The following is a 144,179-nucleotide window of genomic DNA, read 5'->3' on the forward strand; positions in this document are numbered from 1 at the left end:
CTTTATTTGGTTGATTATGCTTTTGCTGTCACATGTAAGAAATGATTGTCTAGGAGTGCCTCGGTGGCTCAGTCAGTGAAGCATTGGACACTTGGTTTTGGCTCAGGTCACGATCTCACAGTTTCGTGAATTTGAACCTCACATCAGGCTCTGTGCTAGCAGCACAGAGCCTGCTGGGGATGCTCTCTTTTTCTCTCTCCCCTCCTCTCTTTCTCTGCCCCTCCCCCCCTCACACTGTCTCTGTCTCTCTCAAAATAAATAAATAAAACTTAAAAATAAAGGAAAAGAAATGATTGTCTATACGAGGTCATGACGACTTACACCCATTTCCTTCGAAGAGTCTTATAATTATAACTCTTCCATTTAGGTCTTTGGTTTATTAGGGGTTAATTTTTGTGTATGACATGAGATAGGGGTCACCTTCATTCTCTTGCACGTTGTTTCAAGAACATTTGAGAAAAGGAGTACATAATCTTTCCTTCAACAAGTAGCTTTGGTATTCTCATCAAAGCCCAGTTGACCATAAATGTGAGGGTCTGCCTGAATAAAATACCCGGTGGCCGGCCTCTTGCTTCCCGCATCCGCCATACTGGACCCGTGACAGTGTCCGGACACTCTCTGTAGCGTCACTGCGCATGCCTGTAGGAGGGCGCTTCCTCCCTCTGGCCCATCTCATGTAAGACACAGTCATTGGCACCCATGTCTTCCCTCCGCATTGAAAAAAATTCAAATGCTGTCAACTGAGAGAATGTGTATGTCAACACACACACACCTCTCACAAATACACATGCCGTCCCTCTTGCCATTTAATGCGGTGCATGTCAAAAGTTAATAACATTAGAGAAGGTAGCAAAATCATTTTTCAAATGTTTCTCATGAGCGCCTTGAACAGTTGGCCACGGAGCGCTAAAGAGGACAGACATTTACATTCCGGCTCAGGAATGACTGAGAAGGTTCAGTGATATTGGAAGTGCTTTCAGATTAAGTACTCTGGTCAATAAAGTGGTGGAGAATCTTCAGGCCAAACAGACAAAGAGTGGGCAGAAGTCTACCCGAAAGCTGGGGGCGCAGAAACACTCCTGCTCACGCCTAATGATTTCTGGCTTTACCAGCCTCCCTCCCACCACTTTTGTCTCTCCGTTGTTTCCTTACAATTAAAATAGATGCTGTCCTACCATCCTCCATATGCCTTTTGCATTTTCTGCTCTCTTCTCACTTCCTTGGGAACTTAGTTCCCCCATATGCTTCTCCTCCATCTCTTTCCTTTCCAAAAACCTGCTTTGGAAAATGAGGTAATAAAATAACTCCAGTGGCATAATGACTTCCCCGAGCCAATAGCTTCCCCGAGGATTTGTATTTTCACAGAGGACAAGGTACCTTATATTTAAAAAAAAAAAAAAAAATCTCCAACTGTGCCTTTCCAAACATTATCAAGCAGAAAGAGGATATGATTTTCAAAAATAGCAAGCATTCCCGGTGACCTTCCATCCACCTGGTATTCAGCTGTTCTCTCTTCACCGAAGGCTGGTGCCATCCATGTTTCCGAGTGTCATTACATGCAGTGAAGACACCTTCCTAAAATAAATCCAGGAACCGGCTACATCTCTGACATCTAAAGATTGGCGCAGTCTGAAAGGAGTTTATGCCCTCTAGCTCCAAACGCCAAACCCCTAAAGGCAAATTCTAGCAGCCCCTGGAAACCCATATATACATTATAAAAGTAGGTATTTAAAATACTGCAGAACCAGAAGAAATGAAAATCTTTTTCCTCGGTGGTACCTGTTGGGTTAATCAAATCTCATCTAAACTAATGTATTCACAACCCCAGGCACAGGGAAGGAATTTAAATTCAGTAGTGATTCAGAATCAAAGAAAAAACACAGGCATGTGTCTCTGGCATAAAGAGAAAGCCTGAGGACAGGATGTGGCTGTAAAAGGACTATATCCCCTTCAAACCCCTGGTTCCATGAAGCCTTCGGTAAGAAAAGATGAAGAGGTCATTTTCATCTGAGGGCCCGCATGAAAGAATTTTCGAACTTAAATAGCTAGCAAAGGTACTGAGGATTTGCGGATGCTTTGATCTGTTATTTATTACTAGGGTGCTAAGATCAGCCTTATAAACAATCCGCAATGTAGGAAAGTAAGTTAATAATCTAATGCTCTATTACTTTGCAGTGCATGTGACAATTCTTTGTCATTATCATAGCAAATAATAATGCAAAAAAACACATTATCCCTAGAGGATGTTTTATTCAGTTTCAGGACAGTAAATAAAGGAGATTATAGACTGAAAGTAACCCTAAGCAATAAATACCTAGGTTCACGGTTTGAGCACATGTTAACTTACTGGAATCTAAACTAGGGAAGACAGGGAAGGAGCAGATTAGGGAACAGGGTGGGGAGGCAAAAAGGAAAGATCTGTCTGGGACATGTTTGCTTTCAACTGCCTGTAGGAAATTCAAAAAGAGTGGTCAAATACACAGCTGCCTATACAAATTTAGAACCTGTAAAACTTTGGTGAAGAGATATACATGTAGGAGTTAGCAGCATATAAATAGTACCAAAGTCACGAGAGGAAATGTAGACAAAGATGGGGACCCAAGGCAAAGGTCTGGGGTTTTCTCTGCAGTGTAGCTCGCAATGCACACAATGAAAGAACAATAAAGCCGATTTTGCTTATAAGGGGTTTCCTAGAAACCGGCCCCCTGCAGCACAGGCCAGGGCGGGTAGCCGGGACAGTAGATGTAGAAGGGGAAACTGAGACTACTATCCAGCACATCTGATCAACAACTGACCGTGCACATGGTTGCTGTCCACTTGCAGACGTCACTAACCCAGCGTGTATATGCCATTCAGACCTTGTCCTTCAAATTGCAAACTTTTCTGGCTGGAGTAGAAATGTCTAATCCAGTTTTGCCTGTCACTATCTTGATCTAGACGGCAGGATTTGTATCATACCTTTAATATTTCATTGAATATTCCATTCTTTGTTTTGTAAAATGATTGGAAAAAAGAAACATACAGACTGATGCTATTCATGGGAAACGTAAGCCTTACGGTTGTATGCTGTTGAAACAAAAATGGAGGTTCCATTGTGTAATGGTTAGCACTCTGGACTCTGAAACAAAAATGGAAATCATGACATGTCCTAATCAGAAGCCAATCTTAGCTTTCAAACAGAAGGGCAGTATGAAGGAAAGCGTGAAATTAAAAAAAAATTTTGCATAAGATGCATAAAAACAGTGCCAATAATATGTGTCTAAATAGAAAGATTTATTTAGGGATTTTAGATGATCTTTGGGCTTTTAGCAAACAGATTTCCCTCCCTATATTATTTGAACTTTTTAAGATTTTTCAAGAAAACATTCCCTATGAAATTCAGTAGGAGTGTATCGTCTTATTTTGAGGAGTTTAGACAATGATTGACTTTTCAAAGTTCTTCTGAGGTGGTCCCAACTCTTGCAGTCACATATACCCGGACCCACATTGGCCAATAAAAACCTTGCTGGAAGTGTTCTATATCTGTGCTCCCAATAGTAGCCACAAGCTGTGTGTGAATAGTGACTAGTGCAAATGAAGTACCAAATTTTTAGTGTTATTTCATTTATATTAATTTACATTTTAAAGGACACCTATGCCTGGTGGCTGCCATACTGGACAGTGGAAGAATCTAAACATTTTAAGAGTTTATCTTACGTATGCTTCCATTACATATGCCAGTGTATACACATGAACACACACATCTAGATCGTCAGATGAGACACAAAACTGACATCCTAATTACTGATACTTGTAGATATCACCCACCATAGAAAGTTATCATCATTCAACAAATAATTATTGAATTCCAACTACATGCTCAGAAGTAGGATGAATGGATGGGGTGCCTGGGTGGCTCAGTCGGTTGAGCGTCCCACTTTGGCTCAGGTCATGATCTCACGGTCTCATGAGTTCGAGCCCCGCATGGGGCTCTGTGCTGCCAGCTTTGAGCTTGGAACCTGCTTGGGATTCTGTGTCTCCCTCTCTCTCTGCCACTCCCCGCTCGCATTCTGTCTGTCTGTATCTCTCTCTCTCAAAAATAAATCAACATTAAAAAAAATTCCTTTTAAAGGAGTGGGATGAATGGGTGCCTGGATGAACACAGTTCCTGACCCCGACATTGCCTCTCATCTAACAACTGGAGTAGGTGCCTATTTGGGATTAGATATGACAGAGAATTAATAAGCAGCAGCATGTGACATGGTGAGGAAGGTGGGAAAACAGAATGCCAAAGAAGCCAGGGCAGGAGGTCCGGCCTTATCGAGGGAGAACAGGGACTTTGGATGTGACTCAGGGTGACCACACGTCCCGATTGCCCAGGCACTCCTGACTGATGCCTGCCACAGGGCATAATTAGCTCTCTTGTGCTTTTTGGCTCTCAGATGTACCCCACTTTGGTCTATAAATTACATGGTCAGCCCAGATAGGGCGATTGGCTATCTTTCTTCCCCTGGAAAAAGGCAAACTTCTTAAGGGCCTAGATAATTTTTTATACTTATGTATATTACATGACAACCTCTAGTGCAGTTTGGGGGACTTTAAGGAGCCATAAATAATCAGGCAATAATGCAATAATGCACGTAGTCCCTGCTGGGTGCCAGTGATTAGATTACATCACTGTCACATACATGTCGTGTCACATCAACCCTTTTAGAGTTGAGGGATGGTATGCAGAGAGTTCAGAAAGGTTCATTCATGTTCAGAAAGCTTCGCTCATGCTCAGCCAGGTGGTACCTGGCACAGATGGACCTTGTCCCCAGTGGGTCACGCTGCCTGTCACAGCCACTTCTGCCACAACAGCCCTGGGTTTACTGTACAGCTGTCGCCTCACATGGAGCTTTGGGCAGAGGGGGGCCTAGAGGTTCTGAGGGGTCACTTGTCCCTTCTGCCCTCATCACCGGCCTCTCCCACAGGCTTTGCTCCTTGGGATGACGTGTCTTCATCCTACCTTGTGATCAGGGACTGTGGACTCTTGCGGACTTGGTCAAGTTCGATGCCAAGTGCCTGGGAAAAGCCAGGAAACCATGGGTCAAAGACTAAACAGAGAAGCTCACACAGACCCCTCTGCCTTCTGCATTCCACGCCGATCCTCCTTGCTCTCTCAGCACCCCCGAAGAGTCCCTTCCACCCCGTCCTTATCCTTCACAAAGTTGCTGTAACTTTTATACTTGCATTTTTTGACAGCTCCTTCCGTCATATGTAGTGTTAGTTTTGTTTTTTTTTTCAAAATAATGTTTTTTAAGTTTAAATTTAAATTGCCATATGTCCCCAAAGGCTGCCATATTGGGCAGTGACACTTTCGAAGTCTCACTAGTTGTGATGTTCGTACCTGTCCTAAGAAATTCTCATATGTTTTTAGGGAAAGAAGTCAACAATTCAGTTGATCTTGCTCCGGTACAGGGCTGAGTGCTGTCCTATAGCTCATCTCAAAGAACTTACCCCAACTTTGTCAATAAAGAAAGTTCGCTCACACCGCTTAGCTAGTTAGTGATGAAAGACGGATTTGCACCAGATATATGTATTTTTAAAAGCTTGGTTCTACTGTTCTCTTTTCCTGGAGGTTCCATGTAGTGCAGTGGTTGAGAGCTACCCTAAAAGTGTTGCTTTGATGGGGCGCCTGGGTGGCTCAGGCGGTTAAGCGGCCGACTTCGGCTGGGGTCATGATCTCGCAGTCCGTGAGTTCGAGCCCCGCGTCGGGCTCTGTGCTGACAGCTCAGAGCCTGGAGCATGTTTCAGATTCTGTGTCTCCCTCTCTCTGACCCTCCCCTGTTCATGCTCTGTCTCTCCCTGTATCAAAAATAAATAAAACGGTAAAAAAAAAAAATTTTTAAAAAAAGTGTTGCTTTGGGGTCAGGCATATCTTGGCTCAAGTTCCAGTTCTACAGATAACTTGCTTGTGGCTTTGGGTAGCTATCTAACCTTGCAGAGCATGCTTTCTTCATTTGCAAAGTGGGGATAATAAGAGCAGCTGCATTGCATATTATATATATTGCATAATACTGCATATTATTCCAGGTGTATTTCATGGTATTACATGTGCAGAACTCACTAACAGTATTATTATTACTTACATGCAAAAATTCACTTCAAATCATTCTTTAATCACTAAAGCAGAATTCCACAGTCTTCTATCCACACTTTCTTGGATTTCTTTGAGATAATGTTTAAGATGAAAGTGTAACACTATATCTCTATTTTTTTTTTAAATCTCAGACAAGGGGGAAAATAAAAGCCTCTTACTCACTCTAGCATTTTTTCCCAGTTATTTTAAATAGTTTAGAGATTGTTTGGTTTTGCCTTCGATAGTAATGATTGAAGAGAGTGAGATTTCAACAACTATTTGATATGGTGGCGAACATTTTCCTGCATGCCAGCCCTGGCCAGTCCCGAGAAGGTGACCTTTCAGTGTCTGAAAGGGAGAGGTCACTGAAGTCCTGGAAGTCACCAGAATCCACTTGAAACTATGTGGCCTCAGAGTCCTAGAGTTGCTCCCAGTTTCCAGATCTTTCCCAGTGGAGCAATCCTGAAGGGAGGAAAAGAAATCATACTTTAAAGATTAGTCTTTCAATCCCTCTGCCCTGAGAGCCAATGATGCAGGCACATAACTTTTTAAAAAATATTTGGCCCCGTGCTGCTGCTCTGTCAGCTATCAGATGTTACCAATATTTTATATTGATTCTATTATTTTTTTTCCAGAGGATTGTATCATAGTTAGCCAGGTACATATTCATAATAATATAAATTAATCTTGTTGACTATTATATTAAATTCTGGGGAATTGCTGACTGTCCTCCACAAAGCCAAGAATTTTTCTCAGATGAAGTTTTTCTAAACTCAAGCCAGATTTTTCACGGTTCATATGTCAGGCAGTTATGTTCCCGGGGCAAGGATCAAATAGTCTACAGTGCCTTCAGGCTGGTGGACGACATTTATATCAACTGTGGGGACAATGGGACATTGACGAGGGTGGGTGACGAGGGAAAGGCACGGTGCTGTGCAGTCTAAAAACTCAAATTTCTCTTAGGAGTTTCAAAAGGATTGGCTGGCTCACGTGAGAAGTCGAGTGGGCTATAACAACCGCAAAGATTTCAGAGCTCATCCTGATTCCGAGCAAAACAATGCTCTGCAACCTTCCTGGGAATATGGCTTACCTTTGTGGAACACATATGTTAAGGTGGACAATAAAACCGGCCCACATTTAACACTGAAAGTAGAATTACAGGTGACTGTGTGAGGAGAGGTCAGGCAGGAAAAAAGCCACGGGCTGGAGCCTGAGATGCTTGAGGTTGAAGCAAAGGACCCTTTAGTTGCCCACCTCTAGCATCCATTTGGGGTTGGTGACAGTGGAGGGAAAGTCTTGGGTTTCACCTGAGTGCCTTAGAGCCAATCGCTGCTTCAGCTACCGAACGCTTTTTCTTAGTGGAAACGTTATTCTTTTCTACACAGTGAAGTCAACTCCTAAGTTTAAAACCAATGTCTGTGGGGCACCTGGGTGTCTCAGCTGGTTAAGTGGCAGACTCTCGATCTCAGCTCAGGTCATGATTTCACAGTTTGTGAATTTGAGCCCTGTGTGGGGCTCTGCACTGACGGCATGGAGATTGCTCGGGATTCTCTCCTCTCTGCTCCTCTCCCGCTCTCTCTGTCTCTATCAAAATAAATAAATAAACTTTAAAAAAAAAATCTTTAAAACCAATGTTTGTGTGGTTCTGATTCAACTATTATGGCTCCTCATGAAGCTTGAGGCCTAAGGAGTAAATGGTGTGTTGCAATGAAAAATGACTAATGGCAAAGAAAGATCTTATTACTGACAAAACAAGTAGTGACCCAAATCATGGATGAAGTCTTGCACATTGGGCTTAAATTTAATACATTTCTTTTTTTTTTAATATGAAATTTATTGTCAAATTGGTTTCCATACAACGCCCGGGGCTCATCCCAACAGGTGCCCTCCTCGATGCCCATCACCCCCTTTCCCCTCCCTCCCACCTCCCCCCCAATTACATTTCTTTTTTTTTAACGTTTATTTATTTGGGGAGAATGAGATAGCATGCGTGAGTGGGGGTGGGGCAGAGAGAGAGGGAGAGAGCGAGAATCTCAGGCAGGCTCTGCGACAGCACAGAGCATTACATGGGGCTCTATCTCACAAACCATGAGATCACAACCTGACCCCAAATCAAGAGTCGGTTGCTTAACCGAATGAGCCACCCAAGCAGCCCAAATTTAACACATCTCAATCTAATAAATTTTGCTAATTAAAAAAAATTTTTAATGTTTATTTACTTTTGAGAGACAGAGAGAGAAAGAGAGAAACAGAGTGTGAGTGTGGGAAGGGCAGAGAGAGAGAGAGGGAGACACAGAATCTGAAACAGGCTCCAGGCTCCCAGCTGTCAGCACAGAGCCCAACCCCGGGATGGAAGTCACAAACTGTGAGATCATGACCTGAGCCAAAGTGGGACCCTTAACTGACTGAGCCACCCAGGCGCCCCTCAATCTTACAAGTTTTTAAACTTACTGCTGAGAAAGGTTCCAGTTGTTTACCAGAAAAGTCAGAAAGGCAGGAATTTTTTTTTTTTAATGGCATTTGTCAAATGAATTATCAACCGGAGCACAGACCGTTAGTAAGAGATCGGAACGGCATGTGGGGTATCGGTTTCTGAGAACGGTCTTCTCGTGGCAAAATAGGTCAAGTACTTTCGAGCTGCAGCCAAATGCAGGATGACCATACCAACTATAATTACTGTCGGGATCATATTGTTGGAAGGGGGGCTTCTGAAACTACTGCCACCTTAAAAATGAAGGTATTCTCAGTGAAGGTGAGGAAGATACCACTGTGGGAAAAAAAACTAAAAGATTATAAAAGGGATCGGGGCACTATTATATTGCAAATCCTCGTCCTATATTTTGCTAACTGGTTTTGGGATTTACATTATTTTACATTTAAATTTGCATGTGGGTCAGCGGTAAGTTTACAACTGTCTCTGCTCTGCTTGGTTGACGAGACAGATCCAAGGCTACTTTAGACTTGGAGTAACATTTATTACTCACAGAGATAATAGGTGTTATTCTAAAATTTGACAAAGCCAGGACCAGAAGGGGCTCTGCAGTGGCTCCCACGTCTCCCATTCCTGACCAACCTTCAGAGAGAGAGGGAGGGGTTCTAATGGATGGAGCAAGGGTCCCAGGGCAACACAGTCCCAGACCCCTAAGACTCCAGGTCATGTCCAAGTTGGTGTGTCTGGTTGATTTGGGATCTACTACAGGACTGATAAGTTGCAGTGATTTGAGATTTGAGGAGATATTCGGAGGGGTGAATACATTGTGCACGTGGGATGGTCATGGATCTTTGGGTGCCGGAGCGGGGGTCACAGTAGACAGGATAATGGCCCCACAAAAGTGTCCACATTCTAATAACCAGAACCTATAAACATGTTACCTCACATGGCAAAAGGGACTGTGCAGATATGACTAACTGAAGGATTTTAACTAGGAAGATGATCGTGGATGATCTGGGTGGGCCCAGTGGGGAAGCACAGGGGGTCCTTGGAAGAGAGAGGCAGAAGGTGTCAGTGGGAGACGCGATGTGGTGACGGAAGCAAGGTCAGAGACAAAAGCTGAGACACAGACAGAGACAGAAGGGAGACACAGAATGAGCCAAGGTATGCAGAAGCTGAAAGAAGGCAAAGAAACAGATTTTCCCCTAGAATCTCCAGGAGGAACGCAGCCCTGCTGACAGCTTGATTTTAGGACATCTGATCTCTAGAACAGTAAGATTATAAATATGTGCTTCTTCAAGCTACTAAATTTGTGATCATTTGTTACAGCGATCATAATAGGAAACTAATACAGAAGTGGGTTTTGTTTTTGTTTTTTTTTTGTTCTTTTTTTTTAAGTAACACAAGGTTTTCTTTTAGTCCTGTACTCCTTGCTCTCAAAGGGAGCTTGGAAATGACACTGGCATCCAGATTTTCCACTGCAGCAAGTGTTGGCAGGATTCAGCCATTGAAGAGTAGGACCTAATCACTGGCAATTTAAAAATGGGTTCAGGCGACAGTAGTTGGTTTTCTTGCAGTTGCCGTTACATTGGGCTGGAGTCCAGAGAGAAAGGACTTTGGTCATTCCAAACTTTTGGGCCTTGGTGGCACCTCTTATTCAGGGAATAATAATGGTTGGGGTTAGCACTAGTTCCAAGAAGGATGGTGTAATTCCTTATAATGTCACTCCGCTCACGGCTGCTAGTTTGGGCAACCAGGTAACTCCTTCGAGATCACCTTGGATGAGTCAGGGTCTGTGCTCCTGTCTCAAGACCTATTACTACATATGAGCTGGTGCCTTTTCCTTGGTTCAAACTCCCATCTGAATTGTAGTAGCTGCCAAACTTGCAGTTCTGTGCTCAGCCTGGGAGCCTGCCCTCGCGGCTGTGGCTGAAAGTAACTCAGCCTTCTTATAGAAACAACTGCATCTAACCCAACTTGACCGCGATTGATGCTTCTGCATTGCTGTTACACAGTTTGCTAATGATACAGGTAGTAATTTGGCAGCCATTCGTGCTGGTGGGATTTCTGTCAACTCTGTTTACATAGCATGCCAGAAGCGTGGCTGATGAACCCAAAGGCTGTTACTGCTCATTTAGAACATTTTTGGTCCAGGACTTAATAGGAAGCCTGCTTCCTACGAAGCAGTTCCAAAAGAAGTTCCACGGCTTTTGGAGATTCCTCAACATTTTATTCCTTTACGAATTCACTTGATGAAAGGTGGCTACACCTCTTTCACTGTGATCTTCGTGGTCATTTACTTATTTGCTGCTTTGTTACAAGTATTAACTCTAAAACACTTACGGATTTCTGACTGGATGGCCATGTCATCAGCAAAAAAAGAAAATTTTTTTTCTTTCCACCTCATTTGTGTGCCTTTTATATCTTTTATTTGCCTTATGAACTAGCTGTACAATAAGAATAGAAATTCTGAGAGAGAACATCTTTGCCTTTTCTTCCATTTAGTAGAGTAACTAAAAGCTGTAGAAAAAAATCTATAGCTACTATCATGCTCCAGGTAACAGCATACATCATTTTTAAGTTGCAAAAATTATATTTTTTACATTGCCTTTAGATGGAAATATGAAAACCTGTAATATAATGTTAGCTGTAGATTTCCAATACATATATTTTATCACGTTTCAGAAGTTACCTTTTATACCTTATTTTCAAGAGTTTTTTTAAAAAAAATCATGAATGGGTGTTGAATCTTCCCAAATAACTTTTCCACATCTAGTAAGTGATGATATGGTTTTCCTCCTTTATTCTATTTACATGGTGAATGACTATGATCAGTTACCAGGTGTTAAGTCAACCTTCCAGGCTTATGATCATTTTTATATGCTACTGGATTTCATTTGCTGAAATTTTGTTAATGAGAGATATTAGTCTGGAGTGACCATTTCTTGCAATATATTTTTGGAGGCTGGGTACCAAAATAGTATTATTCTCAAAACAATATTTTGAATTTGTTCACTCCTTCTCTTGTTATGCCCAGAATTCGTGATCCCCAAAGACCACTAGGGAGCCAAGTCCGATGCAAAAGCAAAAGAACCTTTATTCGAGCTAGCTCGAGCTCAATCCCCTACCTGCACCGACGCAGCGGTGAGATACCAGGGAGAGAGAGCGAGTTTCAAAAGCACAAAGGTTTTATAGGGGTCTAGGGGCAGTTGGTGAGGTAATGGCTGTGGCCTCAGCCGATTGGCTGGGGAAGGGTCGTGGCCTCAGCCGATTGGTTGGGGAAGGGTCGGAGTCCTGTTACGCAGGTCGCTGGGCGTGTTTTGATCAGAAAGTTTGAACGGGTGAGCAGGAGGTTACTCAAGGGGAGGAGGCGCAGTCTGAGGTTTCTGTGAATTTCCCGGAAAAGGGGTCATGTCGGGGACATAGTCACTCAAGGTGGAGAACACAGAACAAGATGGAGTCGGCTGGCGTAGGCCCGCCCTTTCACTCTCTTTTCTTTCAAAGAGTTTTGTAGAATATATATTACTTATCCCTTCCTTTCTGACCTGCCTGGCATCTGAATGCATTGAGAAATAAGGTGAAAATCAGTATCTGGAAAACCATAATATCTCCTAAGTTGAAGGACACATGGGCCCAAAACCTATGAAGCATGCAGACTGTCCCCATTCTGGTGTCACTGCACCAGCTCAGGAGGCTCTGGATTGGTAGGATGGGGGAACAGGAAAATTCCTTCTTCCTCTAGAAAGCTTATACCCAAAAAGAAAAAAAAAAATGAGGAGCTGGGCTGGGCTAGATGAGCTCTAATTAATTTTCTTTTCTTTTTAAGTTTACTTGTTTCTTTTGAGAGAGAGACTGTGTGAGCAGGGGGCACAGAGAGAGAGAGAGAGGAAAGAGACAGAGAATCCCAAGTAGGCTCCACACTGTCAGCGCAAAGCCCCATGCAGGGCTAGAACTCATGAACCATGAGAGATGACCTGAGTTGAAATCAAGCGTCGGATGCTTAACCAACTGAGTCACCCAGACACCCCTTAATTTTCTTAAATCTACTGTGGTTTTAAATCATTCCACCTCCCCTGAGCTGGTGTGGGTAAAGGGGTAAGAGGAGGCTAGAAGTGTTACACTAATAGCGCTCCCTCAAGGTAAGAAACATCAGGGGTGGAGAAAAAGCATTCCACCTTGACAATCAGGACTAGGTAGAACTAGCACAACTGTAGCAGAGATCGCTGAGTACAAAAGATGGCAAGAATATCAGATGCCTTACCTTTTTGCCACGATACTATAAGCCCCAGCCGCACTTCCCAGGACCAGGAGAAAGTGTCATGAAGGGAGAGGGACAGCAGCCTGAATTGGGCCAAAATTGGTGCAAGAGTCAGGTTGAAAAGCAGATGATATTGTGAAAGGGCAAGGAATTGTTTTGCTATCAACATAAGTAAGGGTAGAGTTAATTTCAGTGATACCGGAAGGAAGAAAAGCACATTCTTGCATTGCCATGGTGCCTTTAACTTGTAACCTTTGCCTTTGTAAGTATCAACACAAGCAGTCTTTAATTTCAGAGAAAGTCACTATGAAACAGGAAAGCCAAGCAACCCCCTCCCCCCTCCCCCATTGGTATCCTGCTATATTTAATGGACCTAGTTTTATGAACTAAACTCTTCCAATCCAGATAATGAACTATTCCACAGCAAATATACCAGTCAAAAGGAAGACAGACTAGCTTCATTAAGTGTCAGACTCCTGTAGAAATCTGATGAGTTAAGGACTTTAAAAGTGTAGGTTTCTGCAAGTGACATATTTTATTTGAAGCTCTATTATAGCATATACTGCAGCCAGATCCCCTCTTTTTAAACATTTTTAAGATTATTTATTTATTTTGAAAGAGAGAGAGAGAGAGAGAGAGAGCATGGGAAGGGTAGAGAGAGGGGGAGGGAGAGGATCCCAAGCAGGCTCCACACTGTCAGCCACAGAGCCCGAGGTGGGGCTCAATCCCACAAACTGGGAGATCATGACCTGAGCTAAAATCAAGAGTTGGACACTCAAGTGACTGAGCCACCCAGGCACTCCAACAGATCCCCTTTTTAAGAGTGAGGCATCCATCCCCCCTGCTGAGAACATTGCCCGTGGCTGACCACTCATAATTGCATTCCTTCCTGGGAATTCTCCTGGACCTCAGGAAGTACCCCACCAAAGTCATGCCCCCTCCAGGGAAGCTTGCATCAATGACTGGCTGATGCAAGCCTACACAGCCCTGACACTCTTTCTAATCTGGGGCTACCCCGAAGACCTATTCATCTCCAGAGCTCCCTGGTGGATTGGCTGCCACACCAGCCGCACCTGCATCATGTGTCAGCTTCCCCTCTGTCCTCTGTCTTCGTCACAGGGATAACTCCTGAGAGCACTCCTCAGAAGAACTTCCATAAACCTGTTTCGGAGTCTGTGTTCAGGAAACCCAGTCTAAGAGCATTGATACCAGGTGTGGACCTGGAAAGCATCCTCTGAGAGGGGATCTGAGGGTGGATCATCACCAGCACTGACGACACCATCTCTGGTCGTTGGTGGAATCTACACAGCCCCTAGCACGCGCTAGAGGTACAACCGTCCATTTCTTGCACTGCATTGAAATGGGATGGCGCCCCATTGAAAGGGGGCGTACTGGCCGATGAGCTATCTTTTGCACTTGTGAGGCATGAGGGAAATGGTAATTATAAGGGCTATGGAACCGTATGGATGTGAGAGTGCCACTGGTTTATTGAAGAGAGATAATAACAGGGCAGTGTGATTAATGAACAATGGAAGGTATCATGTGAAAGCCAGAGGGCCCCTTGGTCATACTCCGTGAAACCCTCATCTCCTGAGGCCGAAGACTAGCAGAGTGAAACGCCAAGCCCAAGACCTTATTGTAAGAATAGTAGAATTTCAGAGGGTAAATTCTCAGCCCGGCAGGTCTCCTACACAGTGGCCAGAGCCCCAGCAGTGAAGGACGGGGACAGTGAAAAGTGGGAAGGGAATATCCGGTGGATGCAGTTAGGAGTTGTGAATTCCCAGCTTGCTTTGGACACCTCAGGCTTGCAGAAATGACCCACTCCTCCTTGATTGACTCCCCCTTGTTTGGGGTTCACGCAGAGGTCCCAAGTGAGGCAGCCTCCTTATATGACAATGCTCATCCCCTTGGGATCAGCCCCTACCTTCCCTCTTGGCAAGCAGGCCAATAACGAGATCCAAATCCCAGAAGACCAGCTGGGAATGTAATGGGTCTACTAAGGAAATAGTGGGATGAAATGCCAAAGAATCTAAAGCACCAAGATGCTTTTAATGATTACATAATAAAACAAAAAAAGATTCTTATGTATTTTCCACGTGATGCAGGGGAAACTGCCTGCTATTTTCATGCTAAAAGTGGCCAGTACATTGTATCTTACAGCTAACCCGCCTCTCCCCACAAAAAGAACAAACAGTAATAATCCTTGCAAGAAATTATGACAGATTTGAACATATGACAAATTTCTTTGGTATTGCTCATTTAGTAGCCAGTGAATAAAATTTATTGAAGGGAGTTCTGGAAATCTTTGAAATGAATTTCCACAAAATAAAAGTAAAAAAAATGTTCCTTTATTTTAAAATACGACCTTGATTTGTTTAAGAGGTACATTCTTTAGGTCTATGCAATAAATTAAACAATCACCTGGTTTATTCTCAACGAGAAACTAAACAGAAGCCAATCACTAAATTTTAATGTACTTGTGCCATACCAAAACATTTCAAACTGTACAACATATCGATAACAAACACCATTGAAACAGGTCCTACATTGCCTGATAATGGGTCTGTCATCACAAATTGTTTATTTGAAATAGAAGATCTCTGTGTAGAAAACAAGAAGAAACATAAGCATATTAATTGCACAACACTAATTCTATTTAATCAAAATGTATTATTTGGCTAAAAGTGATATTAAATGTTTGGGAACTTGGAGAAAGTCAAGATTCAAAAGTATTCTCCTACTCTGCAAGATAGAAAATTGAAGCAATTTACTATTCTTCCTGACAGATTATATCTATTTGGAAAAAAATTACTTCTAATTTATTTCCTCTATTTTTAGAAAAAAAAAGAATTTATTTCTTATAAATTTGTTCCTCTACTTTAAAAAAAATTTTTTTTAACGTTTATTTATTTTTGAGACAGAGACAGAGCATGAGTGGGGGAGGGTCAGAGAGAGAGAGGGAGACACAGAATGTGAAACAGGCTCCAGGCTCTGCACTGTCAGCACAGGGCCCGACGCGGGGCTCGAACTCACAGACCGTGAGATCATGACCTGAGCCAAAGTCGGACGCTTAACCGACTGAGCCACCCAGGCGCCCCTCTACTTTTTTATTTTTAATAATTGTGTTCCCCATTTTGCCAGCTCGACAAAACCCTTTTTTTAAGAGTCATTCCAAGAATATATATAAATTTTCCTTAAGTGATCTCTAAACAACATCAAGGAAAATTAACTTATTCCATTAATATTATTCTTCACAGACATTTAAAAAAATCCCAACTAAGGAAATTCTGAGTATTCTAAAATTAAAACCAAGAAATTGGCCACATTTAACCTAGGTATTTTTTGTTTTTATAGATTCTTTTCCTAATGTTAACAAAAAACTATGTTAACTTTAAAATGCCATTATTTAGACTTAAGAGGAGCTTCATTTTTCTTTACTAAAATGCTGGCATTCATGTTCAATAAAATATTTAAAATATAAGCTTATCACATGAAACATCAGATACCATCCACCGTGATTATGGGATATAAGGAAGGTAGGTGTTCATGCAAGAAATTTGGAACTTTCTCCAAAATCAACCCACACAATTTTCCTTAACATCTTCTTTCTTCAGAGAACCCCTGAATTTCTTCTCCCACATGAAATGACTCAAAGCCAGGATAAAATATATGAAATAATTTTCTATACCGGATACCAGGCAGCGCAGGACTGATCCTTGAGAGATGGGGAAAAAATGGAGTCCACCATTGTGCCATTTCACCACCTAGAGTGTTCAGGCAGCAACACCCCAAAATCCCCCAGCAATCTCCTTGATTTGAGGAGATAGAGCTGGGAATCCAGGGAGGCCTCAGCTGAAGTTCACATGGCAGAGAACAGGAGAGGGGGGAGGCGCATGCAGAGAGCATTCTGGACGGTCTTCAGTTGAGTTCAGATGGGTCATTGCACACGTGTGAAGAAACCACACACCAGGAAAAGAAGCACCCAAAGGAGTAGAGGGGGCAATCCTTGCACATCACACACACACAGGCTTAGGAGAAGTTTGTGTCCCCGCCAGTCAGGGTATAACACTCGATCATTCATGGGGAGGCAGGTAGAATACTCAGAAAGGTATTGCATCTACAAAACTTGAAACTGAGCCTTGAAAAGATCAAATTGTTTGTAGAACAAAGCTCAGAATATTAAACTACCCAGCACCCTACAAGGTAAATTTCACAGTGTCTGGCCCAGGCAAATATTATCCAGCATGCAAAGAAGCATGAAAACGCAGTCCATAATGAGAACATCAGTCCATGAACACAAACAGGCCAAGAAATGATATAAATGGTAGAATAGTAGAAAAAAACAGTAAAATGTTATTATCTATATCCATACATTAAAGAAGGTAAAAACCAGTAAAATGTTATATCTATATTCATATGTTAAAGGTACAGGAAATTTTGAGCATGTTAAGATACAGAATATTCCCAAATGAAATTCTAGGTAAAAAAAAAAAAAAAAAAAAATGCAATGCCTAGGATGAAAAGTACACTGAATGGGTGAAACTGTAGATTAGACACTGCAGAAGAGAAGATGAGCAAATTTAAAAACACAGCAATAGAAACTGTTCAAAATGATGAAACACAGAAAGAAAAATACCGAAAAATAAATAGAGCATCAGTGAGCTGTGGAACAACTTTACTAAGTTCCTAATACATGTGTATGTCACTTGAGTTCCTGTAGAAGTGGCACAGAAAAAAAAAATCTGAGAAAATACTGACTTCTAATTTTCCAGATTTCATGAAAACTATAGATCCGCAGATCCAAGAAGGTCAATGAAACTCAAGTATTAAACCATGCCTAAAATTAGACCAACACACGTAATCGAATGGTTCAAAACCAGTAATTAAAACACTTCTTTAAGTTTTTAAAACTTCTATTTATATTACAACCACACTGCACTGGAGCTAATATTTTGCCTGAAGACCTCATACAGTTTGTACGCATGAAATAAAGTCTGTAAATATCCCTTTATAGAGCAAGTAAATTTGCAAGATGCAGCAGCTAAAATAAAAACCTGGACTAAATCATGGTCAATTTATCACCAATTTATTAATTTTGACCATTTATATGAAAGAAACCATTATGGAAACCTTGTAACTACAAAAATCTCTCTCGCAGTTTGAGGTTAGAGAGCCTTTGGCAGAAATCCAACATAAATCTGCATCTGAATCCCATTGGCTCTTGGGTAGTGATTTTTTTGTGGGTCAGGATTTTGTTTTTGCTTTTTGGTTTGTTGATTTTAAGGTGTGTGTGTGGGGGGGCGGGAAATCCAGAGAAGCAATGTAGATGTTTATTTGCAAAAGTAGAATTAAAGTGAACAAAAAACTGAGGGTGACTGGCAATTTAGAGAAGAGAATCCAAATAGTAAAAAGACAGGAATTCACAAAATGACTTAGAAGCTGAGGTCTGCCCAGATATTAGGGAATGGTTTCAGATGATACCAATTTACTCCTAAGTCTGGTTAAATATTTCTGACATTATGTAATTGAATGGGAAAAGGAACAGAATGCAGCTGATAGGAAAACTATAATAATTACAGCTATCGTTTAATGCATCCTGTGCGGCAAGTCCTTTTATACATTTTAATATTTAATCCTTAATACAACTGTGTCATGTATGAGGTATTAGTTATTAATCCTATTATTACAGAAGCAATAGCTGAACAAAACCTGAGGTTTTGAGATACTACCATGTATAGACGGTCCCCAACTTACAATGGTTCTACTTAGGATTTTTAGACTTTACAATGGTGTGAAAGCCATACGCATTCAGTAGAAATCATACTTTGAATTTGGAATTTTGATCTTTTCTTTTGCCTTAAGTTTTTATTTGAATTCCTTTTAGTTAATATACAATGTAATATCAGTTTCAGGTATACAATATAGTGATTCAACACTTCTGTACAATACCCGCGGTGCTCATCGCGACCAGTGCACTGCTTAATCCCCATCACCTGTTTAATTCTCCCCACCCCACCCCCACCTCCCCTCTGGTAACCAACCACCAATTGTTCTCTATAGTTGTTTCTTGATTTGCCTCTCTCTCTCTCTTCTTCCCCTTTACTCATTTGTTTTGTTTCTTAAATTCCCCCAGACTAGCAACATGCGGTAGATACTCTCCTGTCATGCGTCTACCACAACCACCCCATCAGGAATGTAAACAACGGACACATAGCCGTTCTGTGTCTCACTTTCAGTACAGCATTCAATCAATTGCATGAGATATTCGACACTGTATTATAAGATAGGCCTGGCGTTAGATGATTCTGCCCAGCTGCAGGCTCATGTAAGTACTGTGAGCATGCTTAAGGCAGGCTGGGCTGAGCTCGTGTTCAGTAGGTTAGGTGCGTTCAGTGTATTTTCAACTTACGATATTTTCAGCACACAAAGTCGAGGAAGCTCTGCATTCCATGCTTAGGTCGCACGGAGTATGAAGTAACACGAAATACAAGGCACACAACGAGGAAAGCCATGATCATCTTTTTCAAAACATATTTACACTGATAAAGAGAGCAAGACCTGTTAGATTAAAACTATTTGAATTCTCATTCAAGCCTGCTATTTAGGAGGCGTTGCATTAGAAATGGACTGTTTCAATAGAAAGAGCCCTTTGCATTAGAAGTAGCTATTGTTTTTACTTTTACAATCTTATTGGCTAAGCAATGTTGCATAAGAGAAAAGTAACTAAATAAACCGCCACTTCATGTTTTCTAAGTCTGTGCAGTGTTTTGAAAGTAATTAAAATTTTTGTGGCTTTTGGGTATTTGAAGTCATCAAGCCAACAATCTCTTCACCCTTATTTTCCTGATTCTCCCATTTCAATATTCATTCTGGTCACCAACTGGCTTATGGACTCATTTAATGAAGTGCAGAGCTAAATCAGTATTTAACATAAAACACATGGTAACGTACACACCCAGAAGCCATTAAATAATGTGAAATTCAGAATGCACTCCATTCCCTACACCTTGGAGTTCCAAATGTGAACCAGTCACATCCATCGAGGACAATTGTGGACTAGATGTTGGAGTGAGACATTTTTAGAAAAACAATCACAGAAGAGGTTTCTTCAAGTAACAGATCTGTGCAAAGAAAATGACAACAGTATAAACAGCTTTTGTCTTTCTAATGCCCAATGAATTAGGAGAATTAACCTTAATTTTTAAACAAGAAATAGAATACACACAATAAATTCCTCTGCAATTCTACCAAAAGCCATTACTGTCTCTGTTTTAACTGATAGCCTCTTAGCCCAAGTAAATTTTGTGCCTTAACATCTAACTTAATTTAGATGAAATAAAACGGTGGGGAAAACATGATTTTTATTCCCCAACTCAGGTTTTGAACCTTTGCTCTCTTGCAAACTTAACATAATTTTTATTTATGAGATTTTTATAAAAGGTGATTAAATCAAACAAAGGACCTTATAGAGATAATTTAAAAAAAAAAAAACAAAAAAACAAGTGTACAAGGATCCATTATGGCTACCTCACTGCCTGGATCACTTCATACGTTTCTGGTCAGTTTTCTCTTCTGTTGGTTGCCCCATCTCAAATCAGTCCATCTGAGATGTTAGCCTTCACTGGCTGCTTGCCAAGGCCCCTTGGTTGTCTTTATTTATTTTTTTAAATCTGTCAGTGGCAGATTGTTTTTCCAAAAATTTTTTTAACGTTTATTTATTTTTGAGACAGAGAGAGACAGAGCATGAACGGGGGAGGGTCAGAGAGGGAGGGAGACACAGAATCTGAAGCAGGCTCCAGGTTCCGAGCTGTCAGCACAGAGCCTGGCGCGGGGCTCCAACTCACGGACCGTGAGATCATGACCTGAGCCGAAGTCGGACGCTTAACCGACTGAGCCACCCAGGGGCCCCATGGCCCCTTTGTTTTAAACAATGCACCTACGTGTGGGGCTGTGCCTTGCTCTCCACCAAATCAAGTAAACCACCCTGGCAGAGAAGCTACCAGTTCTTGCTGCCTGCCCTGCCCTGTCCTAGAAGACTCCCCATGAGTAATGGACCTGATAGGAGTTGGGAAGGGAATGGCAGCAGCTCCTGGCTAAAATACCACAAACTCCCATGGTGTTTACCAAAGATTCAGTAATTTTTCCTTGAATGAACCTTTCTCCACTGTTGTATGTCTATGGTCATTTTCTAGAATCCTGCAATGATGGTTTTTGGCAATTTTGCATATTTTGGTCATTACTTTTGGGGGAGAAAATTTGCCAAGATCTTTACTTCCTCACACTGGAAGTCCATTGTCAACCTTTGTAGTTTTAAGGGATTTAAGGATTATTTGTTACCTAGCCTGTCCTGACTCATATAGCACATCTCTCTCTCTCTCTCTCTAGCTCTCTCTCCTTCTCTTTCTCTTTCCCAAATCAGTCACAAATATTCAAAACATTCAAAATTTAGGGGTGCTTGGGTGGCTCAGTCGGTTAAGCCTCTGACTCTCAATTTCAGCTCAGGTCATGATCTCACGGTTGTGAGATCAAGCCCTGCATTGGGTCAGCATGAAGCCTGCTTGGGATTCTCTCTCTCTCTCTCTCTCTCTCTCTCTCTCTCTCTCTCTCTCCATCCCCCTCATGCTCTCTCTCTCTCTCTCTCTCTCTCTCAAAATAAATAAATAAATGAACATTTAAAATAAAAACATTCAAAATTTAATTCCCACCTCTAATTTCACCTCCAACAGGTAAAGAGCTTAGAGTTTTCACTCCCTTTCTCACAAGATAAAAACTGAGCACCCTAAAACTCAATGAATTTGATTAGCGCCATCATAAAAGTGAGGTCACAGGACAAACCACCACCCCAACATCTGGAGATACAAGAGAACACAAAGAGTCACAGCTGAGGTCAGCTTACCTAAAGCAGAGCTTTAGGTAATACCTAAATGGTATTTAGAGTCTTTGCAAGACTTCTTATATGCAATGTCTTTGCATATTTCTTAGAAAACAAGTTTGTTTTAAAATTTACATGAAAAATAAAAAAAAAAAACCAGTACCCGCAAAAATGTGTTTGCAAAAAGATCAAAGCTGACGTACGCCTACTACCTCATCTCTAGTCTTAATATAAAGCTACTAAGGAAACTAGGCAGGGGAATAGAGATTTCAGATATACAAATACACATTATAGACAATTGGGCTTTGGCAAAGGTGCAAAGGAAAGTCAATGGAGAAAGAATATTTTCAACAAATCGTGTTAAAATAGTTGGACATCAGGAAGTAATTTCTTTGATATCAGCTGAAGCAACATTTTTCTGGATATGTCTCCTAAGGCAAGGGGAACAAAAGTAAAAATAAACTACTGTGACTAATAAAAATAAAAAGCTCTTTCATGGCAAAGAAAGCCATCAACAAAACAACAAGATAACCTAGTGAAATGAGAGAAGATATTTGTAAATATCTAATAAGGGGTTAATATCCAAAGTTTGTAATGAACTTCTACAACTCAACACCAACCAACCAACCAACCAACAAAATCAATCCAATTATAAAATGGGCAGAGGACCTAAATACACATTTTTCCAAAGAAGACATAGATGTCCAACAGATACATGAAGAGATGCTCAACATCACTCATCACTAGGGAAATGCAAATTAAAACCACAATGAGATATCCCCTCATACCTGTTAGAATTGCTAAAATAAAAAAAGATACGAAATAAGAAGTGTTGGCAATGATAGGGGAGAAAAAGGAGCCCTCATGCACCGTTGACAGGAATGTAAATTGATACAGTCACTGTGGAAAACAAAATGGAGTTTCTTCAAAACATTAAAAATAGAAATACCATATAATCCAATAATTCTACTACTGTATATTTACCCAAAGAAAATGAAAATGCAAATTCAAAAGGATACATTCACCCCTATATATATTGCAGTTTTGTTTACAATAGCCATGCTATGGGAGCAGCCCAATTGTCCATTGATTGATGTTTGAATAAAGATGTGACATATACATGCAATGGAATATTATGTAGCCATAAAAAAGGATGAGCTCTTGCCATCTGAGACAACATGGATGGACCTAGAGGATATGTACTAAGTGAAATAAGTCAGGCAGAGAAAGAAAAATACCATATTTGTCAAAGATCTCCCTCCCTCTCTGTAACTTTTTCCTCCCTTCCCCTCCCCCATGATTCTCTGTTAAGTTTCTCAAGATCCACATATGAGTGAAGACGTATGGTATCTGTCTTTCTCTGCCTGACTTATTTCACTTAGCATAATACCCTCCAGTTCCATCCACGTTGCTACAAAAGGCCAGATTTCATTCTTTCTCATTGCCAAGTAATATTCCACTGTATATATAAACCACATCTTTATCCACTCATCAGTTGATGGACATTTAGGCTCTTTCCATAATTTGGCTATTGTTGAAAGTGCTGTTGAAACATTGGGGTACAAGTGCCCCTATGCATCAGCACTCCTGTATCCCTTGGGTAAATTCCTAGCAGTGCTATTGCTGGGTCATAGGGTAGATCTATTTTTAATTTTTTGAGGAACCTCCACACTGTTTTCCAGAGCGGCTGCGCCAGTTTGCATTCCCACCAACAGTGCCAGAGGGTTCCCATTTCTCCACATCCTCGCCAGCATCTATAGTCTCCTGATTTGTTCATTTTAGCCACTCTGAGCGGCATGAGGTGGTATCTCAGTGTGGTTTTGATTTGTATTTCCCTGATGAGGAGTGACGTTGAGCATCTTTTCATGTGTCTTTTGGCCATCTGAATGTCTTCTTTAGAGAAGTGTCTATTCGTGTCTTCTGCCCATTTCTTCACTGGATTATTTGTTTTTTGGGTGTGGAGTTTGGTGAGTCCTTTATAGATTTTGGATACTAGCCCTTTATCCAATATGTAATTTGCAAATATGTTTTCCCATTCCGTCAGTTGCCTTTTAGTTTTGTTGATTGTTTCCTTTGCAGTGCAGAGGCTTTTTATCTTCATGATGTCCCAATAGTTCATGTTTGCTTTTAATTCCCTTGCCTTTGGAGATGTATCGAGTAAGAAATTGCTGCAGCTGAGGTCAGAGAGGTTTTCTCCTGCTTTCTCTTCTAGGGTTTTAATGGTTTCCTGTCTCACATTCAAGTCTTTCATACATGTTGAGTTTATTTTTGTGAATGGTATAAGAAAGTGGTCTAGTTTCATTCTTCTGCATGTTGCTGTCCAGTTCTCCCAGCAACATTTGTTTAAAAATTGGTAAACATTTTAGTGGGCACTTCACCAAAGAAGATATATTGCTGAAAAATAAGTACAATAAAGAACACTCAGGGCGCCTGGGTGGCTCAGTCGGTTAAGGGTCCAACTTCGGCTCAGGTCATGATCTCACAGTTCGTGAGTTCGAGCCCCACATCAGGTTCTGTGCTGATAGCTCAGAGCCTGGAGCCTGCTTCAGATTCTGTGTTTCCCTCTCTCTCTCTGCCCCTCCCTGGCTTGGGCTCTCTGTCTCTGTCTCTATCTCTGTCTCTCTCTCTCTCTCAAAAGTATATAAATAAACATTAAAAAAAAAGAATACTCAACACCATTAGATATTAGGAAGTGCAAATTAAAACCACAGCAAGATGAATGAGATACTACTATAAAGTTTTTAGAATAGCTATTTAAAAGAAAAGTGACAATATAAAGTGCTGATGAGGACAAGGGTAATCAGAACTTTCACACATTACTGATAATGCAAAATGAATTCACACATTACTGATAATGCAAAACTATGAAAAATAGTTTATTTTATTTTATTTTATTTTGTTTTATTTTATTTTATTTTAGAGAGAGAGAAAGAGGGAGAGCGTGCACACATGCACAAGCAGATGAGAGGCAGAAAGAGAGAGAGAGACTCTCAAGTGAGCCTCACGCTCAGCGTGACATGGGGCTCAATCCCACAATCCTGGGATCATGACCTGAGCCGAAATCAAGAGTTGGCTGACTAAACCACCCAAGGGCCCCAGTTTGGCAGTTTCTTTTAAGGTTAACGTACAGTTATCATATGACCCACCAACTCCACTCTTAAGTTTTTGCCCTAGAGAAGTGAAAACTTTTGTTCAGAGCAATCTGTACATGAATGTTGACAGCAGCTTTATTCAGAACTGCCAAAAACTCAAGCAAGCCAAGTTTCCCTTAATTGGGGAATGGATAAATAATCTGCACTATATCCCTACTATGGAATACTTACGAGAAATGAAAAGAAACAAACAATTGAAATATGCAACAGCATGTATGGATCTAAGATGCATTATGCCATGTGAAAGAGGCCAGACTAAACCCATGCTGTTTAAGGTGGGGTGGGGGGGCAGGGGGGAGGGAGCCAGACCAAATACTATACAAGTCCATTCATGTGATAATTAGGAAGAGGCAGAATTATAGAACTGGAGAATAAATCATTGGTTATCAGGGGCTAAAGAGGTAGAGAGGAAAGTTTGGCTCAAAAGGCGTAGCACAGGTGGTTTGGGGAACCAGCGCGATGTAAGTGCTCTGTGTATTGATTGGGTAGGGGACGGGCAGCTCAATGCATTGGTCAAAACTCACAGAACTGCACACCAAAAAGGCCAATTTTACCGTATATGAATTATTTTTAACAAAAACAATAGTAACAACAAAGATAAACAACAAAACAGACATAATACAATGTATTTTTGTCTTTGAAACTTGTAAATCTAAAATACATGACAATAGCATAACAGATGGGAGAGATTAGAAATGTACTTAAAAGATAGATTTTATTAGCATAGATAAAAAGGCAAAACCCAATAATACATTAGCTATAAAATTCCACTTTAAAAGACATAACTAGCTTAAAAGTAAAAATAAGTTTTTCTGCTCATTAAAGGATATTGTGAAACTTAACAAAGAAGATACAGTCTGGGAGAAAAATTATATATATACGTATATCTATATCTATATATATATAGATATAGATATACGTATATATATAGATATATCTATATATATACGTATATGTATAGATATATCTATATATATATCCCAGAATTATCTGACTTCTATCCACTATATATTTAAAATGCCTACAAGTCTTTTTTTCTTTTCTTTTTTCTTTTCTTTTCTTTTCTTTTCTTTTCTTTTCTTTTCCTCTTCTTTTCTTTTCTTTTCTTTTCTTTTCTTTTCTTTTCTTTTCTTTTCTTTCCTTTTCTTTCCTTTTTAAGATAAAGAGCCCAGTCATACAAATTGGTAAAAATCTTGGGCAGACACACCACAAAGCCATGAATGGTCAATGAGCATTAAAAAAGGCTCAATATCATTAATCTTCAGAGAAATGAAAATTAGAGATGCGTTAAAAAACCACTACTCTCTTGAGAGAACAAGCAAACTAACAGAAAACTTTTAAGAGGGGCTAAAATCAGGGCGCCTGGGTGGCTCAGTCGGTTAAGCATCTGACTTCGGCTCAGGTCATGATCTTGCCGTCCGTGAGTTCGAGCCCCGCGTTGGGCTCTGTGCTGACAGCATGGAGCCTGCTCAGGATTTTCTCTCTCTCTCTCTCTCTCTCTCTGTCCTTCCCCTGCTTGTTCTCTCTCTCTCTCAGAGTTTCTCAAAATAAAAATTAAAAAAATTTTCTTAAGTTTGCATATTTTTTAATTTCTGTTTTTATTATTATTTCTGTTCTCTTACTGGTTTGGAATCAGTCTTTTGTTCTATTTCTAAATTCTTGGGTTTTATTTTTAACTCAAAAATTTTAATTAATTATTATATGCAATTACATATAATATATAAATTATAATATTGCACATATATTATGTATTATATAAGGATCCTGGCTCTTTACCCTTTGAAATAGTAGTGTCTCCAAGGGAAAGGCAACATGAGCATACAATAAAAAGTTTTATCCCTTTGAAATGTAAACACATTTCAAGAATAGAAAAATAAGAAAAATAATTCTCCAAATCTCTCAGATGATCTCAGGCTTATTCACTGTCCCTTTCTACTGTTCCAGGTCCCTAATCTAGCCCTTTGTCTCTCAGGGAGGTAAACAAACTTTTATCCTTTGGATGAAAGTAAATTAACTCTACCTATAAATAGATGAATAGCTGCAGAGGTAATACACAAAGCATATGAAAAATTAAAAAAATAAATAAAAATATTTGAGGAGTAATGTAAATATTTGAGGAGTAAAGTAAATATTTGAGGAGTAAAGTAAATGCTGGCTTCATAGCATGTCAATTTCAGTGCTTCAAGAGGCCAGACTTTGCAGGAATAAGAGAAATCAAGGGAAGATTTATTTCCCCATGCCTATGTTTTAAGGCTATAAATTTCCCTCTGTTGGTTTATTTAGCTGTATTTCACAAATGTTGCCTTGGAATTTACATTCTCTTCTAACTAGTTTCTAATTTCTATTGAGCCTTCCTTCCTTCCTTCCTTCCTTCCTTCCTTCCTTCCTTCTTTCCTTCCTTCTTTCCTTCCTTCCTTCCTTTTTTCTTTCTTACTTTCCATCTTTCTTTTTTCCTCCCTCCCTCCCATTTTTCTTTCTTTTTCATTTTTTATGCTGTTCTGTTCCACATGCATTTTTTGTATGTGCGTGTGGTGAACTATTGGTAGCAAAAAAGTTGCCATTTCTAACATTTTTAAGTCCTTATATAATACAACTCAGTGGCACTGTAAGTTTTCACATTTTCTAATTGTTAGTTGCAAGGTTATTACATGTCTACTAAATCAATATTGTGTGTTCTTTAAATCTTCTATATATTTATTAACATTTTGTTGCTTTCTGTACCCAATATTGAAAGAGGTACAAATTTTCTTATTGTAATTTCACAATTTTTTACTTGTAGACATTAGCTTTTGCACCACAGACTTTTCCACTACATTGTAAGATCCACAATTATTTTATCTTCTCAGCAAGTTATTCATCTTGTTGATACATAACTATCCTAATTAACACTTACCAATTTTTGCCTTAAAATTTATTTCATTTTATATGCTATCATTACCAGGACCAAATGGAGTGACCTAAGATAATGGAAGTTCCAGTAGATGGGACATGGCAAGATTTATTTTCCTTTCAGTGGATGGCCATGTGAAAATAGCTATTAACCTTGGGTGAATAGGGAATTCTTTGGAATGAAAAACAAAGGCAAGTTTTTATATGATTCAATCCTCTGTGGGATCTCTGTGCTTTCCCTTCTCTGTGGTCAGTGGACTTTTCCTGTGAAGATATGCAATACCCCGCCGTTGCATGTGGCTCTGACTCATCCTCTTTGAAGCGACCTGGGGTTTGGAAATTTATGACACCTGATATTTCTTATTCTCTCCTTCATATGTATGTTATTTTCAGCTGCAGAAAAGTGTTACACAAATATGTTCTCCCAGTCATTACTCCCTTAAGATAGCTGTACTCCTTGATTCGTTCCTTGCCCATGGGGTTGGAAGGGAAGCCATGCTCCTTTTGACGGCATGTTCTATTTTTAAAGCAGTCAGCATTCATTGAGATTCGCCCACGCAGCATTCCCAGGAGGCATGGAAAGCCCTGCTATTCATATTTATTTTGGTTAAATTGGAACGAATACAAAATTAGATGGTGAGGAAATAGGTCTTGATCATGGCGGCGATGAGAATGAGTAAAAATTGTTGTGAAAAACTATACCCACATCTTGATTTTCACTTTTAGAGACTAAACTAAAAGGTTGAACTCATACCAACATGGTCCCACTCCTGTTTTGTCAAGCACTGTTTGTCTGTTTGACATGTCAAAGGAAAACAGCCTTTTATTTCAAATAGAATGTTGGATGCCATTCCCACTGTTCTCCATGTGAAACATAGCCTCTACCATTTTGCCCAGCAAAAACAGGCCCGCATTCTATCTGTTGCAGTTCACAAAATGACTTCACTCTATTCACTCCCCTTCTCCCTCCCATGGGACATTTTAATGTATCGACTTTAAAAAAAAAAAAAAAAGATTACTTATGCTACTAAAAGTTGTCCAATTCTAGGGGCACCTAGGTGACTCAGTCGGTTAAGCCTCCGACTTTGGCTCAGGTCATGATCTCGGAATTCGTGGGTTCGAGCCCCACGTTGGGCTCTGTGTTGACAGCTCAGACAGGGCCTGAAGCCTGCTTAGGATTCTGTGTCTTCCTCTCTGCCCCTCCCTTGCTCACGCTCTCTCTCTCTCTCTCTCTCTCAAGAATAAATAAACATTAAAAAAATTAAGCTGTCCAATTCTTTAAAATATCCCAACTTAACATCACTGGCTACTGCCAATGGTTAGAATCTAGATATAATCAGATAAACCTCAACCTCTGTCTTCCCATCTGTTTCCTGGATGTATATTCTTTTGTAAGAGGTTTCCCACTGAATATGGTATTCCCATGTTTTCCACATATACCCTACCATCTCTCGGAGTCACTTCACAAACTGATAAATCTTCCTGCTAAATTCAACAGATTTGGGGGGAAAACTTTCTTTTGGATCAATTGATTCTTTTTTGTTTGTTTTAATTATGGTAAAATAACACATCATGTAAATATACCATGTTAACCGTTATTAAGTGTCAAGTTCAGTGACGTTAAGTGCGTTTATATTGTTGCACAGCCATCACCACCTTCCATGCCCAGAGCAATTCCATCTTGCAAAGCTGAAACTCTGTCCCCCGTTAGATATAGATCAACCATTTTACATAAAGTTGTAGTATATGTGCTGTCGTAAAACGTCGTTTTTAACTGAACAATATACCATGATCCCGTTTCCATGTCAAAAGTTGTAATCTACATTATCATCTTCATGACTGGATTGTTGTCCATTAAATAATTGTGCAGGAATTTACTTAATCCATTTCCTATAAATAGAGGTATAGTATCATCTTTTTTCACATAGTGTAAACAAGACAGCGATGAAAATATTCGGGCAAATTTTTGTTCTTCAAGTTTTTATTAAATTCTAGTTAGTTAACATGTCCTAATTCTAGTTAGTATTTGTCCTTACAATACTACTTATATGTCAACAATTTTGTTCAAACCATTTTCCTCTTTTGTAGTTTTTCTTTCAGTTTCTATGAAGTATCTTTTGACATAAGGGAGTTTTATTCTTGTGGAAGTAAATTTCTTTTATATTTTTGTGGTATCTGATTTTTCCAACATTCTGAGGTTCTCATCACAACAAATATTCTTTTGCAACTGACACACACATACATGTATACATGATTATAAACTTAATTAGCTACACTTTCTAATGTTTTATTTTAAAATTTGGAATTCATTGTTACATTAGAATGAGGTAGTGTTTTCATAAATACAAATGCTCAGGTTTCCCAGTGCCATAGATCAAATATTTCATTTCCCTTTATTGATTAAAAAAATTTTTTTAAATGTTTTTATTTATTTTTGACAGAAGGACAGAGCAGGAGCGGGGGAAGGGTCAGAGAGAGAGGGAGACACAGAATCCGAAGTGGGCACTGGGCTGTCAGCACAGAACCCAACGCGGGGCTTGAACTCACAGACAGAGAGATCATGACCTGAGCTGAAATCGGATGCTCAACTGACTGAGCCACCCAGGCGCCCCTCCCTTTATTGATTTAAAACGTCATGTTTATAATATACTGAATCTCATAGGTACCTTAGTTTTATTTCTGGATTCTCTATCCCATAAATGGAACGACTAATATCTTACTGATAATACAGAGTTCTAATTATCGCACTTTTAAAATATATGTAATGCAGATATGGCTTTGTACCTTCTTTATTTTCATTATTTTTAGATTTTCTTTCAGTTTTTTCAAGATAAACTTATAACAATTACAAGCAACCTGCAAAAGACTCTTTCTGATGTTGCCCTGGAATATACTAACTTCAGGAAAAGTACTTTTTAGTAACATGACCTCTTTATCCAAGAAGCAGGTACATTGCTCAATTTGCTCAATTTTTCCTTTATGTTCTTCTACAGGTACAAAAAATGCTTGCTAATTTTATTAAAAGTATTTCATAATTTTAAAAAGATTTCTGTTGTCAATGGTTTATTTCTCTCTACTATATCTTATTATTCCTGCTCAAATAAAAAGTTCCTGTTGGTTTTAATATATTAATTATAACTAACAATCTCACTGAATATCTGAATTCAGTACTGAATATCTGAATTTAGTTTTTACAATTACAGTTTTATTTCTATGTGATGTCTATAACTTATATTTGGTGCTACAGTTGTATGATCTAATACTTCCAGGACAATATTTTAAAATAGTGCTGAAGGGTACCTGGGTGGCTCAGTCGGTTGAGCGTCTAACTTCAGCTCAGGTCACCATCTTGCGGTTCGTAGGTTCGAGCCCTACTTTGGGCTCTGTGCTGACAGCTCAGAGCCTAGAGCCTGCTTCGGATTCTGTGTCTCCCTCTCTCTCTTTGCACCTCCCCTGCTTGCACTCTGTCCCTCTCTCTCAAAACCAAATAAACATTAAAAAAATAAAAATAAATAAAATTGTGCTGAGAATAAAAGTGTTATTTTCCTCTCTCTAACAGAAATGCTTCTACCATTCTGTTTTGAAGCTGAAAGTTGTCTCATGGTCAGGTATGTGTGTGTCCATATAAAGATATATATTTGTCCTTCTAAGCTCTCCACCTACTTCACTAAAGGTGTTTGGCATCTATGTTAGAAATAGTTGTCAAATTGTTGTTATGTTACATTGAAAACTACAGGTATAAACACATAGCGTCTCCCCTTTGGAACTATTTCAGTACTTCCTAACATTGAGCCATTTTGTACTCCTCAAAACTGTTTAAAATTTTTACCAGTTATTTATAAAAAGAAAGCACAAGAGTTTACTAAAGTTGTAAGAACAGTACAATAAATTTTTCTATAATTCTTCACCTAGATTGATCAAATGTTAACCTCTTGCTATATTTACCCCACACCCATACGTTTATATTTACTGAGCTATTTGAGAAGAAATTGCAGTTATGATTAATCTGTTCCTCTAAACACTTCAGAATGTATGCAGTAAAAACTGGAACATTCTATCATACAACCACAGGTACAATGATCAAATTTAGGACATTGTTAACAATGATATAACGCTATGACCCAAGCTATGGTTTATATTAAAGTTTTGCCAATTGCCCCAAATGTTTTTTACAGCTCTTATTTTTCTGATCTAGGATCCAATCCAAGCTTTCCCATTAAATTCAGTTGTTCCTTTAGTATATTTTAACATGGAGAAGTTCCTCAGGATGGTTTTCCCTTCATGACACTGAAATTTTGAACAACGTCTTTATTGTTTTATAGGATGTCCCTCAAAATGACCTTTTCTTGTGTCCTAAGGATGAGGTCCAGCATTTCAGGCAGGAATGCCATAGAATAGTTGTGTCTTGCTCAGTGTATCACAAGAAACACCTGGTGTCAGTCCATCCGTTTTTGGTCATGTGCATTTTGATAAGGTGATGTGTGCCAGGTTAAATCACCATTTTCTTCTTTGTAATTAATAAGTAACCGGTGGAGGGAGGTAGACTTCAAAGACTGTAGAACATCTTTTTCTCATTTACATTTTACCCATGAGTTTCAGAATCCCTGTATGAGTTTTTCCTGAATCAAATAGTATTGTGCTGGTAGCAACATAGTGTTTCAAAGTCTGCCATTTATTTTTATATTCATTGGTTAGTATTTTAGTATAGAGAAGAGTTTCCCTTCTTCCTAGTTCCCTCCCTTCTTTCCTTCCTTCCTTCCTTCCTTCCTTCCTTCCTTCCATCCTATGGGACACATGCGTTCTTTTATCCCCAGTGGGTTATAATCCATTACTATCCTTATTACGTATTCCTTCATTGTACTGCCAGATTCCGTTTCTTAATATTTTATTTATTTGTCATCAATATTTATAAGTGACACTAATCTAGTTTTTATATCGTGTACTACCTTTATCTGGATTTGGTACAGCTTTTATATAGGCACTGTAAGGATAATCAGGAAGCTTCAGAACAGTTGAAATAACATAAAAATTAATCTGGTTTTTTTTAAGTTTGAAAGAATTTCCTTAGAGTATGAGATTGAGTAGACCTTTTGGCCTCTCTGTCTCTGTCTCTCTCTCTCTTTCTCCCCTCTCTTTCCAGTTTTGTGGTTATACTTTTTTTTTATCCTATATTTGATCTTGTTTAGGATAGACTTGTGTAAAGTACACTTTTATAATTATTTTAAGTCTTATTATAACTGATTATTTCTCCATTTTGACATTCTTACACTCTTCTCCTTACCCATCCCTTGATTTATTTATGTACTGAGTTTTATCTAAATTATTGCTTATTTTCCTCTTGAAGGTATAGCCCATGATATATGCACCAATTCTGTAAATTTTTACTTTTTCTGACTGACATTATCATCTTAACTTAGGTAATTTTTTCCTTCTGCTTTTCTTAGCTTTGTTTTCTGGTACTTTTTAACAACCTAAGTTTTATTCTGAATTCTATTTTTCTCTGAGTATAAGTTTGGCAATAAGTCATGGGTTTTTATTTGGAGTTTTCCCATTTTTGTTATTTCCTAAATATTCTGCAATTTCAGGCTTGACTTTCTCTTTGATTCTAGAGTTATTTTCCAGATGTTTTTATAAAATCAAAATGGTTGAGGTTTTATTGTTTTACTTTCAAAGTTGGCACTTATTTATAATATTATCGCATAGCCAAAAATAGACAATTTTGACTCTCCTTCTCACTTGCAATATTATTTTTCTTTGTAATCTAATATATTGCAAGTTTGTATAAATGCCCCATGAACATTTGAATTTAAAGTCCAGTGTCTGTGTATAACGTATACATTTCAATGTATGTTAGATCTATTTGATAACACATCATTCAATGTCTTTCAATATTCAATGTTGGATTTTTCAATATTCAGTATTATTCAACGATAACATATTATTCAATTATTTCACTCAAATATTCCATATATGCATTTACTAAATATTTGATCATCAAGGGCTGAGAAAAATGAGTTAAACTCTCCTACTTCCTTTTTTGTTAATTTGCTTGTGGCTCAAATTCAGCCTTATATTATAATCCCGTGCTTATGTGTTTTTTAAAATTTGCCTGTTGGTTTTCTATCCAGTTTATTCTGGAAAGATCAAATTTAACAAATAAAATGTAGCCAGGTCCAAACAAAACCTGAGAGGTAAATTCCATGCTTTGCCCTATCCTGTGCCCTACTTCCTCCCAACCCATCCATTCCAGGGTTTCCCCTCTGCTCTGGATCAGTGTGAATAGGCTTCAGGAAGTCTTACCCTTCTGAGAACAACTCATTTTATGCCTACTGCAATGAATCTCAATGAAAAATTGCAGTCCCCATGACAAAGTGAGAAATATATTTGGACACAAGGTATCCCATTGAGTTCCTGGGATCAGGCTGCTCCTAACACTCACAGCCTCTCTGTGATCCCTACTTCATAGTGGTCCCTACACCAGGCCCCCTAAAGTCCCATCCTATCTTTTATTTAAGCTCTAAGAGAAAATGCCTTTTCTGCACACACTGTGAGAGTATAGACTAACGTTTATGATGGGCCCGGCACTGCTGAGGCTGTCAAAACCTTATCCTCAAGCAGTAACAAGTAACCTTTTCTAGATCTTAGCCATGTAGTATTTGTTTTCAAAGTTTCTCGCCTTGGCCTCCAATGTTGGTATCAAGATTTCCAAAAATCACGCAGATACTAACCAATGGAATGAGGACAGGCAGCCAGTTTTGCCTAGCTTCCACACCAGGACTGTTTCTCAACATTTGAGGGGTGCATGAATCAACCAGGGGGCTCAGTTAGGATGTTCATTCCACCCAACTCTCGGCCCCCAAAGCTAATTTCTTAGGTCCGTCCAGGGCACACAAATCTAAGTGTCTACCAAGCAGCTCACTTAAGTCTGATGCAGTGTTACTAGTCTGCACTTTGAAAATGGCTCACCATGCTGGTTGACTTTGGATGCTCTCATTTGCTTATAAGAACCTCAACTAAGAAGTAGATTTTGATCTCTGATATGAAAGACTGGCAAAAATATCTGATTTTTCTGTGTTTTCCAGTGCCATTGGGTAAAATGTTGAAGAAAAAAAAAGTTTTGTTCTGAGTTATTCCTGCTTTGGGTCATTATAGTATCTAAGAAGGACTTCGCTCCATCAACATAGGTTGTAACTTAAAAATCATTCATCCCCAAGATCAAAGTTACTCAATATAGTTTTCCCCTTCATACATATGTCAAATGTAACATAAAGCAGTAGACAGAAAAAGAGAAAGAACAATGAAAAAATAAAGAAAATTTTTTCTTCTTCCATAAGATAAATACTATCGCATCCAGACCACCCTCCCCCAATCCACCTTTGCCTTGAAGATATTTTTGTTGAACACAGAGAGCTCTTTATTCTCCTTTAAACTGTAACAGGAAGAATAACTTGGGTGATGGTTTGACCCTTACCAGCTGGATCACTTTATTTGATAGGAAAATACGAGCCATATATTTAAAAGTAAGTAGTAGCAAGTGACTAATCAATAACACCCTTCAAAGGAAAGACCACAAAATTGAGCCTGGTGGTTAATCCCAGCACAGCTCATTCATCAATCTGGAAAGTTCACTCAATTTCCCTCCAAAGGCTCACTTTTCACAATCACTGTAGAAAATAATCCAAGAGCCCAGAGTTTAGAGTGAGGACATCTGGGAGGATTCCTAACTGTCTCTTAACTGGATGCTTGACTGTGGACAAGTTGCCAAATTCTCTGAGCCTCAATTTACCCATGTGGAAAAGAAACCATGCTATTCATGCAGGAGATTGCCGTGAACATTAAGAAAGATGAGGGACACCTGGGTGGCTCAGTCAGTTAAGTGCCCATCTCTTGATTTTGGCTCAGGTCACGATCTCACGGTTTTGAGATCAAGCCCCACATTGGGCTCTGTGCTGACAGTGCATAGCCTGCTTGGAATTCTCTCTCTCTACCTCTCTCTCTCTCTGCCCCTCTCCCATTTCTGTCTCTCAAAATAAACAAATAAACTTTAATAAAAATAAGAGAGATGATATATAAATGTTCCCTCCTCCAACCTTTCTGACGACATTCTGGTCTGTAAGGAAGCAACAGCATAGCACAGGCGATCCTGAACTGTTATCTCTCCACAAAGCTCTTAGTTTCACTCGGATATAGCTACTCCTGATTATTCTCCCAACATCATTCCACAATTCCCCATCCTCCTGAAGGATATGCTGCGTGTTATTTATTAAATATGATTTGTCTACTAAACGTGAGATAGGTAACTTCAACAGAAAATGAAGGACATCTAACAACACGGAATATAAGAGTCATGGGAGGCCACAGCCTCTGGTCCAGGGACCCTCGGACTTTCCGGCGATGTGGTAGGAGCAGAGGTGGGAAGCAGATTAGGGAAGTGTAATGTACTCTTGGTTCACGATTCTGTTAACCCCAGTTATATTGGCCGTACGTATCTGGCATCCATGAATGTTTTTTGAAGATGTTTTTCACTAAAAATTTGGAAAACCACTAAAACTGTCTGGCCTTCACATCCAGGGAAGAAAAGCAAAAGAGTTGTCCAGCTCACATGTCTGCTGATATCAAGACACAGGATTAGGCCCTGGGTTTTCCAAACCTGAGTTTCCTTTCAATTCTAACGTTCGTAGAGATACTGCATGTACAGAGACCCAAACTGGTTATGGAATAATTCAGTAGGGGATGGAGCTCCATGTGTCACATAACAAAGAAAGTTTTGACTTCTGCCCCCTTCCTACCCTAGCAATGCGGGAACCATCAAATGGTGTATTTCTGAGAAATTAAAAAAAAAAACCAAAAACCATAATCGCCATTTTGAATTCACAATAGCTGGAATGGTTTCTTTTTGACATGAGGCTGAGCATTTACTTAAGAAGCTTTGAAGCACGACTTCTCAGTAGTTCAGTGGACGGAGATTTCATTTCCCAAACTGCAGGCGTACCTGAATTTTTGGAGCCCCGTTGAATGAGCCTAAGAAATGCCTCCCCGACATCACAACTTCTATGTTAGCACCAAATCCTGTTTGATAGGAGAGACTAACGTGGCCATTCGGGGAGGGGGGACTTGGAGGTGGGGGTTGTGGTGGGAAGAGGAGCAGGAACTTAAGAGCAGCCAAGCGATGCTGTCACAAAGCACACTCCTTGAAACAAGAGCCCTGCACTCTAGTGGGTTTGGTTCCTGGTGAAGCTTTCGTTTCAGCCATTAATCTCTGTGCAGTGGGGTGGGGGGTGGGGGTGGGGGTGAGGGTGGTGGTGGGGGTGGGGTAAAAACCAAGTTGTGTTGTTTTAGTTGATTCTCATGACCAGTTCTGTCAGTCCAATTGTTCCACATCACCTCGAAGCCCCAAAAGGCTGAGCAGGGAGCTCAAAGAGTAGGAGTTAACGTTTCTGACCATGAAGGCCATTATTGATCCTTCTTCAAATTGTCACATCTGCTCTAACAGCTGAAGTAGAGGGAAACAAACAAACAAACAAACAAACAAAAACTATTGTCTTCAGTGAAAAAAGAATCTGAGGCAGGCAGGATGGGATTAACCCTTGTCTTCTTTGGGAAGGTGCTCATTATCTTATGAAAGAAAGTGAAGGTAGAGTGCAAAAGGAACCAAATGGCTAGAAATAGGATGAACGTATCACAGAAGAGGGAGCCGTTAGCAGGTGCCTGAGAACGGATGTTTGCTTTTGCCCTGAAGCCAGCCTAAAGCTCATTGGGTTAGCATGGTTCTATTTTTCGGACAAAAGAAAAGTTCCAATAAATGCATTTGCGAAATACAGTTTTTGGCGCCTATAAATTAGCTGAACCAGATATTTATCGGCTGGTGCCCTATAGAGAGAATATGGTAATTTGGGTCCCTTGGTACCTTGGAAACAGGATGTACACGAACGTCATGCCGGAGACATTTAACTGGAGATCCCCGGAAGACTGCTGAGACCCTCTGAAATGCATACTTTTGGTATCAATACTCCATGAGACCTGAGGACATCATTTAAGTGAATGATGACACAGCGAAGGCATGTCTGTGCTGACGCCCGGCAGGAAACAAAGGGCACAAACAGAGCAGTTTGGGAGGGGTTTGGTGAGGGATTATTTACGAAGGTGTGGGAAGAGAACACAGAAACCCTAGGTGCCCTAAAGGACCCCAGGACTAACAGAGGGGCCTGGATCGGGAAGGGAGGAGCCAGTTGCCAGAACTTGGGAACAGAGAGGGCTGTAAAGGGAGCTGGAAGCTTGGACGCAGAGAAGCAGCCAGAGGAACCCGAGCCCGGAAACTCACGCCAGGCCGGGTTCTCCTCCCGCCCTCTCATCTCCCGCCAGGGTTTCCCAGGCCAAGCCCAAAAGGGAGTCAGAAGTCAAGAGAACGCGTGGCAGTAGTGCGTCCAGAACGCTCCTGGAGCAGAGGACTAGGAGGATGGTGGAGAGCAGATCAGGAGGACAAGGGAGGACACACGAGCACCGTCCAGAGAAGGGAGACAACACGGTTCCCGCGCTGTGGCGGCTTCAGAACCCGACGTCCGGGTCCGGACCCGGACCCCACCACTGCCCGGTGGGAGGGCTCCGGCAAGTGATTAACTCCAAGGAGCCCCACCTCATCTGTGGTCCAGCCACCCCTCCAGAGGGTTTTAAGGATGCAACAAGCTAGAGTTGCTCACGCACCCCCCGGAGCCTCAGCGCCTAGGAAACATTAATCCCAGCTTAGCTGACTTCAGGTGATGGACCGGCCACTTCCCCGGGGCCTAGCTGTCCTCTGATCAATAAGATGCAGCCAGGAGGTCCATCACCCAGAAAGCTGCAGGGAGAGCCGCCGCGATGCCGCAGAGACTGAGCCAAGCAGGCCATGCTGGGTTTGCTGCCGCAGGTGGCCAGGCCGACGGTGACAGGCTTCTCCGAAGGTCCTCCCCAAATACGTGCACGCGGGCACACAGGTAATGCCACTGCCAGGCCACTTTCAGGAGGGGGAAGCCTCCCACCAAAACGCACGGGGAAGAAAGGGCCGTCTTTGCAACGCGCTCAAGGGCTAAAATCCTACAACATGACTTACGAAATGATAACTTCACCTGAACACGGTGACAAGCTGCCAGCGAACCCTGAGGAAAAACCCTCTAACATCCTGTTACTACGCAGGCAGGATTTAGATGCAGAAGGCAGTAACTAACACACAGAAACCCCTTTGTCTGTTTTCCAACCTGGAATCAATGAGGCAGCATTGGAGACTTCGAAGCTTCCCCCCAAAGCTCACGGAGTAACTTGGAAATGCTGTAACTTCTACACCAGGCAGAAACCTCCCCGTGTCTCGTTTCGGTGCTACTAGCAACCCTGTGAGGCTCCCTCTTGGTGTAGTTAAACCCGAGGCTCATTTCCAGAATATCCAAGCATCAGACGGGGCTGCAGGGTAGCTGCTCCCCAGGCCAGTCCAAACAGTCAAGTTCTCGAATGAAAGACAACTATTTTTTTCTTATTCGGAAAACTCCATCGGCCTTGGTAAATAGATGGTTTGTGGACTCGAGCTATTTTTAGATATATCCGTCTTCAGAAGATAAGCAAGGGCACCAGGGCTCTCCAACCATGTGTGCGATGGGAAACTGAGGCTGCACGCCTTGAGCCCATAGCGCTGAGTCAGGAGAGCAGCACAGGGCGGCACCTTTATGCTGCTCTGGGTCTGGAAGAGCAGGCTGACCTTCTGAGAAACAGAAACACCTGCTACGCGGGGCATAGAGTCAGACAGTGGGAATAGAGACGAGAGACACAGAGTCTCAGGTTGAGGGAGCCACCAGCTTGTGCAGGGGTTGTTGCTCTAAAGGGAATGAGACAGAGTATCTATAAAACGGAATAAGGGAAGTCAGAGCTTTGGGGAGAAGTTGATGGAAAATAATGAATTTGTAATCTTGTGTAAGTAAATTCCAGGATGGATGTTCTGAAACCATAACCAAATGTTACAGTTACTCAGACAAACAAAACAAACATACTTTTAAAATATCATTGTCCACTGGGCTCACTTTTAGGGGCGCCTGAGTGGCTCGGTCGGTTAAGCATCTGACTTCGGCTTAGGTCATGATCTCGCGGTTTTATGAGTTGGAGCCCCATGCCAGGCTCTGTGCTGACAGCTCAGAGCCTGGAGCCTGCTTCAGATTCTGTGTCTCCCCCTTTCTCTGCCCCTCCCATACTCATGCTCTGTCTCTCTCTGTCTCTCAATAATAAATAAATGTTAAAAAAATTTTTTTTAATAAAATAAAATAAAATATCACTGTCTCAAGACCATTTGAATTACAATCAAAAGTTAAAAACAAATTTCTTTTAGGAGACTATAGCTCTTTTTGGAAAGGCCACTTCTCTTGATTAGCTTTCTAGTATTTATCACCACTCTGGGGCAGGCCCATTTCTGGCCCATTAACTTGTTTCTTTCTTTTTGTACAGTTAATTGAAATAAAGAAACGTTGTGGTGAGGCAATGAGAGGAAATTCTTCTCATAACAAGGAAATTAAGATTTTGTTTTATTGTTATGACAATCATTCTGGTTAATTACAGCTTATAAGTGCATTGCAGGACCAATAAGAAACTTGGATATTCTGAGCTGGGATACTTCATTCATTGTCATTTATGAGGGAAGGCAAGTCAGAATTCTAAGGCCGAGAAAGGAGGGAAGGGAGAGGGGGAGGGAGGGAGGGGTGGGACGGGATTCATCTTTCCTGTTCAACCATAGACACAAGCACTGGGCTTCTCTTTCCTGTGTATGGATAAAACTGGTAGATGGCAGAAAAAGAAAGACTGTATCTGTACTTACCTGTGAATGAGATGAGGAATAATGGTTGGCAGACCAAGACCAGTAGGAGGAAAGGAAGGCCAGCCTCAAGGGATGCCGTCAGAGATCCCAGCTGCCGTAAGTGTCCTGGTACCCTGGCTTTCCGAAGTCAGATCAGTTTTATCTTGAGGGCTCTGCACAGGTATCCTCAGTGTACCAGCCAGGGCCATGGCAAGAGGTAGACGCACACTCCCACTTGGTGATGAAGAGGGGGCTTAATGCAGGTTCTGTTTATAAATGTCCAGGAAGCCAAAAGGCAGAGTGCCAAAGCCAGGGGCTAATAACACTAAGGAGAGCAAAGAGAGGGGGTGGTCCTGGGAAAGAGAGAGACAGACCTGCAGAACAGAAGTAATCAGAGCAAGACAGTTGTAGGAAATTAGCTGAGCAATGGGCCAGGGACAGGAGCTGGGCAATGAAGACCCTTGGGTCCAGATATCCTTGGCATTCAGGGACAGGAGCCCTTTGCACAGTCTGCACTGGTCAGCCTCCCAGGGCACTGAGCAGAGGCAAAAAGGTGAAGCTTCTGGAGAGGCATATGGAAGGGACTCTGTATACTCATCCGTCTGGTTGTCCCATCTGGTCCTATTTACTGAATTAGAAAGATGTAGGTTGGGGGCACCTGGGTGGCTCAGTCGGTTAAGTGTCCGACTTCGGCTCAGGTCATGATCTCACGGTTCGTGAGTTCGAGCGCCGCGTCGGGCTCTGTGCTGAGAGCTCAGAGCCTGGAGCCTGCTTCCGATTCTGTGTCTCCCTCTCTCTCTGCCCCTCCCCCACTCATGCTCCATCTCACCCTTTCTCAAAAATAAACAAGTATTTAAAAAGAAAGAAAGAGAGAGAGAGAAAGAAGAGAGAGAGAGAGAGAAAGAAAAGAAAGGAAGAAAGAAAGAAGGAAGAAAGAAAGAAAGAAAGAAAGAGAAAGAAAGAAAGAAAGAGAAAGAAAGAAAGAAAGAAAGAAAGAAAGAAAGAAAGAAAGGAAGGAGGGAAGGAAGGAGGGAAGAAAGACGTAGGTTGGGTGGGACCACAGTGTGGATGTACAACCATAGAGACAGAGGGGCCCAGGCAGCCGAGGTGGCAGACAATCTAGTATCCAGTCTGTTATCATACTGCTATGAAAACACCAGGTTTTTCAGCCCTGGGAACACAATTTTCCCCAAACAGATCTGTGACCGCAGGTGGGGAATCCAGGAGATCCAGGGGCAGGTAGCATGCCGATGCCCAAGGAGATGTTATATTCCAGGAAGTGACCTTGCTACCAGAGTCGCGGGCGCCAGGATGGCGTTCAGAGTCTGAGCGAGGGACCAGGTTCGGAGCAGGTTTTTAGGGTATCCACATCCCAGAACAGATGGGAAGCTTGACTAAGGCTAAGATTTGAATTAATTTTGAGTACACCCATAAAGAACGGTGTGGCAACATAGTCAAATCATACTTTCTTCACTCAGTTTCAAAATAGCTACTGATGAGGTGGAAAGAGACAGATGAATCTCCTTAAAATTAGATCTTATTCCTTGTTAAGTGGAAAATGTATTGAACATCTCTGCACTGGGTGCCATCCCAGGTTAAGAGGATGTCAAAAGCAACAAGATAGACAGTCATGGAGCTTGCTTGGTGAAGGGTCTACAAGAACCTGAAAAATACTTATTTCTATACATACCTGAATGTTAATACTATAAGAATAGAGATTTTGTATGTTTTGTTCTAAGCAGGATCCCAGAACCAGGGCTATTTGTTGACTGACTCACTTTGGACATAGTCAGTAAGAATTTGACTGGCCAAGGAAGACATCATTGTTCACTGCCTTAGGAACTGTACAAACACATGCTGGCCAACCAAAAATGAAGCTGCACGTAAAACTCAGTAGGATCCCATCATAAATGATGAATTATGACCAACAGGTGCAAGAGGTAGAACATTTACCACAACTGATCAGACCCACAAAAGAAAAGTATCATTGAAAGACATTTTTATTTTATGCCCCTTCAATTTTGGGGGTGGCAGGGGATAAATATGGCATCGCTCTTTTGTTGACCTGCACCTTCAAAATCCTACACAGGTCGAATCTTTCCCTAAAGTGAGCATGTGATTGGAGGAAAATATTTCCAAAGGCATCCACCTTCTACAGGCCGTTAATTCTATATCCCTGATGCCCACATTTATTCCCAATTAATTTTTTTTTTCAAAACCATCACATTTAAAATTTAGCACTAACAACCGTGAAGCTCTTAGCACATTTCTTTCAGCCAGGTATTTTAATAACGGTGTTCAATCTTCCCTCCTTGACCATGTTGTTTCACACGTTGACAAGATTTATGACAGACAGTAACTGACTCCATACGACAGGGCAGTTTTTTTCCGAGGACCGGGTACATTAAGAGAAAATAAGGAATGGCTCCTGATGGCTGTTTTGAAAAATCTGCACCGCATAAAAATTGATAACAGTTGAGTCACTCAGGGCAGGAAAAGGACAATTTGTAAAACATTCATTATAAACAGCAAACTTTTGAACTTTTTGCATTTGCTTTTCTCCCAGAGACTTCAGCAGTTTTGTCCACTTTGGTACAAAATGATCAGAAAAACCCCACTGTTTATAAAATAAAACCCTATTTTTCAAGAACCCATGATTTTCTGTGTCCCCAGGGGACGTGGAGGTGAAAGCCAAAAATGAAGGAAATCTTAAAATTCAGGGAAAACTCTGGCAGTCAGCCCTACTCACAGTGAGAACCCTCCATAGCTCTGTGTGCTAAGCAATGAAATAGAAATTCAAACGTCACCATGGCCACCTTCCTGAACAGAGATTGGAGTTTCTTCAGCTCACTATTATCCCTGGTGTGAAAGCAGAAAAAAGACAGTATGAATCATGCAGCTGCTGGAAAAGATTATCTGTGACATTACCAAACCTATCATAAAACAGGAGGGGGAGAATTGAAGACTTGATGAGAATTCATGTCAAATGTGAGTGCCTCCTAATGATTCTATGGGTTCACTTTATTTTATTTTGGGAGAAGGGGCAATGACAGTATCACCATGAAAATCAAACTAAGTTTCTCCGTTTCTTTTTATGTCTTAGAAAATGCTAAGGGGAAGAGGCAAGATGAGAGCATTCTAAACAGGATAGGGCGCCTGGGTGGCTGAGTGGGTTAAGCATCCAACGTACGCTCAGTCATGATCCCCCGGTTTGTGGGTTCAAGCCTCGCATCAGGCTCTGTGCTGACAGCTCAGAGCCCAGAGCCTGCTTGGGATTCTGTGTCTCCCTCTCTCTCTCTGCCTCTCCCCCCGCCCTCATTCTCTCTCCCAAAATTAAATAAACATTTTTTTAAAAAAAGTAAATACTCTTGGCGCGCCTGGATGGCCCAGTCAGTTGGACCTCTGACTTCAGCTCAGGTCATGATCTCACAGTTCGTGGGTTCGAACCCTGCCTCAGGCTCAAAATAGACACCTGTTTGAGATTCTCCCTCTTTCTCTGCCTCTCCCCTGCTTGCTCATGCTCTCTCTCTCTCTCTTAAAACTCAATAAACATTTTTAAAAAGTGTTTAAATAGGATAAAATAAATATTTGAGTTTAAGAAAGTGGAAAATAATGCAGTATATTAAACTCGATTATAGATAGATCTTTCCTATACACATGGATATAGATTTCTCTTTGGGCAAATAATGAGCTTACTTCCTGTACTACATTGGCACTGCTTTTCTCAAGGAATCTTAGTGAGTCAATCAGGAGGATATAAAAGGTGAAATAAGCAGTGGTTTAGTATAGACAATATAGGTAAAGCACCAACAAAATCATTGCATTTCACTATTTGCCATAGAGCCACATGGAGCTGTGGAGGGTTGAAATGTTTCTGATTAAAATGAGGATTTTTTTCAACTGCTTTCTTGATTGAATGAATGTCTACTACTTGCTTTTAAAAAATCTGATGTAGGGGCACCTGGGTGGCTCAGTCAAATGTCCGACTTCAGCTCAGGCCATGATCTCATGGTTCATGGGTTTGAGCCCCACATTACGCTCTGGGCCAACAGCCTGCTTTGGATTCTCTCTCTCTCCCTCCCTCTCTGCCCCTACCCTGCTTATTGGTGTGCTCTCTCTCTCTCAAAAATAAATAAATAAACTTAAAATATGTATTTTTAGGAAACATTTTTTTAATCTGATGTAATTCTTAACAATTGTTCTATTACAAACAAATGCTTAAATAAAACTAGGAGATTTTCTTTCAAATATTTGTTGGTGGCTTTATCTGAAAAGAGTGTCAGAATAATGTTTTGAACCAGTTTAACTTTGATGGCATAGAAAAGGAGGGGAAATGTGATATTTAGGAAACTCTATCACTTAATTTTCTATTTTAACTGGATCTTTAATAATATCTTTAAAATACGACACATTATCACAGGTTAAGCAAAGTCTTAAGTTCCGATCTGATGGTTTCCCATGGTATATGGCTCAGGGTTAAAGCAAAGGTAAAAACTTTTTTCTCTATAGGAAAAACATAACATATGGCTAAGGGAATAAGCAACATAAAAAACAGTCTTTCACTCTCTCTCTTTCTATGTATATATATATATACACACACACATAACATATATATATATATATATATATATATATATATAATTAGCAAAATATAGTAAATATGTTAAATTGCATAGAACTTGGTAAAATTAGTATGTAGGTGGTATGTTTATATGAATGATCTATACAGACAGATGTGATATGCATATGTATGGATGATCTACGTATGTGTCAGTTTTCAGTGTGTTCCAGATTTATGAAGGTAGAGAGGAGGGACGGGAAAGACTGGAGTGACCTATATCAAAATGGTAATCTCTGGAAATTTTGGTCTTTTGTCTTTGGACTTTTTTGTAACTTTCTAAAATTTCTGTAAAGACCATATGTGAGTTTTTAAAATAAATATGATAGGGGCGCGTGGGTGACTCAGTCGGTTGAGCTTCCCACTTTGGCTGGGGTCAGGACTCACTGTTGGGTTCACGTCCCTCATTGAGCTTTGCACTGCCAGTGAGGATCCTGCTTTGGAGTCTCTCTGTCTCTTTCTCTCTCTCTCTCTCTCTGTCCCTCCCTTGCTCATGCTCTCTCTCTCTCTCTCTTTCTCTCTTTCAAAAATAAATAAATTATTTTAAAAATTTCTCTTTAAATTTACAATGAGTATGATAGATACCCTGTTTGACTTCCAAGATCCTGATTGCCTTCCAAGAGTCACTCTTTTATACCCTGCTGCATTTCGTGGATGGCTGAAATGTATGGACAACATCTATGAACTCAGATTATTGTTTTGGCCAATAGGATCCCAATTTCGGTTGGCCAACGGAGAGCAGTTGCAGGGCATTTTGGGAAAGTCAGCGTGAAGTTGGGTGTCTATTTTCCTGGCTCTTTGTCAATGGTGTCATCAAGGATGATTCTATCCCTTGACCAACAATGACTATTTTTAAAAAACAGTCTCCTTTTTTCTGTGGGCTTCACTAAAAATCCCTTAACCCCAAGTTCTGTTAGTAGCCTTGGGGTACTGTGCTGGTCTTACATCAGGTCCACACCTTTTAAATAATCTCTTCAATATCTCTTTACAGATAACACAGTTTCATGTATGATCTTGTTGCTACGGGAAACATAACCAAAACATGGGGATAATTCCTATGACTACATTTTCTGGAGCTCTACCATTAATGCTGTTCTTGAGACTTCACTGACCATGAGAAACCATTGGAGATGGAGTTCAAGATACACTCATATAACACCATATATTGCAACGGAATTGCTGTAAGAAATGTTAATGTTTGAACTAAGGTAGCTGGGATAGAGCCAACCAGTGTTACGAATTTTTTACTTGTTATCGGGACATAAAGTCTTTTGGAAAGTTTTTAAGGTCCTAGGTTGTCTTTACAACCATCCTAAAACACATTCATTTTCTCTCCTACTTCTCAATTTTAATTCCTTTTCCCCATCATCTTTCCTGGTATCACCAATGCCTTTCCATCCAGGTCTGCCATATGTGCTTGGGGGCAGGGAGCAGTTTCTCTCCCGTGATAAGAATCATCTGGCATAAGCTCTGACAATGATGAAGTAACTGGAATCAGAATTAACCTCTTGCCTGAAAAGACATGTACATGAGGAAATTATCAAAGGCCTGGAAAAGAAATATCACAAAGGCAAATGAAATCATTCCTGGAGCTCACACATGGCCAGGGATAATGTTAGTTTCCCACCAGCCAGACGGAGACAAACCTTGCAAGCCATAGGGCAAAAAGATGAGAACTCAGAAGGATGTTGCCTCAGTTATGAGACCAAATAGGTCCTATGCTGAAGGTTGCACTGATATTGCTGAACAAAATTTAAGAACAAGCTTGACAAGAATCAAGCTGTTCCCAAGGAACTTAACTGTGTTCCACAAAGTCACTTACCCATAGTTCCAGAAACACTGAAAATTCTGATAATCAACAGATGTTGGGCATTCATTCAGAAATTACCAGCTATGCAAAGAAGCAGGAGAAAACAACCCATAACAAAGAAAATAATCGGTCAATAGAAATAGACTCTGTAATGATAAAGATCATAAAATCGGTAGATAATGACATCAAATGGTACAATTTAAACAAGTACAGCTTATTGTGTGTCAAGTTTACTACCATAAACCTGTAAGGTTTTTTTTTTTTCCAAATAATCAGTTGACATAGGTCACTCAATATTTTTCCATCCACAAAACCTGTCGTCTACTCTCAGTGCGACCATGCCACAACGTGCAAATGATGATTGTAAGAATGTCACCTCTTCCTATTTTATGAAGTTGCTCCTCGGGATCCCAAAGGATGCCATGCCCAAAGTGATTTGCCTGGAAATCTGAACGTTGAGGAGCTGAAGGTGAAGGGAAAATCAAAGCCAGAAGGAGGAATGAAGTCAGGATGCAACAGCCACTGCAGAGGGCTGCCCTGGCCACGGCCATGCCCACAAAGATTTCCACAAGTACAAATAAGGCCACTGACTGTTTCTCCCAAACACCGAAAACCGAAGTCTTTCCAACTTCATAATGAGAACCAAAGTAAGTGAACACAGGCAAAACAAGTCCTCTGTGGCATGGTATAATTATTTGTCCGAGTGCCGTATTGCAAGTCCTAAGTGGAGTCCCACAGCCTCCCTTTTTTTCTCACCTTCCCCATCCTCACAGGCAGGTCTGTGCTGAGGACCGCACAGTCCAGGGAGTTGATAACAAGTGTGAAGAGTGGAATTAAGACAGGAAAATTGGGCTGCCTGGGTGACTCAGGTGGTTTAGCGTCCTACTCTTGATTTGGGCTCATGGATTGTGAGTTCAAGCCCCACATCGGGCCCTGCACTGTCGGTGCAGATTCTCTTGTCTTGGGATTCTCTGTCTTCCTCTCTCTCTGCCCCTCTCCCACTCGCTGTCTATCTCTGTCTATCAAAATAAAGAAACAAACAATAAGAAAAAGACTGGAAAATTAATGATGTCTTACTCTTTCAGATGCATTCACTTCTCAAAGAAATTACAAGGGTGTTAACTCATTTGATCCCCATAAATTGCTTGCAAAGCAAGCAACACCAGCATGATCACCCCAAATGTATCCTGTGACCAATGAGGAGTGGAAAGCAGAGGCATTAAGTGGAGTGAGGCATTCTTGTCAAGGCCAACTCAGGTGTGAATGTCCCACTGGATCAAAGGAAACTCACTCGGATTTGTTACCTGTTTACTCGGACCCAGAGCCCAGTGGGGCTCCAGCCCCAATCTTTGAGGTCTGTTAGAGTCCTGTTTATTGGCAGGGACCGTTTGGGAATGTGGTGCTACATCCTTATTTCTTAAATGAGAAAATAAACAACTAGGGAAACTATCAATGCAAAGATAAGGACAGAGAATCCTAAGGGAAGACGTGAGCCAATCTGCTGCTGTTTGTTTTCTATGCATTAGCAGAAACCATCAATATAGTCAGCATTCTTTCAGCTGAAGAGACACCACATTAAACGACTTCCGTGAAGCACTTTGATGAGCATGAATAATGTTCTCAGTCACCAACACAAGAGTTGAGTCTTCCATTATCATGAGTTTTCTCCTTCAGTATTAGTCCAAGCTAGAGAGAACCAGAGACTTCTGTTGGTACAATAAAAACATAAATAATTAAAAAGACTTAGGTTGCCCCTTCCTTTCACATTTCCTATCCAAAATGGCCATAAATCACTTCCATTAAAATAACTCATTTTTGTAAACCCTGGTTCTGTGTTAGGTTTATGTGCTTCCATTTGATGTATGCATCTGACACAGAAGAATTAAATTACTTGTTCTAGGGGTGCCTGGGTGACGCAGTCGGTTAAGCGTCCGACTTCAGCCAGGTCACGATCTCGCGGTCCGTGAGTTTGAGCCCCGGTCCGTGAGTTCGAGCCCCGCGTCAGGCTCTGGGCTGATGGCTCGGAGCCTGGAGCCTGTTTCCGATTCTGTGTCTCCCTCTCTCTCTGCCCCTCCCCCGTTCAAGCTCTGTCTCTCTCTGTCCCAAAAATAAATTAAAAACGTTGAAAAAAAAAATTACTTGTTCTACAGTGTCCTAGATATGTGATCACCACTCAGTACTTCCAACAAGGGGAGGCCATGAAAGCAGGTTTCACAAGAGACCACCCACAACTTTCTGCTTCTTCCAGAGATTTCATCCTCCAAGCCCTGAACCAGATCATTAGCCACAATTAATTAACTCTAATTAAGGACCCCTTTTAAGAGTAGACAATCTGAGAGCACCAATAACAGCAACAACAGCCTACTAAGTGTTTGGTGCCTAAGACCCTTTCTTATATCAAATGCTCAAACATAAGCATGCATGGTTAATTCTATTCTCTCCATTTTGCGGACTTAAAATGATAATGGACTTGACTAAATCTCCATAAATGACCAGGGGAACCTGGATTTGACTCAAGTTCTCTCTGACTTAAAGTTCTTAAAGTTCTTAAAGTTCTCTCTGATCTCATCAATAAAATCTTTCTTTAGAAACAATAATTAAAAGGGGCACCTGGATGGCTCAGTCGGTTAAGTATCCCACTTCGGCTCAGGTCATGATCTCGTGGTTCATGGGTTCGAGCCCCACGTCGGGCTCTGTGCTGACAGCTCAGAGCCTGGAGCTTGCTTCAGATTCTGTGTCTCCCTCTATCTCTCTGTGCCCTTCCCCAGCTTGTGTGCTCGCTCGCTCTCTCTCTCAAAAATAAATAAACATTGAAAAAGAATAATTAAAAGATGACTCTGGTCCAATTAGTGGAAAAGGATATGAGATGTCAATTGCTTTAATAGCTGTCCTCAAAACAAGATTATGACCATGTGGTAAGGCAGATGGGGAAGACTTCTATTATTGCACTTCTTTAGGGAAAGCAGTTTCCCAAAGTGCTTCCATGCCCAACCTTGGACCATTCTATACATGTAAATTCAGTTCGGAGATGTCACTCACCCTCTGAGCAGGTTCTTCTAATTCTACTCAAACCCATCAACAGTACCTATTGGTAGTAACAAGTAATACGTACCAAGTGCAGGAACATGACACAACCAATCCATTCCTTTCTGGGAAATTCTCAGCCTTTATGTATTGCAGCAAACTGGACTTTGACATCATAATTGGATTGCAAGCAACCTGGCAAAGCAGAGAATGAATAGATTTGGGAGTCAGGCATAATTGGAGTTCAATCCCAGCTTCATCACTTAACAACTGATTAACCTTAAGAAGCTCACAGAGTATTCTTTTCCTTACATCTAGAAAATGGAGTGTACATAGTGATAGGAATTTTAAGTGAGATAATGCAAGCAAGATATTTAGTGATAAATTAATAAGTGTGGGTATGTAATTATCACAGAAATACACACACACACACACACACACACACATATAATCTTAATTGTTCTAGAATTAATTCAATCTCTCTCTACGTATACGTGCAGACTTACTAATAAACTACCTCTCAACATACTCTTCCACACAAGTTTCATTTGTGAGAGAACAGTGCAGTAATGCCTGAAGTAAGTGGAGGAAATACTGAACACTATGACCAATCCCAGATTTGGAAGGACAAGGAGAAAACTAGGAACGAAATGGAGCCACACTTTCTGGTTCTACAATGAAAGGATGGAGCACCAAGTAGGTGCTCCTCAACTTGTGTTTTCCCTTCTAACTTGGCTCTCTGATACCATCATGTGTGTTCTTTGACATCACCATAACATCCTCCTGATCTGGAAAGGGAGTCTAGAAGCAAGGGATAAAATTTGGGAGGGACACTTTAAAAAAAAAATCACCTTGGAATCATCTTGTGGCAGTTGAGTTTCAACTTGAGCAAACGAAAAAAATATGTATTGTAAACACCTCCAACTAAATGTCCTTACTCGAAGTCCATCTATTTAAGATAATGTCACATCAAAGTAGTTAATTCGCTGTCTGAGTGGGGACAAAAATCAAACTTAAGAGGAATACTCTAATTCCTTGAGGTCTATTCCTGCAGGGAAAGGAAAATATTTCTCCCTCTACTCTTCTGAGTTCTTGGCCAGACCCTTGTAAGAAAAGACAGATGAACAAGAGAAAAACAGTTTACTCACATGTATTCCTCATGTACACATGGAGTGACCCAGGAAAAAATGAGTGCCTCAGAGGGTTGCTTTAGAATTCCAGTTTATATAGCATCTTTAACAAAGAACAATAAATTCGTGGCGATATGACAGGATAAAGGAAAACAGTTTTAGGCTTCTGAGGTCAACAAACTGTAGGAAGGTAAACTAACAATAAAGACTAGTTGGTGAAGTTAGTTATATACATTTTTCTGGTACCGTTCCCAGGCTGATATAATCCAAAATTATCTCCAGTGTTTAGCTTTTGTCCTCCCTTGTAGAGAAGGGAGGAGGGACACCTTTGAAATGTGTGTCCTGCTTTTAAGCAAATGGGGGAAGGGCAGGGATCTTCTCTTGTATCTGCTTCTTCTCAATTGCCTTCAGCTCAAAATATTCCTTATGTCAAAGTGGCATATTCTGGGGTGGCATCTTCTGCTACCCTTTATTCCCAACATAGCAACCTTGACTGGGAGGCAATGGATTTTTACAAATACCAAGAGAAAGCACCAAATGACAAAGCTCCAAGACCTTCAGGTGCTCACACTCCCCGTTCTTTCTCTACTTCCTTAAAGAGCTTAACAAAAGAACATATCATTTATCATTCCGTTGTCTTTACAGTGCAGAAAACTCAATTTATACTGGATTAAATAATAATAAGGCTTTATTGGCTCATGTACCTGAACATCCTGGCGGCATACAGGATTTCTTGACCCAGCTGCAGAGAATGCCATCTGTTCACTAAGACTTTCACAGTATTACAAGGCATAATAGTGGCTGCAGGATCAATATGACCACTGGTGACTGGTTACCTTTGATGAAGGCAGTAGAGTATGTTGGTAGACATAAGCCAAAACTGACACCCCGGAACTAGGGATCAGTTTTCTCCTATATGAATGAGCTGATTGGGGAGGAATGCATACACTAACAAACATCTGGTCCTATGTGAAAGAGGTGGAGGAGAGTGGGCACTGAGTAGGTATACAAAAATACACTGAAAACACTAGAAGCCATCATTATCTAGGACTTCTGTGATTTCAACAGAGAAATTCAAGCTAGGCTCCATTAATCAGGAAATGCATCAAAAAAAAAAAAAGCAGGGGAAAAAAGATCTACGCTACATTGGAAACAGACTAACTCCTTCTTTTTAAAACGAATGGATAGAAAAAAAATATGTATTGTAGAACCTGTGTCAGTTAGGTATGGGTTTGGTCACATACAACAGAACAGCACAAAACATCAGTAAGTTAAGCAAGATGAAAGGTTTTTTTGTTACATGAAAGAATATAGAAAGATCTAGTATGGTGACTCCTTAAATTAAAAGAGCAAACAAAAAATAATGAAGGACGTCTAGCATCTATTTTCTGCTCTCAATGCTGGTTTACCTCTTCACTCGGCTCAAAATTTAAAATATCTGTTAAAGCTCTACTCATTATTTCTACATCGCAAGCAAGTAAGAAAAACAAGAGGCCAAGGAAAACCAGAAGAGTACTTGCCCCTCCTTCAGCACCTTCTTTATTTTTTTTTATTTTTTAAAAAAGTTTTTTGATTTTTTTTTTTTTTTATTTTTGAGAGACAGAGACAGAGACAGAGTGTGAGGGGGCAAGGGGCAGAGGGAGGGAGACACAGAATCCGAAACAGGCTCCAGGCTCTGAGCTGTCATCTCAGATCCTGACACAGGGCTCAAACTCATGAACCGTGAGATCATGACCAGAGCTGAAGGCGGGCGCTTAACGGCTGAGCCACCCAGGTGCCCCACCCCCCAGCACCCTCTTCTGAAAGTGACTTCTTCAAAGTCCTGTACAACACTTACCCTTGCATCTCATTGGCCAGAAACTTATCACATGACCATATTTATGCAAAAAGAAGGCTGCCAAGAAACGTAGCCTTTTAGTAGAATACACTACCTACCCTTTGGAACCAAAGGAAAAAAGCAAGAATAAATACTGGAAACTATTAATGGTATAATTTTCATAACTAATGAAAATCACCTAGAACAACCAAAACAAATTGAAAAAAAAAAAAAAGAACAAGTTTAGAGGGCTTATACTATTTGTTTTCAAGCATTTTAATAACAGTAAAATAATCAAAAGAGTGTGGCTTTGGCATAGGAATAAACATACACAGCAATGGAACACAGTATCCAAAAACAGATGGAAACATATATAGTCAATTTTTGGCAGTTTCCAAAGTTATTCCATGGGAAAGAAAAGTAATTTCAAAGAATGTTTGCTGTAAAAACTGGATGTCAGTTTCGGAAAAAACTTAACCTCAACCATTGTTTTACAACATACATAAAAATGATACAAAATGGAACCCAGGAGTTAAGTGTAGGAGCTAAAATTCTAAACTTCCTAGAGGAAAATATAGGAGCGAATCAGTGTGTCAGGTTTAGGCAAGAGTTTCTTACAGAGGACACGAAACCCACAAACCGTATAAGAAAACTGATATGATAAAACTGACGTCCTTACAATTAGGAACTTGGGCTCTTCAAACAACAGAATTAGGAGATTGAAAAGATAACCTACAGAGTGAGAGAAAAAGTTCGCATAACATATATCAGACTCAAAGCATGGGTTTAGAGTTTAAAGGGAGTCTTAGAACTTAATAATAAGAACCTCAATGATTGAAAAATAGGCAAAATTTATCACCAGACACACACAAAAGACAACATATGAGCAGCCATTAAAAACATACAAAGTTGCCCAATACCGCTGGTAATTAAGGCAATGCCAATTTAAAACCACAATGAGTCATTACTAATAGGTCACTGGAATGACTAAAACTTAAAAACTGGCAACATTCAAAGTTGGTAAGGATGTAGAGTGACCGGAACTCTCATACATCGCTGGTAGTGATGCCTAATGGTGCAGTTACTTCAGAAAACAATTTCAAAGTGTCATACTAAATTAAACATGTACTAATCATATGAACCAGCTATCCTGCTGTTAGGATTTACTCAGGAGAAATTAAAATATCTGTCCACACAGAAAGGCACCTGAATATTTATAGCAGCTTTATTCATGATGGCCAAAAACTGTAAACAATTCAATTCAAAAGCTGATCAACTGGTGAGTGGATTAACAAATCATGGTACGTCCATAGTATGGAATACTATTTAGCAATGAAAACAAACAGAATATTGATACATACAAAAATATTATACTAAGAAGGGACGCTTGGGTGGCTCAGTCGGTTAAGCGTCCAACTCTTGGTTTTGGCTCAGGTCATGATCTCCGGGTTGTGAGATCAAGTCGGGCTCTGTGCTGTCAGCTTGGGATTCTCTCTCTCCCTCTCTTTCATCCCTCCCCTGCTTGCTTACATGCTCTGTCACTTTCTCTTTCTCAAATAAATCTTTAAAAAAATATATTCTACTAAGTAAAAGAAACACAAAATAATACATACCACACGATTCAGTTTAAATGAAATTATAAAAGAGGAAAACCAGGGGCGACTGGGTGGCTCAATCGGTTGAGCATCCAACTTTGGCTCAGGTCATGATCTTATGGTCCTGAGCTCGAGCCCCATGTCGGGCTCTGCGCTGACAGCTCAGAGCCTGAAGCCTCTTTAGATTCTGTCTCCCTCTCTCTCTTCCTCCCCTGCTCGCACTCTGTCTCTCTTTCTCAAAAATAACATAAAAAACTTAAAAAAAAAAAAGAGAAATTACTGAAATTATAAAGAAAAACTAACAAAAGGAAAATAGAGACTTTGTAACAACTCAACTGGACTTTGACATTGTAAGTAGACATAAACAAGATAATTGACTTTTTTTATTTAAAAAAATTTTTAATGTTTATTTATTTTTGAGAGACAAAGAGAGACAGAGCATGCGTGAGGTAGGAGTAGAGAAAGAGGGAGACACAGAATCCAAAGCAGGATCCAGGCTCTGAGCTGTCAGGATAGAGGCCAACATGGGGCTCCAACTCACTCGGATCATGACCTCAGCCAAAGTCACACACTTAACCGACTGAGCCGCCCAGACGCCCCGATAATTGTTTAAACAAAAATAATAGTGAAATGTGGGGTTTTAATGCATGTAAAAATAAAATATGTGACGACTATAGTACCAAGGCTGGTAGGGATGAATAGAAGTATAGTCTTACTTCTTAAGAATATCACTTAGAGGGGCGCCTGGGTGGCTCAGACGGTTAAGTGTCTGACTTCGGCTCAGGTCATGATCTCATGGTCTGTGAGTTCGAGCCCCGTGTCGGGCTCTGTGCTGACAGCTCAGAGCCTGGAACCTGTTTCGGATTCTGTGTCTCCCTCTCTCTCTGACCCTCCCCTGTTCATGCTCTGTCTCTCTCTGTCTCAAAAATAAATAAATGTTAAAAATAAAAAAAATTTAAAAAAAAAGAATGTCACTTAGAAATAGACAGTGTTAAGTTAAAAGTGTGTGTTATGAAAGTCTGTACACCCCCATTAAAAAGCAGAGATTTTCAGATTTGCTAAAAGGCAAGACTTTACTTGACACTTCCTACTTTAATATACACTAAATATAAAGACACAATGTTTTTAAAGCAAAAGAATGGAAAAAGGTATCCCATGCTAACATGAAACAAAAGAATCCTAGAGTGACTATTAATATCAGACAAAGTAGATTTCGGAGAAAGACCATTACTGGAGATTAAGTAGTATATTTCATAATGATAAAAGTATCAATTGAAGAAGAGGACGTAAAAATTCTAAAGGTTTATATACATACTACTAGAACTTCAAAATGCATCATGCAAAAACTGCTACAACTGCAAGAAGGAAAAACATAATCCACAAATAGAGTAGGAGATTTCAGTGCTCATTTCACAATAAACTGATAGAATAAGCAGAAAGAAAATCAGTAAGGAGATGGAGAAATTGAACACTAGCAACCAATTTGTTATTTTTTAAATACTCAACACAGGATCAGAATTCACATTCTTTTAAAATATACAAAAAACATTTAGTAAGACAGACTATGTTCTGAAACAAATCTAGATATATTTTAAAGAATTCTTACAAACCATGTTCTCTGTCACAATCGAATTAAAATAAATAAGAGAAATATATCAGAAAAATCAACAAATATTAAGAAACTGCATAACGTACCTCTAAGTGACCTGTGGGTCAAAAAAGAAATCAAAAAGAAAATTTAAAAGTATTGAAATAAATGAAAATGATAACACAACATCTAATAATGTGTGGGGGACCACTGAAACAGTATTTAGGGGAAATTTTGTAGCACTAAATGTCTATATTAAAAAAAATTCTCAGGGCACCTGGGAATGGTGGCTCAGTCGGTTGAGCATCCGACTTCAGCTTAGGTTATGATCTCAGGGTTCACGGGTTCAAGCCCCACGTGGACTTTGCACTGACAATGCAGAGCCTGCTTGGGATTCTCTGTGTCCCTGTCTCTCTGCCCCTCCCCCATTTGTTTGCACGCTCTCTCTCGCTCTCTCTCAAAAACAAATAAACATTAAATAAATAAATAAATAAATAAATAATTCTCATATTGGTGACCTAAGCTTCTGTCTTAACAAACTAGAAAAAGAAGTTCAACCCAAGCAAAGGATAGGAAATAATACATATTAAAATCAAAATAAATGAATTAGGAAACAGAAAAAAAATAGATAAAAATCAAGAAACCAATGGCTGGTTCTTTAAGAAGATCAATAAAATTGACAAACTGATAAATTGATAAAACTGATAATCTGACAGATTAGGGAAAAAAAAGAGAGAGAAGACACAAATTACCATTATCAAGGATAAGAGAACTGATATCATTACAATTAGAGCACATACTGGAAGGATAATAAGGGAATATAATGAACAGTTTTAGGCTGATCAATTACTTAGATCAATTATACAAATTCCTTGAAAGATACAAACCACTAAAACTTACTCAAAAACTGAAATAGCCCTATTTCTACCAAAGAAACTGAAATTATATTTTAAAAGCTTCCCACAAAGAAAACATGAGGCCAAGATGATTTCACTTGCAAAGTACACCAAGCATGTAAGAAAAAATAAAACCATTTACACACAATCACTTCCAGAAAATTGAAAGAAGCAAATAGTTCCAAACTCATTTTATAAAGTCAGCATTGCCTGAAACCAAACCCAGATAAAAGCATTTTAAGGAAATAAAACTACAGGCCAATACTCTTTATGAAAACACATGTAAATACTCCAAACAAGATTTCAGCGAATAAAATCCAAGGATGTGGAAGGGATTATACATCATGCCCCAATGACATTTATCCCAGAAATGTAAGGCAGGTTTAACACTGGAAAATTGATCATTGTAATAATTCGTATTAACATACTCAAAAAGAAAAGTCATGTAACTATCTCAATGGAGACAGAAACATACCCAACAAAATCCATCATCCATTCCTAATAAAATTCTGAGCGAATTAGGAATAGAAAGGAACTATCTCAACCTGATAAAGGCAATCTGTGAAAATCTAGAGCTGACATCACACTTAATTCGTGAAAGAAAGGATGCTTCCCCCAAGCCAAGAAACAAGACAAAGATGTCGTTCTTTTCACTTTTATTCAATATTGCAGAGGTTCTAGCCACTATGACAGACAAGAAAAATAAACAAAAAAGGAATCTACACTGCAAAGGCAGATATAAAGCTGTTTGTATTTACAAAAGATATGATCATCTGAGTAGGCATTTGATGGAAATGTCAAAAAAGCTACCAGAGTAATAAGTGACTGGAGCAAAGTTATAGGATACATGACCATTATTTAAAATGTAACTGTGTTCCTATATATTATCAACAATCAGAATTTGAAATTTAAAAGTTGATACCATTTACAATAGCATTAAAAATATAAAATATTTTGTAATAAATGTAACAAAAATGTGCAAGAGGCATACACCAGAAAGTACAAACATTGCTGGGAGAAATTATAGAAGACCTAAATAAATGGACAGATACACCCTGTTGACGGTTTGGAGGTCGCAGTATAACTAGAATGTCAATTCTCTCCAAGTTGATTAGAAATCACAGCAAAACCAGTTGAAATATTGGCAGGCATTTTTTTGTGTGGAAATTGTTGAGCTAATCCTAAAATTCATACAGAAATTCAAAATATATAGAATAGCAAAAACAACTTTGAACAACAACAACAAAGCTGGAGGACTTTTACACCACCTGATTTCAAGACATATTAAAAAGGAAAAATAATCAAACGTGTTGGTATTTGACTCAATATAGACAGATACTAACGAAAATGAACAGAAAGCCTAGAAGACCATACAAATCTGGTCAATTGCTTTTTGGCAAAAGTATTAAGGCAATTTAATAGCGAAAGGAGAGTTTTTCAGCACGTTGTGCTAGAATAACTGGATGTCTAGTAGCAAAAACAACAACACTTCAACTTATGCCTCATGCCGTATTAAAAAAAAAATTTTAATGAATTATAGAACTAAGCATAGGGGCACCTGGATGGCTCAGTGGGTTAAGCATCCAACTCTTGATTTCAGCTCAGGTCATGATCTTATGGTTTGTGAGATCATGCCCCACGTCAGGCTCTGTGCTGACAACAACACAGAACCTGCTGAGGATTCTTTCTCCCCCTCTCTCTCTGCCCCTCTCCTGCTTGCACTCATTCTCTCCCTCTCTCAGGGCAAATTAATTAATTAAAAAAAGAACTAAGTATAAAACCTAAACTATAAAACTTCCAGAAAAAAATAGGAGAAAATTACTTTACCCTCTATTACTTAAAAATTTCTTAGACACAACACTAAAAGCATGATCCATTAAAAATCAAAAATGATAAATCAACCTTCATCAAAATAAAGAATGTCTATTCTTCTAAAGAGTAGAAGAATAAAATGAAGAGGTAATTCAAAGACTGGGAGAAAAAATATTTGCAAATTACGCATTGGATAAAGGACTTCGTATCAGTTAACCGCTGCTGCATAAAACACGACCCTCAAAATCGGCAGCTTAAAACAACACATTTATCCTCTCACAGTTTCTATGAGTCAGAAATCTTAGCATAGCTTAGCTTCTGCTTCAGGGTTTTTCGCAACATGTCAACCAGGAATGCAATGTCACCTGTAGGCTCAGCTAGGGAAAGATCCACATACAAGGCCTTTCGCATGGTTTTCAGCAGGATCTAGCTTCTGAAGGGCTGTTGGACTGAGGGCCTCAGCTCCTCATCAGTGATTGGCCAGAAGTCGTCTTATGCTCTTTGCCCTGTGGGCCTCTCCAGTTTCCTTCATCAGAATAACATGTAAGACAAGCCAGAGAAAAAGTGCCAGGCAGAAAGAGTACTAGTTAAAACGGGTGTCACAATCTTTTGTAACCTCGTTATAAAACCTCATCTCAGAAGTTGTACCCCATTACTTTTGCCTTCTCTCCATCAGAGGCCATTGCATCAGTACAGCCCACGCTCGGAATGAGGGGATCACACCAGGACATGCACATGTTGAGCCAGAATCATTGGGGACCATCTTAAAAGTCTGCCTACTATAGACTTCTTCCTGGAATATATTTAAAAAACCCTCAAAGCAGAGCAATTAAAAAATAAAGCCAATTAAAAATGGACAACTTGAACAGGTACTTTATGGATGAAGATATACCAAAGGCACATGAGCACACAAAAAAATGCTCAACACCATTGGTCATTAAGGAGATGAAAATTAAGACCTCAATGACATTTCACTGCAAATCCATCAGAATGTATACAATTAAAGAGACTGAATACAAGTGTTGGAAGGAAATAGAGCAATTAGAACTCTCCTACACCACCGATGGATATTAAAAATAGTACAATCCCCCTGGAAAATCATTGGAGAGTTTCTAAAATGTCAAAAGTTGTAATTAGCATAGAATTCAGCCATTCTACACCTAGATATTTCCTCAAGAGTAAGAAACACCTATAGTCATACAAATATGGACGTATACTCACGTTCATTGCAGCTTTATTTGCATTAGTCAAAACTTGGCAACGATCCATATTTTCAGCAGATGAATAGATAAACCAGTTGTGGTATATGTTATAGTGGAATACTACTCTGTAGTATTAATTAATGTGCTCAGAAAGTGACACTTTATAGTATTTTCAAATTTTGTGACTGTTTCCCTTGAAATGCCTAAGAGATTTCAGTAAGTATCTGAAAACAGTAGATTCAATAAGAGAAATTCCCCAAACAGGTAATTATAAAATAAGACATAAGAATTAAAAACTTTAATGATATAAATAGTTAGAAACATGACTAAAACTTTCGTTTTCAATGCCAACGAATTATAATATAGATAAATACACGTATCGTGAATTGTCTAAGGTTTATAAGGAAAAAAAACCAGAAGTACATACTGAAAACCTTAACAGACTTAAGTAAATTAATAGATATAATTCGTTCTTACATGGGAAGACTAAAAACTTAAAAGATTCTGAATTTCTCCCAAAATTAATTTATAAATGCAGTGATATCCCTGTGTAAATTTCAACGCTATTTTGGTGGGGGAGTAGTACTTGCAGATTGTCAATCTGATTTTAAAATGTATCTGAAGGACAAAGTATGGGAACAGATTCTGAAAAAAGTAGAATAATAACTTGGAACTTAACGCAATCGGATATTAAGATATATTTACTAATTTAAATTAAATTAAAATTAACTAATTATTTAAACAGTGTAGTTACTGTGCAAGACAGAAGAATAAGGGGAACACAATAGGAATTAGGGAAATATATCGAAGTATATTCATGGCATTTCAAATCTATAGTGGAGACTGAATTATTCAATAAATAATGTTGAGACAAATGATTGCCATTAGGAAGAGTAAAATAATAAAGAATATTTTAAAAAGAAATTAAAAATTTTAAATCAGAAATAAAAAATAATAATAAATTCAGTTATGACATAATCTCGATGGATTAAATTGGATCTGAAAAAGAAGAGTATATAAAAAAGTAACATAAGAAATTATAGCTCTATGTATTTATGCCCTGGGATGTGAAGTCTTTTCTAAGCATGATATTAAATGCAAACACTGTGAAAGAATTAATGATATATTTAACTACATAAAATTTTTAATTTTCTGTTCTTCAAACATTTTTTATAAAATATTAAGAACTGGAAAAATATTTTCATTTTATATGCCAGACAAAGACCTATAGCATTAATATACAGAGTTATCACCAAGTAGTAAGAAAGACACAATAGAAAATTGGATAAGACATGATAGGCAGTTTACAAAAGGCCTATTTACAAATATATATAAGAAAAGATAATCTATTAAATAGTAAAGAAGAAATATGAATAAACGTTCTAAGCATGATATTAAATGCAAACACTGTGAAAGAATTAATGATATATTTAACTACATAAAATTTTTAATTTTCTGTTCTTCAAATATTTTTTTATAAAATATTAAGAACTGGAAAAATATTTTCATTTTATATGCCAGACAAAGACCTATAGCATTAATATACAGAGTTATCACCAAGTAGTAAGAAAGACACAATAGAAAATTGGATAAGACATGATAGGCAGTTTACAAAAGGCCTATTTACAAATATATATAAGAAAAGATAATCTATTAAATAGTAAAGAAGAAATATGAATAAACATAACGTTTTTGCATATATAATTAGCAATTTTAAAAATATTCACAGTCTGCATAGTTGGCTATACATATGGTAAAAAGCACATTGATGGGCCATTCTCTTTCCAAGCTATTAACAATTATAACTTTTATCTGTCCATAGGCATGCTAATATATCCTTAAAGTAGATGAGTGGGAAAAGCAGTTTATCAAAACCATTAAAATGATCCCGGTTTTAAAAAAACAAAAAATGTGCGCGGGCACCTGTTTGTGCATGCATGTCAATGTATGGAGAAGAGCCTATAGTACCACACTTCACAGGGGTCAGTGTTCGTTCTCATTGTGTACTGAAAAGAACATGATTGCAGGTTGGCAGTGACGAGGTATGGCATATGGACCTTAACTCTCAACGCATGGCTGGTTGTCATTTTTGCAGCCGAACGCGTGCTGCGATCCCCTTCTATCGTCCAATCTGTCTCAAAGGCCTGGGAAAGCATTGTGAGCACTCTGCTGGAGGAGACATCTGTGAAAGTCTCCTTGGGGCGCCTTCCTCTTGCGCCACCCAGTGTCTTCACTACTCCTGCCCCCCACCTGAGTGCAGAGGGCGCCCGGAGAGGGGACACCAATTGAGAAGCAAAGTACAGTATTCATAATAAAGGGAAGTTCTACTAGGGAAGTTAGAATATTTTAAACCCCATGCCTTGAGAATGCCTGGAGAAATTCAAGATTTTCTGAAGCAGAATGATTTGAAGGGACCATTTTGACCCTGAGTCTATTTTGACCCTTTCCCCCCCATACCTTCTCTTACCTCACTTACCTTCCCTCTGCTGAGCCCTTCTCCCCCTCCTTATCTCCCCTGACCTAGTCTACTTCCTCCTCTCATTTCACTCTCTACCTCACCCCTTCTACTTTCCAATGCTTGCCCTCCACTCGCCTCTTCCTCCAGCCGTAGTCTGTCCCTTTCGTGACCTTCTTCTGTCTCTCTCTCTGTTGGAGCCTCTTCCTTCCCCACCCTCCCGCACTTTCTCACATTAGGTCCCTCGTTTATCTGTCCCATAAAATTCCCCCAGATTTCTCAACGATTTGGAAAACAAAATCTTAGAAGTAATTTTTTCAAATTTATAATAAATAATATTGATAGAAATAATTAACAAAAACTGAAAGCGACACAGGCTAAAACCTTGTATGGTAAAATTTTCTGCTGCTCAAAAACTTCGGATGCGTCACAGCACCTTGATATCTGTTTTAGAACTGCAAAATCTGGGCTCTAAAAATGGGGGACTCGAGGGAAATAAGGACTACAAATAAAAATTCATGGTAGGAGAACTGACAATCCAAAACATGTGATGGGAGAAAAATATTTATTAAATGAATAAAATCTGTGTGTGCAAAAAAATTAAATAATTCATTCATCAAAAAATTATATGGAAATATGGAAACTGTTTAGCTGTGTTATATAAACCATTGGCTCAGCGCTTAGTTTGACATAATGGAATTCATTTCAAAAGCCACGGTCTTGATGAAAAGTTATCAATGTCAGCATAATTATGGTTGTTGAAAGTTAATATTTTAAAATCTTCCATGTCAAAATGCCAGAGGTCGAAAATGGGATCGCAAATGGCACTCAAATGAGACCACGAATTTGTCGTTATTACATCAGTCCCACGTACCACCCGAGCCAATGGTTGCCTTCCCTTCACAAGGAAATGGAAGAAGTCCTAGTCTCTGGGTGCTCTTGTTGCGGTGCTACAGAAAAACTGCAAGCACTAAAAAAAAGCCAAAAGAAATGCAAGTTAACGAGAGCTGAGGAACCCTTCCAAACAACATCATATTCTCAAACAATTTATTTCACCAAATGATGTTGGGAGCGCAAACTGTAGAGCCAAGCAGTGTGTGCGAACATTCTGGTTCCACCCCCGGCGCTTTAGCTATCAAACACCAGACCCTCCCCTTGCCAAAATTCAGACAATGCAATAACACTGGGATAATGCAATAGCAGGATAATTTTTGAAATCGTTAAAGAGACCAACACCTAGAGGGAAGGGAAATTGTAGAAAGACTGCATTATTTATAAAGTTAAACCTTTTCCTGGAATGCATCCACAGTGGACGTTATTGAGCAGGGAGACCTTGACTACTGTGATCGAGCCACTCAAATCTGTCCTATGAATGCGATCCAGCAGGTAGATGGTTCGAGCCCACGCTGATGAGGTGAATTGCAAAAATGTGCGGTGGTGTGTATGTTAAAGTTCATACGTCTTCCATCACTGTCCTTAAAACAGATATCAACTGTTACCTACAGAAACTCAATGAAATGTTTTTAATGGCACTGTTGCCTAATTACATTATGCCAGTGTTCGATTTCAACTTTGTGTTCTATTATTGTTCAGTGAATACGTGGGAGTGCAGGGTGCAGATCTCTACATGTTTTTCTTTCATCCTTGTGGCTCTTAGGTAAACTGCTAACTTATTTCCACTTCCCTCTTTTTATATAAAACTGGCTTAAAAAATATAACTGTACATTCAGCTGTCTCAAAGTACAATGATCAAAGTGCTCCCTCTATCCGTCACTGTCAATTCTCCATTCAAGGAACTCAAATTTTCTTCTTAGTATCCATCCAACCTCAACATTGAAGAAAATTGAATTTGTCTCCTTTGATCTCTCTGCCTGATACAACTCACTCATCTAGCCCTCACAAGAGCCTCAAGAAGCATAGGACTGTACAATTCATAGATAGAAACTCTCCTTATGGATCTTCCTCACCACTTAGCTGCCGCCAGAACCTGCTCCCCATCCAGCCATCACAGGGAGACCATCCTTCCCTCCTTCTAGGTCTGCTTCTTCTTGCCCTTGTCAGATAATTCTCCTCAATGCTCAGTTGAACCTTACCTTTTGTGCTGAAGGGAAAACTACTCTTGAAAATGGCTGTGAAGAAGAGAAGTGACCCACATGCAACAGAACAGGAAAAAGAAGTCCTGGTCCTTGAAATTAATAATCCTTGAAATTAATTGATAATTATCCCATTAGTCGGTGAAGCCAAGGAACATTGGTGGGTCTTTTGTTGTAGTTCTCCAACAGCAGGAACTGATTGAGTCTACAAATACAAATTAGTATCAATCCGGAATGAATAAAAAGCTTGAAGGAAAAAAACCCATTCAAAATTTGCCTGGTCAAAAGGTGAATTCATCACATTGAAGTGAATTAAAAAGCAATCAGCAAACACTAACTACTGAGTCAAATAAGACATTTTAAAAGTATTGTAGGCTAATTAGAAATTAATGACAGCAATATTTATAAAATGCAGTCTTTCTAACTTTTGATTGGGGAAAATAGTGGGGGGGGGGTTGTTGCTGTTTGTTTGTCTGTTTTGTAGTCTAATATATTATTCACTCTTTGTTTTTTTCTTTCTTTTTTGTAAGTAGACTTCACACCCAGCACAGAGCCCAATGCAGGCTTGAACTCATGACCCTGAGATCAAGACCTGAGCTGAGATCAAGAGTTGAACGCTTAACCAACTGAGCCATCTATGTGTCCCAAATGTGACTATTCTTTTTTAAAAATGTATTCAAGGGGCACCTGGGTGGCTCAGTCAGTTAAGCATCCAACTTTGGCTCAGGTTATGATCTCACGGCTTATGAGTTCCGGCCCTGCGTCGGGCGCTATGCTAACAGCTCAGAGCCTGAGCCCTGCTTCAGATTCTGTGTCTCCCTTTCTCTCTACCCCTCTCCCATTCACATCTGTCTGTCTCTTTCTATCTCAAAAATGAATAAACAGAAAGACATTTTTAGTGTACTCAATAAACAATGACAGTCATTCTTGATATGTAGGATAAAAAATTCATATGCATTTATTAAAACAGCTTACACAATTTAGTAGATTTTCAGTCATTGAGTAAAACTCTAGTGATTTAGTAAGATTTCAAATCTTCTATTTTTTTTTTAATTTTTTTTAACGTTTATTCATTTTTGAGACAGAGAGAGACAGAGCATGAATGGGGGAAGGTCAGAGAGAGAGGGAGACACAGAATCTGAAACAGGCTCCAGGCTCCGAGCTGTCAGCACAGAGCCCGACGTGGAGCTCGAACTCAGGGACCACGAGATCATGACCTGAGCCGAAGTTGGACGCCCAATCGACTGAGCCACCCAGGCGCCCCTCTTCTATTTTTTTTTTTTTTACTACCATAAGCCTTAGATGGTGAGAGATATTTTAAAGTCTCCCAGTGCTATTCCATTTCTGTGAATTTCCCATTGCATTACTAAGATCTTTTGCTCTATACATTTTAATGCAATTAGTTTTAGCACAGTTTCATAGAACTTATATTGACAAAATGAGTATTTATAATTTTATTTCTTTTTTAAAAATTTTTAATGTTTATTTTTGAGAGAGACACACACACAGAGCGTGAGCGGGGGAGGGGCAGAAAGAGAGGGAGACACAGAATCTGAAGCAGGCTCCAGGCTCTGAGCTGTCAGCACAGATCCCGACACGGAACTTGAACTCATGAAGAGCAAGATCATGACCTGAGCCAAAGTCAGATGCCCAACCAACTGAGCCACCTGTGTGCCCCTACAATTGTATTTTTAATGTTTATATAGTGTACAGTAGCTAAGAAAATAAAGTTGTAAAAATAACGCAACAAATATATGAAAACCAAAAGATTGATAGAAAATTAATTCATCTTTTTGATCCCTCCTCTGGGCAGCCTGTCTTCCTTCCTCCCCAGTTGAAACCTTTGTACTACTTCTTAAGTTTACATTTCAAGTAAATTTTTATATACTCATATATTTTTGTTAGCTCTGAATCCAAAAATAATATACTATTATAGTATTTTATGCAACAGAATTTTATGCAGCAATGAAAACAAATGACCTTTAGTAAGACCTTTCAAGTTGTATGACTACCAAAGAGTATTTAAGGAAAATAAGCGAATACACAAAAATATATGCAGCATGAAACCACTTATATCATGTTTTAAAGTAAGAATTGTACCTTACTGACATAAGATAGTCCCTTTTCTCCCATTTTAGTCTTTCTGCTTTGAATTGTTGCTTATGTTTGAATATTTAATTCTGATGTTTGGTTTATTTTCTTTCCATGTTCATGATTTACAAATACCCATACTTAGGCTCTTATTCTTTTTAAGGCAACTTTAAGTATGTTTATTTACACCATTCCCTTGTCTTATATCTAATGTGAAAGAAGCAAATAATTCCACACTCACAGTTGGAGATTTTAACACAGGAGTCAGCAAACTTTTTCCCTAAAGTTCCAGAGGGTAAATATTTTATGCTTTCAGCACATTCTTTGGGGAAGGACGGGGGGACCGGTATTGATAACCCGTTAGGAAAGTAAAAAACAAAACAAAACACAAAACAAACAAAAACAAACAAACAAAAACCACTCTTTTTTTTATTTTTTTTTTATTTTTTTTATTTTTTAATATATGAAATTTACTGTCAAATTGGTTTCCATACAACACCCAGGGCTCATCCCAAAAGGTGCCCTCCTCAATACCCATCACCCACCCTGCCCTCCCTCCCACCCCCCATCAACCCTCAGTTTGTTCTCAGTTTTTAACAGTCTCTTATGCTTTGGCTCTCTCCCACTCTAACCTCTTTTTTTTTTTTTTTTTTTTTTTTTCCTTCCCCTCCCCCATGGGTTTCTGTTATGTTTCTCAGGATCCACATAAGAGTGAAACCATATGGTATCTGTCTTTCTCTGTATGGCTTATTTCACTTAGCATCACACTCTCCAGTTCCATCCATGTTGCTACAAAAGGCCATATTTCATTTTTTCTCATTGCCACGTAGTATTCCATTGTGCATATAAACCACAATTTCTTTATCCATTCATCAGTTGATGGACATTTAGGCTCTTTCCATAATTTGGCTATTGTTGAGAGTGCCGCTATAAACATTGGGGTACAGGTGCCCCTATGCATCAGTACTCCTGTATCCCTTGGATAAATTCCTAGCAGTGCTATTGCTGGGTCATAGGGTAGGTCTATTTTTAATTTTCTGAGGAACCTCCACACTGCTTTCCAGAGCGGCTGCACCAATTTGCATTCCCACCAACAGTGCAAGAGGGTTCCTGTTTCTCCACATCCTCTCCAGCATCTATAGTCTCCTGATTTCTTCATTTTGGCCACTCTGACTGGCGTGAGGTGGTATCTGAGTGTGGTTTTGATTTGTATTTCCCTGATAAGGAGCGACGTTGAACATCTTTTCATGTGCCTGTTGGCCATCCGGATGTCTTCTTTAGAGAAGTGTCTATTCATGTTTTCTGCCCATTTCTTCACTGGGTTATTTGTTTTTCGGGTGTGGAGTTTGATGAGCTCTTTATAGATTTTGGATACTAGCCCTTTGTCCGATGTGTCATTTGCAAATATCTTTTCCCATTCCGTTGGTTGCCTTTTAGTTTTGTTGGTTGTTTCCTTTGCTGTGCAGAAGCTTTTTATCTTCATAAGGTCCCAGTAATTCACTTTTGCTTTTAATTCCCTTGCCTTTGGGGATGTGCCGAGTAAGAGATTGCTACGGCTGAGGTCAGAGAGGTCTTTTCCTGGTTTCTCCTCTAAGGTTTTGATGGTTTCCTGTCTCACATTCAGGTCCTTTATCCATTTTGAGTTTATTTTTGTGAATGGTGTGAGAAAGTGGTCTAGTTTCAACCTTCTGCATGTTGCTGCCCAGTTCTCCCAGCACCATTTGTTAAAGAGACTGTCTTTTTTCCATTGGATGTTCTTTCCTGCTTTGTCAAAGATGAGTTGGCCATACGTTTGTGGGTCTAGTTCTGGGGTTTCTATTCTATTCCATTGGTCTATGTGTCTGTTTTTATGCCAATACCATGCTGTCTTGATGATGACAGCTTTGTAGTAGAGGCTAAAGTCTGGGATTGTGATGCCTCCTGCTTTGGTCTTCTTCTTCAAAATTACTTTGGCTATTCGGGGCCTTTTGTGGTTCCATATGAATTTTAGGATTGCTTGTTCTAGTTTCGAGAAGAATGCTGGTGCAATTTTGATTGGGATTGCATTGAATGTGTAGATAGCTTTGGGTAGTATTGACATTTTGACAATATTTATTCTTCCAATCCATGAGCAGGGAATGTCTTTCCATTTCTTTATATCTTCTTCAATTACCTGCATAAGCTTTCTATAGTTTTCAGCATACAGATCTTTTACATCTTTGGTTAGATTTATTCCTAGGTATTTTATGCTTCTTGGTGCAATTGTGAATGGGATCAGTTTCTTCATTTGTCTTTCTGTTGCTTCATTGTTAGTGTATAAGAATGCAACTGATTTCTGTACATTGATTTTGTATCCTGCAACTTTGCTGAATTCATGTATCAGTTCTAGCAGACTTTTGGTGGAGTCTATCGGATTTTCCATGTATAATATCATGTCATCTGCAAAAAGCGAAAGCTTGACTTCATCTTTGCCAATTTTGATGCCTTTGATTTCCTTTTGTTGTCTGATTGCTGATGCTAGAACTTCCAGCACTATATTAAACAACAGCGGTGACAGTGGGCATCTCTGTCGTGTTCCTGATCTCAGGGAAAAAGCTCTCAGTTTTTCCCCGTTGAGGATGATGTTAGCTGTGGGCTTTTCATAAATGGCCTTTATGATCTTTAAGTATGTTCCTTCTATCCCGACTTTCTCAAGAGTTTTTATTAAGAAAGGGTGCTGGATTTTGTCAAAGGCCTTTTCTGCATCGATTGACAGGATCATATGGTTCTTCTCTTTTTTTTTGTTAATGTGATGTATCACGTTGATCGATTTGCGAATGTTGAACCAGCCCTGCATCCCAGGAATGAATCCCACTTGATCCTGGTGAATAATTCTTTTTATATGCTGTTGAATTCGATTTGCTAGTATCTTATTAAGAATTTTTGCATCCATATTCATCAGGGATATTGGCCTGGAGTTCTCTTTTTTTACTGGGTCTCTGTCTGGTTTAGGAATCAAAGTAATACTGGCTTCATAGAATGAGTCTGGAAGTTTTCCTTCCCTTTCTATTTCTTGGAATAGCTTGAGAAGGATAGGTATTATCTCTGCTTTAAATGTCTGGTAGAACTCCCCTGGGAAGCCATCTGGTCCTGGACTCTTATTTGTTGGGAGATTTTTGATAACCGATTCAATTTCTTCGCTGGTTATGGGTCTGTTCAAGCTTTCTATTTCCTCCTGATTGAGTTTTGGAAGAGTGTGGGTGTTTAGAAATTTGTCCATTTCTTCCAGGTTGTCCAATTTGCTGGCATATAATTTTTCATAGTATTCCCTGATAATTGTTTGTATCTCTGAGGGATTGGTTGTAATCATTCCATTTTCATTCATGATTTTATCTATTTGGGTCATCTCCCTTTTCTTTTTGAGAAGCCTGGCTAGAGGTTTGTCAATTTTGTTTATTTTTTCAAAAAACCAACTCTTGGTTTCGTTGATCTGCTCTACAGTTTTTTTAGATTCTATATTGTTTATTTCTGCTCTGATCTTTATTATTTCTCTTCTTCTGCTGGGTTTAGGCTGCCTTTGCTGTTCTGCTTCTATTTCCTTTAGGTGTGCTGTTAGATTTTGTATTTGGGATTTTTCTTGTTTCTTGAGATAGGCCTGGATTGCAATGTATTTTCCTCTCAGGACTGCCTTCGCTGCATCCCAAAGCGTTTGGATTGTTGTATTTTCATTTTCGTTTGTTTCCATATATGTTTTTAATTTCTTCTCTAATTGCCTGGTTGACCCACTCATTCGTTAGTAGGGTGTTCTTTAACCTTCATGCTTTTGGAGGTTTTCCAGACTTTTTCCTGTGGTTGATTTCAAGCTTCATAGCATTGTGGTCTGAAAGTATGCATGGTATAATTTCAATTCTTGTAAACTTATGAAGGGCTGTTTTGTGACCCAGTATATGATCTATCTTGGAGAATGTTCCATGTGCACTCGAGAAGAAAGTATATTCTGTTGCTTTGGGATGCAGAGTTCTAAATATATCTGTCAAGTCCATCTGATCCAATGTATCATTCAGGGCCCTTGTTTCTTTATTGACTGTGTGTCTAGATGATCTATCCATTTCTGTAAGTGGGGTGTTAAAGTCCCCTGCAATGACCACATTCTTATCAATAAGGTTGCTTATGTTTATGAGTAATTGTTTTATATATCTGGGGGCTCGGGTATTTGGCGCATAGACATTTATAATAGTTAGCTCTTCCTGGTGGATAGACCCTGTGATTATTATATAATGCCCTTCTTCATCTCTTGTTACAGCCTTTAATTTAAAGTCTAGTTTGTCTGATATAAGTATGGCTCCTCCAGCTTTCTTTTGGCTTCCAGGAGCATGATAAATAGTTCTCCATCCCCTCACTCTCAATCTAAAGGTGTCCTCAGATCTAAAATGAGTCTCTTGTAGACAGCAAATAGATGGGTCTTGTTTTTTTTCCATTCTGATACCCTATGTCTTTTAGTTGGCACATTTAATCCATTTACATTCAGTGTTATTATAGAAAGATATGGGTTTAGAGTCATTGTGATGTCTGTAGGTTTTATGCTTGTAGTGATGTCTCTGGTACTTTGTCTCACAGGATCCCCCTTAGGATCTCTTGTAGGGCTGGTTTCGTGGTGACAAATTCCTTCAGTTTTTGTTTGTTTGGGAAGACCTTTATCTCTCCTTCTATTCTAAATGACAGACTTGCTGGATAAAGGATTCTCGGCTGCATATTTTTTCTGTTTAGCACACTGTAGATATCGTGCCAAGCCTTTCTGGCCTGCCAAGTTTCAAAGGAGAGATCAGTCACGAGTCTTATAGGTCTCCCTTTATATGTGAGGGCACGTTTATCCCTTGCTGCTTTCAGAATTTTCTCTTTATCCTTGTATTTTGCCAGTTTCACTATGATATGTCGTGCAGAAGATCGATTCAAGTTACGTCTGAAGGGAGTTCTCTGTGCCTCTTGGATTTCAATGCCTTTTTCCTTCCCCAGTTCAGGGAAGTTCTCAGCTATAATTTGTTCAAGTACCCCTTCAGCACCTTTCCCTCTCTCTTCCTCCTCTGGGATACCAATTATGCGTATATTATTTTTTTTTAGTGTATCACTTAGTTCTCTAATTTTCCCCTCATACTCCTGGATTTTTTTATCTCTCTTTCTTTCAGCTTCCTCTTTCTCCATAACTTTATCTTCTAGTTCACCTATTCTCTCCTCTGCCTCTTCAATCCGAGCCGTCGTGGTTTCCATTTTGTTTTGCATTTCGTTTAAAGCGTTTTTCAGCTCCTCGTGACTGTTCCTTAGTCCCTTGATCTCTGTGGCAAGAGATTCTCTGCTGTCCTGTATACTGTTTTCAAGCCCAGCGATTAATTTTATGACTATTATTCTAAATTCACTTTCTGTTATATTATTTAAATCCTTTTTGATCAGTTCATTAGCTGTTGTTATTTCCTGGAGATTCTTCTGAGGGGAATTCTTCCGTTTGGTCATTTTGGAGAGTCCCTGGCGTGGTGAGGACCTGCAGGGCACTTCCCCTGTGCTGTGGTGTATAACTGGAGTTAGTGGGCGGGGCCGCAGTCCGACCCGATGTCTGCCCCCAGCCCACTGCTGGGGCCACAGTCAGACTGGTGTGTGCCTTCTCTTCCCCTCTCCTAGGGGCGGGATTCACTGTGGGGTGGCGTGTCCCGTCTGGGCTACTTGCACACTGCCAGGCTTGTGTTGCTGGGGATCTGGCGTATTAGCTGGGGTGGGTAGGCAAGGTGCACGGGGGCTGGAGGGGCAGGCTTAGCTCGCTTCTCCTTAGGTGATCCACTTCAGGAGGAGCCCTGTGGCAGCGGGAGGGAGTCAGATCCGCTGCCGGAGGTTTGGCTCCACAGAAGCACAGAGTTGGGTGTTTGCGCGGAGAGAGCAAGTTCCCTGGCAGGAACTGGTTCCCTTTGGGATTTTGGCTGGGGGATGGGCGGGGGAGATGGCGCTGGCGCCTTTGTTCCCCGCCAAGCTGAGCTCTGCCGTCCGGGGGCTCAGCAGCTCTCCCTCCCTTTGTCCTCCAGCCTTCCCGCTTTCTGAGCAGAGCTGTTAACTTATGACCTCCCAGACGCTAAGTCGCGCTTGCTGTCGGAACACAGTCCGTCCGGCCCCTCCGCTTTTGCCAGCCAGACTCGGGGGCTCTGCTTGGCCGGCGAGCCGCCCCTCCGCCCCGGCTCCCTCCCGCCAGTCCGTGGAGCACGCACCACCTCGCCGCCCTTCCTACCCTCTTCCGTGGGCCTCTAGTCTGCGCTTGGCTCCGGAGACTCCCTTCTGCTAATCCTCTGGCGGTTTTCTGGGTTCTTTAGGCAGGTGTAGGTGGAATCTAAGTGATCGGCAGGACGCGCTGTGAGCCCCGCGTCCTCCTACGCCGCCATCTTCAGGAACCTCCAACAAAAACCACTCTTAACAGCCTTCGGACCAGCAATTGATAGGACGGTCAGAGAAAAGAATCAACAAAGACAGAGAATGGTTGAACAACGCTATCAATAACCTAGAGCAAATTGATATTTATAGAACACTACACCCAACAAAAGAAGAATACTCATTCTTTGCAAGTATATAAGCTACATTTACTGGCATGCAGCATATATTCAGTCATATAAAAAAATCTAAAATTTAAAAGATTGGAATCATGTGAGTATGCTCTCTGGCCTGCAATAAGATTGAATTAAAACTCAGTAACAATAAAATACATAGGAAAATGCCAAATGTTTGGAAACTAATCACTTTCAAATAATCAATGGGCCCCCAAACAAAATAAAACAAAACAAAACAAAAACAAATCCCAAGGGATATCCTTCAGTGATTAAACCAAATGATCAAAAAATTTCAAAAAGTCAAAATTTGTCAGACGAAGACAAAATAGTACTTAGAGAGCAATTAAATACCTATGCTAGAGAAGAACTAAAATCAATGTTCTGAGTTCCCACCTTAAGAAATTAGAAAAAGAACAAATTAAATCCAATGTAGGTAGAAAAAGGAACTAGAAATCAAGAAAAGAAAGCAGTGCAGAACATGACAAAGGAAAAGAGAAAATAAATAAAACCAGTATCTTGCTCTTTAAAAAGATAAATGAAATGGATAAGCCTCTTGCAAGACTGATTTTGGGGGGAGAAAAGATAAGATACAAATTATCATTATCAGACGTGGGCAAGAAGACATCACTACAGATCCTATAAACATGGAAATATAATTATTATGAATAACAACTTTATGGGGGCGCCTGGGTGGCTCATTCAGTTCTGCTCAAGACATGATCTCACAGTTAATGAGTTCAAGCCCTGCATCGGCTCTCTGCTGTCAGCGCCCAGCCATCTTTGGAAGGATCATATCTCCCTTTCTCTCTGCCCCACCCACACTCCACTCAGGCTCAGGAGCACACAATCTCTTTCTCTCAAAAATAAATAAGCATTAAAAAAAATAACAGCCTTATGTTAATAAGTTCAAAAATTTAGATAAATTAGATTAAATAATGAAAAGGTGAGAGTTTCCAAATGGATATAAAAACAAATAGAAGATCAATTAAAGGCATTAAATTCTTGCAAAGAAATCTCAAGACCTTGGAGCACCTGGATGGCTTAGTCGGTTAAGTGTCCGACTTCGGCTCAGGTCATGATCTCATGGTTCATGGGTTCAAGCCCTGCATCAGGCTCTGTGCTGACAGCTCAGAACCTGGAGCCTGCTTTGGATTCTGTGTCTCCCTCTCTCTCTGCCCCTTGCCTACTCATGCTCTGTCTCTTTCTTTCTCTCTCTCTCTCTTGCTCTCTTTCAAAAATAAATAAACATTTAAAAAAAATTTTAAAAAAGAAAGAAAGAAATCTCAGGGCCCAAATACCTTCACTGGTGAATTCAATTAAATGTTTAAGGAAGAGATGATAAAATTCTTTATAAACTTTTTCAGAAGATAGAGGATTAGAGAACACTTTCTAATTCATTTTACAAAGAGCGTTACAAGAAAAGAGAGCACTACAAACTAATATCTTTCATGAACATAAATGCAAAAATATCCTTAAAATCTTATAAACAAGGCAAGGATATCCACCCCTGCAACTCTAATACTGGCATTCCTGCCCAGAACACTTAGAGAGGAAAAAAGAAATTAAACATACCTACCTCCCAGAAAGGAAAAAGTAAAATTACCTCTGTTTTTAGATGACATTTAGATCTTATATTATATGTAGAAAAGCTTAAAGACTCTGAAAAAACAAACTGTTGGCGCTAATAAATGAATTCAGTGAAGCCACAGGATTCAAAATCAATATACAAAAATTCAGCGGTGTTTTTAGACACTAACAATGGATTACCCGAAAAGGAAATTAATAGGACAATCTTACTTAAAATAGCATTTAAATGAATAAAATATTTAAAAATAAACAAAAAGGTGAAAGAATCGAAAGCTATAAAACTCTGATAACAGAAATTTTAAAAGACAGAATTAAATGAAAAGACATCCTGTGTTCATACATTGGAAGAATTAATTTTGCCAAAATGCCTAAAGTACTCTAAAGTGAGCTACAGAATCAATGCGCTCCCTATCAAAAATCCTAATGGCATTTTTTATAGAAATAGGATAAACAATCCTAAAATTCATATGGAACCATACAAGACCTCAAATAGTCAAAACCTTTAAGCAAAAAGAACAAGGCAGAAGGCATCACTCTTTCTGATGTCAAATATGTTACAAAGTCACAGTAAACAAGACACTATGATACCACATAAAAACAGACATATTAATCACAATAGAGAGCCCAGAAACAAGCCCACATGTGTATGCTCAACTGACCATTGAAAAGGCTGAGGGAATAAACAATGGGAAAAGGATAGTCTCTTCAATAAATGGTATTGAGAAAACTGGATATCCACAAGAAGAAAGAAAGAAAGAAAGAAAGAAAGAAAGAAAGAAAGAGGAAGGAAGGAAGGGAAGGAGAAAGGAACTTGGACCCTTATTTCACATAGTACATAAAACTCAACTCAAAATGAATTCAAATGTAAGACCTTAACTTTGGAAGAAATCTTGGGGGAAAAACTTTTGGACATTGGCCTTAATGATTTCTTGGACATGACACCAAAGCACAAATGACAAAAGCAAAAAACTAGAAAAATGGAATTACATCAAACTAAAAAGCTTCTTCACAACAATGAAAACCATCAACAAAATGAAAAGAAAATTTATGTAGTTGAAGAAAATATTTTCAGACCATATATCTGGTAGTTAATATTCAAGTATATAAAGAACTCCTACAACTCAACAGCAAAGCAAAACAAAACAAAACAAAACAAAACAAAAAACACCCAATTTAAAAATGAGCAAAGGAACTGAACAAACATTTCTCCAAAAGAGATGTGCAAAAGCTAACCGGGGTATGAAAAACTGGTCAACATCACTGATCATCAGGGAAATGCAAAGCAAAACCACAATGAGATACCACCTCACACCTGTGAGCACATGGCCATTTTCAAAAACCAAATGAAACAAAAAGTAGCAAATGTTGGCAAGGATGAGGAGAAAAGGGAACCCTTGGGCGCTGTTTTTGGGAATGTAAATTGGTGCAGCTCCAAAGACTAAAAATGGAGCTATCATATGATCTGGCAACGCTATGTCTGGGTAAGATCCTGAAATCAGGATCTTGAGGAGATATCTGCACTCCCACATTTATTGCAACACTATTCACAATAGCCAAGACAGGGACACAACTTAAATGTCATTAAGTTTTGAATGGATCAAGGAAATGTGGTCTAGTGAAAAAATGGAATATTATTCAGCCTTAAAAAAAGAACTAAATCCTACTACTTGCAACAACATGAATGAACCTGGAGGATATTTATTGCAAGTGAAAGAAATCAGACAGAAGGACAAATACTATATGGTATCACTTATATTATGAATAAAATAGTCAAAGTCATGGAAGCAGAGAGTGAATTGGTGATTGCCAGCGGTTGGGCAAAGGGCGAAATGGAAAGGTGTTACCCACAGGGTGCAAACTTTCAGTTACACAAGGTGAAAGTCTTAGAGAGCTACTGTGCAGCATAGTGCCTACAGTTGGCAATACTGTACTATATACTTAACAATTTGCTAAAAGGGTAAATCTTGTGTCAACTGTTCTTATCACAAAAAACAATCACGAATAATAGGGTAGGAGGAAACTTTTGGAGGTGATGGATAGGTTTACGGCATAGATTGTGGTGATGGTTTCACAGAGGTATACTTGTCTCTGAAGTCATCAAGTTGTAGACATTAACTCTGCACAACTTTTTGCATGTAAACAAATTTTCCCTTAAAAAAAGAAATGACTGGGGCGCCTGGGTGGCTCAGTGGGTTAAACGTCCGACTTCGACTCAGGTCACGATCTCGCGGTCCATGAGTTCGAGCCCCGCGTCGGGCTCTGGGCTGATGGCTCGGAGCCTGGAGCCTGCTTCCGATTCTGTGTCTCCCTCTCTCTCTGCCCCTCCCCCATTCATGCTCTGTCTTTCTCTGTCTCAAAAATAAATAAACGTTAAAAAAAATTAAAAAAAAAAAGAAATTATATTCATCTTTTTCCCTTCTTCTTGACTACGTTAGTCCAATCCTTTACCTTTCTTAGCTGGAACATGGCAATCTGCTGTCTACATTACTGCTGGACAGACCTTGAAAGACCTTGAAAGACCTTTCTAATATGTGTGAGATAAGGTCCAATATCCCCAGCGTGGAAATCTTATGAATAGATTTCCATTCTCCAGTTTGCTCTCTTATCACATTCCAGGTCCCATTTTGCTCCTAGAATTCCCAACTGTGATGCCTATAAACTTTTACACCCCTGTGCCTTTGCTTGTGCTGTTCTCCGTTTGTGAATTGTCCTCCTCAACTGTGTTTGTGGAGTTCCTCTGGGTACTTCAAGACTCGGATAAGACATCACTTCTCCTGATCAATTTAGACTGAGTTTAGTGCCCTTGATCTCTGTCCACGTTGCCCGTCTGTGACTACATTTGCTCATTTACCACATTTTACTGAGATTTCTCTTCCATTTTGTCCGACTCTCCAAATAAATTTTATGTGCTACCCTCACGTACACCTAGCATAAATGTCATATGGATGCTGGATAAACGTGAAACTTTTCAAATTCCCCCTAATTTCTAGATAAGGAGAAAGGAGTTTTTATGCATTAAACTCCCACAACTTTCTCTGACAAATTAAAGATGTCTCTTCATTCTTAACGACTCAGGAAGCTTCAATGTATGGAATCAAGAGTGCTGCTGTATGACCGTCACTGGTGTGGTTAGTCGTCACAATCTGAACTACATACACATGACTTTAGCCAATAACTGCAGTCTCTGATTGCAAAATTCAGAGTCATTTACACACTAAGTGAATAATTCACCAGGGTAAGTGAACTGTGATGTTCAAGCCTTCATATGCATTTCTTGACCTCTCCAGCACTGAGTCAAGCCATGATGTTACTTTAAGTGATTGATTGCCGGCATGGGGTTTTAAACTTCTGAAGTGACATGTTCTAAAGGTGGACGATGCAAAGACCTGCTATTTTTCTATTAAAACGTACTGTGAACCTTCAAATAGCTCGTACATTTCATGAGACTAACCTTATACGGGACCCCGAATACAACAAGTATCCGCGAATGTTTGTGACCGAGTCAGTGAGACTGTTCTCAAAGTACTTTTTATATTTCTCTGGTTTCTACAAACAGTACAAATTTAGTGCAATGATCACATTAAGGTAGGCATATCTGTGGAGGAAAATGTGTGCATTGGTGACATCTCTGAGCTGAGAAACATTTTCCCAAATGGACTGATCTTCTCAGTATACTGTATGACTCACTCTGGAATGACTGGATCCAAATATAGACGACCACTAAGATATCTATGATCTCCCCAGTGGGGCTTGTTTAATTAATCCTGGGCGGTTTCCCCAGGCCAGCTCCATATTGCATCTGCACATCTCAGATCTGGCCAAAACTAAACCTGCCTCGATGGGAGCCATGACCAAGCACCACTGGCTCTTCTGATCTTTGGATACCGGATGTTCACTTACGTGGGAGGTTGTCTCTCTGTTAGAATCCTGCCTCCATTAAGTTCAGTGCAAAACAGAGGTCTGAATGTTTCAGATGCTGAGTGAATTAAAAATGTAAGTGATTCTTTAACCAGGTTGTGGGTGACCCCCAGAAAGGTCGGGGGTGGGGGGAGAGGAAGTAATTCAACAAATAATTAGACTCTCTAATATGTAGTTGAATCCCTTGTGTGCAGTATGTTATTTTTTATGCAATCTCTTGGCCTCATTGGCATAAGTTCTCAAGCATTTACTCTGCAAAATATTTGTTTGTTCAAAGGTTTTCATCATAAACAGGAAGGCAGAGATTTGCAGAGCTCTTCTCTATGCTTTATTTTCTTTGTGAGTAATTACTTAAAGCTTTTGAGATTACTAGAAAGATTTTAGGACGATGCCACAGATGGTATTTGTTAGTATTTATGCTCTAAGTTTTGATTATTTAAAGCAGAAAAATAGGGGACCGGGCAGCTGGCCCAGACATCCATACCATTCACAAGAACAAGTCGCCTAACAAGAGAACGAGGCCAGCTCTCTTTTTTCCTGGCAAATGCGAACGACAGGCAAAGAACCTCACAACACATTAGATGCAGAACTGAAAAGGGAAAAGAAGTCTGGAGGAGAAGGTAGAAGTCGCAAGAGACTTCCTGCATGTGTTATCCATTGTTGGGCCGAGCCTCCGCCAAATCCCCAACACGGGTGAAAACTTAAACTTTTAACCAACTAATTATGGCCTGCTTTTTGAGAAAGCCGGTCTTTTCAAGTGAAAGCGTTCTCGGAGCACCCCCTTCTCCTGGTCCCTTCAGAACAGTAGGCCCTTCCAGCCACCAAATGGCTTTCCCCTCCCTCAGCCGAGCTTTAGAGCAAGTGGTAGAGAAAGGCCCATGAAGGGAGCGGTAAGGGCTTCCGCTCTTTCTCGGCTTGCTGATGGCATATAAAAGGGTTCATCCTCCAGAAGCATCATCCAGGCGATCTTTGTCATAAAAATAAAGCAGGGTAGAAATGCTAGAAAGAAAATCCATATGTTCCTTTCAAACACTGAAGGTCAGATTTGGCAACGGTGCCCCACGCTGCCGTTGAGAAATACCACAGGGCCAACTGGTCAAATAGCATCACACTGCTCTGCTTGAATTTGCCTCCCAGGCCCGGGAGCGGGCTTTTCTGGTCAGTAAAGACCCAGAGGCCAGAAACCTTCTTTGAGACTGTCTCTCAGGACAGCCTGCCAGGCGTAAGGCTTGAGTTCACACTCCCTCGACTCCTGCTTTGCAGCTGCTGCCTAGCCCCGGGGATGACCACAGGCCCCAAATTCAAGGTCAGGCCTGGCCTTACATATCCAGTTAGCAAACACTCTATGGAAGAACAGGGAGAAGTTGGAGAGTATTCGTTTCCTCTGGCAGGTTGAACAAATCGCCACAATCAATGTGCTTAAAGCAACAGAAATGTACCCTCTTACAGTTCTGGAGGCCAGAATGTCCAAAACCAAGGTGTGGCCAGAACAGTGCTCCTTCCAGAGCCGTGAGGGGAGATTGCACTGCTCTCCCCGTCCAGCTTCTGGGGGCTGCCAGCCTTCCTCGCCTTGTGGTTGCATCACCCCCATCTTCGTGTCCATGGTCACCTTGCCTTTTCCTCTTCAGTGTGCCTGGAGTCTCCATCTCTCACTTACAAGGACATGTGTGATTGGATCTGGGCCCTCAGATGATCCAGGATAATCTCCTTAGACCAAGACCTTTACCTTGAAACATTTTCCTGTTAGGCAACATTTCCTGGTTGCAGAATTAGGACATGATGTCTTTGTGTGGCCATTACTCCACCTACTATAGAGGGTAAGAAGAGAGTCTCCTTTATTTAATTTCATCTCCTCTAATTATACCTGATGTCTTCGTCTGTTCAGGTTGCCATAACAAAATACCTTGAGCTGGGTGGTTGAAGCAATAAAATTTATTTTCTCACAGTTCTGGAGGCTGGTAGTTCAAGATGAAGCTGCCAGCATAGCTGGGTTCTAGTGAAATCTGTTTTCCTGGCTTACAGATGGCCCTCTTCTTGCTGTGTCCATGCATGGCCTCTTAATTTAGTGTACTTGAGCAGAGAGCACAAGTTTTCTGGTGTGCCTCTTTTCAGAAGGCCACTAACCCCATTGTGAAGGCCACCCCCTCATGACCTCACCTAATCCTAAGTACCTCTGGAAGACTCCATATTCAAATATCATCATGATGGGAGTCAGGGCTTCAACATGAGATTTAGAGAGTTTGGGGAGACACAAGCATTCAGTCCATAGCATCTGACTATGTGTTCAAACTTGGGCTAAAAAAGCACATCTACAAATTTCCAAGAAGGAAAAGAATCCAGGACCCCAGAATTGTCCAAGGGTCCCTGAGTGCCAGCTCCATCAAAAGCGGAACTAGCTCAGTGAAGAGCAGAGGACTTTCTTTCCAGAATGAAGATGATGCTCAGGCTCCCTGGCACTCAGGTGGGGATAAGGTAAACACTTTACAGGGCAAAAGTTTACGTCACCAGACTTTTTTGCCCTCAAACCTGCTAGTATCTCATCCTTTTTCAGCTAATGGCACAAACGTAATGAAAAAGTACAAATATCTTTTAGATTACCTTGTTTGATTAACATCTAGGTCATAATAGTTCTTGAGACCCCGAGGTTTCATTAACTTCAATGAGAATTTCAGACCATATGTTATACATTTCTCTCTGCAACTTTACATTCTGGATCTCCATCTGGGCCTAATCCGAAAACATCATGTAATAATTCTGCAAGGCAATAAATTTTAGGACAAGCTAAAGAATGCAAAACCATAATCTAACATTAAAGCATATATTTTTCACTGCTAAATAGTTCAGCCGCTTATCCTAAGAGATCAGTAATGCAGCCACTGAATCCAACTTCCTTCCTTGTGTTCTGAACAAGGAGATTCAGAAATATCAATCCTTCCTCCACTTTTCTATAGTCTGTGAAAAGAATAAGACATCACAACATTTACAGAGTACATGTTAAAACATCCTAAATGAGAGGGAGGTAGAGGGAGAAGGTGAGAGAGACAGAGGCAGAGAGACAGAAAGGTGAACACATTGAAAAGACTGGGGACAAATCAGAAAGACCAATATGAAGCCAACTGGTCCTGTCGTTGAAACTTTCAGTTGTTTGTAAAAAGTATTTTGCACTATTTATGGAGAAATCTCCCTATGGATATCACCCAATTCTTTTTGTGAGCATTTAGACCATCTTCTGTTTGGAAGGAAATAAAAGCAATGTATAATTTAAAAATAAGCAATAATCAAAAGAGACTAAAATCTCTGAAGCTCTTTGTTTTCTCTGAGAGTAGAACTATACTTTAAATGCAACACATTTTGCTTGAGGTAAACACACAGTTAACCAATCTCTTTCCCTTTCATATACATGGGGTAATTTCTTTGTTCGTAAGTTGGCTGTTTATATTCTGAACTCTTCCTTCCTCCCTCCCTCCCTTCCTTCCTTCCTTCCTTCCTTCCTTCCTTCCTTCCTTCCTTCCCTCCTTCTTTCCTCTTAAGGGCACAAATGACTATGTTGAGTATGAAGGATAACATAGTTTATAAACCTAACATTCACAGTGCCACAACTCATGGACATATAGCTGGCCTGTTAGAGTATACAGAAAGAATAGGCTGTTGTTTTTGAAGAAGAACCATGTGGAATCTGCTGCTGGGATTTCTGTAGCATGAACTTAAGTGTTCTTTTAGGGTTTGTTGAGGAAATATTCTGAAATGCATATTTATAAGGAAGCCAACATATATATACATGGCTTGATTGCAGAAACGCATTGCACTGAGGGTAGCTTCCAACCTAAGAATGGGTTGCACTCCCTTTTGATCGGCCCTAACTTGATTGTCTGCCATTAAATTCCTCCTCCAGGTAACCACATAGTGGGTAAACTACCTGGCTTGAAATCCATGTTACCCAAAGCCACTGAAATAGTTCTGCCCAGGGCAATGGCTCCTGCAGCTGTGGCTTCAGCAGAAAAATTCTATTTGTGCTGCCTGGTGTCTTCAAAATGAAGGATTTGTGAGCTGAGGATGCCCAAGCTCCCTCTCTGTTGACAAGCATATTTTTTAGTTGCCGAAAGCCCTAAAGTTTTCATAAACACCAAGTTCTCTCAGAACAACAAGACGAGTAAGAAAACATTATTTCAAGAAGGACCAGTATCTTTCTGTTATTGGAAATATTTTTTAAATGATGGTTTCAATTCATTATATTTTTAATTACATTACTTAAAAATGAAAACCAGTTGTGTTCTCGAAATAGTAACTATTAAATAAGTTCCCAAGCCATATTGTATCTGAAGAGGACATTGGCTTTTCTAACCATGGTAATTCAGAGATCTTTGCGTGAACAAAGCTTTTTAGAAATGACAGAGTATTTGCTAATACCCACCTACCGTGGATAGAAACATTTGGAAGGCGAACGTCTACCATTGAATTAGCTGCAAATCGGCACCAGGCCTCTCTTGTCAGCCTGCCTGTGCTGTGGTTTTATGATTACTATTGCCTGTATCATCAATTTGTATTTACTATATTCCACTCTTAAGTGAAAACACAGTTTACTGCATAAACCACAAAAGCCTCCTGTTATCCTTCTCAGTCAGGCATTAATAATGTATCCCGATGTCCTGTTCATAAATGCAAGTGCATTTACAAACTTCACATTAACCATTGAGGCCTCCGCAGAGTCTGGTGCCCTCTTGCAGCCATTAGAGGGAAGAGAGGCGGAGCATCCCCAGCCCTGGCCCAACACCTCCCACCCCCTCCCACCTTGGGTAACGGCGCCCAGCATTTCCCAGTTTCCCCAGCTGCTCCACTGGGACCCAAACTTTGGGTCTAATCAATCAACTTCTTTCAAAGAAGAGATAATTATTTTAACAATTATTTTAAAATTTGATTGATTGTATTACAGCCAAGGAAAGTCAAGGCTGGCAAGTAAAACACCCTAGGCATTTACCAAAAGTTTAAATATTCATAGCAACTGAAGTAAAGCTTCTTCCACAGAGCATCCTTTTTACTATTGCAAGGCAATCCTTATCATTTTTCCCACAATAATTGATTTTTAAAAACACTCTACTGTTTAGGCTCAACTGAGGTAGTTTTAGGAAAAGAGAGTGAGTGTCCTGTATATATCTGCACCTTTTGCTCTTGTCAAAGAGGAAGACCTCCACCTTGACACAGAACCCATCAGGGCACCTCCTTGCATTATTCCTACTCTCTTCTCTATCCTTCCAACTCTGTGGCTCTTTATTCACTATCATCTTTATTCTGTACATTATCTTTTTCCTTCCTTCCTCCCTTCCTCTCTTCCTTCTTTCCTTCCTGGCTTCCTTCCCTTCCTCCCTCCTTCCTCCTCCTCCTCCTCCTCCTCCTCCTCTTCCCCCTTCTTCTCCCCCTCTTACCCCCCCTTCTTCTCCCCCTCCTTCTCCTCCTCCTTTATTTGAATTCAAGTTAGTTAACATATAGTGTGGTACTGGTTTCAGGGGTAGAATTTAGTGATTCACCACTTACGTACAACACCTAGTGCTCATCCCAACAAGTGCTTTCCTGAATGCCCATCACCCATTTTTCCCATCCCCCCACCTCCCCTCCAGTAACCCTCAGTTTGTTCTCCACATTTAAGAGTCTCATGGTTTGCCTCTCACTCTGTTTTTATCTTATTTTATTTGTCCTTCCCTTCCCCTATGTTCATCCGTTTTGTTTCTTAAACTCCACATATGAGTGAAATCATATGATCTTTGTATTTCTCTAACTTATTTCACTTAATATAATACACTCTAGTTCCATCCATGTTGTCACAAATGGCAATAGTTCATTCTTTTTCATCACCAAGTAATATTCCACTGTGTGTATATATCACATCTTCTTTATCCATTCATCAGTCAATGAAAATTTGGGCCCTTTCCATATTTTGGCTATTGTTAACAGTGCTGCTATAAACATTGGGGTGCATGATCCCCTTCGAATCAGCATTTTTGTATCCTTTGGATAAATAACTAGTGGTTCAATTGCTGGGTCATAAAGTCATAAGGTCATGATGTAGTTCTATTTTTAATTTTTTGAGGAACCTCCATACTGTTTTCCAGAGTGGCTGCACCAGTTTGCATTCCCACCAGCAATGCACAAGAGATCCTCTTTCTCTGCATCCTCACCAACGTCTGTTGTTTTTTGAGTTGCTAATTTTAGCCATTCTGACAGATGTCAGGTGGTATCTCCTTGTGATTTTGATTTGTATTTCTCTGATGATGAGTGATGTGGAGCATGTTGTCATGTGACTGTTAGCCATCTAGATGTCTCCTTTGGAAAAGTTTCTTCTTCTTCTTCTTCTTCTTCTTCTTCTTCTTCTTCTTCTTCTTCTCTCTGTTTCCTCTCTCTCTTTTTCTCTTTCTCTCTCTCTCTCCTAATTAAGGTTTTGGACTCAGACCCTCCTGACTTTCAGCAACTTCATCAGCAGACCTGGAAATAATGCTTCCCTTGCAAAATTTTTGTGAGAATTAAGTGAAATCACATATGTAAAAGTACCTAGCATAGGCTCAGTATAAAAATACATTCCTTACTTTTCAACTTCTGCTTATCTTTCTTTCTTCCTCTGTGTCTGGTATTTCCCTTACGCTAGACTGTGCGATTTGGTTTGATCTTAGACATTTAATACCGGTTCTGATTAATATCTAACAACATCACCTCTAATAATTTTCCGATTCATACGAGAATTGCCCTTTCCTCCAGTAATCAACATATCAACGTATCACAAGGGCATCATAGAAAAATATATAGTAAGAAGAATTCACACTTCATATTGCTACCATTCACTTCAGAAATAGCCCTGCCTTCATCTATGCCCAGACTAGGCTGTATTTAATTTAATCTCACAAATCATTTTAAAAAGCCAGATGAATAAAAAAAATCCATGTTATCTTCCACATTCAGTTAGAAGGACTCATAAATTGAGATATAATAGGTAATCCAGTCAGCTTTGAGTTTCTACCATATTTCTTGGGACTTGAATAGTTAAATTCCACACAGGCAAAGACATTAAGTTTTTAGTGGGATTATCTAAATGTACCCATCATATGGAAATGCTTTTTATGACCACTAAGATAGCATAAGCAAAAGGGGATAGGCACTTAATAGGAAAAGAAGAACCTTCTGTTTCAGTGTGGTCTTGTTTAACTATCAGTAAGCATGTGTTTCCTCTGCTAACTAATTTATAGAATCTTAACATAGGGAAGAAACCTGGAAGTCATGTCCCAGTTCAAAACAGAAATTTTCCTTAGCCCCTTTCTGATACACTAGAAGGGAAATTTCTAAGAAAAAATATATTTAGTCATCTTCTTTTGTTTTTCTGGATAATGAAGTGCCTCTGTGATAAAAAAGTACATCCAAGATTATCTCCGTAAACCGTGAGCGGGTATGAAAGTGTCAAACAAGTTTCATCATGAGCAAGTTTAAGTTTTAAGAGTAAAATTCTCTGAAAGGATTATACAAGAAACACACACTTGGCTTCTGTTTTATATAAAACATACTTTAGACAGTGTGGGAGTTTATAATCTAGTAGAGGTTATATACAGAAAATATTTGCCAAAAAAATTTTGCAAGCTAAAGCATCAGTGATATCAGAAAGGTACAGGTAAGGTGTCCTGGGTGCGTAGAGCAGAGAAAATATGCTTCCTGATGCCAGGATGGGTTTGAATTGTTAAGAAAATTTAAAAAGCATTGGAGTCATATCTTCCTCAGATACATAAATTTAATGAATTGCAACATATCAAAATTCCAAGAAATGTAGTGAATCATCGGGGTCTATTACAGACCACACACATAGTACTTGCCAAATAAATCTTTGTTCCATGGATCCATGAAGAAAACATGTGGAAGAAAATGGAAGGCATTCTGCTAACTGTGCCTCTTCACCTGAAATACAGTGTGGTCCTGAGATCCAGACAAAAGCAACCCAAACACCCATGGAAATGGTCAGTTTTTCAAATGAGGATAGATTAAAAAAATGATCAAAACCTTTTATAGCTGATCCTAGAATGTTCGTACTCTTTGCCAGCACAATTCTAATTCATAGAAAAGAGTCAACATCTCAAGTGCATGTCATTGAATCTTCTTAAGTTTTGAAAAAAAAAATATATGGAGAGAGTGAACACAGATTAAATCATCAAATTGGATTGAGGAAGTTGCTTTCATTTTGATAGCTTTACTTGCAACTGCCCAGAGAGTATTACGGGCTGAAAACATTGACTGCATCAAACAAAAGTCTGTGGGACTAACTGGATTTTTCCTGAGTGTCCACTGTCTAGCTCCTCAGCCCAGATACAGATTTGTGCTAAAAGTTATTTAGTCTTAGTTTGGGTTCTCTCGGAGGTGGACCTCGAGATAAGGATTTGAGCACATCCAGTTTACCGGGGAGATGAAGAAAACATCACTGTGGGAGTAAGAATGGAGACAAGGCAGTGAAGGTAGGCAACAAATGGTGCATTGTCAAGCCAGCTACCACAGAGCGCCCCAGGGGATTCTGGGAGCCAGTGTATCTGAGAGCCACGCATCTCATCCAAGAAATGGATTCCCTGCGGTATCTATCTGCCAACTCTTGTCATTGATTGAAGACCCCTCCCAAATGGTATTAATCTCCCCAGGTAATTTCTCTGATGCTTTGTTGCCTGGGACATCCAAGGCTTTGGTGGCCAAAGAAAACCCTTGGCTGAGAAATATGGAGGTGGGCAATGAGTCAGACAGTGCACTGAAGTGTACAAGCAAGGTGGCATGTGTGGGTATGGCAGCATCCGCTACTCTTAGAATGCAGGTCTTGGCCTTGATAAACATCTTAAAAGCTGTGATAATTGAGATCTCAGAGACAATGGAGAAGCCACCTCCAGAATATCACCCTTGGTCATGCCGTCTTCTGTTACACTGTTGGGAATAATCTAACTCTTCCACTCTACTTGTCTGCTTCCTCTTCTTCTCACTCTAGGAAACACACATGCACACACACACACACACACACACACACAGATCCTACAGCCGAAACTAAAACCAATTCTGTCTCAGAGAAGCCATCAGAGAAGTGAGCTCTGACTTGCGATGGTTTTCTGGTAGCAGTGTCCCTAACAAACTACAGAAAGAAAGAAAACGATACTGCTCCTGCCACACTCCACCAAGATCAAGCAGGTAACCAGCTCAGTCCTTACTTGCCTTAAATACTTTAAGAAAAATGATAATGTTTATGCCAACAAGGCTGAAAACACTGCTGATAGTTCTAAGGGGTTCTAAAATAAATTAATATATCTGAAGCCTCTAATGGCTTTCTGTTGACTGTCTAGAGATGTAAAGGGAAAACTTCTCCACTAATATTAAGCGGTCGTCAGCAGCCTCTGTCTGACCATAATGCACCCAGCCAGCTTTCCAAAGCATCAAGCCCATGACAAATACCACTGTCAGACCAACAGCTGCATTACTAAAATGTCAGCAGAAAAATGACCCTTCTATTCACATTTCTTATAACTAGGGCAATAGTCTCATCACTTAAAATTTTTCTTTTCTGCGCTCTTGCAGAAACAATGAAGCTTGACTTACCTAATCTAAAAGAGTAATAGTTTCCATATAGTCTTGGGATTTCTGAAAAACACGCTATTTTCAGAACTACAACTTATTGAAATTCTGAAAGAAAATAAATTCTCCACATTCTACCTGTGACTATATCAGGGATCTCTGCAAGACAAAGTAAGTGTCTTGGGTTCCAGGAACCCTGCTTGGTCCCCAGAGACACACACAGTTGGAAACTCTTTAAAAAGATATAATAAATAAACCAAATTGGCTTATTCTTATGTAAGTTTGGGCAGGATTTGTAATGTCTATGTTTTGCTAGTTTACCCCTTAATTCATTCAACAAATATTGACTCACTCACTTTTGAATACCAAGCCCTGTACAAAATGTTAGGTAATCAATGGTGAGCAAAGCAGACAGTCTCTCCTTTTTTATGACTTACTGCACATACAGCATCAGAATTGCCCTTACAGAAATCAAAATGAAGAAAACTTCCCAGAATGCTGTCATCTCGCTTTGTTTGATTTTCTGACTCCATAACCTTCAGGGGCTCCCCATTGTTCTTATGATAAAAACCAAATCCTTTACATGGCGTGGAGTGTGTGCAAGAATTTACTTCAGGTAGTTTTTAAGAAGATATTCCACCAAAGAAGAGGTGCATACAGTGGAAATGTTTTTTTTTCCTTTTTTTCATTCCACAACGTATTTGCAAATGTAGCAGATAGAGTACCCTACCTGGTGTTTTGTAAAAGAGTAGAGATTCTATTCAGATATGCAAGTCAATTCAAGTTAGAAATGTGCAAGCAGTCACAAATTACTTCCTAGAAAAGCTTGGAAGTATAATGCAGAGGTGAATTCAACAAGGTAAAAAAAATTCCCAATGTTTAAATATGACAAATACAAACGTACATTTTGGGTTTAGGTTTGAGTATTTAAAAGCTGGAGAAATCTAAAAATGTTTCAGGAAAAAGTCATACATTTGGTATTCCTACAATCCTGTCACTGTCATTGGACAAATCACAGATAGCATAGACTTTTATATTTATAGGAAGAAATAGAGTTTTTTCAATTATGTGTTTCTCTAAGTCTTTTAGAAAGATTTTCCTTTTCCTTGAAGATACCTAGGCTTATTTACTTGGAAGCCTAAATCAGACACCAGCAGATAAAAAGTGTTCTCAGTTCACCTCAGCCAATTAAGGATAATTTATTCATGGAGAACCCAGAGAAAAAAAAAATTCACTAGCCCATTCAACAAAGTATTTATTAAGTGTTTATCATGTGCCAAATGCTGTTTCAAGCACTTCAGATTGAATGTGAGAGAAAAAGTCCCAGAGCTCATGGAGCTCTTACGTTGAGTCAGAAGGGCTCATTCTAGCCTCCAGTCTCTGTGCAAACTGGCTAAGTGAACCAGGGGAGGACACTGTGCACTTGGGGACTTCAGGTTCCTCGGGTAGAAAGTGAAGAAGTGCTCAGCTCTAAACTTTTATGGTTCCACACCAGGGATAATACCAAACAGAAAATGCTTCATGTAGATGAAGACGATATTGGCAGTAAGAAACATCATCCCATTTAAGAAGATGAATCTCTGCAAACCCACTCACATCCTTAATATTATTACCTTATTAATATTATTAAGGTATATTAATACCTTAATATAAAGGTAGATGATCTATTGTCCCAAGGATCTTACGTGGATGGATTCTAAGCTGGCTTTAAACTCATTAATCTTAAATTCCAAGCAATGGATTTATAGATTAAATCCACTGTAGAATTATTTTCATGGACTGAATATGGTAACCTAAATGAAGGGCAATGTTTACTGTATAAAATAATTCAACTATTCAAAATATTGGAAATGTTGGAATCACATCATCATTATCAAAGCAAAATACAATATACTCGCCAGAATATAAGTTACATGAGGGCAGAGATTTGTATTTGTTTCATTTAGTACCTCAACACACACAGCTTAAACACTACCTACATATAGTAAACACTTCATATATACTTGGAGGTTTTTATTGTTTGGTGATGATTTTTCTCAGTGAGATCAGCCAAGCTCAACCTACACCAGTAGACCTGGTCAGCTGACCATAGATTCAGGGGCAAAAATAAATGGTTATTGTTTTAAGCCACTGTGTTGGGGGATATTTGCTACACAGCATTATTGTGGCGGTAGCTGACTGATACAAGTGGCTTACAGAATCACAGGGAGGGCTGAAGAGGTAGGCTCTGGGGCCACATCACTGGGCACACACACCCTGATGTCAGAAAGTTGTACAACCAGGAGACTCCTTGCTAAGTTAACAAGCTACAGCTACAAACCCTGGTTCCAGAACTCCCTCACTTCTACTGTGATCAGGAAGCTCATGATGGAGTTACCAACTCAAGACCATGCTACTGCTGCTACCGTTATGATCAATACCAACAGAATAGGGGGCCAGGCTTTGCTTTATTCCATGTAATTCAGTTATGCGTCTCACCATCAGAATATGAGTTACACCTGAATTTCAGCTGCAAAGGAGTCTAGGATCAAAGGAACTTTTTAATAGAAATTAACTTTATTTTTTTTGTTATTCATTCTTAATGGAGATTGACATATAACATTTTATTAGTTTCAAGTGTACATGATTCAATATTTGTATATATTATGAATTGATCGCCATGGTAAGTCTAGTTAATATCCATCACCACACATAGTTACAGATTTTTTTCTTGTAATGAGAACTTTCAAGATCTACTCTTTTAGCAATTTTCAAATATACAACACTGTATTATTAACTATAGTTTATAGTATATAAACTATATAGTGCTACTATATTACAGTGCTGTATTACAGGGCTACCATAGCATAAATACTGATAGAACATTTTAAAATATTGTAAAGTATTTTAAAGTATTTTTAATACCTTTGTGTACTTGAATTAACTGCCAAGTAATTTAAGTCAATTGGTAAATCCAAATTATAAGAGATGGATGGTAATTCAAAGATATGTAAAAAACTGGATGTTTAAAGGGGCTATCAAAGAGTATCCCTTTCTTCCAATCCAAGCACAAAGAGGTTTCCCGAAGGAGCCAATATTATAAAAACTCTTCCAAAAAGGAAAGTGAAAGTTGGGGAAAATATTTCAATAGCTATGAATGGCAGGCTTCCCCAAGCATAAGGGAAAGATACCTAGGAAAAATCATCAAGATTAATAGACCGTCCTTTCATGCTCCTTGACAAAAGGGTTTTAATGGGTTTATATCTTTAGTATTTACCATATGCTTAGCAGGTTGTATGGGACTAAATGCACATATGATTAAAGGTTGGCTACAGAAATGACTGAGTCAATAAGAGACACATGTTCAATCAAACAAACCATTACAAGGAGCAAGTCGGTAACCTCAGAATCTGAATACTGGAGCCATCTGCAGTTAAACAAGCATACAAGTTATACCAGCATACAAGAGAAGTTGCCTTATAAACACAGATAAAAGAAGGAGAGTTTTATTGCTCGGGAACATGCAGGAGTGAGTAGGAGATCTGAGACTGGGGACTCCGTGGAGGAAGGTGAAAAGAGCAGCCATTGCTGGAAGGCTAAGAACTTTTGAAAGAAAAAATGCAGTGGACTCCATACCCGCCAGAACTGTCGCTAAACATTTAAAACCTATTAGACTTACACACTATTTATATTACTGGAGTTTTTCTTAATAGAAACTAGGAGGGAGATTAACAGTGGGTTGTAGAGGGGCACCTGGGTGGTTCAGTCAGTTAAAGGTCCCATTCTTTTTTTTTTTTTTTTAATTTTTTTCAACGTTTTTTATTTATTTTTGGGACAGAGAGAGACAGAGCATGAACGGGGGAGGGGCAGAGAGAGAGGGAGACACAGAATCGGAAACAGGCTCCAGGCTCGGAGCCATCAGCCCAGAGCCTGACGCGGGGCTCGAACTCACAGACCGCGAGATCGTGACCTGGCTGAAGTCGGACGCTTAACCGACTGCGCCACCCAGGCGCCCCTAAAGTTCCCATTCTTGACTTTGGCTCAGGTCATGATCTCACGGTTTGTGGAATTGAGCCCCTAGTCGAGTTCCATGTTGACAATGCGGAGATGGCTCGGAATTCTCTGTCCCTCCCTCTGCCCCTCTCCCCCACTCGCTCTCTCTCTCTCTCTCTGTCTCTCTGTCAAAATAAATAAACTAAAACAACAACAATTAAAGTAGGTTGTAGAACCAACACCCCAACTATGGAAGCTAAGTCACCAGAGTGTACCATGAAACACAAGCCCAATGCATACACAGAAATCTTGAGAGCGACTTTAAGAATCACAGGGCAAAGGGGTGCCTAGGTGGCTCAGTCAGTTAAGCTTCCGACTTTGGCTCAGGTTATGATCTCAGTCCATGAGTTCAAGTCCCACCTCAGGCTCTGTGCTGACAGCTTAGAGTCTGAAGCCTGCTTCAGAGTCTGTGTCTCCCTCTCTCTCTCTGCCCCTCCCCCGCTAAGTGCTCTCTCTCTCTCTCTCTCTCTCTCTCTCTCTCTCTCTCAAAAATAAATAAACATTAAAAAAATCACAACACATGGAGTGGAAATTCAAATCAACCTACTAAAACTCTCAAATGCCTGGGGGACACCAACCCACATGCATGTCTATGGTTTGCTTCATATTTTATTTGTAGGAAACATTTCTTTTTCATACTATTACATTGAGATGTATACATTCTATTCTTCCTAACTTTTTTCTTTTTTTACTTACTGTCCTTGAGGGATTGTCTTATGTCCATTCAGCACTCAACTTCTTGTTTGCTTTTGTTTGCACGTACTGCTGGACCCATAACCCTTCTTTGGATCACTTCCGATACTTCTGGCTTCTTCCAGGTTCTTTGCTAAGTCCCATCCTCAACTAGATTTACATCAGAACTCAACAAACAACAAGTAAATATAGAAACCCAGATCATCCCCCCTCTTTGCTTCTAGAAGAAGCAAAGAACATAATATGAATAATCACATTACAGTATTTGAGATGTGGCATTGGATTAAATAATGTCTTGGAATCTCGAAAGAAAACATTGAATCATACATCCCACATTTACCCTCATTATTAAGAGTTTATGCACAGGCTTCAGCAAATATTTTATTGCACATTAGGTGGAAAATGCCACAAATCAGAGATTGGAAAAGGTGGAAGTTGAAAATAAAGGGATTTACTTGTACTATGGGTCAAATTTAAGGATAAATATACTAAATTTTTGTCCAAAAACTGTGTATACATGCAAAACCTAGCCATTGAATTTTATTAGAAGAATCCCTGAAGCTCTGGGGCACCTGGGTGGCTCAGTCTGTTAAATGTCTGACTTCGGCTCAGGTCATGATCTCACGGTTTGTGGGTTCGAGCCCCGCGTTTGGTTCTGTGCTGACAGCTCAGAGCCTGGAGCCTTCTTTGGATTCTGTGCCTCCCCCTCTCTGTCCCTCCCCTGCTGGCACTCTCTCTCTCTCTCTCTTAAAAAATAAATAAGTATTTAAAAAAAAAAAGGATCCCTGAAGCTTTGAAGATATTTACTAGGAAATCCGATTGTCTAAGTCAAGGGAGCTAGCAAACCATAGAAAACTGTCTTTAAATACAGCCACCAAAAAAATAAAATAAAATAAAAATAAGTAAATGTATAAATACAACCACAAAATTGTAAATGATTGACAGAAATTGAGGCACACAGCTGGAGCGTGATAAGAATAAAGTTGTAGTTTTCACTTGGGGGCTGAGTCGATTACTACTAGAATAGATGTGGAAATCTGCAGCTTCTCAGGATTTGCTGGAAGTTTTTTTGGAGGGGTAAATATTCACAACAGAGACTTCGTGACAGAAAACGGTATGAGGGAAGCAAGAAACAAAACAAAAGAAAGACTTCTTGCAGAATTTTACATAAAGAAAAAAAAAAAAAACCCAGGTAGGGGCTGAACAATGCTTTTCCATACCTTCTTGATCTAATTTACCCTGCATGTTCTTTACCTCATCTCTTTAGCAAATAGCTGTTCGTTTTTCTCTGTTCTCTCTTTTTCCTACTCTCCTGCCCCGTAGTGAGCTTGGTGACCGTGTGCTCTGATGGCACAGCTACAAAGATGGAAGTGTTTCTTAACACCTTTTGATGATAATGAAATAATAAAGCATAGAGTTGCTATCATTTCGTTTGTATGGCCAAGACTGCCTGGAAACGCTTCTGCCTGCTTTCCATTCTTCCCAAGCTTCCAGATGGATGATGTTTCCCCGCCTTGGTGTCAGCATGTGACAATGGTGTCCTATAGACGGTGAAGCAGAAGTGATATTCCCTCCTCCCCGTCCTGGCACATTAGATTCCCCTGAGCAATTATTCACTCTACCTCTCCCCCTGATGAAAGGTTGGAGGCATAGCATCCAACAGAAGAGGCCCAGGAACCAGCCAAGCCACAGGTGGAAGGAGATTGGATCCCTGCCCTGCAATGTGTAGAGCCTCCCATTGAATCGTCAGATCAGGCAGTTACTTATGAGGCCAAGAAATAGATTTCTATAGTGCTATTCCCCAGTACATGTGGGGGCTTGTTATTAAGGCATCTATCCATCCTGAAGAATATGATTTGTTACTTCAAAAAAGTTACCGGTGCTTTTCAAGCCAACCATGGTGAAGGACTGGGGGTCTTTTGGCCATTGTTTGTTTTGCATTTTATTTATTTTTTTAACGTTTATTTATTTTTGACACCGAGAGAGACAGAGCATCAACGGGGGACGGTCAGAGAGAGGGAGACCCAGAATCTGAAACAGGCTCCAGGCTTTGAGCTGTCAGCACAGAGCCCAGGGGGGGCTCGAACTCACGGGACCGCGAGATCATGACCTGAGCCGAAGTTGGCCGCTTAACTGACTGAGCCACCCAGGGGCCCCTGTTTTGGATTTTAAATTTCGAGCCTCTGGTGTACCTGGGTGGTTCGGTTGGTCAGGCATCCGACTTTGGCTTAGTTCCTCATGACCTCACAGTTCGGCTCATGACCTCACAGTTCGTGGGTTCAAGCCCCGCATCGGGCTATATGCTGTCAGCTCAGAGTCTGGAGCCTGCTTCAGATTCTGGGTCTCCCTCTCTCTCTGCCCCTCCCCCACTCACGCTCTGTCTCTCAAAAATAAATAAATGTAAAAAAATTTTTAATTTCGAATCTAGCATGGGCTGACAACTTTGTAAAATATAATAAAAATAAGTGATTGGAACATAACATTTAAAAATAATAAAGACACCCAAGGCACAAACACAAATTTATGGTTGCTAGAGTCAATGGGCACTATCAAATTGCTATAAAGTTCCTAAACTTCCCTTGCGCTAATGTACCTTTTGATAATCTCTTTTTAAAGTCAGTTTTTAGAACCTAACCATAAGAAAACAAATAATTCAATGAAAAAACTGGGCAAAGATCTGAGCAGACACCTCACCGAGGAAGATACACAGACGGCAGACAAAAAGACACTCAAGGAAAGGAAATGTGAATTAAACAGCAATGTGATACCCCTACCCACCTATCACAATGGCCAAAATCTGAAGCATTGACAGCATTAAATGCTGGGAAGAGAGATAGAGCAGCAGGAATTCCCATGCACCTGCTGATGGGGATGCAAAATAGTATAGCTACTCTGGAAGGCAGTTGGGCAATTTCTGACAACGCCGAACAGTGCCTTATCTAGCAATCCTGTCTACACAAAGCAGGCACGTGAATGATAACAGTTTTATTTTTATTATTATTATTTTTTAATGTTTATTTACTCTTTTGGGGGGGGGAGGAGGGGGAACAAGCAGAGAGAGAGGGAGACACAGAATCCTAAGCAGACTCCAGGCTCCGAGCTGTCAGCCCAGGGCTTGAACTCACCGGCCGTGAGATCATGACCTGAGCTGAAGTCGGACGCTTAACCAGCTGAGCCACCCAGGCACCCCTGATAAAGGTTGTATTTATAATCAGCAAGAAGAGAATGCAATCAAGACATCCTTCAATTAGGTGAGTGGATAAACAAGCTGGTGTACCTGTAAGATAAAATGTTACTAAGCAATTTTCGTAAATAAACTATTAAGCTGTGTAAAGATATGGCTGAGCCTTAAACGCACACTGCAAAGTCAAAGAAGTCAGTCTGTAAAGGCTATGTACTATACATTCCATTTATATGATGCTCTGTAAAAGGAAAAGCCATAGAGATGGGAAACAGATCAGTGGTTTCAGCAGTTTGGGGGAATGCAGTAAGGGAGTCTAGAACAAATTAAACACTGTTTCCAGGTGATGAAGCTATCTCTAGTGATGGATATAAGGCACTGTGCATTTGGCAAAACCCGTACAACTTAACAGCAGAAAGAATGAACTCCAAAGTATACAAATTTTTCTTAACAAATCAGTCAGTAGGTAGAGGGATCACAAGGTAGAAGGCAGACTGTGACCAAAGGGTCTGACTGTATTACAAATGTACAGAACAAACTCACTGGAGGGGGTAGGAGACAAGGTGCCCTACCTAACTTTGGAAATTAGTGAAGTCTGTAAGATGGAAGCCAGAATAAACTGTACAAAAGCACCCTGCTGTAGTTGATAACATCATCTCCCATAGAAGTACAAATTAAAAATTCAGAAATCACTAAGCCAATACACTGGAATTGAACAAGTAAGTGAATGTGCGGCCAAGGGTGGGAGCCATGTTCCTCAATGTTGGAGTAGAAGGTTAGAAGCAAGAAAGGGAGGAGACTATAACGGTCCATGTGGCCCTGGATAGAGTTGGAGACATCAGAATGAACTCGTGCTTGGTTTAATACAGGCACAGATGGCTACATACAGAAATTTTTATAGATATGTGTATACATGCATAAATTAGCAGCACACATATATTCCCTTGCTGCCAGCCGAGAGGCCTAGAGGCAACAACACTCCAGTGGCAATGAGCACACCTAGACCTCCAAGAAAAGAAACCAAGCTTTCTTGGGCAAAGAGCTGACTCCAAGACTGAGGCAGGAAATATGCAAGGTGACCCTGGGACATCTGGAAGGCCAAAAAGTAAAGAAGTATTTTTAAAAAGCCTATCATGATGCCGCTATGTCAGAGGAAGACACCAGAGCCAAATGAAAGAGCTTCCAATGTCCAAAGCGGAAACAATTTGAGCAGAAAAATAAAGCAGCTCTGGGTTAGAACCCAAGAATAAAAGAAATAGCCAGAGTCAATGCTGATATAAATAAATGACTCAATAAATAAATAAAAGAGAATAGATAAATCTCTCATGCAGTAGAATTCCAAATAATTTATGTAAACACTGTGCCCTCAAGGAACATAACTCCCAATGTGGGCTTCCTTTCAAAACACACATAGTGACTTCCTTCCAAAAAGTACAATATGGACCTTTTATGTCACAAAACACCAGGCCAACCTAACATCGCTTGTGAAGCACAATTTGAATGTATATGCTTTCTTTTTTTTAAGTTTATTTATTTTGAGAGAGAGAGAGAGAGAGAGAGAGAATGAATCCCAAGCATGATGCTCAATCTCAGAAACCATGAGATCATGACCTGAGCCAAAATCAAGTATCCAATGCTTAACCAACTGAGCCACTCAGGCGCCCTGAATATGCTTTCTTAAGAAAATCTCCATGGAAAATCAGTGATAAAAGAAATAAAATAGCTTCCACATAGAAATCTCAATTTCATTAAGCCTCTTCAGGGTATATGCAATAGCTCAGTGATCCAAGATGTAAAAAAGAAAGGATTGGAATGACCCTAGGCCAGCCTCAGAAAGGTTACTCTGAGGACATCAATGTTTTGGTCCATCAAAAGCACTTTTACCATCGTAACATGTAAAATGTTCTCAGTTGCCTTTTGCATATCAAAGAAAAGAGAACTCTGGAATTAAACCAGAATTCTAAGTTTCTGTGAGAAGCCTAAAGAGAAACTTCTCTATGTTTCCCTATACACATTGGGGAAAAGCTATATTTAGGAACCATTTAGATGGTGTGTTAGTTTGCTAGGGTTCCCGTAACAAAATATCACAGACTGGGCGGCTTAAACAACATAAATTTACTTTATTTGTTTTCTCACAGTTCAAGGCTAGAAACCCAAGCAGGGTTGGTGTTTGGTGAAGCCTCTCTTCCTGGCTTACAGATACGACCCACTGTGTCCTCACATGGCCTTTCCTTGGTGTGCCCACAGACACAGAGAGCTTTCTGCAGTCTCTTCCTCTTCTGCCAAGGACACCAGTCCTATCAGAATAAGAATCCACCCTTATGACCTCATTTAACTTTAATTAACTCATTAAAGACCTCACTTGTAAGTACAGTCACATTGGAATTAGGGTTTCAACATATAAATTTGGGGAAGACACAACTCAGTCCGTAACAGATGGACAATCTAATTTTGCATTTTGGATGATCTTTGACTTTCCGCACGCTCACTATGTTATATTAAAACTGTCTAGTAAAATTAAGTATAGATCCTGGAGTGACCCAGTACGATGTCCTGTTATTTCTTTTAGATGTTTAGAGACTTCATACTTTCACCTTTCTTGACAGTCATAAATAATGTTATTTATGTTCATATTGCAACAACAACAAAAAAATAGAGCATTACTACTTCCTTGTATTTTACCAGAGGGATCTGCAGAAAAAATATATTACATAACATGTTCAATATGACCACAGAAAAATAGCAGAGTAAGATTAAAACTCAGTAGACCAGGCCTTCTTATCCACATAATGCTGGGTTTCTATTTGCTTTTCATAATACTCTGCAGTTAGACATAACACAAAGACTTTTACTTCTACATTTTCTAGTTATTTAAAGAACTCAAAGCTTCTTCATGTTTCACCTGTTATTTAGACCGAGTCCTTGGGGAGTTTTTATTATTATTTTAATCATTATTTATTTATTTATTTACTTATTTATTTATTAACTTAGCAAAGGAGACTTGGAGGCTCAGAAGACAAACCAGACTGGCCTGGTGAATGAGGCCACAGCAGGAAGAAGGGTCAGGAATCTTCAAATTCACACCATTTCAAGGAAATTATTAAAGACCGCATGGTGTGCCCAAAACACGTAGTTCATAGACTCTGACAGTCTGTTGAGATTACATATTCTCTTTGAGACAGCATAATCACTATGCAGGTCTATAATCATCATGTGACCTTAGAAAAAAACATGATTATTATATTATTTTGATGATGATGATTTTATCAATTGATAAGAATATGTGGTAATAACTCTGGAAAATCATTCATTAATAATGGAAACATGTTAAGAGAAGTGAGGCAACGTGAAGGGGGGTAAGCTATCCTAAGAAAATAGAAAATCCTCTTTAAATTTCTCATCAATTTCCGCTGGGTGTTTTACTGAAAGCAATTGTAAATTTATGACAAACAAATTTCAGCAGCATGCCAGGTAGGTGTGGGCTTGAACCCATTAATCAGTGAGCTAAAAGCTGAAGGTAACAACGTAGCTTTTTTCTGGTATCAAAAAATTTTTATTGAATGTATTTGATATTGTGTAAATTTAAGGTGTGCAACATGTTACTTTCATACATTTACATGTTGTAAGTTATTTGCCATTGTAGCGATATTTATCACATGACATAATTATAGCACAATATTGTCCATATTCATCATGCTGTGCGTTAGAGCTTTGGCTTACTTATTGCTCATTACAAGTTTGTACTCTTTTATTTGGAGAGAGAGAGTATGTGAGCAGAAGAGAGGGTCAGAGGGAGGGAAAGAGAGAGAGAGAGAGAGAGAGACAGAGACAGAGAGTCTTAAGCAGGCTCCATTCTAAGCACAGAGCCAGATGTGGAGCTTGATCCTGGGACCCCAGGTTCATGATCTGAGCTGAAATCAAGAGGCCGACACTCAACTGAGTCAGCCACCCAGGCGCCCCCAAGTTTGTACCCTTAAACATCATCAGTCTTACCCTCCCACGCCCATCCCCTGGCAACCACCATTTTACTCTGTTTTTTATGAGTTTGACTCTTTTAGATTACACACGCGATAGCATACATGTGCAATGGAATAGTATTCAGCCATAAATGTAGCTCTATTTTATATTTAAAATATAAAAGCTTCCCAAAGGACAACGGGTACATGGGCCCAGGAGGCCTCTTGGCTTCCTGTGCACAGTAGTCCCCTTTATCATGGTTTCGGTTTCTATAGTTTCAGTTACCCCTGGTCAATCTCCATCTGGGAGCAGATGGTCCTCCTTCTAATGTATAGTCAGAAGGTCAATAGCCGCCTAGAGTTATGTCATACACCCACGTCATTCCCCTCCTTCATCCCAGCACGTAGGCATTCTCTCATCTCACAGCATCACAAGACGCAAGGGTGAGTACAGTACAATAAGAGACAGAGAGACCACCTTCACGTAACTTTCATTACAGTTTATCGTTATACTTCTTCTATGTTATTATTAGTCGCTGTTGGTGATCCCTCACTGTGCCTGATGTATAAATTCAACCTTATCACAGGTGCGATGAGTAGGAAAAAACAGTATACATAAGGTTCAGTACTATCTGAGGTTTTGGGCATCCAGTCGGGGGTCTTGGAACGCATCCCCCATGGTAGGAGGGGGTGCTGCTCTATCCGTGTAACCGTCCAGTGACACTTCCCACGGTCCAGGTTCACTTGGTGTCCGCTGGGCAGGCTGCCAGGGCCGCAGGGCGTCTCCCCCCCTCCAACCCCTCGGTGTCTGCGGAGGAAGCCGCCTGCATTCCCGCTTCGTCAACACTCCGTGCGGTTTGCTGGGACAACAGAATGTTTCCGACACTGCGTTCAACTAACCGATTGGTTTCATTTTTTATGCCACTCTCTTGAGACAGACCGCGTTGACAGAAGTGCTGTTTGTTCTCTGAGGTGTTTGTACGTGCACGTGCACGCTGGCCTGTTTCATACAAAGACAGACAGACCCAAGTGAGTGTAAGCTGCTTTGCCAACGGGAACAGAAGTTCAAAAATAGAAGGGATCTAAGAGGTGGCCTAACCCAAAACCATCATGATGAGGAAACTGAGGTCCAGAGGCGTGAAGCAACCGATCCCAAGTCAATGAAAGCTAACCAGGGGTCCTGAGCTCCACGCCACTCCTTTGGCTGGACCACAGTTACGACCTCCCCACTTTCCTCTGCATTCTCTCCCGCTTTCTCCTTCTTAGTCTCGGTTGTGGCTTCCACCGCCCTCCCCCCCACCCCCACCTCCTCTCCTGCTGGGACGCTCCTCCAGGGATCTCCTCCATGCAAACGACTTCAGTGACGTCATGTGCATGTGCATGGGTGAATCTCAAGTGTTTCTGCTGGGGCTCTTCTCCCCTTCCCCTCACCCTCACCGCCAATGACATATGGAGGACCACCCGCTGGACCAGGTGGACATAGGGCTGGACCACCTCACTCCTCCATCTGCCCAAAGTGCCCACCCAATGGATTTCTCCTCCAGGAGTCTTCCTCAGCAAATCACCCCACTACTCCAGCTGTCCTCCCAAAGCAAGAACCTGGAATTAATTCTCGAATCCTCTGCTTTACACATGCACATGCACCCACCACTTATCCAGTGACTGATCTTCCCCCTACGAATCCACCTTCTTTTCATCTCCACCATCACTTCCTCGGTTCAGCCTCTTCTCTCTGACGCATCAAGAGGGGAGAACGTTCTTCTGTGTCCAGGGGACTCCTCCCAGGGTGCTCTCCCTCCCTGCTTCCAGTGGCAAGAACAATAAGCCAGTTCACAAGACTGAGTTCATTCCTCAGAAGAACTCACCCAAAGAAGTACAGCAGCATGAGAACGTTTCTGATCGAAGCACCTCTAGGAGAAATGCCCAAGGCCACCTTGTCCCAGCACTAAGTGTTCAAAGGTACAGCAAGAGCTGATTACCACTTTCCCTGCGAGGATTTATCTTATTTCACATCATATGACGGTGAATCACGATAAAGAGCACCTACTTTGCAAACCTTTTTTTTTTCTACAGTATAACATTTTGAATCTATACAAAATTCTGGAAGTGTCACCAGCTGAAACACAGGTTTTTAAAATAGTATTTTCATCATTCTAGAGTTTTCTAGCTTCCCTCATTTAAACATCTTTATTGAGGTGTGATCATTTAAGTGCATAGCTTAATGAGTTTGGGCAAATGAGTTCAGTCATGTAACCACAACCACACTCAGGATGTAGATCACTTCCATCACCCAGAAATCTCCCTCACTGCCTCATGCTATCACCCCTCCTTGCCTGTCTCCCCATCCCAGTCGCCACCCCATTCTTAGGCAAACACCAATCTACTTTTGTTCACTCTGATTTTGCCTTTTATAGAATTTCGTATAGTTTTTGTATAGAATTTCATTACTTTTTATTGCTGAGTATTTATTCCAGTTTATGAATACACCCCATTTTTTTCTTCATTCCCCGGTTGATGGACATTTGGATTGTTTCCAGTTTGATTCTAGTAAATAATGCTGGGGTGGATATTCGCACGCAAGACGTAGTGCAGACATGGGTGAAAACCTAGAATCGTAACTGCTGAATCACATGATAACTATATGTTTCACTTTAAAACAAACTGCAAAACTGTTTTCCAAAGTGGCTGTACTGGGGCACCTGGGTGGCTCGGTGGGTTGAGCATCTGACTCTTGATTTCAGCTCAGGTCATGATCTCACAGTCGTGAGATAGAGCCCTGCAGGAGCCTGCTTAAGATTCTCTCTCTCCCTCTCTCTTTCTGCCCCTTCCCTGCTCATGCTCTCTCTCTCTCTCTCTCTCTCTCTCTCTCTCAAAAGAAAAAAAAAAAAGAACCAAATGGCTGTACCATTTTCCCACAAGTAATTTATGAGAGTTACTGTTGTTTCAAATCCCTGCTGACAGCTGGTACTATAAATTGGTGTTTTATTTTTTAATTTTAGCTATTCTGGAGAGTGCCTAGTAATTTTAATATTCATTTTCTTGGCAACTAGTAAAATTGACCAACTTATCATGTGTTATTGGCCCTTTGTACACCTTCTTTTGTGAAATGCCTGTTTAAGTCCTTTGCTAATTTTTAAAATGGCTTGTAGCTTCTTATTTTTTAGTAGAGAGCATTTAAAAACATATATTCTGGATAAAACCCCTTCTTCAGATATATGTTTGGTAAGTATTTATTCTAGCCTGAGAAGTTTTCTAATTTAAAAAAAAAAAGGTTTAAATTCCTATGAAATCCAAAGGATCTTTTTTATGTCTTTCATGGTTCACATTTTAGGACTGTACTTAAGAAATTATTACCTACCCCAAGGTCATAAACATTTTCTTAAAATTGTTTAACGTTTATTTATTTTTGAGAGAGAGATAGACAGAGAGCGAGCAGGGGAGGGGCAGAGAGAGAGGAGGACACAGAATCGGAAGCAGGCTCTGTGCTGATAGCTCAGACCCCAATGCAGGGTTCGAACCCATGAACTATGAGATAATGACCTGAGCCGAAAGTTGGAGGCTCAACTAACTGAGCCACCCTGGCACCCCGAAATGTGACTGAATTTTTAACCTCAACCTGTTCTTTGCTACCTGCCCCAAACCACTTTTTTTCTTTTTTTGTGTTTCTTTAGATTTGCTGCTCACACAATCCTGTTGCAAAGTTAATTTTATTCATTTCCAATCTGCATTCCTTTTACCTTTTTCTTTCCTTATAGGACTTCCAGGGCAATGTCAAAAGAACACTGAATCTTGTTCTTGATCTTACGTACAAAGTATTCAGTCTTTCACCATTAAACATGATGTTACTTGTAAATTTATCATACCTATCTTTCATCAGGTTGAGGAAATTATTTTTTATTACTAGTTTGCTGAGAGCTTTTATTGCTTGTGTTGAATTCTACCACATGCTTTTTTGATGCCTCTTGAGAAAAATCATGTTTTGTCTCTTTTATTCCAATATAAAAGAGAATATAAATGAGAATATAGTGAAATACGTTTGTTGATTTTCAGAGTTAAAACAACCTTGCATTATTGAGATTAAACATTTTTCATAACTTATTATTTTTTATACATTTAATAATTTGATTTGAACATTTTTTGTTAAGGATTTTTGCATACATATTCATGAGGGATATTTTTCTCTATCTTCTATTTTTGTAATTTTTTTATCTGTCTTTGGTATGAGAGTACACTCACCTTATAAAATGAGTTGAGAAGGGTTAATTTGCCTCAATGGCATGCAAAAGCACTTGTAGCTTTAGTATTCCTTCTTCCTAATTTTTTTTTTCAGTAGGCTTCACATCCAGCATGGAGCCCAGTGTGGGTCTTCAACTCCCAACCCTGAGATCAAGACCTGAGGTGAAGACCTGGGCTGAGATCAAGAGTCAGACACTTCACCGACCGAGCCACCCAGAATTCACCAGTGAAACCATTTGAGTCTGGAGATCTCAATTTGGGAAGATCGTCAATTTCTTTCATTGACAGAAGACAATTCAGGCATCTGTTTCTTCTTCGGTTAGTATTGATTTTTCAAGAAATACAATCATTTCATTGAGGCTCCTATAATAGTCCCCTATTTAAATTTTCATCTTAGAAACTGATTTGATGTCCCTCCCCTCTGTTACTCTTGATATTATAAATTTCTTGTGGTTTAATATGCTCTCCTTTTCTACCTTCTTCAGATGAAAACTTAGATCATTGTTGTTAGGTCTTACCTCCTTATTTAACATAAATACCAAGGGAATAAATGAACTCTCTAAAACACTGTTTTAGCTTCATCTAACAATGTTTGATATGTTTACTTTTGTTGCTATCTAACTTAAAATATTTTCTAGTTTCCCTTGTTATTTTTTCTTTGGCCAGTGAATTATTTACAAATGTGTTGCTTAATTTTCAAATATTAAGATTTTCTCAATATCTTTTTGTTACTGATTTGTAATTTCATTCCTTGGTGACTATAGAACATAAGCTATGATCTCAATTCTTTTACTTTAGTTGAGATTGGTTTTGTGTCTCAGCATATGATTTATTTTGGTCAGTGTTCACGTGCACTTGAAATTTTGTCCATTGTTGGGTAGGGTGTTCTAAAAATGTCATTCTTTAATGTTTATTGATTTATTTTGAGAGAGAAACCATGTGAGCAAGGAAGGGGCAGAGAGAGAGGGAGAGAGAATCCCAAGTAGGCTCCGTGCTGACAGTTGATCCCATGACCCTGGGATAATGACCTGAGCCTAGATCAAGAGTTGAAAGCTTAACTGACTGAGTCATCTAGGCACCCCTAAAAATGTCCTTCAAATTGAAGTGTTTGATCGTGTTGTTCAAGTCTCCATTATTACTGATTGTTTATTTTTATCTATTACAGAGAAAAAAAAAGTGTTGAAATTTCCAAATAGGATTTTTTCCATTTCTTCCTTTAGTTTTAACAGTTTTGTTTCATATATTTTTGGCTCTGTTAAAAAGACATATAAAGACAGACATGTATATATAATATTATATTAATATTATATATATGTTATTTCATTCTTCTGAATTGACTATTTTATCATTATAAAATATCACTCTCTAGCAATGCTCCCTATCTTAAAGTCTATTTTTTCTGATATTAATATAGACCATTCAGCTTTTTTATTCTTACTGTTTTTATAATATATCTTTTTCCATTATTTTTACTTTCAACTTACTTATCCTTTTGTATCCAAAGTGCATTTCTTTAAAAAATATATATAGCTTGCTACTAATTTTTATCCAGTCAAATACCTCTGCTTTTGTTTTGAGTTAGGCATCTGAGTACATAACTAAAAGAAAATATTATTTTCTTGTCCTGAACCTCTCTTAGACACGAAAACAATGTTGTCTTTTACACTTACTAATTCTCTTTCCCTCGGTAATCATTTCATCTTCTTCCCATTTAGTATTATTCCTCACCTACATTTTCCTCAATATAGTAGAACTATTGATCTCAGCAAAAAGGTTGAACCAGAAAGCTGGGGGCACAATCAAACCTATGCTTCCCCTTTAATCCATTCCCAGTTGTTCCTGGTAGAATTGGATAAATGTGGGCATGTAGAATTGCTTCATATTCTAGATAGGAAAGAGACTAAGGGGAACCTGCGTGGCTCAGTTGGTTAAGCGTCTGACACTTGATTTTGGCTCAGGTCATGATCTCACGATGCATGAGATCAAGCCCCACGTGGGGCTCTGCACTGACAGTTTGGAACCTGCTTGGAATTCTCTATCTCCCTCTCTCTCTGCCCCTCCCCGCCTCGCACACACCCTCTCTTTGTCTCTCCCTCCAAATAAGTAAATAAATAGATATTAAAAAAGAATAAAGGAAGCTAAGATGTTAATCTTAGATGAGTAAGGAAAGTTGGCAGCTTTCATGTCCTTAAAAATTTAGGTACTTGGATTCAAAAGCATTGCCATTTTCTTGTGTTTTATAATAGAAATTGTAGATGCAACCTACGTCATAATCTACAATATTAAGCAAAAAGAGTTTTTTGAGAAGTAGACAAGATACTTATGTAAATTACTATATCCTTTCCTCTTTTCTCCGTATTTCCCAATGTATCTTACAGTTGATCTGATGGTGATCCACCTTGATGCCACACATACAGATAGAAATTCAAGCCATCCCTTTAATTTCCCCTCACCACCAATTCAGTAAGCAGGTGTTTTAACTGTCCGTTCTAGTTTTCTAATAATCCACTGCTTTGTGAATAGCATTATATGTGATAACTCCATTGTATGTGGTATTTTTAGCCCATTTTTCCCCTGCCTCCTCAGTGACATGGGCTCCTTGATATGAAGATATATAAGCAGAGGATCTAAACTGAAATGACACTTTCTGTTCTAATCATCGGATAATATTAGAAGCAACTGCTTCCATGACCAAACCCACATCCAGAATAAATGTCGGTCACGTTCAGCACTCTTTGTAACCTCCCCGGGCCGTGACCAATGCGTATCAAGTGGGTTTGGGTTGAAAACTCCACACTATAGACAGTGCATTATACATTGTCCAAACCCCGGTATTGGTCCTATTTTTCTAAGGCTCGTTTTGCTTTTGCTATTGTTGTGGTTGTTCTAAGAGGCAGTTAATTTGCCTGGAAACAAGCTGTGCAATCTCTCAGGCGTGTGACGTACAGCAGCTGATATCTTGCATCCGCTGGAGTTGCGTATCCCTCTGTTGCTTTCTTAGCTTGGCCCCTGGAGGGATCTCCCCTACACCTGTGTAGGTTAGTAATCAGCCAAAGATTTGTGCAGAGTCTACATTCACATGGTGAGGTTTATCTGCTGGGTCCTTACCCTGATTCCGGCTTTTGTTTCTTAAATTTCCCGTTGCTGTGCCAGACCTAAGTTCCGTGTCATGACACCTGAAGCCAGTAGGATTGTCACTGCGGCAGGAACTATGTATGTTGGGAAATACACTGGGTCAAAGGCATGAAAACTCAAAACTCTTACCAGAGGCAGTTGTGACTGGCAAGTATGGACTCCTCCTGCGAACGCTGCCTGCTTTTTCTTGCAGCTGTCTGGAATTGTTGGGTGCGTGTGTAGTTTCGTGCTCAGCCAGTGATTTGAACGGAGGTTTATGCTCAGACTTTATTTTATTCAGACTTGATTTTAGATTTTCTGTGGTTCTCTTGCTTTCAAATTTTCCCTGAAAATTTCCAGCTGCCCTGCTAAGCTATCTTTTTCCCCTTCAAGTCACTGATGCCAGTGTGTCACTAGGGAAGGGGATTGTGGAGTGGTCCCAGGTACATTAACTCACAGGTGTTTGTTTTGTTTTGTTTTGTTTTACCCCGTACTGTAATAGTCATTCATGAGTCAGCTTGTTGCAATTTTCTGCCTGCTTTTGGCCACTTTCCATTTTGTTCCAGTTTTTATAGTTGTTGTCTATGGGAGGAATCATTTCCCCTCTTTACGTAACCATTTAGTTCTAAATATTTCTTAAATTTCATTCTTACCACTTTGATTCATGACTTAAAGTATTTGTTTTAAATTTTCAAAAGTATAGGGGAATGAACTCTGTTTTGTTATTGATTTCTAGCTTCGCGGCACTGTGATCAGATAAGATTTTACTAGATTTGTGCTCTCTTTTCAGATTTGCTTTGTGCTCTCCTACAGGTCTATTTTTATAAATATTCCTTGAGTGCTTGAAAAGAGTGTGGTTTAAATCCGGAGTGCATGTGTGTATTGAATCACATTTGTTTTTCAAGTGGTTTTCATTCTGACTCATTTCTTTTGTGCTTAAACTATTTCTGAGAGAATGGTGTTTAAAAATCTCACTTTTTTAGTATTTATCCTTAAATTTTCATACACATATAGTTGATTAACATTCTATAAAGTTATTAAATATCCTTACCTTAGTCCCAAATAGTGTAAGATTTTAATTTGATTCATACCTAATTACCTTCTTCCTGTCTGGTTTTTATTCCCATGCATATCATCATTATTATCCTTGTTCTATGTTGTTTCTTGCTTGTTTGATTACCTACTGTGTATTTATTTGTGCTCTATCTATCTATCAAAGTGTTTTATAAATATCTGGTAGCAGGAGTTTGAAGTCAGAAAATTCTGGAGCAAGAAATAATATTTTCTCAAGCACCTTTTGAAAACCATGACTTTACTACAATTTAAATCCCTGAACAACACAGGTTCAAACTGTATAGGTCTACTTATATGAGGATAATGTTTTCAATAACTACAGTGCAATACTGCATTTTCTCTTCCTCAGAATTTTCGTAATAACATTTTCTTTTCTCTAGCTTACTTCATTGTAAGAATATATCCTACATAACACAGGTAACATACAAAATGTGTGTAAACTGACTTCATGTTATTGGGAAGGATTCCATCAATAGTAGGTTATTAGCAGTTAAATTTGAGGGGAGTCAAAAGTTATATGTGTATTTTCAACTGTATAGGGGTCAGGACCCCTCACCCCCTTCAATGGGCAACTGTATTTGAGTAAAGGATAAAAATTCTATTTCTTGAGAAAAAAAATATTTCAACTCCAAGTAGGTGCTCTAAAATGAAAATTTATTTACCATGGTTTTTATTTATTTTATAATAGTAATAAAGAAAATTAAAAGTCCTTCTCTCATTACTTATTATAAAATCGTTTCTCATGGGGCGCTTGGGTGGCTCAGTGGGTTAAGCATCCAACTCTCGGTTTCGGTTCAGGTCATGATCTCACAGTTCAAGTTCAAGCCCCACTTTGGGATGCCCACTTCCAGTGCAGAGCCTGCTTGGGATTCTCTCTCTCTCCCTCCCTCTCTGCCTTTCCCCCCTTCCCTCAGTCTCAAAATAAATAAACTTTTTTTTAAAAAAGATCTTTCCTTTGTCTCTGATGTTCTTGTTTCACTTCAATATTCCTAGGGGTATAATTATTTTTTTTTTTAATCATGCTTGAGTCTCATGCTTCTTGAACTGATGTATTTATGTCTTTGATTTTGGAAAACTACCAAATGTTTTTAAAAATATTACCTCTCCTGCCTTCCTTCTAAGCAAGACGATTTCTATGTGTTGTACTCTGGACCTTTTAAATCTATTTACCTGGTCCCTTTGCCTCAGTTACATATTGTTAATCTCTTGAGCTCTTGTGTTGTGTTCTGGTAAATTTTCTCATCCCTGTCTTCCAATTTCCTGCCTTCCTTTCAATTGCGTATGTCAATTGAGATCTAGTTTCAAATAATATATTTTTAATTTATAGATTATTTCTATCAAATATATTTATTATTTGTTCGTGGACTTATTTTTCCTCATGTTTTTTTCTTTCTTGGTTTTGTTCTTGATTGTTTTTCATGTGTATACTTGATAGACACTCTACGGGAGCTCCAGATTGGAAGCATTTATTTTCAGGCAACACTTGCTCATGGTATATTTTCTCAGTTGTCCTATAATTTGGGCTTGTTATCACGCTCAGGGAGACTTTGTTTGCAAGACTTTTCTTTCGCTGGTTTGGCGACCTACATCTTCCAAAATGTTTTAAATTACTTCCTTTCATGAACCCCAGATATATCATCTATCTGAACTTCCTTTTATTCACCTATGTGTCCAGTGAGATGGGACTTACATAGAGTGAAGGAAACATGAGTTAGGTGCACAGTTCAATGAGTTTTGAATCATGTATAAACTGGTGCAACTGTTAACACAGATCAAGATACAGACCATTTCTCTCAGCGTAGAAATCTTCCTCACTCCTGCTTCCAATCAATTCCTTCGTCCCCTAGGCAATGACTATATTAATTTCTATTACTATAGAACATCATCAAAATATCATATTCTGTTGATTATTTTTGTGTCTTGCTTATTTTATTCAACATAATTGCCTCTGAGATCCATGTTGTTTCATGTAGTGGAATTTATATGCTTTTTATTCTTCCACTGAGGATTTTATCACAGTGGGTATGGGATATTATTAAATTATTTTTGTGCCTTCTATTGATTTGATCATGTTTTATCGCCTTCGTTCTGTTAATGCGGCAAGTTACACTGATTTTCATGTTAAATTAATCATGTATTTCTGGGATTAACCCCACTTTATCTTAATGTATTATCCCTTTTAAATATTGCTGGATATGTTGCTAACATTTTTTAAGGGCTTCTGCACCTATGTTCACAGTGGATATTGCTCTTTGATTTGCTTGTTATAGTCTTGTCTGGTTTTAATATTGCAGTTATGCTAACCTCATAAAAATGTTAAGGAGTGTTCCTTTTCCATGAGAAATTTCTGAAAGAATTTGTGTAAAATTGGTATTACTCCTACCTCAAATACTCCTAGAATTCACCCATGAAACCATCCAGGTCTGGAGGTCTCTATTTCTTTATAGAATATTTCTTTATTATGTACTTACATATAATAACCACATTCTGCCAGGCATAGAACTATTCGTATTTTTATTATGTCAGTTTTGCTGTTTTGTTCTGCAAAAAAAAAAAAGAAAGAAAGAAAGAAAAAAAAAACAAAAAAAAACCTTCCATTTCATCCAAGGTAAGGAATTTATTGGAATAAACCCAGAAGAAAGAAAAATAATATGGAAATTATCTTTGGCACCTAATGCCTAACTGAGAGAAAAAGATGTCTATTTCATAATAAAGATCTTAAAACAGATGCTAGTCAAACAAATCAACCACTAACAGCTCCAGCTAACTGGGTTTAAGAAATAATTTTGAAACAGCCAACCAACAAACCCCCATAGAAGAAAGAACTAAAAGTTTAGAATTTTAACAGAGAATGTCCAGTTGGCCCGGACATTAAGCTGAACTAAGTAAGAAGAGCCAGGTGACACATAAAGTATCCCCTGCCCCTCCCTACATGGATTCAGAATGAAGACAGGTTTTCTGGTTTTCTCTGTCTAGAAGGGAACTTTCTCTGTCTAGAAGGCTGAGCTCAGGAAAGGCAGGGCTTTTTCTTTCATCTCTTACCTTGATAGATACTGGGTTCTCACCAAATGAATGCACTGGGGGAAGCGGGTGTTTAGGTTTTTTTTTTAAATTTTTTAGTTTGGGTATCGTGGACACACAATGTCACTTTAGGTCAGCAATACAAAAGGATGAGATCTTGCCATTGGCGACAACGTGGATGACCTAGAGGGTAGGATGAATGTGTTTTTGTGTTATTTTCTATTTCATGCGATTTGAATGTTATTGCTGACTTGCTCGAATACGTTTTAATGAAATGCAAAATTAATTGCTTAGTCTATGGTCAAGTAAGCAATATACATTCAAACCACAAACCACATGAGGATAGGCCTGTGGTTACAAATTCTCAGAGATAATCCTTTTTTTGTTTCCAGAACTCAGGCTGGAATAAACAAATTCATTTGTCATCTCACTATGCCAAAATGCAATTTTTTATTCACAGTTTCACTGATGGTATGGTGTTCCAAAAGTCCGAGGTTCATATAAGGATCTCAGACCCAGTAATTAGCTTTATTTCACATGACATAACCAAACTCTTATCCTTGTGTGGTCATTAAAACCCAATCCTTTTGGTTCTTAATACCAATAACTCTGCTAAAGCAGCCACAAGGACAGCTTATCATGTTTATTTTCCAGTTTCTTTTGGGTTTACTTTTAGGTCATACTATTTACTTAGCATAATATTTTGATATCCAATAGAGCCTTCAAACATTATATACCCAAAATAGAACTCCTGATTTTTTTCTGTCCATTTTCTTTTCTCCAGACTTCTACATCTCAGTAAATAGCATCATTATTCATCCAGTGTCTCAAGTCATTTCAATTCTACAGCCCAAATAGACCTTAATTGTGTCAGAGACAGAGAGAGAACACATGTGCAAGAGTGGGAGAGAGGGGCAGAGGGAGAGAGAGAGAGAGACTCCCAATCAAGCTCCTCTCTACCCTCAGCAGAGAGCCCAACACCAGGCTTGATCCCACGACTCTGGGATCATGACCTGGGCTAAAATCAAGAGCCGGACACTGAATGAACTGAGCCACCCAGGCACCCCATCAAGTAAGCTTTTAAAATAGAAATCACGGGGTTCTCAGTTGGTTCAGCAAAGACTCTTGATTTCAGCTCAGGTCATGAACTCAGGGTCGTGAGATCAAGCCCCACATGGGGCTAGAGCTGAACGTGGAACATGCTTAACATTCTCTCTCCCTCTTTCTCTGCCCCTTCCCTGCTTATGTTCTCTCTCTCTCAGAAAAAAAAAAATCAATTGTTATATCATTTCTCTGCTCAAAATAGTATAATGGATTTTTTTTCAATCTTTATGCCCAAAGTGGGTCTTGAACTCATTACCCCAAGATTAAGAGTCACATGCTATACTGACTGAGCCAGCCAGGGCCCCAGTATAATGGTTTTATATGCTTAAATGATTATATTTGTATGATTAAATTATTTTAATGCAACATTCACTCTCACCCTGGGCCACAAGGTCCAGCATGATCAGTCACACATACCTCTCTAATCTCCCAGTACACACAAGCCACACTGGTCTTCACACACCTCTTCATTTATTCTTCCACCTATCTGGAATGTTCCCTAACATATTGTATAGTTTTAGCTCAAATGTCAACATCCCAAAGAGACCTCTGAAAAGTTCATTTAACTTTTTTTCCCTCCTAATGGTTAACCTCTATCACAACATTCTACCTATTCCCTTCATATCAGCCACTGATAGGGTCTTTTAAGGAATCTATATACTTGTTGTTTATTCATCTTCTGGAACATAAAATCAATGAGGGTCAAGATCTTTTAGGTTTACCACTAAATTTTCACATCTTAGTACAGTGTCTGCTTTTATACAACCTATAAGTTGTTCAACAAATGTGTCTTGATGTAAGCCAAGAAGGAAGGAAAAAATTAAAGCTGACAGAAAATCTCCCCATCAGGGCAGAGTGATCCCGCTGAATAAAGAAAATCAGATACAACCAGAAAGGTATTAAAGGAGGTATGATCCTGTGTTGACTTAAAGAAAAGTCTGTTGCTTTGCACATTGAGTGTAGGTCTTTACAGAGAAAAGATATAGCTTCTGTGTGTCTATGAGAAAGATCAATCACAGTGACAACTAAAGCAGTTATAATGACTAATTAATTGTGCTCATTCTCAGTAGAGAAAATGGGTATTTAACATAAGATACAAAAAGGAAAACCAATGAGCAATAAACTCTGGTTGATGCCACCAATGCTTGCATGAAATTAAATTACTGGGAAAAGTTCAACAAAATTGGAGAGAAAAGGAAGAAAAGATGTAAGTATATTCTAAATGACGAATAAGATTGCCAGTGATGAACTATGGCGACTTGCCTTTTCCATAGGTTGGTTCTGTTGAGAGCTCAGTAAGTTACAATCCTTGTGGGTGTCCACCTTAACTTCCCCTAATTCATATTGCTCTGCCACCTTCCTGCGTGTTCGTGTGCATGTGCATACACACACACACACGCACGCACGCACACACACACACACACACAGTGAAACAACATCCTATTCTTTCCCTCCTCAATACCATTTAATCTGTTCCTCTAGCTCCTTCCTTTCCCATTGTGCCTGTCTTTCACGTTTTCATTCTTCTCACCTGGTTATTGCAATAGCTTCATAGCTGGTCTCCCTCGCTATAGGTTAGCCCCACTATGTTTCATATTCCACTCTGCTACCAGAATAATCTTCCTAAAACACAAGACTGGTTATGTCACTTCTCTGCCTGAAATCCTCTGGGTGGCTTTTTCAGCTTATAGAAAATGTTCAAACTTCTTAACCCAACACCCAGCACACGTAACCATTCTTGACCTGATACCAGTCTTGTTTCCCTCAATTTCTCCAAATACGCCCTCCACTACAACCAAAAAAACTATTTGAAATTCCCTGAATGAGTCAAGCTTTTGAAGCCTCTAAGCTTTTCTATATACAGTACATCCATCTCTATATATTCTCTCTACATTAGTCACTATCCCTGGGCTGTCATTTGCCATCTCCTTCTTCAGTTAAGTTAGACCTCATTCGTCCTCCAAAATTCAGTTCAAGCACCATTTCCTCCAGAACTCTCTCAGTGTGATTTACACTCCGTTATGTGTTCCCATTATGTTCTTTAAACACCATGATCATTGACTGAATCGTCTATGTCCTCCGTGAGGTTATCCTTGGTGGCAAACATAACATTTTATTTTATTTCTTAACTTCACTCTCTGGATACATAATAGTTGCGAAATAAATGTTTGTTAGAAAGACGAATGAATGGTTGAATAACAAGTGAATGCAACCCATGACAAAACTTTCCATCTGGTCTATCTCATTAGTGAGCTCTCCGTGGTACCGGGGGTGCTGCTTATGGCCACAATCACAAATCTTAGAAATTAGAATTCTACAAAAATTAGAATTCTTAAATCATTTCCTTTGGATAACTTGTAGTTAGGCATGAAGACATTGCGGAGTGAAGGTAGATAAGAAAACTTAGAGCCAAGTCCTGATTCCCCATACACTCATCATACATGAATCATCCTCAATCTCATACATTATTCTATATACGTTTTGTCATCCACAATGTGGTGATGATACCAATGACCACTTCCACAACTGGTCGTGTTGTAAGAGAAGATAGAATCTTTTAACTTATTAATCATTCTACAGGTTCCAAATAGCAAGTATTTTCATTAAAGTTTGCTTTTTCACTAAAGAGCAGTCATCGAACTGGCACAGAAAATAATAAAATATAATTCCACCCCAATCTACCGCATTGTTATCTATTTAGTTCTATGATCAGAACTATTACAAGCAAGTCACTTCCTTGCACCCACAACTTGGAAAAGATGTGACCTTGTGTGTCAGAGGATCAGGGTGGCCCATGTTAAAGTGCTGACCACGCAACAGTGGCAGAAACATCATCCAACATGGTGCCTGGGAACCCAGGACCAAACCCCACGAGATTAGAAAAAGCTTGCAGCACAACCAGCCTGGTGTTAAAGGATGGAGGGAGGCAGAGGTCGGGGGAAGGGTGCATACGGTTGCTGCTATAGTTGGAAGCAGTTAAAAGGTTTTATAGGTTATTAACTTTCAACAGTTGGACATTTCTAGCTTGAAAGATTACTGGGAGGGGCAACCTTGCCATGAATTCCTTCCGTATAATGTTCAACTCGAGCAGAGGTCAACAAACTTTTTCTTTACAAGGCCAGACAAGTAAATATTTTAGACTTTGCAGGGAAGGCATTCTTGGTTGCAGTGACTGACCTCTAGGATTTATCCAAAATCAGCCATAGACACTATGTAAATAGATGAGCATGGCTGTGTTCCAATAAAACTTTATTTGGAGGCACAGAAGTTTGGATTTCATACCATTTTCACATACCATGAAATACTATTCTTCTTTTGATTCTTTTAAAACCATTTGAAAATGTAAAAATCATTCTTAGTTTGCAGGCCATATGAAACAGGTGATGGGGCAGATTTGGGCCCTGGGCCATAGCTTACCAGCTCCTGAGAGAAAGCTCCTTTTGGGCTATGGTGCGGACTGCTCTAGTTAAGTTTTCTGCATGCTTTGGGGGCTATGATGTCTGCTGGAGCTGGCTTGCTTTTCTCCTGAAGCTCTGGAATTCCAGCATGTTCCAGGAAAGTGTTGATGTTGGCAATCTGCAGTTCGATTGAATCCCAGAGCATGTCAGGATGAGGCCTCGGGCTTTAATTTAGTTGCCACCCAGTCCACCTCAAGGAAATTTGCCTCAGCTGTTCCCTTACACCCCACCCCAAAGATTGTGAGTCAGCTAGAGGATGGGAGTGCTGCCTTCAGTCTACCAGCAGCTGACGTGATTCTAGCTGAGAAGGGGTAAAGAGGACTCCCCTGGGCAGTGCTTGCAATGAGGTCATGATTGGGGGAGGGGGTGGGGAGGTGGGGAGGGGGGGGCGCTACTCTTCCAGTCTGCTTTCCAGAACCAGGAAAAGTTGGAGTCTAGGAAATGCTGGAGGAAGCATGTTAGAGTGGAAGGAACACGGACCTGGGCAATGTGCAGACTCAGGTGTGAAACTAGTCTCACTGTGAACTCAGGGTAAATCACGTCAACCCTGAACCTCCATTTCTTCATGTCGCAGGTGACAGTGACAATTCCTTCCCAGCCTCCAAGGGTGTCAGATGTGGTGGGAGCCCAGCTAATGACACTCACTCAGTCTTGGCACACAAACATCTGTTAGGTGCCTCACCCTGAACCAAACACTGGTCTTGAGAACAAGACAGAGTCTCTGTGCTCATGGGGTTCACACTGTAGCACTGAATACGGAGAATTAAGCAAACACTAACGCGAGAACAGCGCTGTGATGGAAGAAAACCAGACGGTGTTGAGAACAGATGTCAGGAGGTCCAACTGTTGTCAGGAGTCAGAGAAGGCTCTGGAAGGACGCTGTTTAAGTTGAAGCATTAAAAACTTTGATAGAGGGGCAAGAAAGAGGTAAATGGAGTCTCTGCCTCAGCAAATAGTCCCAGAACAGCATGTCAGCAAGCCCAGACCCTGCTTGTGTGTCCCAGGCGGAAGAGTGGGCTGGTTAGAACACTGAAGCTGAGATCAACCATTCAGGGGCTCCTGGGAGGTCACCCCATCCTTCTACCAAAGCAGAACAAACTGAAGTTGCAACAGAAATACGACTTTGCTCTCCCTTAGCAGAGAAAGGGTTAACATTGAACTTTGATGAAGATCCATTTCCTTTAGGCTTCTAAAAAGTTTGCAATTCAGGAATATCGATCTCTGTAAAGTAGGATGTTGGCCTTTAGTAAGCAATAAAAGAAAAGCATAAACAATCTCTTCTGTGCCAAAGAATTTTGTTTTATTATCTAAGCACCCCATGCCTTTGCAAAGGCTCCAAAACTGCCTACCATTCATCAGTGCCTCCTGCAAGATTAGTGAAATTACCTAAGAAAAAGAAGCGGTTAAAATTATCTGATGCCTTGCTAATGAGGCATCAGATAATTTTGGTTTTCATTAAATGATATCTGGTATTAATGATACTAATTTTCTTGACTACATTACTCAAATCAGAAACCTCTAGAACATAGTGTCTTTAAAAATAGTTCGTAGTACCTTATAAACAATTCACATTGTTTACTCTTCTCTTTGCCACTCCTCTGTGTCTCTTCCACTCTCAAAGAGAAGTGTGTGCATGTATGTGTGCTGTGTAGTCATTAGTCACATTTCCTTTCCTATACAAACAATTGAAATGCTGCCCAGTAGCTTTCTAACACTTTTTTTTTCTTTTGAGAGAGAGAGAGAGCCGGGGAGGGACAGAAGGAGTGAGAATCTCAAGCAGGCTCCACACTCAGTGTGGCTCCCAACGTGGGGCTTGATCTCACAATCCTGGGATCATGACCTGAACCAAAATCAAGGGTTGGAAGCTAAACTAACTGCACCACACAGGTGCCCCCTAACACTTCTAATCACAACTCATAGTAAACCTTTGATCACAAATTCACATGGGTTCTCCATAACCTAATTGTAGAAATGTAAGTATTGATCCTAAGGGATGATGAAATCCTTTGAATATTCCTTTCACAGGACATACAAACATTTTTTACCAAGAATGCTAGTAACATAAGGCCATTCAATAAAATAAGAGTAAAATTAGGGGCGTCTGGGTGGCTCAGTTGGTTAAGCATCCCACTCTTGATTTTGGCTTAGGTCATGATCTCATGGATTATGAGTTCAAGTCCCACATCAAGCTCTGTGCTGGCAGTGCAGAGCCTGCTTGGGATTCTCTATCTCTCCCTCTCTTTCTGCCCTCCCCCCACTCTACCTCTCTCTCTCTCTAAATAATAATTTAAAAAAGAATAAAACTAATGGAGACTTCCAATGTGATCTCAATTTACTTGCCCTGATGTCCTACTACAAGCCCAGTTCTCATCCCTCAACTTATTGAAATCATAGGTTGAACTGCACCAAAACAGAATAAATTAGAGGGCAAGAGAATGATGGCTATTTCTCTTTTAGGAATACCAAAGACTTATATGCTCACTTTTTATGAAAATCCTGTCTTTTCCCCACACAAAAGGAAAATAAGCTGAATCAGCAAAATTATTGCATCTAGGATTCAGAACCCACATTCTATGATGAATGTGTAGTCTTAAAGTTCTCTGTAATGTGACTAAAAGAACACTGAGCAGAGAAATGAGTGATAGTTTTCCTAGTACAAGTCCTATCTCTACAGTGTTGTATGAACTTGGGCTACTTATTCATGTCTTTAGGTCTCATTTTTTTTAACATTATGACCATCATAGCAAATGTATAGCAAAAAAAAAAAAAAACAAAAACAAAAAACAAACACACAAAAAAACACCCCAAAACAAAAAACAAAACAAAACAAAACAAAACCTCAATATGATCTCAAAATATCCTACTACATCCTACTACTTAACCTGGGATGCCTCCCTGTTTGTCTTCTAAAATTTGGGTAAATATTACATTAGCCTTTGGGTAGGAAGGAATTTTTCAATTAATCTTGCCTCACTTGTGTCAGATACACAGTCTATGCTTTGATCTGCAGAGCACTTCACAATCTACAAAGTCTTTCCATGAAGCCTTCCTCCCAAAGCAATAAAATAGATATAATATTGCCAACGCTATGGATTAAGAAATAGCCTCTAAGAAAATAATTCATGTGCTCAGTAAATAAGCAAAGGCTCAATTTCCAATGAAATCTCTCTTGTATCTTGTATCAACCTCCCAGAAGTTGTCATATAACTCGGTTGCTACCCTGAGTTTCTTCTGCTATCTTATGATGCCAGTTAATTTTTACTCCAGTTAGAATATCTGTAAAATAAAACTGTACTGTTATCTTTGAAAACAAAATAGTCAGGTAACAAATATTAGGAGGTAAAGTCCACATCGTGTTGGAAGGAAAAATCTAAAATAATTAATTTTCCAAGTCTCATAGGTTTGAATTTGTATACTGTTGACTAAGTTTTATTACTTTTCTTTTAGTAATTAGAATTTTTCTGCCCAATGATCAATACAGAGAAGAGGTAACTCTTAAAAAGTGAACACGTTAATTAAGTGTAAAAATGAAAACAAAAAACTTCCGAATGGAAAGCCACCCTTATTCACGTCTAGAAATGAGGCAAATTGGAGACAAATAACTTCCAGGTGATTCATTCCCGGTGCATAATTAAATTTGTGGCAAAATCAACTCTTCATTCATAATCATTAACTTTGAAACTTTTTACTTTGAGATGGCTCAAGATTCACGTGTAGTTCTGAGAAATAATACAGAGATTCCTTGTACTTTTTACCCAGTTTCACTCAAATATTATTTCTAAATTATAGTATCAATATCAAAACCAAAATATTGACAATGATACCATCAAAATATAGAATAATTCCGTGACCAAAAGGACCCCTCTCACTGTCCTTTTATAACGATTTCCACTTCCCCCTGGGCCTTCCTCCCACCCCACCTTTAAGTGCTGGCAGTCTAAATCTGTTCTTCATTTTTATAATTGTATCATTTATCTTTTAATAATGCTATGTAAGTGGAATCAGGTAATATGTAATCTTTTGAAATTGGCTTTCCTCACTCAGCATAATTCTCTGGAGTTTCATCCGGGGAATCCTATGTATAAAGAACTTATTATTTTTTATTACTGACTAGTATTTCATGGTACGGATGTAGCACAGATTTCACCATTTACCCACGGAAAGACATACAGACTGTTTATAGGTTTACATTATTAAGAACAAGCTTTTTGGAACTATCTTTGGTTTTAGTACCAGTGTAGTACTAGCTTCCTAAAATTAACAAGGGAATGTTTCCTCCTTTTCTATTTTCTGGAATATCCCTTACATATCCCTTTCATGTGAGTCTTGCAGTAGTTTCGAATCAGTTCTAGGATTTGTCCATTTAATTTATAAAATAAGTGCATGTGGAGTTGTTTGTAGTATTTATTTTTGTCATCCTATTGATGTCTGCAGGGTCTACAGTGATAGCTCTGTTTTCATTGTGATTTTAGCAGATTGTGTCTTCTCTCTCTTTTTTTTTTCCTTTGGCAGTTTTGTTAGAGCTTTGTCAATTTTATTGATCTTTTAAAAGAACCAGATTTTGGTGTTATTGATTTTCTCTATTGTTTTCCTGTTTTCAATTTCATTTATTTCTGCTCCCATCTTTATAATTTTCTCCCTTCTGCTTGCTTTGGGTTTCTTTTGCCCCGCTTTTTCCAGGTTCTTGAGACAAAAAATTTAGATTATTGATTTCAGAACTTTGCTCTTTTCCATTGTAAGCATCAATGCTATAAATTGCCCTCTCAGGACGGCTTTACCTATGCCCTGTGTTGTATTTTTATTTTCACGCAATCAATATATTTTTTATTTCCCTTGATACTTTTTCTTTGATGTATGGATTATTTTCAAGGGCATTGTTTAGTTTGTCAGCATTTGGAGATTTTTCTATTATCTTTCTCAATGATTTCTTGGTTGATTCCACTGTGATCAGAAAACACACTCTGCATGATCCCAGTTCTTTTAAAACTTTAAAAGAAGGTTTGTTATATGGAACAAGATATGGTCTTTATTGGTATATGTTTCATGGATGTTTGTAAACATGTATTCTTCTGTTCTGAGGTGGAGTGTGCCAGAAATGTCGATTAGATCCTGTTGGTTATTGATGTTTTTGAGATCTGCTGTAGCCTTGCTGGTTCTCTATCTAGTTGTGATATTGATTGTTGAGAGAGGGGTGCTGAAGTCTCCAGCTGTAAATGTGGATTTTCCTATTTCTCCTCTCAGGTCAATCAGTTTCTGTTTTACATGTTTTGCAGCTCTGTTGTTTTGTGATTCACATTTAACATTGTTACATAATTTTGATGGTTTGACCATTTTATAACTATATAATGTCTCTTCTAGTTTATGGTCCCTTTGCTTTGCTTTAACCTTTACTTTATCTGACAATAATGTAGCCGTTTCTGCTTTCTTTTGCATAATTTTTATGTGATTTATCTTCTTGCTGAAAACATTAAGAATCCTCTGTCTCCCATGAGTTTCCATAGAGTCTGAGTGAGAAACCTGGACTTCTCCCCTCATCTGGTGGTAATGAAGCAGTGCACCTCTCCTTCCTCTGTAGGAGTGGTGTCAGAGGAGGCCAGCTGGGTTTAAATAAGATCCAGAGTTTCATAGGATAACACCCAAAATATCCAGGTGTCCAAAGAAAATCACTCTCTATGTGAAGAACCAGGAATATCCCAATGTGAGTGAAAAAATATAATCTATAAGTGGTAACATTGAGATGACAGTGATGTTAGAGTTATCTAACAAAGATTTCAAAGCAGCTCTCATAAACTTATTTCACTGAGCAGTTGCAAACATACTTAAACAAATAACCAAAAAAGTCTCAGCAAAGAAGAACCAAATGGAAATTTTAGAACTAAAAAATATATCATAAGCCAAAATTTTAAAACTCAATTAATGGGCTCAACAACAGAATGAATATAATGGAGAAAAAATCAGTACATTTGAAGAAAGAATAAAAATTACCCAATCTGAACAGCAAAGAGAAAATAGACTGAAAAAAAAAATAGAAAATCATGACGCACTTGTAGGGCTATAATAGCAAATCAAATATTTGTGACATTGTAGTTCCACAAGGAAATGAGAAGGAAGGCAGAGCTGGAAATTTCCCAATTCCAACAAAATACATACACCTAAAGATTCTAGAAGCTGAAAAGATCACCCATCTACTCTCTCTACTCTACTGTCTACCTCACCTCTTCTGACACCACCCCTGTGTGGGAACTGCGGGTTCTCACTGCAGCCTGACCAGGGTAAATGTCTAAGTTCCCCATTCGACCAGTGCTGGTGAGAGTGGAGCTGCCGGGTTTTGTCCTGTGGCATTTAGCTGCAGTAGAGTAATTATTATCAAAAAGTTTTCTGTCTTCCCAGGCTGCCCCTTTCCTGGGCCCTTGACGAGAGACAGCAGACTTTTGTTGGGCTTCTGTTGTCTGTGCCCATTGGTGTTTCCAGGCTGCTGACTTCAGCTCCAACTCTGGAATGTATGAGGCAAAAAGAAAACCAAGGTGACCCACCACAATGTTATTTATTAGGTCCCCACACCCATAGCCAGGCTGCTTTCTTCTCTACCTTCCAAATTCTTTTTCTATTTGTTATATATAAAATGTGCAGGATTTTTAGTTGTACTTAATGAGAGGAATAAGGGAAACTAAATCTACTCCATCTTCCCAGAAGTAGAAGTCCCAACAATTAACTATTTAGGAAACTTCTCTGCCATTTATTTTTCTGAAATATTTAAGAACCTTTTAGATTTGCCAATCCCTCTAATTGAAGCAAATGATTCAGTGAGGCAATCAGCGAAGATGAAGCATCCATCCAGCATCACCCCATTGGGAGGAAAGAACAAGACCAAAAGAAGGTAAACAATAACAAAGAAAACTCTAAAGGAGCAAATCCAGATGGGGTTGATAAGGGAAAACAGATCTACTCCTATCATCTCAAAGGCAATCTAGATGAAAAAAATGAGTCTGTGTGAGAGATATGATGGCCATAAGCAAAAACAGACACATCAAGCAAACATGAGGCAGTCCAGATGCAGAATGCAAATTGCTATTAATAAGAATTAATACCTGGCCATTGTATTTTTCGCGACTGTCTTTGGGAGTCATTAAGTCTTAAATTGTTGAAAAGGAGGGAGGGAGGAAGGAATGTTTTTGCTCTCTGCCGTCTAGAGTACCAAACCTAGTCATAGAGAGGGTGGTGTCTCAGCCCCTTTAGCACCCAAAGTGATGTACCAATGAATAAGATGGTATTTTCATCTCTGTTACATGCTCTCCTACTGCTTAGGGCTTTAAATATGACTGTTTCTGGCATCCTTTACACTCTGCTTTACTACTCGCTGTCAGTAATGCTTGGGTTCAACAGCAAAGGGCTTCTCTCCTGCAACTTCTCCACCCCAGGAACTTGGAAAGCAGATGATCTCTGAGAGAGAAACTTGACAACAAACACTTAATGACAATTGAACTTCAACAGACAGAATGGCTCTCAGACCAGCAATACCTGACTAGAACCAAAAAGATACTCACCTCTCTAAAGAAATGTGCCCAAAGAACGCGGATGATCAGTAATGCAGGCAGAGAAAAAGGCTGGTGAGGGGAAAGTTCTAACACTGTGTCTCCTGCCCTGTGTCAGGGAGAAGATGCCCTACCCTGGCGTAGCAGGAACCTATTCTTGGGGCAGAATATCCTGTCATCAGGAGAGAGGACATGGGACTGAGGCATCAGACATTTCTTCTTGCGCAGAGCCCGTGCTCTGATTATCATTTGGCTCCCATGTAGATTTGTCTACAAAGAGAAAATAAGCTGTGCAGCAGATTGAATATCTACTCTGCTTTGAATTCTTATTGTGTCTGTTTTTATTTCGAGTTTTTATTTCAACTTTGGTTAGTTAACATATAGGGTGGCAAATAAAATGGTATTTTGGTTTCTAATCAGTCTACGTGGAGTCAGTCCTCCAGCTCGATTACTTCTGAAGGCACTGACAATCACATTCTGAGTCCAGAAAGCCAAGGCCCAAGGGAGGCTAACCTGCCTCCTGCACTCTTGGGGAGACCTGCCTGGTGGACAGCCAGCCTTCTTCGGGGGATGATTTCTGGTTTTATTGCTTGTTTTCTTCAAACTGCAGCATAAAACCTCCACCTCCCTTCAGGTCAGACTCCCCAGTGCCTCATCCTTTGATTGGGGTAGACCCCCTGATGCAACATCCTTTTAAAATACTGCATCCAGGGGTGCCTGGGTGGTTCAGTCAGTTAAGCGTTTGACTCCTGCTCAGGTCGTTATCTCACAGTCTGTGCGTTCGAGCCCCACGTCGGGCTCTGTGCTATCAGCTCAGAACCTGGAGCCTGCTTCAGATTCTGTGTCTCCCTCTCTGTCTGCCCCTTCCCTGTCTTCTCTCTCTCTCTCTAAAATAAACATTTAAAAGACTAAAAAATTAATAAAAATTTAAAATTTAAACACCAAAATTAATTAATTAGATAGATAATTAAATAAATAAACAAACACCATATCCAGTTGCCAGACTAGACTTCTGCTCAGTATCTGAGGCTGGGTCTGTGTTTCAAATCTGCCCCATCCAGGTCAGCAACTCCAGCTCCAGGCACTGGTCCATGGGTATCCAGGCCATCATCATGGTTACCTGGACCATGCGTGGCTATGTCTTGAGAAACAGTATTGGCCAAGAAGCAGCAAACACAATTGAATACTTTTAACTGCATGTGAAGCATCTCCAAATGTAATAAATCACTATTATTGCAAACTTGGGGTCTTGAAGCCTATGAGGAAAACTTGAAAGTATTCAATACTGTCTCACTATTTAAATGCATAATGAAACTACATATGCAAGGAATATTTCGCAGTGGAATTATGAACATGACCCATGGATCACGTGAAACAAGTCACAAATCATGGTCTGCCTATAAGTCTTGCCAAGGCGTCAAAATACAACTCAAGACAACGTCTTTCTGCTGAAGCTAAATCCACTAATACTGTTTCACGCGAGAATTCAGCCTCCAAACAGGGAACCATAGAAATACACAAAGACACAGGTGGCCTTGTTCTGTCAGTAGATCACTTTTTGTGGTCAGCAGTGGAACCGTAGTAACAAATGACTGTATAATGGGGGACATCTTGGGGTACCAGTGCCCCGTCCAGATCTCAGCACTGCCCCCACTTTCTTCTTCCCCCTTACAAGGGAAGGGCCGTCCCCTCAGGCCCTCAGCAACTGGCCGCAGCAGCCTCACAGCTGCATAAAACCCATCCAGATCTGGGGAGCTCAAGTACTCAGCAATGGCAAAGAGCAAAGGGCCCCCAACATCTTCAGGAGCCGTGGACACGCAGTTCCCAGGCTGTAGGAAGAGCCGGTTCATCCTTTGAAGTCCTTCTTCTCACTAGTTTCCAAATAGCTTCCAAGATAAGTGTGGCAAAAACAGGTATATGCAGATAATTAGATTAGGTGAAAAATATGTTCCAGCTCTCAAATATTGTTCCTTTGTCACACTCACAGATATAGTAACATGCCACACCCTAAGGCATTTCCACTTGGATGCACAAAAACATTTTCCCAGTCTTTGGCTGACCGGAGTAGAAAAACTGAACGACTCTCTATGCTTTTGTTATTTTTCTCATAAACTCAAATATAATTTCCTTAAACCAGCATTTCCCAATCTGAGAAAGGGTCTCATAGTCCAAAAAGTTTGGAAATGCTGCATATGTTGTCTAATGCTTAGGGACTCAGAAGCAGCATTAGTACATGAGAATCTTAAAAGCTCTGGGCAGTCTTGCAATTAAGAACCAACTAAATATTATTTAACCAGAATTTTTAAGTGTTTTATGTGTGTGTACATATGCATGTATGCACATACATATGAAATATCTGTTTTCAAAACCTTTCAGGCGTGATTTGCATACAGTCACATGTACCCATTTTTATGCCATAGTTCAATCCGTTTTGACAAACGTATTCACCCATGTAGCCATCACCACAATAAAAAACACAGGATATTTCCATCACTCCAAAGTTTCCTGATTATTCTTCCCATAAATCTATAATCCAAGTCCAATGATGAGAAAAACATCTCAGAAGCCCAAATTGAGGGACATTGCACAAAATTCCCAACCACCACTCCTCAAAATGGTCAAGTCATGAAAAACAAGGGTAAAATGATAAACTGTCCCTGCATTCTGGACAGTAAAGGAACATCACAACTAAATGTAGACTCCTGTATTGGATTCTGGAGCAGTACAAGGGCATTAACAGAAAAACTGGTGCAATCTGAACAAAAGCTAGAGTTTGGCTAATAGTAGTGGACTGATGTTGACTTCTTAATTTTATTAAACAGACATGATAACATTAAAGAAAAAGGAACCTGAGTGAGGAATGTATGGAAAATCTCTGTATGCGTCCACTGACAGTTTCAGTAGGTCAGGAGTCCCAGCACAGCTACGCTGGTCCCGTCGGGCTGTCATAGGCTGTGATCAAGGTGTCAGTCAAACAGCCTTTCTTTCTTTCTTTTTTTTTTTTTTTTATTTTTTTTTCAACGTTTTTTATTTATTTTTGGGACAGAGAGAGACAGAGCATGAACGGGGGAGGGGCAGAGAGAGAGGGAGATACAGAATCGGAAACAGGCTCCAGGCTCCGAGCCATCAGCCCAGAGCCTGACGCGGGGCTCGAACCCACGGACCGCGAGATCGTGACCTGGCTGAAGTCGGACTCTTAACCGACTGCGCCACCCAGGCGCCCCAAACAGCCTTTCTTTCTAGAAGAAGCAGTCTTATTCCAAGTTCACATGAATGTTGGAAGAATTCAGTTCCTTGCAATTGCAGGAACAAAGTTTTCTGCTGGTTATTGGCTGGAGGCTGCTCTCAGTTACTAGAGGCTGCCCACAGTTCCTGGTCGGGTGGCCCTGTCACAACATGGCAGGTCACTTCTTTGAGGCCAGGAGAATCTTCCTCCAGCCTGCTAAAATGAAGTCTTATACAGCATGATGTGGTCACAGGAATAACATTCCATCAACTTTGCCATACGATCTAACTGAATCAAGGGAGTGACATCCCATCAGTATATTCTATTTATAAGAATCAAGCCACAGTCCTTCTCATACTCAAAGGATGGGACTGCACAGGGGTCCCACTGGGTGCCAAGATCAGAAGGGTCTCTTAATTCTTTTTATCTGTATTTTGTATGGATTCCACAGTCCCTCTTAAGATACGATTTTAGAGACAAAGAGACACAAAAGTAAATCTAGTCCCAAACCTTAATTTGACAGAAGAAGAAACTGAGACCCAGCAAACAAAGTGAAGTGACCACTTCAGGTACATAGACGATCAAAGACAAAATAAGGGCTAGACCAGGTCCTAGGAAAGGAAAACTTTTCTGGAACTCTACGCTTTTTAATTTAGCTTTTAACAATTTTTTCCACATCAAAAGAAATTTGTAGCTTTCGTGGACATGACATCTACATTTTCAGGAAGAAGAACATTACCAAATGCCCATTATTACCATCCGCTTAAGGTGGGCACAAATTAAAAAGTTTATGCAATGGGCATGCTATCTGTAATTGGACAAACACAATAAAACAAGGTGTGGCAACAAAGCTTTGGCAAGATTTGGAAAGGTATAAAAAAGCTGGAGTGAGAAGCCATGTTACATCCTGTAATGTTCATGTTCTTGTAACTTTTCACACAAATTCTGCATCGAGATTTTTGCATCTTCAATCAGTTTGCTCAGATCGCACAACAAACAAACTATCTTTCAATTACAGGATTAATATTTTGTCTGGACTATTACAAGCAATACTAGCTCATATTTGAGTCACTTAAGAGGCTTTGTTGCTCACAGTATATTTGTCACAAGACAAAACCATAACTCTGTTGTCCTCTAGGGTATAGCATGAAAGATGGAAAAATAGTTGGGTTTTTTTGTTCTGGTTTTTTTTTTAATTTAAATGAATATCATGGTTGTTTGTCAGAAATCTTTAAATAGTCCATTCTTTTTTTTTTTTTTTTTGAGAGAGAGAGAGAGCAGTGGAGGGCCAGAAGGAGAGAAAGAGACACAAAGAGACAGAGAGAATTTTAAGCAGGCTCCACACTCAGTGTAGAGCCCCAAACAGACCTGGACCCTACGACCCTGGGATCATGACCTCAGCTGAAATCAAGAGCTGGGCGTTCAACTAACTGAGCCACCCAGGCGCCCCTAGGTAGTCCATTCTAAATAAAATATAAGACTAAATTAATTTTAATAACAGTAGTATGATGTGGTGCAAAACCCACAAACTGTAGCATAGAATGACAGGAAAGAATTTCTAAACAACAACTAAAATTACCTATTTATATGAAAAATAATATTTTAGTTCCTCTGTGCTGACTAGTCCAAAATAAGGATTATGGGAGAATTCATAGAATTAACAAACCAGGAAACTGTATTTAAAAAGTATTCTTGGAGCTCTTGAGGGGCACAGTCAGTTGAGCATCAGACTCTTTTTTTTTTTTAATTTATTTTTTTTTTAATTTTTTTGTAATGTTTATTTTTGAGACAGAGAGAGACAGAGCATGAACGGGGGAGGGTCAGAGAGAGGGAGACACAGAATCTGAAACAGGCTCCAGGCTCTGAGCTGTCAGCACAGATCCCAACGCGGGGCTCGAACCCACGGACCGCGAGATCATGACCTGAGCCGAAGTCGGCCGCTTAACCGACTGAGCCACCCAGGCACCCCTGTTGAGCATCAGACTCTTGATTTCGGCTCAGGTCAATAATTCACGGTCATGAGATCGAGCCCCACAGGGGGCTCTGCTGGGCATGAAGCCTGCTTAAGAGTCTCTCCCTCCTCCTCTACCCCTCCCCCACTCGTGCAGGCACTCTCTCTCTCTCAAAATTAATTAATTAATTAATTAAAATTAAAATTAAGAATATTCTTATGTACTTCCCACAAAGCATAGAATTGAAAAATGAAACAATGTATTAGAAGCATTTTTCCATGACACCCGTAAAGGAATGAATAGGAGTTGGGTAAACTGTGGCAATTATACAATTCAGTCCATGGATCACCAACACAGCTGAATACAAGAAGCAGCTAAGTGGGTTCATTCCTTCTCTTCAGTTCTTTCTGTTACCATGAAGACCATGTAGACAACCTTGTCATGGCTGTTGTCAAGACATGAGCACTGAGAGAATCCACAGAGGACCAACGTCCTATGTTCCCAGGATGTTCCCACGTCCTATGCTCCACTGGGATGACAGATACCAAAGCCAGCTCAACTTCAAAATCACATGAACACTGAACACAGAGAAAAGTGCAGAGAGAAGAAACGTGCAAGTTACATCATTGTCCCAAAATCATCTATAAACTGTGATCGAAACCAAAGAAGCCTTAGAATTTTTGAGCTATAAGGAGTCAGCAATTATCAAATAAAGACATTCACATTTTGCAGTGAAACATTCAGCCATGTTTGAAAACGGCATTTACTCTGGGGGTTATAATTTAAGTTGTATTTTTCATGCATATACGTGTTATTCAAAAATAACTTTATTAAACTATATTCTAATGCTAACTCATATTTCTAAGATACACATTGTGTCGACATGTTTAAGATTATGCAATAGTTCAGTGCTTCCCCAAACCTTCAATAGTCAAACCTTTAAGGGATGATCTAATATTGCTTGTATATCTGAAATTAGACAGATGACTAGAAAGATAAAGGAATGTAACATTAAAAGCATAAATCTCCTCCGGATCCAATTATTTGCGAGTGCTCCTTGGCTCCCTGAGGAAAGGAAAGAAACTGCTGACATCCTGGAGAAGAAACAGGCTAAGTACACATTACTGAGGACTGGGCTGGCTTGTCCTCCCTTATGCATATTCTCTTTTAACAAAATATAAGGTAAGTAGAATATAGTCTATTCTTTTCATGTCTTCCCAAATTTCATCAAGAGAAATAGTGGAGTTCCTGGCACACTAAATGCACGTGAGCACATGTGTAACCCCATGCCTCGTGCAAGCCATCCAAATCCAAAGAAACATTTAACATTAGGCCCCTTGTAAGGAGCTGACATTCTGGAAATAATTTACTTTCCTCTCACATGTATCTTGAAGAAAGCAAACCTTCAGTGCTCTTAGGAAGAATGTGATCATTTTTGGTCTTCACAGAAGGACATTTAATGACGACTCTATCACAAGGGGCAAATTGCCTTTTTGCTTCAAATCAGTGTTTTGAGTATGAGTGACTGGTTTCTCAGGTTCTGACCACCCCTTGGATGAGTGGACAAAGCAATGGTAAGAGCCAGGACCAGTGAGCATTAAGATGTCTACACCCCAATGACCAAGCCACCCTTAGTATCCACTCTGGCCTGACAGGTCTCCATTGTGATAATAACCCCTAGAATGAAGTAAACTGGGTATGTAAGACCCTGAGCTCAAATATAACTGATTATATCTCCTTCTGTTGCTAATTCTTACTCTGTGCTCTCCCAAAGGAAATCTAAACTGCCAAACTCTTTTAGATGGGACTAGACACATCTGTGAGCTTGAGGGATTTGGGGTGCTACATCAGCACCAGGGAAGTTTGTAATGGTGATCAAGGACTCTTGAGTCCTTCATGCACATCGTGCTACATGCATTGTGTATATTAATGGATTGAACCTTTTCAGTGACCTGAGAACAAGAGGTTCTAAAAGTGTGGTCCATGGATCCCTCCCAGGGCGTTTTCCAAGGCACCTTCATATTTTTGTTATTTTATTTTAATATTTTGTGATAATTTGATTGTATTTTATATTTTTATGATCTTTCTTTAGAATGTTCATAATAATTTTTATAGTACTCTGGAGACATTATTTGCCTTTCTCACGTGTTGACTTGCACTTATGGCACAAAAAACAATTGGGGGGGGGGGGGAGTGACACTGCAGGCATCTGAGCACAAATCAGTGCAGTGATACCAAAGTGTATGGGCCATCATTGTATTCTTCACCGCCAAACACACGAAAGTGTATAAAGAGCCAGTTTCGTTCAAGAACGTTTTTTTAATAAAGGAGTACAGAAATTTAATTCTATGAACTCTCAACCCTTGAGTACACATCTTTTTAATGTTCTAGGAGACAAATTCTCTTAAGGCACTTCTGCTGCGTATGGAAGATGACAGGCGTCTCAAGGAAAAGGCCACATAACTGTTGTCTAAGTCGCGAGCTGACCAACTGCTATTTTCGTGGAATGACATTTTTTTATAGTACTTGAAAGGATGACTGACAGATCAACTATGACTACTCAAATGGATATCCAGCAGACGTTTTCTTGAGAGGAAACAAAGTAAGCATGTAACCTCAAAGAAAACAACTGGAGATTTGTTTCCAAAGAAAAATTTGGGATTTCAAGCAAAAATTAGAAAATTGGAAAACCGTATTTACCATAGTGAACTCGCCATAGTGAATCTTCCCAACATTTAAAGGCTTTTTAGACAAAATCAGTAGTAATATTAACAGATGTGGATTTTCTGTGTTATCTTGGAATAAAACATGTCAACATTTAGAAGACCTACATGGCTCAGTGAGGCCACGCATAATGTTACAAATCATTCAGGGTGAAAGATCCATTCAAAGTGCAAGCTAGGCCAATAGATTTTAATGTAATCGATAACAAGAAGTTTACTGATATGCTTTCAGATTGTACAGTGCAACTAGCCTTTAAGAAATTACCACTTGTTGGGGCGCCTGGGTGGCTCAGTTGGTTGGAGATCCAACTTCGGCTCTGGTCATGATTTCGCGGTCTGTGAGTTGGAGCCCCACGCTGGGCTCTGTGCTGACAGCTCAGAGCCTGGAGCCTGCTTCAGATTCGGTGTATGTTTCTCTCTCTGTGCACCTCCCCTGCTCACACTCTGTCTCTCTCTCTCTCTCAAAAATAAATAAACATTAAAAAAATCAGAAAAAAAAAAGAAGAAACTGCCACTTGTTCAGTCTTAGCAAGGCATCAAAGAAGCATACCCACACCAATTGGAAAAGACTATTAAAATACTTCTCCCTTGGGGCGCCTGGGTGGCTCAGTCGGTTGAGCGTCCGACTTCAGCTCAGGTCACGATCTCACGGACCGTGAATTCGAGCCCCGTGTCGGGCTCTGGGCTGATGGCTCAGAGCCTGGATCCTGCTTCCAGTTCTGTGTCTCCCTCTCTCTCTGCCCCTCCCCCGTTCATGCTCGGTCTCTCTCTGTCTCAAAAACAAATAAACGTTAAAAAAATAAAATAAAATACTTCTCCCTTTTTCAATTATATATCTGTGTGAGGCCAGATTTTTCTCATATACCACAGTTAAAACAACATAGGACTGGATTGAAAGCAGAAGCAGATATGAATCAGCTGTTCCTTATTATTAAAAAGACATAAAATATAGTAAAGAGATTTCAAAAGTGTAAAACAATGCCACTGTTCTAAATATTTTATTTGTCTTGGAAATTATCATTATTCTTCATTAAGAAGAAGACTCTGTCTCTCTCCTTCAAAAATAAACATTTAAAAAATTAAAATCAAATAGAGAGATTTTAGAGTTTCTCATTTTAAGTTTCTAATATGGTAAATTAACATGGGTTAATGGGGGCTCTTGGGGGTACTCAATAATTTGTATGGGCACCAACAGGTCCTGAGACCAAGAATGTTGAGAATTGCTATCTTAGAGGGAAATGCTACAATGGAATCCCACCTGTCTGTTACAATTCAGGCTGGTGGTAGAATTCTGGGGGAAAAAAAAATAGCTAAGTCAGGAAATCATAAAACAATGCTATAGCCATACATTATACTTTAAAAGAAAGATGAAAATAAACATTTCTGTCACTCATTGATGTAAGAATAAGACATTTTCTTTGTGTATGGATCTGCATTATGGAGTTTTACAATGTCTTTCTTGCATAATGCATCATCAAAGAGTTCCTTTTTTTTGTGGAGAAAGATTTTAAAAACACTCCGGAAAATAGCCTAAGCGAATGCTGTCTCTAGATTTTTAAATTATCTTACACTATTTGTTCCAGTTTTAAAACTATAATCTCACTCAGAGCTACTGCAACATAAAAAATTTAGCCCACGACTTTGTTATATTCTTTCCAAAACATCCAACTTCATTTTATAAAAGTAGCAACTCTCTACATGCAGACATCTTATTAGGTTATATAATGTGTAAACAATTTTATTCACATTGAGAATTCAATAGACATACACGGGTTTGGAAATAAATGCAATGATGTTAATAAGCATATATTTGGAAGGAATTGCTATGGTTGACTTAAAACATATTAGGAAAGCATAAGATGTTTAAGAATTGTTTAAGGAATGAACCATTTCTTACGGGAAATTTGACTATGTTTACACATTGTGCAACCTGTAGATGCATTTATTCTAAAATTTTGTATAATCTCTTTCATGCATGTATTTTGCCTTTTCTCTTTGGCTAACTCCAGGACCTTTCCAAAACTAATTGAATAATACTGGTATAAGGCTGGTTTTCTAAACTGAGTTGGAAAACACTTATTTAGCTACTCAAGAGGCAAACGGTTGTCTAAATGTAGAGACTAAACAGCCAAGTAACTCTAGTTCCAAGAAATTAGAAGTTTCTATGTGACCACCCTCCTCCCAAATAGGAAGCTATTATCTGTTATCTGCCTTCCCATTTTTGAGCAAATGCTTATAGGTTTTACATAGTTTTGTGTTTTAGAGATGGAAAAAAAGATAATATGTTTAAAGTAAATTTTCCTATACTTTTTTTTTTTTAAATTTCTGTTTGGGTGGCTCAAATGGGTTAGCACGTTTGATTCTATTCACATTATGGGATAGAATTACCTCAAGGCCTGCAGTCACATATCATCCCACTTCCTGAAATGGTAACCTTGTGCCAAGAATGTCCAAAGAGCCCCGAAAGAGATCAGAAAAATAGCATGGCTGCTTTGTAGTCAGTCATGGCCTCCAGAAGATTCTTGCCTTCTAAGAAAACATAGTTAAACTAACTGGAGAAGTTATGAATCCAACACAGATTTCATAGAACACCATATGCTACTGTAGGAGAATTTTTTTTCTTTCAACAAAATGCTTTTAATGTTTATATATTTTTAAGAGACAGAAAGAGGAACAGAGCACACACAAGTGGAGGAGGGACAGAGAGACAGGGAGACACAGAATCCAAAGCAGGCTCCAGGCTCTGAGCTGTCGGCACAAAGCCGCACACGGGAGTTGAACTCACAAGCCATGAGATTATGACCTGTGCCCAAGTCTAATGCTTAACCAACTGAGCTACCCAGGTGCCCTGAGAACTTTTTCTTCTAAAGTAGACCTTATGATGGGTGCCTGGCTGGCTCAGTCTGAGGAGCATAGGACTCTTGATCTCGGAGCTGTGAGCTTGAGCCCTTCGCTGGGTGTAGACGTTACTTAAAAATAAAATCTTAAAAAAATAAATTAAAAAAAAATCAGACTTTACGAGTAGACTGTAACGTGAAGACTTTGGAGAACAGGTTCAAAAGGTAATCAAAAAAATAATAATACAAATAAGCTCATAGCTTTACTGACTTTCTTATTATTTAAGTTGAGAATTGCCTTGGACTTCTGGAAGTCTTCCATAAATGCAGACCTTAACCTCTTGACTTGCTACTCTTTCCAAGATTAAAATTTGTGATATACTGTAGTCAGGATTTAGGTAATTGGAAGTTGGGATAAAAGACGATAACCAAGAAAATTCATTAAAATTAAAATATACTGATTTTTAGTTCAGTTCTCAATTCTCAGTTTCTTATTGGATACTATTGAAGTTGAATATCTTTGAGGCATCTGAGACATTAGAGCATTACTTGGCATTTTGTCATTTAGTAAACACTAGAGAGAGCACTTCAAATTTCTCTACTGATGCATTTTGGAATACATTTTTGGGAGTATTTTTTTAACCTCAGCATCTCTGTCACGGAACTACATCTGACAATGCTTAATACATTAAAGTGGCCATGAAGACCACATTCTCTGTGTATATTCTATTGAGCCTAACCCACAGATCTACATAATAATGACAATGGCAACCCATAGTAACATGTTCAAGAAGAGAAGAATGTCTCTATACCTGCATCAGTATTCCCTCATCAATCATAAAGTATCAACAAAATCGTAGAATCATGAGACTTTTTAATCAATAAAATATGTGATCAGGGCCCAATTTTCTTCAGATAAAATAAAATTATTCTCCAAGTAACAACAGTATATTACTATATAATAAAGCAAAAAGAAATATAAGGTATATAATAATATCATATGATAACAATAAATTATGCTTCAGATACAAATATAATTGCATTATATATAATTGTTCTAAAGAGAGCATAATAACTTTTTTATTAGTTATTAACACATAGGAAACTGTGTTTTATTTTTAAAATAAATGAATAGAGCGTTTCACACTCAGGTTTGTACAGTCTAGTTTAAATTGGCTTTTCCAATACACTGGCACCTGGAAAACTGATAGGAGGCTATTAATTGCCTCTGGCAGTCCTACCCACTGCTTTTCCTACAGCCCTAAGAAGTAGCCTTCCCAGAGCCAATGACAGGGACTCTAAGAAGGGCTTTCAGGTACCCTCAGATGGTTGGAAAGGTAGGTTTTGAGTCAGAATCAGCAGAGGTGAGAAGGAAACCGTCAAGAGAACAAGAAGCAATTTTGGCAGAGCTGGTATTCGGCAAGTTCACAGAAAGAAGCATCTGCTATCTCCTCTCCTTTCCTGATCCAACATTATCCACTTTTCTCACACTACATCAGCAACCAAACACATAACCTCTTAGGGTCCTGTCTGTAATCCATTCTTTAAGGAGCCTATGCATAATCCATGACGTGTAGGTACCTTCTTGCTCATATTACTACAGCACATGCAAGCAGTACTGAGCAAGGAATTACCGTAAAGGACAAGGAGAGGGAAAAGTCGGCCATCTTAAACAACGAGAAAGGACTTTGTGTATTTGCTGGTTGACTGCCTGAGGGCGACCCTGGGCTGCAAAATGGCAGCATTATTTGAAAGACAATTTCATTAGTCAAAGTGTGTATAAGGAGACAGACTTGGGTTCACTTGGACTTTGTGAAAATTATGTAACTTCCATGAATTTCAGTTTCCTCATTGGTAAAATAGATATATCATACTCTCCTGGTTGGAATATTGTAAGGATTCCAGAAAATACACAGAAAGACCTGGCCCTGCACTTGATCCACAACAGGGACACAATAAATGAAGAGCCAACAGCAGCAGGGGCTGTAGGAAGAGCAATACTTCCTTTAGAAGGTCTTCTAAGTTCAAAAGCGGAGGTCTAGGACTTGCTTTTGAAGGACACAAACCACTGACTTCTCTAGGACAGGGTTTGCCCCAAAGGTATTCTGTGTCTATTAGTTCTCTCCAGATAGTAAATGTTTTTTCTTTTAATTTTTTTAATGTTTTTATTTATTTTTGAGACAGAGAGAGACAGGGCATGACCAGGGGAGGGGCAGAGAGGGAGGGAGACACAGAATCTGAAGCAGGCTCCAGGCTCCGAGCTGTCAGCACAGAGCCCGATGTAGGGCTCGAACTCACAGACTGTGAGGTCATGACCTGAGCTGAAGTCAGATGCTTAACGACTGAGCCACCCAGGTGCCCCCACATAGTAAATGGTTTTAAGAAGAATAAAACATGGTTGGATTCATCTAGTCACATAAGTTTTGGATGTTGTAGGTTAACAAAGAATACTGTTTCCTTACCAAAGATTTCTTTGGGACTTAATATGCTAAAGCACATTAAAATGCTCCAAGAAGGTAATATATGAAGTGCACCCCAAAAACTTATTCATTAGCAGAATTATTTTTGAGGAAGCATCATATGGGATAGTGATTTATGGAAAAAAATTGGAGATCGCTGCTCTAAAGATACAAGGGATCACAAAAAGTCAATCTGACAATGTAAATGGAGAATAATACAATAAATGTTAGCATGAAATGCAATAGAATTCTTTGATAGTTTTATTAATAGCATCAGCAATTCTGTAAATTCTGGCTTTTATTTGTGTAATCTATGTATATACATAAAAAGTCTAACATTTATAGTCCTAAGGGAGCCATTGGTTATGCCAATCCTTGTCTTGGAAACCATGGCTAGCACAGCCCTGGGGCTCAGTGACGTCAATTCAGCAGTTCATCAATCCAGCCACAAAAGCTGGGATCCAACCTCCAGAGAGGCCATCTGGGTGGGCCAGAGCAACGTTGGGTCTGGGCAGAAATGAGCAAAATTCTCCCGGTTCTGTTCAAAACTTTGTCACCTAAACCCCAAGCGAACATTGTGCATATCCAAAGCTTTACCAAGTCTTATGAAAGCATATCCTTTCATTTCTGTTCCTAACTCATGGCTCCACTAGAGGAAAATAAAATAAAGTCAAAGAGACCAAATGGGGACTGAATATTAGGCTACCAATTATAGAATTCTACTATCCCATCTCATAGCTCAAGGCAAGCCGAAGACTACCAAGTCAAGCAACCAAGTGCCCAGGTGAGTCACTGGCCCTCAGGTGCACAAACTGCCAAGCCCTGAGTCCCACCTCCCCTTGCTGAATTTGAACAGATGGTATCCAAGAACATGAACAGGAAAAGATATGTGCAAAAGACACATGCAAAGGTGGGATTCCGGGGAAAAACTAACTACCTATTATTTAAGGGATACTGAGAGGGAGATAGACCCAACAATATCTTCACCTTAAAGTTTATTTTTTATTTTAGAGAAAAAGACAGAGAGAGAGAGAGAGAGAATGCACAAATGGGGGGCGGGGGCAAAGGGGAAGAGAGACAGAGAGAAAGAGAATCGTAAACAGACTCCACGTTCAGCGCAGAGCCTGACGCAGGGCTTGATGCCAGGACTGTGGGATCATGACCTGAGCCGAAATCAAGAGTCAAACGCTCAACCAACTGAGCCACCCAGGCACCCCACCACCTTAATATTTATGATTTGGGATCTATTTCAACATACTTTTAAGTGTTTAATCACTGAAATGCTAGTATTCTTTGGAGGACTCTTACATTAAACTGTCTACACGTCCTACTTTCAATAAATATTCATTCAGTGTCCACTAACTATATGCTAGGCACTGTTCTAGATGCTGGCATTACAGCAATAAATAAGGCAAATAGAAATCCCTTCCCCAATAGAGTTTGAATTCTATTGTGATTATGAACAACTAAAAAGTCTCTGATGTTAGTCTTGTTGTTTTAGCCCACTTAGAACTGGGTTGGAATAACAGCTTGTTTAAATACATCCAGCAGATAATATACATTGCCCAGGGAGAACAGACCAGGACAGAGTCTTGGAAAGAACAAAATCTGAAGATCCTGGGCACTGAATCCAGTGTGTGTGTGTGTGTGTGTGTGTGTGCGCACATGCATGTGCTCATGCATGTGCATCATGTTTGGAATGGATATTGAAAGCATTCATGCAAACAAAATTGAGGCAACTATGCCAACCTCAAGATTCATCCTAGGCCTGGCTCAAATAAAAATGGTATGAGAAACAAAAATAAACTGATGCCCGCAAAGTGCTTTGCTGAAGCAACATTACCATCTCTATAGTAAGTCTGATGAGTTTCATTAACTATTTACATAGGCTATGCTAATTGCAAAGGGCTCTTGGGGAATTCTAAGAGGGTGTATACTTTTAATGGGTGAATAGAAATTCTGAGTCTGACAATACAGTTTTAAAATAAATGGGGGCGATGGTGTAATAAATATAGCGGGGCCCTTTCAAAGTGTCTGCCTAGTTTAAAATTTTTTTAAATGTTTTCTTTATTTTTGACAGAGAGAGAGAGAGAGAATGAGACAGAGCATGAGTGGGGGAGGGGCAGAGAGAGAGGGAGACAGAATCCTAAGCAGGCTCCAGGTTCTGAGCTGTCGGCACAGAGCCAGACACGGGGCTCGAACCCATGAACCGTGAGATCATGACCTGAGCTGAAGTCAGACGCTCAACCGACTGAGCCACCCAGGTGCCCCAGGTCTGCCTAGCTTAAAAGAAAGCCTGTGAGCTTATGGTCAGCCCCCTAACCCTGGTCCCAGACACAGCTGACTGAACCAGGGAGGACATCAGACCCAAGTTTGGAAAATCAGTTTGCAATTGGAGCTATATGACTCTCACTTAGTCTGTGCTAGTCTCTTTTATGTAGAGTATCTTAGTAATTCTCAAAAAAAAAAAAATTTAGGAGGGATTGTTGTCCCCATCTAATTGACATGACACTGAGGACCACGGAATAATATATCCTTCTTTCCCCCTGTCCCACGTGTAGACTGAAAAGCAGAATCCGAATGCAAAAAAAAACAAAAACAAAAAACAAAAAACAAAAAACAAAAAAACAAAAAAAAAAAAACAAGAGAGAAGAATGAAATAGATGTAAAAAAAGAATCTGCTCGGGTACCTGACGGTTTTGTAAGTACCCCTGAGAGTCTACAGATTCTGTTTTCCAAAGACAACCAAAATGGTGTCTTCCATTCCACATGCTCTTCTGAAAGCTTGTTATTTACTTCCCCATCAAGACATGGAGCATAGGGCTTTTGGCTCACTGGTGACCAATAGAATGCAGCAGCATCAGTGGCATATGACTTCTGAAGCCGGGCCACAAAAGGTGGTACAGCTCCTGCCTTCCAGGCTGCATCACTCCCTTGGAGTCCTGACCCACTACATAGGATGCCTGACTACCCTGAGGCCACCATGTTGTGAGGAAGCCCAAGTCACATGGAGAAGTCCCATAGATGTCCCACAACAGCCCCAAATTAGGCTCTACTGACAGCCAGTTCCAACTATGGGACAGCTGCAGGACTCCAAGCCCCAGATGCCAATGCATTCTCAGCCTCTTTATCTTCCATCTGAAGCCTCTGGCATCATGGAGCAGAGACAAGGCATCCCTGCTGTGTCCTGCGCGGATTCTTCACCCACAGAACCCACGAGCCTACAAAGTGGTTGTTTTAGGTCACAAGTTTGGGGGTTGTTGGTTTGCCAGCAACAGTAAATGGAACAGAGACCCAGCTTGATTCCTAAGCTACAGTTCCAGGGGATTCTACTGAATCTTGTTTTAGCCTTCAGTACGTTTCGAGGATTTCCATCACTTGCCGAAACCCATGAAATTAATAAGAAGACTGATATTGGGAATGGACTGAGTCAAGAGGATGAGATGAAGCAAGAAATCTGTTGCTTTGGGATGGAGAGCCGGCAATGCACATATGAAGGTTGTAATGCATCTTTTTTCTTGGGATTCAGACCCTCCGCTTCATCAGACAGTGAGGCGTTAGAGGAATTCATCAGATTGTGTGAACGACTCCTCGTGGCCTGCCGCAAAGCCAGAGGAAATTTAAACTCTAGCCTAGAGTTGCTCAGTGGAAACCAATGGCAGAGAGAGAACAGAGGGTGCCCAGGAGACTACAGGTCTCCAGATCACAATATCCATTAGTAGCTGGGCCAACTGCAATGGCCAGATTCACGTGTGTGTGTGTATATTTACGTGCCGTGTGCATGTGCATGTGAGATCATGTACCGATAGAGAAACAGAATTACTAGAAATTGGAATGAGAATACAAAGGAGGGGCCAGAGATTTTAGCAAATCCTTCATAATGTACCTTCTCCCTCCCCAAGCAAAAATGATGTCCCCCTTTGCGATATTTGTTTGCCTCTAGTGAAATATGTTGGTAATACTCCAAAGCAAATCTGAGAAAAAAAGCTCCCTGCAGCCCATGCCAGAACTCCAATCCATCATATCCCACTCATGCCCTGAGGTTGTTATGAGAAAACATGGAAATATATGGAGGCCCAGAATTCCCACTAAAAGTCAGAAGTCCCACAGGTATGACTTAGCCCTGAGAATTTGTAAGAGCAGGAGATTCACAAGGCATGTCTCAGCAATATTTCTGACATTAGTCTTTAGCAAATACAGTTCTCAAAAATGAAACTGGCAGACAGCTGACTAAGGTTTTACAAGACTGTACTCTAAGAAAGATCCTTCAAACTCACATCCACCTGAAACCTTCAAGCGCAAGTACAATGTTGATAATAGTTGAAAATGTACGAAGGTCTCTGTGCCCCTCCTCCACAGAGAAATCTTTCCCTTCCTGATGCTCTGGAGGGTTTAGGAGCAAGGAAAATCTCCCAGAGAACAGAATCTGTGGCAGTCTTTTTTGGCTGACCAAGAAATGTACTCTATTTACCAAATAAATTAGCCAACAAGTTACTGTTTATGAGAGCTGTTGGTCCTTTGATTTACTTTATCACCCCTGTAGAAGAAGCCTCTCGTCTCCTAACCAATGTATGGCACTGTCTTGGTGGTTGGTTCCCCTTTCCTCTTGGGAACATGAAAAGTTGATCAAGACAGAAAGAGAGGAAATATATCACCCAACGATAAGGAGCTCTAAGAACGGTGGCTCCAGAGCCTCATCTCTAGATGAGTGATGGGATTGAATTTCATTTGTTTTCTCTTTGGGAGGCAGTCAGTGGGTCTGCATTGTACATGTGTCACATCAGGTGGGATTCCTTTCAACACATGGGATGAAGGGTGCACGAGACACTCAAGGGACAGACTGTGGAAGCATCTTGGGGTACGTTTCCTAGAAGCAGAACCTGAGATGGAGTATCTGTGCAAGACATGTATTAATGGAGCGCTCTGGTGAGAAAGTTGTATGGGCATGAGGGGAGCCTACAGGCAAGGGAGAAGCAAAGTGAAGAAGGATGTGGTTCAGCCTGATCCCTTAAGGGTGTTCTGGAGAATGAACTGCACCACGGAGTCTGCTGAGTCTTGAGGCAAGAACCTGAGGACTTTTTACCATCGTGGCAGACAATTATCAGCTAAGGACAGTAAGAAAGGGTACAAGTAATTCCCAGGTCCCTCCAAGCATCCAAGGCCGACTGTCCAGAGAGGGTGGCAGGTGAGCTGTTGGTGACGGCACCTGCCATCTGGGGGAACAGCCCATGGAACAGTGAAAGGGATCCTCCCTCACGGTGCCACCTGCCTTTACATGTATTCAGATTTATGCAAAGAAAAACTCAGCAAACAATGAATAAAGTCACTGCCATTGTCAACAAAACCATCAAAGAGGAGTTGTACTGAGTTTTCTACAAATATCAAGGTCTTCTCTCTCATTTGAATTGTCATGCCAGGTTCTCATGATCTCTTGAATTTTTAGAAGAGCATTTCCTGCATTATACTGAAATTATACATTCTAAGTCCTTCTTCCTGGTCAACATGCCAGGCACGGGCAGGGCATGAGGGGGACCACAGGGCCTGAGGCCCTTCTCAGGAGGACCTTCCAGTCTGATGGGGCCACACTGGGCCCCTACTTCCCTGTCTGCACCCATTCCTGAAACCACATCCCACCCTGCTGGCAGCCCCTCCCTCCTATGTGAAGCCTAGAAGTACCTCCAGGGATACGAGCTCTCCTCTCCAGTCACCTACAGGACTTGGCCCAGGGATGGGACCATTAATGGTTGATATGCACATGACCGTGTCACAAGAGAAGTCAGGAACGAAGGATGCAACTCAGTGAGAAGGATAATGCATTTGATCTTGAATATGATGAGATGTATCAGGCCATGGAGTACTTTGCTATTTTTCCTCCTGACTTCTTTTGGCAGCAAATCTCTGATACCTAATGTTGGCAAAAGGCAGCACCAGAGGGGGGCTGAAGTTACCGAGCATGATGTGTGAGTGAGCCTACAGTGACTGTATAATTAGAAAAGAAATTCAAGGGGCCCTGGAGAAAGAGAAGGGAACATTTTGGGGTGCCTACTTTGGGCTAGACACTGAGACAACACAGACATTTTCAGGTTTCTCACCACTGTGGCCATTTTATGCAAAGAAACCTAAATGCTCAGAAAAGTGGACACGGGGGGCGCCTGGGTGGCTCCGTCGGTTAAGTGTCCGACTTCGGCTCAGGTCACGATCTCACAGTTTGCGACTCTCTACTACATGCCCTGCCCTGTGCCCTAGCCTGCGGCATGTCAGGGTTCCAAGGGGGAGGGGAGGGAGAGGCGACAAGCCTAATAAGAGGCAACTCTACTTGGAACTAGTCACAGTCATGATGGTGACAACTGAAAACAAGAAAGGAAACAGGGTAGAAAGCAGAAAAAAAGTCATCTCTGAGGACTCAGAGGAATAAAATCCTAGGACAGGGAAGGTGTCTAGCAGATATATGGCCTGACCTCCCATGTGGTGGAAGAAATGTCTCCTCAGATCCCCGCAGGTGCCCTTCAGCCTCTGCCTCGGGAAGACCAGTTGGGGTGGGGGTGGGGGTGCTTGCACATCCTCAGGTCAGAAGGTCCTTTCTTAGGTTGGAGCAAAATCTGTCTCCCCGTACCTGCTAAGACACGCTTAGTTCCTTCTCGACGGGTCACCAGCTCTCTTGTTAGCAGTGGTCCAGACTAAACACCCTCTGTTTCCTCAGTTAGTCCATATATGACACAGTCTTCTGACCTTCAACATCCTGGGTGGCCCAAGAGGTCTGTTCGAATATGTTGCAAATATCTTTAATCACACCTTGTAATGATGACTTGGATAGAAACACTATTTCCCTAAAATGTTTGAGTTGCTCGTCTAGCTTCCTAAACCTACAAATACTCCCTTTAAAAAACTCAATGTCTTTCCTAATTTCTATATCCCTCACTCAGGTTGAATCTACTGCCTCCCCCCCACCCGAAGGGATTTCTCATCACACTGTGACACCAAAGTGCCCAGGAAATGCTTAATCTCTTTCTTTTAGTGCAAAATTGAGATTTGTTGAATTAACGTGAGCAGTCATGTTTGTGCTTTTGTTTTCCTCTTTTTTAAAAAAATTTTTAATGCTTATTTATTTTTGAGAGACAGAGAGAAAGAGTGTGAGCAGAGAAGGGACAGAGAGAAAGAGAGAGACAGGGACACAGAATCCAAAGCAGGCTCCAGGCTCCGAGCTGTCAGCACAAAGCCCCATGTGGTGCTGGAACCCACGAGCTGTGAGATCATGACCTGAGCGGAAGTCAGACGCTTAACCCACTGAGCCACCCAGGCGCCCCTGTCTTCTTCTTGTTTTAATTGTTTATTGACA

General features: G+C 39.9%; 1 long non-coding RNA gene across 1 annotated transcript; it reads left to right on the top strand.

The window, feature by feature from the left end:
* The first annotated feature begins 43,346 nt into the window (after positions 1 to 43,346).
* LOC109260145 (uncharacterized) lies at positions 43,347 to 46,406 on the top strand. Its single transcript, XR_002076884.2, has 2 exons — positions 43,347 to 43,495; positions 46,117 to 46,406. It is a non-coding gene; the product is annotated as an uncharacterized LOC109260145 (long non-coding RNA).
* Positions 46,407 to 144,179: the final 97,773 nt, after the last annotated feature.

Source organism: Panthera pardus, unplaced genomic scaffold (assembly GCF_024362965.1).
Source record: "Panthera pardus isolate Hobbes unplaced genomic scaffold, ASM2436296v1 HiC_scaffold_15, whole genome shotgun sequence".
Classification (NCBI taxonomy): domain Eukaryota; kingdom Metazoa; phylum Chordata; class Mammalia; order Carnivora; family Felidae; genus Panthera; species Panthera pardus.